Raw genomic sequence first — 144,179 nt, 5'->3', positions numbered from 1 at the left:
ACTCCATTACCTGCAGTCCAGGCTCCAGGGCATCTAAAATGGCGGATCCACATGTCAGCACATGGGGCAAGGAACGCTGGGAAGGCAAGGCGGGAAGGGAAGTAGGCGGGATGATCCTGAATCACAATGCAGGATGCAGCCTATCAGCAGCCAGTCACCCCTGTGATGTCACAGCCCTATATATTCGGCAGCCATTTTGCGGCTCGTCATATCATTCATTACAGTACACTGCATAGATATAGGACGGACATCACTGTGTGTGTGTTACACAGAAAAGCTCATTCCAGCAGCATTTCACATCCTAGTCACATCATAGTAACATAGTTCAAAAGGTTGAAAAAAGACCAGAGTCCATCAAGTTCAACCTATATCCCTAATGAGCCCATACTGAGTTAATCCAGAGGAAGGCAAAAAACCCTCATACTAGAGGTAAAAAATTCCTTCCCGACTCCAAATATGGCAGTCAGAATAAATCCCTGGATCAACGTTATGTCCCTATAAATCTAGAATCCATAACCTGTAATGTTATTACTCTCCAAAAATGCATCCAGACCCCTTTTAAATTCTTTAACAGAGTTCACCATGACCACCTCCTCCAGGAGAGAATTCCACAGTCTCACTGCTCTTACAGTAAAGAACCCCTGTCTGTGCTGGTGTAGAAACCTTCTTTGTTCTAAATGTAGAGGATGCCCCCTTGTTATAGACATCAGTGTTCTGGTGGAAAGAGAGCAGTGTTTTTTCCACTGAAAAGGATTTTTACTGCAGCCATTAAACTCCCAGTTACTTTCTTCAGCATAGTATTAAAGAGAGGGGCAGATAGGCAGGCAGGCAGGAAGAATTTTTCAGTGCAATTCTGTGTCCTTGTTCCACAACAACTCATCTGCTGGTTATTCTAGTCTGTAGATCGTATAATACCCAGCAGTCCATTCCTAATGGTCTTTGACACAGTGACATTTTGTGTTTAGCACACAGCTTTTTTGTGCTGCAGCACTGTTGTGTTCTGCTGGTGTTGTGCAAACATAAGTTTTTTTTAAGCGTTTTGTACCGCATACACATACGTACATCTAAGTAGTGTACTATTTTGTACCTGTTAATCTGTCAAGGGCCTACATACTGTGAAAGGACAACCAAAAGAAATCACCGGCTGGTGTTTTACTCCAATACATTTATTAAGCGTACAGTAGCATATTTTTCTGCCCTCATAAGTGCATACCACATATGTACATCTAAGTAGTGTACTATTTTGTACCTGTTAATCTGTCAAGGGCCTAGATACTGTGAAAGTCCAGGCCAAAGTAATCACCAGCTGGTGTCTTACTAAATACGTTTTTTTAAGCGTTCTGCACCACGTTTTTCTGCCCTCATAAGTGCATACTACATACCTACATGTAAGTGGTGTACTATAGTGGGACACCATATAGTGGCTGAATGACACAGCGTCGACATGTTGGCAGCAAGAGGAGACCATTTAGTGGCTGAATGGCACAGCGTGGAGTTGGCTGAAGAACTAGTACACTACACACCAGGGCTTCACAATCCCCCCCAAAAAAACAACACAATATATGAAATTGTTGACAAAGATTTCTCATAGGTAGCACCCACTATCCAAAAATGAGAAATTTCCAGACCCAGACCCCACCTCTGCGGCATCAGGAACCCATATATTGCCTGAAGGACACAGCCTGGAGTTGGCTGATGCACTAGTACACACCCGGGCTTCACAACCCGGGCTTTAATAACCCCCTACATTTGCACGATCAATTGCGAGATCGAGCAATACCAGGTGTGTTAAGCCCTCAGATTTCCAGGGCCGCAGCCGCACTCCACTGAACAGATTAGCGTGTCTCTATCTTTCAAGGACAGGTGCGTGTTGCACGCTGAAACCAGTTCGTGATAGGGATCTGGGATTGCAATTATTTAACCTTAAAACGAGGAATTACCAGTAAGTGAGGGTCATAAACTGGCATTGATTAAGTCCCTGCCCTTTTTACACACCGCCCGTCGCTATAAGTGATTGGATTAGTTAGTGAGTTGGTTAGTGAGGTCCTCGGATCGGCCCGGCGGGGTAGAAGAAGGCCCTGGCAGAGCGCCGAGAATTTAACGATCATTGTTGAAATTTGCATTAAGTATGTATTTAGCTACTGCTAAACATCCAAAAATTTAAGGCCCAAGGCCAGAGGCACCAGGGAGTCAAGTAGTTCCTGAAAGACACAGAATGAGTCTGGATCATGCATTTGCAGTACCCAAGAGGTTTTCATAACCACTTACATTTAAAGATCAATGTTTACATTTGCATTAAGCATGTATTTAGCTACTGCTAAACTTCAAAAAAATTATAGGCCCAAGGCCTGAGGCACCAGGGAGACAATTAGTTTGTGAAAGACACAGAATGAGTCTGGAGCAGTCATTTGCAGAACCCAAGAGGGTTTCATAACCCCTTACATTTAAAGATCAATGTTGACATTTGCATTAAGCATGTATTTAGCTACTGCTAAACTTCAAAAAAGTATAGGCCCAAGGCCAGAAGCATCAGTTTTCCCCATATTAGGAGCATAGTTGTCCCCCAGATTAGGCAGCATAGTTGTCCCCCAGATTAGGCAGCATAGATGTCACCCAGATTAGGCAGCATAGATGTCCCCCAGATTAGGAGCATAGTTGTCCCCCAGATTAGGCAGCATAGATGTCACCCAGATTAGGCAGCATAGATGTCCCCCAGATTAGGAGCATACTTGTCCCCCAGAGTAGGCAGCATAGATGTCCCCCAGATTAGGAGCATACTTGTCCCGCAGATTAGGCAGCATAGATGTCCACCAGATTAGGAGCTTAGTTGTCCCCCAGATTAGGAGCATGGTTGTCCCCCAGATAAGAAGCATAGTTGTCCCCCAGATTAGGCAGCATAGATATCACCCAGATTAGGCAGCATAGATGTCCCCCAGATTAGGCAGCATAGATGTCCCCCAGATTAGGAGCATAGTTGTCCCCCAGATTAGGCAGCATAGTTGTCCCCCAATCAGCGCGGGCCAGTCAGAGCCAATCAAAGGGCCGTATGTGGCAAGCGGGCCTTACAATGCCCAGGTCTGCCCCAGAGGCAATAGAGAAAATTTTGTTGTAGGAGCATGGTCAATCTACTCAGACCCACCCAGATTAGGCAGCATAGATGTCCCCCAGATTAGGAGCATACTTGTCCCCCAAAGTAGGCAGCATAGATGTCCCCCAGATTAGGAGCATACTTGTCCCGCAGATTAGGCAGCATAGATGTCCACCAGATTAGGAGCTTAGTTGTCCCCCAGATTAGGAGCATGGTTGTCCCCCAGATAAGAAGCATAGTTGTCCCCCAGATTAGGCAGCATAGATATCACCCAGATTAGGCAGCATAGATGTCCCCCAGATTAGGCAGCATAGATGTCCCCCAGATTAGGAGCATAGTTGTCCCCCAGATTAGGCAGCATAGTTGTCCCCCAATCAGCGCGGGCCGGTAAGAGCCAATCAAAGGGCCGTATGTGGCAAGCGGGCCTTACAATGCCCAGGTCTGCCCCAGAGGCAATAGAGAAAATTTTGTTGTAGGAGCATGGTCAATCTACTCAGACCCATCTGTCATTGGTGGCTGGAAATCCTAGCTGATCCATCCCTGATTCATCTTGACAAACGTCAGTCTCTCCACATTTTTGGTGGACAGACGAGTTCGCCTTGGGGTGACTATGGCCCCGGCCGCACTACTGGACGGGCAGGACAGCTTTTCCAGGGCAAACTCCGCTAGTTGCGGCCATAAATCGAGTTTGGCTGCCTAGAAGTCCAGCGGATCTTCAACGGTGGTTGGCAGGGTCATGTCGATGTAAGCCACCACCTGCTGGTTCAGGTTCTGCTCCATGTCCACCTGCTGCTGATGAGTAGCTTCACTATGCGGCTGAAGGAAGCTACTCATCAGCGACTGTAGACTCAGGCTGCTGCTGATTGAGCCGGTACTGCTCCTGCCACCCCTCCCCTCCCCAGCAGCCGTGGCAGTGGAAGGTGAGTGCAGCGGAACCCCAAGTAAGACCTGCAAGGGGATGGACCATGTGGCCGACTACGTAGAAGCTCCCTGAAGTAGGTCAGTTTGTCCTCCCTCTCAGTGGGTGTAAAAAAGGCCCCCATTCTGGGCAGGTAGTGAGGGTCTAATAAGGTGAAGATCCAGAATTCATCACGCTGACGAATTTTGACAATTCGGGGGTCACTACACAAGCAACTCAGAGTGCATCGTGCCATTTGTGACAGTGACTCGCTGGGACTACCTGCCTCCATCTCCACTGCATACTGCCACGGTGTGTCTGGGTCCTCTGTCTCTCCTCCCTCGTAATAACCCTCCATCTCCTCTTGCTGCTCCTGCTCCTCCTCTCCTGTCCATTGACCAGAAACACCGGCCATCTCATCCACCGTAAACTGTGCTCCGCTCTGACCCTCATCATCCTCCTCCAGTTCATCCCACACAGGACTCATGTAGCCTTCTGATGTAGGCGCAACATCTCCATTGCCGTGACCAGCCATGTTTTCAATAATTTTTGGGAGTAAATGTAGGAGTGGAATTACGTCGTTCACGGCGTAATTCGAGCGACTAACAAAAAATGTGGCTTCCTCAAAGGGCCTCAGCAAACGGCAGGTGTCACGTATGAGCTGCCACTCGTTCACATTGAAGTTACACAGGGGAGTACTCCTATCTGCTTGTATCATCAAAAAATCCGTGATGGCTTTTCTTTGTTCGTATAGTCTTTCCAACATATGGAGGGTGGAATTCCAACGTGTGGCAATGTCACAAATGAGACTATGTTGTGGGATACCGTTCTGACGCTGCAGCTCAAGCAAAGTGTGCTTGGCGGTGTACAAGTGGCTGAAGTGCATGCAGAGTTTCATTGCCATTGTCAGGATGTCTTGCAAATGGGGTGAAGACTTGATGAACTTCTTGACAACCAGATTCAACACGTGTGCCATGCAGGGCAAATGGTTCACACTTCCTTGTCGCAGCGTGGCCACAATGTTCTTCCCATTGTCGGCCACCATGGTTCCCATTTCCAGATTTTGTGGAGTAAGCCATACTCGGATTTCTTCCCTAATGAACTTCTGCAGTTCCTCCCCTGTGTGACTCCGTTTGCCAAGGCAAACCATGTGAAGGACGGCTCGACACCACTGTGCCCTACACACGTGGTACGATGAAGGGCCACCGAGATTTGGACATGCAGTGGAGGCCGAGGACACGGGGTAGGAGGAGGCGCACACTGTAAAAGGACCAACTGCCTTGGAGCGAGAGCGTGGAGGAGGAAGCGGTGTGACCTGTCAAAGTTGCTGTTGTGGCTGTGCAGGAACAACATTTACCCAGTGGGCCATAAAAGACATGTATTGTCCCTGCCCGTAGTTACAGCTCCACGCGTCGGCGCTGCCGTGCACTTTTGAACACACTGACAGGCTCAAGGACTGGCCCACCTTCTCTTGTACAAACCTATGCAGGGCTGGTACTGCCTTCTTCGCAAAGAAATGACGGCTTGGCACTCTCCACCTCGGCTCGGCACAAGCCATCAATTCCCTGAAAGCTGCAGAGTCCACCAGTTAGAAAGGGAGGGACTGCAACACCAGCAACTTGGACCGGAGCACATTCAACTTCTGCGCCGTTGGATGAGTGGACGCATACTGTTGTCTCTTGGACATGGCTTCGCCGATCGATTGTTGGTGGAATGGCTGACTACGAGCGGAAGAAGCAGGAGCGCAAGAAGGAGGGTTTGACACAATGCTTCCTTCGGCTGAGGTGGTGGAGCCTTGGCTGGATGACGGAGGGAGCGGATGGCCACTGGGTGATGCGGCAGGCTGGACCACTACATCGGAGCCATGGTTATCCCAGGCCGCTTTATGGTGGCGAATCATGTGTTGATGCAGGGCCGTAGTGCCGAGATTGGGACCCTGGCCACGCTTCACTTTCTGCCGACAGATATTGCATGTGACTACGCTAATGTCCTCCGGATTCTTTATGAAGAACAACCACACCACAGAGTAGCTGATTTTCCCACCCGCAGTCCGCACTGTTTCACTGCTATTGGCGCCGTCTCCAGGAACCCCTGTTCCACTACCTCCCTGAATGGTAGCTTGCCGTGAAGCCTGTGGTCTCCCCCTGGCACGTTTGGCTCCTGAATTTCCACTACTGCCACCACCACGCTGATTGCCAACCGTGCTACCACCTTGCTGCCTCATAGACAAAGAGCAAATCTCTTCTCCTGATGATGATGAAGCCCCGGCTTCTGCACCTGGCTCCCAATTGCGATCGGCTTCATCATCATCAAAAGATGTGTGCATGTCACTGATGTCCTCCTCGTGTTCCACAACAGTGTCTGCCTCAGGACCCTGAACAATTGAAACACCGCCTCCCACATCACTTTCTGCATCACTACTTGCCCACCTTGCGGAGCAAGCGACGCATGTCTCCTCACATTCTTGGCTGCCCATTAGCTGCTGACTGTCCTCTATTGGATCGTCCTCAGTAAATAGTGGAGCTGAACCCAAAGCATGAGATACTTCTTTGGGAGAGGGAACAGCATAGGACAAAGGCAATGGGATTACGGGGAGTGCTCCTGGGCCATGCCAACTGAAGGTTGTGTCTGAGGAACCCACCGACTCTTGACTGGGGTTGTCACATGTCGTTTGTGATGATGGGGATGAGTGTGCAAACCAATTGACGGGGAGAGATGGGTCGACGACACGACCGCTGGGTGTTAACGGGAGCTCAGGCCTATTGCTGCGACTCCTGCTGCCACTCGCCTCAAGTCTGCTGCCAACTCTGCCTGACGTATGTAGGCCTCTGCCCTTTCTCTGTGCATGTCCTGGCACTTCCCTGCCTGACATACTTAGTGCGTTTATGAGGGTATAGAACAGCAGGAGGCGATTACTTACGGCTGTCCTTTCAAAGTATATAGGCCCTAGACAGAATAACAGTTACTAAATAGTACACTCCTGTTTTTGTATGTATGCCCTTTGCAATTTCTAGGCAGAAAAAACACTTTTTTTTTTTTTTAAATACACCAGCAGGTGTATACTAATATGTGGAATAGCACTGAATTTAGCACAGAGACAGAATAACAGGTAGTAAATAGTACACTACTTGGTTCTATGTATGCCCTTTGCAATGATGAGCGCACTGTTAAGCGTATTTATACGCAGAAAAAAACTCTTTTTTTTTTGTTGTATACACCAGCCGGTGTATACTAATGTGTGGAATAGCACTGAATTTAGCACCGAGACAGAAATACAGGTACTTAATAGTACACTACTTGGTTGTATGTATGCCCTTTGCAATAATGAGCGAAATGTTAAGCGTATTTGTACGCAGGAAAACCTTTTATTTTTCTTTAATACACCGGCAGGTGTATAACGTGTTGTATAACACTGAATTTAGCACAGAAACAGAGAAAAAGGTAGTATATGGTATGCTATTTGCTTGTATGTAGGCACTTTGCAATCATAAGGCCCCTGTTAAGCGTATTTGTACGCAGGAAAACCTTTCTTTTTCTTTAATACACCGGCAGGTGTATAACGTGTGGTATAACACTGAATTTAGCACAGAGACAGAAAAAAAGGTGGTATATGGTACGCTATTTGCTTGTATGTAGGCCCTTTGCAATGATAAGGCCACTGTTAAGCGTATTTGTACGCAGGAAAACCTTTTTTTTTCTTTAATACACCTGCAGGTGTATAATGTGTGGTATATCACTGAATTTAGCACAGATACAGAGTAACAGGTAAAAAATGGTAAAAAGGCACTAAAGTCCACACTAATATGACTTAATTCTGAACAGCAGCAGGACCCAACAGTGCAGCACCACAAAAAAAATCCAGGGATTAAACCCTAAATTGCACTCTGTCACACAATTCTAAACAGCAGCAGAAGATTTGTGGAGCAAATAAAATTAAACTCAATTGGGCTGAAAAATGAGGAGATAAGATGCTTCAGAAAGTTCAGGCAGCTTGGAGATCTGTATGAGGCAGCTGATAGCTATCTGCCCCTCTCTGCTGCAATGATCAATAACGTGAATAGGAGATTTAGCTATCAATGATCCTTCTCAGTGTAACAGCAAAGCACTCTGCACTCCTGCCTTTCCCTAATGCTGATGTGACTAGCATTATTCACACACACGCAGTCCCGTCCTCTCCATCTGAGTGCATAGATGAAATAAAGAGAGGCAAGATGGCCGCCGATTATATAGGGGCTGTGACATCACAGGGGTCAGTGAACACTGATAGGCTGCATCTCACATGTGATTCAGGGTCAGCCCGCCTACCTTCATTACCGCCGCTGTTTCCCGCCCTCCCATAATCCCCTGCCCCATGTACTCACATGTGGATCCACCATCTTAGGTCTCCAATAGCCTGGAACGCTGTAAAATGGAGTTTAATGAAGCGATTCACGCGATAGAATGGCGGCGATATTCGTATTCGTTGCGAATCGAATTTTTCATGAAATCCGCAATGAATTCGGGTTCGTCAACTTCGATTCGCTCATCTCTAGTCTTCATCATCATCATCAGGAGAAGAGAGTTGCAGGTTGCCCGTGAGGCAGCAGCTGAGCCAGCAAGGTGGTAGCATGGTTGGCAGTCAGCATGGTGGCAGAACAGAAAATTCTGGAGCCAAACGTGCCGGAGGAGAGCACCTGCTTTGCCGCAGCCTACCTTCCTGGAAGGTAGTGGAAGAGGGGTTTCTGAAGACGGTGACAGTATCAGTCAATTAGTGCGGACTGTTGGTGGGAAAACCAGCTACTCGGCGGTGTGGCAGTTTTTCATCAAGCATGCGGAGGAGGTTCACATAGCCACATGCAAGATATGTCAGAAGGTGAAGCGTTGCCAGGGTCCCAATGTTGGCCCCACGGCCCTACACCACCACCAAAAAGCGGCCTGGGAGAACCGTGGCTCCCATGTAGTGGTCCAGCATGCTGCATTACCCAGTGGCACGCCTCTCCCTCTTTCAGCCAGCCAAGACTCCACCACCTCAACCGAAGGGAGCTGTGTGTCATACCCTCCTTCTGTCGCTCCAGATGCTCCTGCTACTCCTACTTTTAGTCAGCCATTCCGCCAACAATCCATCAGCTAAGCAATCTCCAAGAGACAACAGTATGCACCCTCCCATCCAACGGCGCAGAAGCTGAATGTGCTGATGTCTAAGTTGCTGGTGCTGCAGTCCCTCCCTTTTCAAGTGGTGGACTCTGCACCTTTCAGAGAACTGATGGCTTGTGCCAAGCCAAGGTGGAGAGTGCCAAGCCATCATCTCTTTGCAAAGAAGGCAGTACCAGCCCAGCACAATTTTGTGGAAAAGAAGGTGGGCCAGTCCTTGAGCCTGTCGGTGTGTACCAAAGTGCACGGCAGCGCCAACGTGTGGAGCTGTAATACATGTCCTTTATGACTCACTGGGTGAATGTGGTTCCTGCACAGCCACAACACCAACTTGCAATAAAATGGAGGAAAAAAGCGGAGGTAGCGCCCGGTGCGGTGTAGGTCTTTAGCCGGTATAGGTGAGTACCCAGGTGGGGGTAGCGTGTTCCTTGCCGGTTATGGTAGCTTGGTATGCAGGCCAGCAGCGTGAGGATGGAGCCCAGAGGAGAGTCCGTAGAGTAATGCAGAAGTATTGGAGGAAAAAAGCTGCGTTGGCGCTCCCAAGGAAGTAACCCAAGTCGTGGGTATTGATGCAAAATAATTTATTCTTACAGCATAAGAAATCAAAGAAATAATAAATAAATATAAAGCAAGACGTGTTTCGGGAGTCACAGCTCCCTTTTTCAATTGCAGGTGGTTGCTGTATGACATACAGCAACCACCTGCAATTGAAAAAGGGAGCTGTGACTCCCAAAACGCATCTTGCTTTATATTTATTTATTATTTTCTTTGATTTCTTATGCTGTAAGAATAAATTATTTTGCATCAATACCCACGACTTGGGTTACTTCCTTGGGAGCGCCAACGCAGCTTTATTCCTCCAATACTTCTTGGACAGGTCACGCCGCTTCCTCCTCCATGCTCTCAGCCCGTTGGTCCTGTGACAGTGTGTGACTCCGCCTCCTCATCCTCCACCATGTCCTCAGCCTTCACTGACCAGACAAGTCTCAGTGGCCCTTCAGCATACCATGTGTGCAGGGCACGGCGGTGTCACACTGTTCTTCACATGGTTTGCCTTGACGAAAAGAGTCACACAGAGGATGAACTGCCAAAAATCATTCATAAAGAAACTGGAGCATGGCTTACTCTACGAAAACTGGAAATGGGAACCATGGTGACTAACAAGGGGAAGAACATCTTGTATGCGCTGCGACTGGGAAGGCTGAGCCATGCGCCCTGCATGGCACACCTGTTCAATCTGGTTGTGAAGCAGTTCCTGAAGTGTTCCCGCCCATTTGCAAGGCATCCTAACAATGGGAAGGAAACTTTGTATGCACTTCAGCCACTCGTACACGGCATAGCACACCCTCCTTGAGCTGCAGCATCAGAACGGTATCCCCCAACATAGTCTAATTTGTGACGTTGCCACACGTTGGAATTCCACCCTCCATATGTTGGACCGACTGCATGAACAGGGAAAAGTCATCACCGATATCTTGATGATCCAAGCGGATAGAGGTACTGCACTGTGTAACTTCAATGTGAACCAGTGGCAGCTCATACGTGACACCTGCCGTTTGCTCAGGCCCTTTGAGGAAGCCACATTATTAGTACGTCGCCAGGATTAAGGGATGAATGACGTCCACGGCTTCATTTCTTACAACACATGTTGGAAACAATGGCTGTTCAGGGCACTGGAAACATGGCGCCTACATCTCACGGCCACATGAGCCCTGTGGGGGCTGAACTGGAGGAGGAGGGGGAGGGGCACAGTGGAGCACAGTTTAGGTTTCGCCAAATGGGTGGTTCTTCTAGTAATCTGACAGGAGTGGAGGAGCAGGAGCAGCCAGACGAGCTAGAGGGTTATGAGGAAGAGATGGAGGCAGGGAGTCCCTCTGAGTCACTTGCACACATGGCATGATGCATGCTCCTTTGCTTGCATAGTGACAGTTGAATTGATACCATTCGGCAGCGGGATGACTTCTGGATCTCCACCTTATTGGACCCTCGCTACCGCCACAAAATAGGGGCCTTTTTTACACCCACTGAGAGGGAGGACAAAGTGACCTACTACAGAGGCATCCTATGTAGTCAGTTGGCCGATGCCTTTCAGCGCCATCGACCATCCTCTTACAGGTCTGAATTGGGGGACCCCTGCGTTTACCTTCCTCTGCCATGGCTGCTGGGGAGGGGTGGGGTGGCAGGAGCAGTACCAGCTCCATCAGCAGCAGCCTGAGTCTACAGTCGCTGATCAGCAGCTTTCTACAACTGCATAGTGAAGCAACTCATAGGCAGCAGGTAGACCTGGAGCAGGACCTGAACCAGCAGGTGGTTGCATACCTTGACATGCCCATGCCAACACACCTTAAAGATCCACTGGACTTCTGGGCAGCCAAACTTGATTTGTGGCCACAACTAGCAGAGTTTGCCCTGGAAAACTGTCCTGCCCGGCCAGTAGTGTGCCATCAGAGCGTGTGTTTAATGTGGCAGGGGCCATAGTCACCCCAAGGAGAACTTGTCTGTCCACAAAAAATGTGGAGAGACTGACCTTTGTGAACATGAATCAGGCATGGATCAGCCAGGATTTCAAACCACCAGTGCCTGATGCAGAAGAGTAGATTGCCAATGGTGCCACACCAACACTTCACAAATATTGATAGTGCAAAACAGATTTAAGGCACTGCTCCACAATTACTAACATTCCTCCACATTAGACCTTTTTTCACTCACCTTCGTCACCAGGTACTGGTATTGCTACCCACCACACCACTCTGTCACTGAGTGACTTTCAGGACTCCTGATGCTGCTGCTACCACCTCCAGGCTGTCTCATTCAGCCACTATATGGTCTCTTCTCATGCTTCAGCCTCCTCCAGGCTGTGCCATTCAGCCACTATGTGGTCTCCTCATGTGTCAGCCAACTCTAGGCGGTGCCATTCAGCCACTATATGGTCTCTTTATGCTGCCACAAACTCCAGGTTGTGCCATTCAGCCCCTCTATGGTCTCCTCATGCTTCAGCCACCTCCAGGCTGTGCCATTCAGCCACTATATGGTCTCCTTATGCTTCAGCCACCTCCAGGCTGTGCGATTCAGCCACTATATGGTCTCTTCATGCTTCAGCCAAATCCAGGCAGTGCCATTTAGACACTATATGGTCTCCCCGTACTGCCACAAACTCCAGGCAGTCATTCAGCCACTACATGCTCTCCTCCTACTGATGCCACCTCCAGGCTCTGTCATTGTACTTCCATGTGACTCCTTGTTAGATTTGGTCCTTTGTATCCACAAGCCGGGGCCCGGGACACTAAAACTTTGTAGTGAAAAGTTCAATTTCAACATCCTCAATGTCAATTTCAAACTCTTAAATTTCTATTTAAAATTCTTAAATTTCAATGGTCTTTTAATCTTAGGGATTGTGAAGCCCTAGTGTCTACTCATGCTTCTGCCAACTCCAGGCTGTGCCATTCAGACACTATATGGTCTCCTCATGCTTCAGCCAACTCCAGGCTGTGCCATTCAGGTATTATATGGTTTACTGATGCTGCTGGGTCTTGTTCTGGGCCTATAAATTTGGTTATGTTAGCACTAGCTACCCAAAATCTTCAGTTTAAATTTCAGAATTCATCTTTTAATCTTAGGGATTGTGAAGCCCTAGTGTCTAATCATGCTGCTGCAAACTCCAGGCTGTGCCATTCAGACACTGTATGGTCTCCTCATGCTTCAGTTAACTCCAGGCTGTGTCATTCAGCCATTATATGGTTTACTGATGCTGCTGGGCCTGGATCTGGGCCTAAAAATTTGGGTATGGTAGCACTAGCTACCCAAAATCTTCAATTAAAATTTCAGAATTCATCTTTTAATCTTAGGGATTGTGAAGCCCTAGTGTCTACTCATGCTGCTGCCAACTCCAGGCTGTGCCATTCAGACACTATATGGTATTCTCATGCTTCAGCCAACTCCAGGCTGTGTCATTCGGGCAGCATATGGTTTACTGATGCTGCTGGGCCTGGGTCTGGGAATAAAAATGTTGTTATAGTAGCACTAGCTACCCAAAATCTTTAGTTTAAATTTCAGAATTCATCTTTTAATCTTAGGGATTGTGAAGCCCTAGTGTCTAATCATGCTGCTGCAAACTCCAGGCTGTGCCATTCAGACACGGTATGGTCTCCTCATGCTTCAGCCAACTCCAGGCTGTGTCATTCAGCCACTATATGGTCTCCTCATGCTTCAGCCACATCCAAGCTGAGTCATTCAGCCACTATATGGTCTCCTCATGCTGCCAACACCTCCACGCTGTGTTATTTAACCACTGTATGGTCTCCTCGTGCTGCCAAAACCTCCACTCTGTGTCATTCAGCCACTATATGGTCTCCTCATACTGATGCCACCTCCAGGCTCTGTCATTGTGCCGCTCTGCGACAGTGATTTTAAAAGCGATGCCTGTAATCTGCATGTCATTCTGAATAACAGTATTATTTCACTACTCCAGTACACTCCATATGCGTGTTAGAACAAAGCAAAGTGTTCTCCACCTCTATTGAAGCTCTCTGTAGTCCAGATATAGCCGTTTTTAATATAGATTTGCTGCAAATAAATTCGAGTCAAAACACATTTTTTAAAAAAATTTGGCGAATTGGCCGAATCAAATTTTTCAAAAATTTGCTCCTCTGTAAATCGATATTATTATGGCACTCATGTGACTCCATTATTGCAAATACATGTGCGATACGCTGCCTATTGCCCATAGATACACTGTCTGCCCTTATGCACGATGGCCGCCGAGACTTTGGGCATGCGCGGCCCCCGTGCAGATGCCGGGCTTAATGCGTATAAGGTATATGACTAACGCGGAGACGCTGATCACGTGAGCACGGAGGTCACATGATTTGGGCATTCACCACGAATACATATCACTATGGCATGCTTATAGTATATACTACATACTAGTGAGTCATGGCAGTCTACCCTCCCAGTAATGTTTTTAATTATATACACTTTGTACACCTGCACTGTATTTAAATTTCATGCACTAATATTGACTTTATATACATATGGATAAAATAAACTTTTTAGAGTATGCAAGCGGATGATACACTTTATAAGATTATGAGAAAATGTTGATATATTTATGTGTTTTTGTAAATTTTTTGTTAATTGATAATGATTATGCACTTTATTGTTCACCTGATATATTGGAGCACTGAATCCCATTGTACTATGCTTGAGAAAGGCAGTGAGATACTGCTGAAACGTTGTATATGAACATGGGGAATTAAAGGGGTTCTCCCGTGGAAAACTTTTTTTTTTTTAAATCAACTGGTGCCAGAAAGTTAAACAGATTTGTAAATTAGAAAAGTGCAGAAGCCAGTGGTATGATAAACTTCATCTTTTATTGTATTCCAAGATAAAACTTTGACATGGACATCTCAAATCACAAACGATAAAACCTCCTGGATAAGCAACATCATTTTTGTAAATTACTTCTATTAAAAAATCTTAATCTTTCCAGTAGTTTTTAGGGTCTGTATACTACAGAGTAAATAATTTTCTTCTTGGATCACAGAGCTCTCTGCTGACATCATGACCACTGTGCTCTCTGCTGACATCTCTGTCCATTTTAGGAACTATCCAGAGCAGTATATGTTTGCTATGGGGATTTTCTCCTACTCTGGACAGTACTTAAAATGGACAGATATGTCAGCAGAGAGCACTTTGGTCTTGATGTCAGCAGAGAGCTCAGTGTTCCAAAAAGAAAACCATTTCCTCTGTAGTATTCAGCAGCTAATAAGTACTGGAAGGATTAAGATTTTTTTTTTTTAATTTACAAATCTGTTTAACTTTCTTGCACCAGTTGGTTTAAAAAAAAATGTTTTCCAAGGGAGTACCCCTTTAAAACCACCTTTGTTTGTAACTCTCTGGTGTGCTGCTAAACCTTTTTGTTTGGATATCTCTGCACAGTCTGCGTCTGGGACAGTTCATCATCAGCTTGCACCCGCTTCCTATATTTTACTCTGGCTGTGCTGCCTCAACACCTCTTGGCTGTATCTATCTATTTCATATGTATCTATTTCATATCTATCTATCTATCTAAAGCAGAAGGAGAGTAGCACATCCCCAATGTAAAGTGCACGGGTGCCGTCAGCATAGAGCCCAGGTTCAGGGGTCTATAGAATAGCAGCAAATAGGCAGCAGCAACTCCATAAGGTGCAAAAAGTGGATTTTATTCACACAACGTGAGGCGGCGTTTCGGTTTGCTCACCTCTTGAAAATGGTTTGGTGAGCAAACCGAAACGTCGCCTCACGTTGTGTGAATAAAATCGACTTTTTGCACCTTATGGAGTTGCTGCTGCCTATTTGCTCCTATCTATCTATCTATCTATCTATCCGTATCTATCTATTTACCTATCTATATATTTCTTATCTATCTATCTAGGTCATATTTATCTATCCATATCTATCTATCTAGGCTTGATAATGGCCATGAGAGGCGGCGAAACGTCGCTCTGGAATTTTTGTGCAGAATAAAGCCACATTTTTGCTTATGGAAGTGCTGTTGTAACAATTTTTTGGATGTCTATCTATCTATCGATTTCACATCTATATATCTATCTACTTCATATCTATCTATCTATCTATCTATCTAGTAACAGGAGAATACAGCAGCACACTGCTAGCACAAAGATATAGATGAAACATGAGTGTATAGATAAAACATGAGTATATAGATAGAACATGAAAAGCTATACAGCTGTAATGCAATAAATGAAGATATGAGACTATGAAAATATGAGGTACTTAGCTTGCAAATTTGGCGCCAAATAGCGTGGACCGTCCCACCACGGTAAGGTGACCTCATTCTGGGATGGACCCTACACTGGGAATATGCCTCTGTGTGAACAGTACAGAAGGCATGCAAAGTCTGAAACATCCAAGGCACCTTATATACACCTAATAGAGGTGGGTGGGGTGCAGGAGCCAACATGGAGGTAGCCACTCCCCCGTATGTGTAATACAACCAAAGGATAAATTGGCCAGCACTATTGATCCAAACTATTGTAAAAACCTGGCTTGCAGGTGCAGCTTGCCTGCTGTACTGTTCACACAGAGGCATATTCACAGTGTAGGGTCCGTCCCAGAATGAGGTCACCTTACCGTGATGGGATGGTCCACGCTATTTGGCGCCAAATTTGCAAGCTAAGTACCTCATATTTTCATAGTTTCATATCTTCATTTATTGCATTACAGCTGTATAGCTTTTCATGTTCTATCTATATACTCATGTTTTATCTATATACTCATATTTCATCTATATCTTTGTGCTAGCAGTGTGCTGCTGTATTCTCCTGTTGCTGTATATTTAGCCCAGCAGCCTGCACCTGCAAGCCAGATTTTTACAATAGTTTGGATCAATAGTGCTGGCCAATGTATCCTTTGGTTATCTATCTATCTATCTATCTATCTATCTATCTATCTATCTATCTATCTATCTATCTATCTACTTCATATCTATCTATCTATCCATCTCTCTTTCCCAGAAGGTCAATCATTCTATGTCACATTGAAGTGCTTTTAAATGATAAGGAAAATGAAATGATCCGTGCATCATGAACATCATGCCACTAAGTTATAGTGCCCAGCAGCTCCCTAAAGTCAAGGCTAGTAGTAAGTATTGCCATCATTGTTTTGCGATTGCTCAATGAATCAGGTAATTGGAAAATGGTATATGAAGTTTTATGTTAAATGCATGTTATAGCTAAACTGTTTATTGCTTCTTGTTTAATTGACTGGGACATTTGGTCAAAGTCAGAGGTCAAGTACAAAGCATAATATAATATTGTCAATTATAATTGTAATGGTTATCTAGCATTAAAATAACCCCTCGTAAATGAGAGTAATCTCTAAAGGCTCTCTTCACACCCGGTGGTCCTCGTGTGTTTAATGGATGTAAAAATGCAGTGCAGAGCTGTTTGCTTTCTAGGGCATGCAGCATGTCCTTGGTATTTTTTAACCCCTTAAGGAGTCATATTTGGCTTTTTGAGACCAAATTTTGCTTGGGGGGCATGTCGCATTTAGGAAGCCCCTATGGTGCCAGGACAGCAAAAAAAACATGGCATACCATTTTGGAAACTAGACCCCTCGGTGAACGTAAAAAGGGGTTAAGTGAACCTTTATACCCCACAGGTGTTTCACGACTTTTGCATATGTAAAAAAAAATATTTGTTTTTTACCTAAAATGCTTGTTTTCCCAAAAATTTAACATTTTGAAAAAGGGTAAAAGCAGAAAATACCCCCCAAAATTTGTAACACAATTTCTCCCGAGTACGGCGATACCCCATATGTGACCCTAAACTGTTGCCTTGAAATACGACAGGGCTCCAAAGTGAGAGCACCATGTGCATTTGAGGCCTAAATTAGGGATTGCATAGGGGTGGACATAGGGGTATTCTACGCCAGTGATTCCCAAACAGGGTGCCTCCAGCTGTTGTAAAACTTCCAGCATGTTTGGACAGTCAATGGCTGTCTGGCAATACTGGGAGTAGTTGTTTTGCAACAGCTGGAGGCTCCGTTTTGGAAACAGTGGCGTACCAGATGCTTTTCATTCTTATTGGGGAGGGGAGGGGAGGGGGGCTGTGTAGGGGTTTGTGTATATGTAGTGTTTTTTACTTTTTATTTTATTTTGTGTTAGTGTAGTGTAGTGTTTTTAGGGTATAGTCGCACGGGCGGGGGTTTACAGTAGTTTCTCGCTGGCAGTTTGAGCTGCGGCAGAAAATTTGCCGCAGCTCAAACTTTCAGCCGGATACTTACTGTAAACCTCCGCCCATGTGAGTGTGACTATACCATTCACATTTGGGGGGGGGGACATCCAACTGTTGCAAAACTACAACTCCCAGCATGCGCTGACAGACTGTACATGCTGAAAGTTTTAGTTTTGCAACAGCTGTAGGCACACTGGTTATGTTTCACTTACTCAGTGTTTCACAACCAGTGTGTCTCCAGCTGTTGCAAAACTACAACTCCCAGCATATACGGTGCATGATGGGAGTTGTGGTTTGCAACAGCTGGAGGCACACCGGTCGTGAAACACTGAGTTAGGTCAAAAAAACTCTGAGTTTCACAACCAGTGTGCCTTCAGCTGTTGCAAAATTACAACTCTCAGCAGTCACCGACAGCCAATGGGCATGCTGGGAGTTGTAGTTATGCAACCAGCAGATGCACCACTACAACTCCCAGCATGCACTTTAGCTGATTGTGCAAGCTGGGAGTTGTAGTTATACAAAAGCTGAAGGTACACTTTTCCATAGAAAAAATGTGTCGCAAAACTATAAGTCCCAGCATGCCCATAAGGGAATGCTGGGAGTTGTGGTGGTCTGCCTCCTGCTGTTGCATGACTACAGCTCCCAGCATGCCCTTTTTGCATGCTGGGAGCTGTTGCTAAGCAACAGCAGGAGGCTGTCACTCACCTCCTGCTGCTGCTCCGCTGCAGGTCAGTCCCTCGCTGCGGCCGTCACTCCTGGGGTCCCGATCCCAACAGGGACGCTGGGGATCGGGGTCCTCAGCACCCGGGATCTTCTTCCCGCTCACGTCCTCCGGAAGAGGGGCGGAGCGGGTTGCGGGAGTGACACCCGCAGCAGGCGCCCTGATTGGTCGGCCGGTAAACCGGCCGACGAATCAGGGCGATCGTGAGGTGGCACCAGTGCCACCTCACCCCTGCTGGCTCTGGCTGTTCGGGGCCGTCAGAGACGGCCCCGATCAGCCAGTAAGTAATTTTGGGTCACCGGAGACCCGATTGACCCGGAATCGCCGCAGATCGCTGGACTGAATTGTCCAGCGATCTGCGGCCATCGTCGACATGGGGGGCATAATGACCCCCCCTGGGCGATATGCCGGGATGCCTGCTGAACAATTTCAGCAGGCATCCGGCTCCGGTCCCCAACCGTCTAGCGGTGGGGACCGGAATTCCCACGGGCATATGGATACGCCCTGCGTCCTTAAGGACTCGGAATGCAGGGCGTATCCATACGCCCTGCGTCCTGAAGAGGTTAAGTATATTCTGCCCTACTCAGTTTTAGTAATATATGTTAGAATGAATGTCATGTTTAGCGCTCCGGCAGCACACACTGGCCTTGAGCGCATTGCCCCGCCTCCTTCTGCCGCCCTTTGCTCTGTAACCTGACCTTGCTCCTTTGCCGCCTACTGACCAATTGCTACATTCCTGACTACGCTACTGTGCCACCAGCCCTGACCTTCTGCTATCCTTACCACGAGTTGCCGTATCCTACCTGTGCCTCGAATTCCTCAGCCGCCTGTGTTGTAGAGCCGTGCCAGGAGTAGCGACCTGGGTGCCGCCTGCTGCAGCAAGTCCGTCCCGCTTTGCAGCGGGCTCTGGTGAAGACCAACGGCACCTTAGACTCCGCTCCCTGGTATGGTCCGTGTCATCTGCCACATAGGTCCAGCAGATCCGCATCCACCAGTGTTCCTGTCTGCTCAAACTTGAGTGCTGCAGTAAGATCTGGCCATGGATCTTCCCTCCGTTGTGGTACGTCAGTCTCAGCAGTTGGTTCCACATGCACAGCAACTTACCCAACTATCTGCTATTTTTGATTGAAAGAGCTTTATTTTCCGTTCAGTCATTACAAGTCGTACAATAAATTACAGTCACACAAAGCATGATAGTACAATACACAGCAAAGGTTCCCTAAGCTATACATCGCACACCATGCTACTCTAACATTCAGCTCAATCCTGCAATAGAACGGCACAAGAGATCAAACAAAAACCAAATAATACAATCTGTGATCGGGGTAGGGGTGTGGGCGACTATGTGGGGGTAGGGAGGGGGCGGATCACAGGGCCAAACTGTTGGGCTGTATCTTCAGGGAGACATTGGAGAAGGAGAGGGGGCTTCACTCCTCTTCTTCCTCATCAACGGCCGAGCTGTCCAAGATGGAATAGTCTCTAAGCAGGTTCTTGATGAACCTGCGGCAGTCCCGGACGGACATGTTTTCCCTGTTGATCACGAGGCGGTTCCTGGCAAGCCACACTGCGTCCTTAAAACAGTTCATAAGGCGCCAGGCCTCCTGGATGGCCTCCACGTCGTGGGTCCCAGGGAACAGGCCGTAAAGCACCGAATGGTACGATAGGCAGCTCCTGGGCACTGAGTCTCTGAGTTCATGTTCTAGGGCGTCCAACAGACCCTGTGCAAAGGGGCACTTCCAAAACACGTGGAAAGATGTTTCCTCCACGTAGGGGCAACGGGGGCAGTACCGGGTCTTGCACAGGTTGCGGGCATGCATGAATGACCTGAGAGAGAGACCTCCCATGACGGCCATCCACGACAAGTCCTTGTGTCCATTGGTAAGCCGCTTTGAGGCCACATTGTTCCAAACTGTCTCTGCAGTGGCTGCGGGGAGTCCCGGAACCAGCTCGGTCAAGTCCTTAGCTCGGATGAGCTTGTGGATTGTCTTCGGCTTCCATAGGTCGGGTTTCAGTCCTTCCAGCTGGTGCTCCCTCACAAACCGGACAACATCCCCATAGAACCAGGGAGTGTTCCAGTTGTAAGGGATGGAGCTGTCCCACTTGTCCCAGCCCAGCTGTCTCCAGAGGGGCATGAGAAGCAAGCGAGACATGGACCTGCCCGCTGAGCCAGTCTTTTCAACAAGAGTCCGCTGCACCGTGACACATGCAAAGGAGGCCCTCAGCAGAGCGGGGATGTCGGGTATTCCCTTCCCACCCTTGCGGGGTTCCTTGTACATCACGGTCCTCTTGTCTCTGTCCATTTTGCCCCAGACGAAGCCAAACACTGTCCGGGTGATGGCCTTGCAAACTGTGGTATGGGGAGGCCAGGCCTGTGCGGTATATTGGAGCACAGGCAAAACTTCACTCCGCAGGACAAGTGCCTTGCCTTCCATCGTGAGCTTTCTGGAGCTCCACAGTCCGATCTTTGAGTTTATCCTTCCTAGTCGGTCTTGCCAAGACTTAAGGGCCGCTCCTTCCTTCCCGAACCAGACTCCAAGAATTTGAATGAAGTCCGGCTTAACCGTAAAGGGGAAGGGGGCGGAAGAAGCCAGGTGCCACTCCCCGAAGAGCATGGCCTCCGACTTCCCGCAGTTGACTTTTGCCCCCGAAGCTCTGCCGAAGTCCTCGCAGGTCTGGACGAGTGCAGTCACCGAACGCTGGTCAGCGCAGAAGACGGTCACGTCGTCCATGTAGAGCGAGCACTTGACCTCATGGCGATCTGGTCCTGGTGCGGTGATCCCTCTGATCTCTCCATTCTGCCGGATAGTCTCAGCGAAGAGCTCTATAACACAAACAAAAAGGAGAGGTGAAAGAGGGCAGCCTTGTCTAACCCCTGAAAGAATAGAAAAGGGGTCAGTCTTCCAGCCGTTCACCAACACCGTGCTGTAAATGGCAAAATACATAACGTTAACAAAAGAGCAAAACATCTTCCCCAGACCCAGCCTGCGCAAAACCCTGTCCATGAATGCATGGGAGACACGGTTGAACGCCTTCTCCTGATCTTAGCTGACCAGGGCGGCGCGGCCCCCGCGGTCCTGGATGTAATGGACCGTGTCTCTCACAAGGGCAAGGCTGTCAGCAATCCTGCGGCCAGGAATGCTGCAGGTCTGGTCCGGATGGACGATCTGCCCCATGACAGGTTTCAGCCTGTTGGCCAGCACCTTGGCGAGGATCTTGTAGTCCACGTTCAGGAGAGAGATGGGACGCCAGTTTTTCAGGTCACATCTCTCCCCCTTCCGCTTATACAAGATCGTGATCATCCCTTCCCTCAACGACGGAGGCATTCTGCCCCCCACCACCATCTCCTTGTACACCTCCAACAGGTCCGGACAGATCAGGTCACCCAGCGCTACGTAGAGCTCGGCCGGGAGACCGTCACTGCCCGGGGTCCTGCCGGGCTTAAAGGATTTAGCGGCAGAGAGCAGCTCCCCCACCGTCAAGGGATCGTCCATAGCCGCCGCACCTGCGGGATCAACAACGTTAGTGACACCTGACAGGAACCTCTCGGCGGCTTCGTGGTCGGATGACTTGGGGGCGTAGAGGTTGCTGTAGAAGTCGTGGACGACCCCCATCACTTCCTCCTTGCCACTTCTCATGTGTCCGGTCTCATCTCGTAGCTCAGTCAGGGGCGTGTGGCCGGCATGGAGCTTCCTGAAAAAGAAAGAGTTACATTTCTCACCCTTCTCCAAGTTCTCCACCTTGGAACGAAAGACGATTCGCTTGGATTCCTCCTCAAAGTGCCCTTTCAAGCTCTTTTTGGTCTCCTCCAGATCCTCCCTGACGTCCCAGCCACACTGGAGCAGGTCCTGCAGGGACCGCAGCTCGCGCTGCAGTTTCCTCAAGTCCCACTTCTTCGCACACGCCTGTTGTCTGCCTTTTGCCTGAAAGAAACAACGGAATTCGACTTTAACATATTCCCACCAATCGCTGATGCACTTGAACAGACATTTGTCATTTCGCCATACAAGGTAAGCATCCCTAAGTTCCTCCATGACCTTCCTCTGCTCCAACAGGGCACAATTCAACTTCCAGGAGCCTGGGCCAGGTGGGAATCCATGGCCCAGAGTCCCCCGGAATCGAATGGCCCTGTGGTCAGAGAAGAAGCAGGGGACCATAGAGTACGACACCTTTCTGACTGCTCTCGAAGTGAAGATGAAGTCTATCCGAGAACGGAGCGAGCCATCGGGGCGGCTCCACGTATAGTTTACGGAGCCGTTCCCGATGGACCCAACAACGTCCTGCAAGGATGCCTCCGTCACCATCTCAATCAGCAGTTTAGACGTCACGTCCAGGTTGGCGGATGTGCCAGAACTGCGCCCGTCCACCTCAATGGGGCAGTTGAAGTCACCACCCAACACTACTGCCCTAGTGGTGGCGAGTTCAGCCCGCAGGGCCTGGAGAACCTCCAGTCGGACATCCCTCTCAGGGGAGGCATACACGTTGATGAGCCGCACGGGCTCACCCGCCCAGGAACCGTCTGCGACAAGAAGTCTGCCACAGACGAGCTCCCGGACGGAATCAAGTGCAAAGTTACCTCCCCTGATCAGGATGGCCACCCCCACAGACCTATTGTCGCCCCCACCAGACCAGTAGGAAGGGCCGTGAGGCCACTGCCTGGCCAGATGATTGTAAGACCTAGAAGCAGACAAAGCACATTCCTGCAACATGTAAACATCACACCTCTGGAAATCTAAGAACGTAAGAACAGTCTGAAATCTAAACCAAGCTCTAATACTCCTCACATTAATGCAGAAGATGTTGAGATCAGCCATGGGAATAAAAAGAGAGGTTAGTTCTGATACTAGTTACCAGTCTGGTCGGACGGGTCCTCTTCTCTGGCGCCTGTCGGCTCGTGTGGCTTCTCGTAGCGCCCTTCCAAGAACTCGTCGTAGACCGTGTTGGACGGAGTGTCCAGGATTTTCTTGACCTCTGGGTCCTGCAGCAGCTCCTCCATAGATTGAGCTTGGACTGGCTCTGCTTGGACCTGCTCCACTTGGGCCTGCTCCATCACCTCCTCTCCTTCTGAAGCTTCAAGGCTCTCGCAGACCTGCTCCATCTCCTCCTCCTCATCTGAAGCTTGAGGGGTCTCGCAGGTCTCGATTATCTTTCTTTTGTGGGACTCTTCTGATGCGTTGTCCCTTCCTTTCCTCTTCCTCTGTATGGTACCTGGGGGAGGAATCACAGGAAAGTCCTCCGAAGGGCGGGCACCAGCAGCTGGAGGGGGGTTAGGTGCTGCTGGGCCAGGAGAGAAAGGAGGCTGGGTGGGGCTGGGGGCAGGAGAGAGTGCCCGGGCATGGGAGGACGGGGCAGGGGTGTGCTGGGCAGGGGAGGACGGGGCAGGGGTGGGCCGGGGTGGGGTACAGGGGGCAGGGGTGGGGCGGGATGGGGCAGGAGGGGCAGGGGTGGGACGGGATGGGGCAGGGGTGGGACGGGGTGGGGCAGGGGTGGGACGGGATGGGGCAGGGGTGGGGCGGGATGGGGCAGGAGATGGGGCGGGATGGGGCAGGAGATGGGGCGGGAGGGGCAGGAGATGGGGCGGGAGGGGCAGGAGATGGGGCGGGAGGGGCAGGAGATGGGGCGGGGGGGGCAGGGGATGGGGCGGGAGGGGCAGGGGAGGGGCGGGACGGGGCAGGGGTGGTGGCTTTCGCCTTCTTACCCTCCTTGGTCGGCTTGGCCATCCGTGGTGTTGGCTCCGGAGCTGGGGCTGGCTTCGGTGCTCTCGCTGCCACAGATGCCCATGTTCTCTCCCTCTGGGGGCAGTCCTTGTAGCTGTGGGATGCCAGTCCGCAGAGGTTGCAGGTCTTGCTCTTGGGGCAGTCCTTGGTCGTGTGACCTGTCACACGGCAATACCTGCAGGCATCCTCCGTACAGTCCTTGCCCTCGTGGCCCATCTTGCCACATCTCCTGCAGGTCTGCGGCATGTCCAGGTAGAAGATAAGTCCTGTGTAGTTGCCCAAGGAAAATGTCGTTGGCAGGTGCTGTAGTCCGTCTGGAGAAGCAGGGTTCTTGTTGAGTCTGACGACCACAGACCACTTGCAGGTCCAGTATCCGAGTGAGTTCAGGATGCGGGTGGGCTCCCTCACCACGGTGCAGAAGCGCTTCAGGAAGGTCGAGATGTCCGTGCCTGGGGTGTGTGGGTTCCGCATTGAGACCGTCACCCGCCTCTCCTCTCTTTGAATAAGGCAGTTGCCCACAAAGCGAGAGAAAGGGGATTCGGGACTCGCCGCTTTCACCACCTCCCAGTATCTTCTACAGGTCCCAATGGTGGCAAAGGTGATGTAGAAGATTCCCGAAAAGAAGGTTGCTATTCCCAGGGTGTCAGCCGTGGGGAAGCCTTGATCCGCCAGCATCTTCTTGCAGAACACGTCGTGGGACATGTCCGGCACCCTTCCGTCCACGGGCTTGAGCTTCAAGGCAACAGTCTGCCTCATCCAGGGCTCCAGGGTTGGAGCTTCCAGGTTAGGAATTCTGCCACCCTTCTGCCTTGCTGTGGTGGAGGTTGAAGCTTGCTGTGGTTGGGGCTGGACCTCCAGGCCTTGCCCTGCAGCCTCCTGGGTGGACTTGCTGGTTGAGGCGTTGGCTTCTTCCAGCAGGCTCTTTTCCGCTTCCTTGCTTGCTTGTGGAGAGAGGCTTCGCAAAGTCTTCTTTCCCGGGTGGGAGGAGCTATGCAGATCCGGTCCCAGTGGGAGGAGCTATACAAATCCTTCTCCAGAGGCAGCGAGTTTCTTCGAAAAGATTCTGCGCCGCCTTCCTCTTCGCCGCTGTTCCGGAATTCACCGCCGATTCCCTTCTTCCGGAGCTGCAGTCTTCAAGATCTTCTCCTTCTTCAGATGTTCCGAGGCAGGCAGGAGACGATCTTCAGGTGGTATACTCTAGAGAAATGCGGTTCTAATAAGAACGAAAAGTACTGCAATCGTACTACGCAAAATCTCTACCACAATGCTTGGAGTTCTTCAGACCGTAGCGATCATGGTATCTCCCCTGCCAGGTAAGTATCCCAACTATCTGCTATGATGCAACAGCTTTTGTCCATGCAGCACCAACAGCAGCAGCAACCGCAACCTGTCCCACTCCCTCCACCAATTTTTGCAGTGTCTTCTGGCTCCCAGCTACGTCTGCCTTTACCTTCTAAGTATGATGGGGATTCCAAGTTATGCAGAGGCTTCATTTCACAGTGCTCTATGCACTTGGAGCTCATGTCTGAACAGTTTCCAACGGAACGTGCGTAGGTGGCCTTTGTCAGTAGCCTAAAGTCCGGAAAAGCCCTGGCCTGGGCTACACCCCTTTGGGACTGCGGTGAACCAGTATCCTCCAACTTGTTGGCTTTCTTGGCAGAATTTCACAGTGTCTTTGAGGAACCCGCACGTGCCTCCTCAGCTGATCTTTACTGAGCCTCTGTCAGGGGATGGCTGAACCTCTGTCAGGGGAATTCTTCCGTTGGTGACTAGTGTTAAGCGGCATAGGCCATATGTGAATTTGCGATATTTCGTGAATATATATATTCACTAAATTTGCATATTCGTAATATTTGCGTGTAATTTTTGCATATGTGCAAATTAGCATATGCAAAATTAGCATACCAGAAAATTTGCATATGCAGAAATTAGCATATGCAAATTTTAGCATATAAAAAATTAGCATATTCAAATTTTTGCATATACGAAAATTTGCACGCCAGTCTCACACAGTAGTATTAGAGCCTTCTTTACACCACACAAGCTGGAAGCAGAGAGGGATGATCATTGTGATGTGTGATGTGTACTGTGAAAAAAATATATATATATTCGTAATTGCGAATATATAGTGCTATATTCGCAGATTCGCGAATATGCGATATTCACGAATAAAATTTGCATTGCGAATATTCGCGAGGAACACTATTGGTGACTACGTGGTTCAATTTCACAGAACTAGCATGGAATGATGAGTCCTTGTGTGCCACATTAAAAAAAGGACTGTCAAGCAGGATTAAAGATGCCCTCGCAGCACGTGATCCTCCATCTTTGACTGAACTTATTCACTTGGCGCCACACGTATTGATGTGCATTTTGCTGAGAGGCAGGAAGAACTGCGCTTAGAGAGGGAACCTATCCGAACACGGAGATATCCTTGTCTGGCACCTGTGTTTCATCGTCCAACTCAACAGTTTCCTACGCCTCTTGCGAAAGTGCATCGTTCTTGTCTTACACAACAAGAGAGGTCACGACGACGCAGTGAGAATTTGTGCTTGTATTGTGCTAGCCCGGAGCACTTCCTAAGGAATATACTGTTCGTCCACAGCGTCCGGGAAATGCTCACACCTAGGGTACGTGGGAGAGGCGTCCCTGGGTGTGAATACTACCTCTCCTTACTTAACTATTTCTGTACAAGTCTTCGCTTCAGCCAAGTCTTCCTTCAGCGCTACAGCATTTTTGGATTCTGGATCCGCAGGTGACTTTATTGATGCTTCTTTGGTCCACAAGTATCATCTTTTTGTCACTCGGCTCGCCAAGCCCTTGTTCATCTCCTCAGTTAATAGACAAAATCTTGACTGTATGGTTCACTTCCGTATCAAATCTCTCGTCATGCAAGTGGAAGTATTTCATAAAGAAAAGATTGAATTCTATGTACTGCCACACTGTACTTCTGAGATTCTTCTTGGCCTTCCTTGGCTGCAACACCATTCTCCGCAACTGGATTGAAGAACTGGGTACAATCCTGTCAAAATCTTTGCCTCCAACCAGTTCAGCTTAAAATTGTTACTCGTCTTCCTCCTTTACTTGGCCTGCCGCCACCTTACCAAGATTTTGCTGACATCTTTTGCAAGAAGCAGAGTCTCTGCCGCCACATCGTCCTTACGACTGCCCAATAAATCTTCTGCCTCGTGGAAGGATTTATCTTTTTTCGGTTCCTGAAACCAAAGCCATGGCATAGTATATCCAAGAGAATCTCCAAAAGGGATTCATCCGTAAGTCCTCCTCTCCTGGCGGAGCAGGTTTATTCTTTGTGGTGAAGAAGGATGGCTCACTCCTTCACTGCATTGACTACCAGGGACTTAACAAAATCACTGTCAAGAATCTTTACCCATTACCTCTTATCTCTTAACTTTTTGATTGTCTCTGTGGTGCCAAGGTCTTCTCCAAGTTGGACTTACGTGGAGCATATAAACTCATTCATATCTGCAAGGGAGATGAATGGAAAACAGCCTTCAATACTCGTGATGGACATTTTGAGTATCTCGTAATGCCTTTTGGTCTCTGCAATGCTCCAACCATTTTTCAAGAGCTTGTCAATTATATTTTCCATGATCTTATCTACACCTGTGTTAACGTTTACCTAGATGACATCCTGATCTTCTCTACCAACTTAGAGGAACACCGAACTCATGTTCGTCTGGTTCTACAGCATCTACGGAAGAATCATCTCTACGCCAAACTGGAGAAATGCCTATTCCAGAAATCTAGTCTTCCGTTTCTTGGCTACATTGTCTCTCATCAAGGCCTGCAGATTGATCCAGATAAATTGTCTGCGGTATTGGATTGGCCTCGTCCTTCTAGCCTACATGCTATTCAACGCTTTTTGGGATTCGCTAACTATTATCGTCAATTTATCCCATACTTTTCCTTGGTTGTTCCAATTGCAGTTCTCACTAAAAAGGCTTCTAATCCTAAATCTTGGCCACATGAGGCCGAAGTGGCCTCCTGTTTAAAGTCAGCCTTTGCATCTGCTCCCGTGCTTACAAGACCTGATCCGGAGAGGCCCTTTGCTTTGGAGGTTGATGCTTCATCTGTTGGAGCTGGTGTCGTTCTTACTCAGAAAAATGTCAAAGGCAAAACTGTAACTTGTGAGTTCTTCTCCAAGACCTTCTCTCCTGCTAGGAGGAATTACTCCATTGGAGATCGTGAACTCCTTACTATCAAGCTAACTTTGGAGGAATGGCAACATTTATTGTAGGGTTCTTCTCATCCGGTCAGCATCTACTCTGATCATAAGAATCTTCTATACCTCCAGTCTGTTCAGTGTTTGAACCCCCGCCAGGCAAGGTGGTCTCTGTTCTTTTCTAGGTTCAACTTCTTCATTCATTTCCATCCAGCAGACAAGAACATCAGGGCAGATGCTCTCTCCAGATCTTCTGACGTAATTGGTTTGGACTCCACGCCTAGGGAAATTATTCCTCCTGAACGTTTGATTTCTTCCGCAACTGCCGAAATTCAGCAAGTTCTTTGTGCCTGCCAGATTGAGACACAAGGTACTGAAATGGGGTCATTCTTGCCTAACAGCAGGTCCTCCTGGAATACGTAAGACTCCACTACTATTCTCATGGCAATACTGGTGGCCCCATCTTGAACGTGATGTTTCTGATTTTGTCCGTTCCTGTGATACTTGTGCCCATGACAAAACTTCTCGACGGAGACCTGCAGGACTTTTACAGCCTTTTCCAATTCTGGAGACTCCCTGGTCCCATATCGCCATGGACTTCATCACTGATTTGCCACCATCTCGTAATAACACTGTCATCTGGTTCGTGGTAGACCTGGTTCCCCGACCTGGTCATCCTTCTGCCCCCCAGCTGATGAAGTACTTCTTGCTGCATATCTTTAGCTTACATGGTCTTCCTCAGCAAATCGTTTCTTATCGCGGAGTGCAGTTTGTCTCTAAGTTCTGGCGAGCCCTAAGTACCTGTTTGGACATCAATCTGGACTTCACCTCTGCCTACCACCCTCAGTCCAATGGTCAGGTGAGGAGGGTTAATCAAATTCTCAAGACTTACCTTCAGCATTTTGTTTCAGCTCGACAAGACGATTGGGTTGACCTCCTCCCCTGGGCAGAAATCTCATAAAATCATAAGGATTCCGAGTCCAAAAGGTTGTCTCCCTTCTTTGTTTTCTATGGACTCCATCCCGGTTCACCTCTTCCACTTCCAGTTTCCTCCGGCGTGCCTGCTATTGATTAGCTGGTCCGTGACTTCTCCTCCATCTGGCAATAAACTCGTCAGTCGTTATAAGAGATGAGCGAATCGAAGCAGACAAACCCGAATTTGCTACGAATTTCAGGATTTATTCGATTCGCAATGAATGCGAATATCGCTGCGATTCTATCACGCAAATCGCTTCATTACACTCCATTTAACAGCATTCCAGGCTCCAGGACACCTAAAATGGCATTACCACATGTCAGTACATGGGGCAGGGGATGCAGGGAAGGCGGGAAGGCAAGAGGGGAAGGGAGGTAGGCGGGATGACCCTGAATCACATGCAGGATGCAGCCTATCAGCATTCATTCACCCCTGTGATGTCACAGCCCTATATAATCGGCAGACATTTTGCAGCTGCTCATTTCATGCCATACACTGCAGAGGGATAGGACGGACTGCGTGTCTCTGTGTGTTACACAGGCACGCTGAATTGATCATAATGCAGCGTTCCACTGCCAACTGCTAGTCACATCAGCGTTGTGGACAGAGAGCAGAGCTTGTTCTCACTGAGAAGGATTTTTATGCCAGTCATTAACCTCCCAGTCACTTTATTCAGAATTTTAGCAGAGAGGGGCAGATAGCTTTTCGTTGCCTCATACATATCAACAAGCTGCCTTAACTTCATGAACCGTATCACAGGAGGCAGGAATGATTTTTCAGCGCAATTCTGTGTATTTTTTCCACAAGAAATCATCTGCTGCATATACTAGTCTTAGACAGAATAATAACCAGCAGTTCACAACATTCTTCATACTTCATAGCGTGCTTGATAAAGATCCGGATTGTGGATCGAAACGTTGCATCTCACTGATGGGTGAATAAATTTATTTCTTTGGATTGTAATCCCTGGAGTGCCGCTTCTTCCTTGTATTCTCTTCAGTCTTATGAGATCTTGAGTCGGACCCTTGGAGCCTGTGCACCCACTTAGGACTACAAGTCTTTCACTGTGCCTTAGCTGATCTCTCTCTGTTCTTAAGTAGTGTACCATTTTGTACCTATTAATCTGTCAAGGGCCTACATACAAAAGTAATCACCGGCTGGTGTTTTAGGAAAAAAGTTTTCCAAGTGTACTGTTGCGCATTTTTTGCCCTCATACGTGCCTACCACATACCTACATCTAAGTAGTGCACTTTTTTGTACCTGTTAATCTGTAACAAGCCTACGTGAAGTGAAAGGCCAGGGAAAAGTAGTCACTGGATGTTGTTTATGAAAATACGCTTTCCAAGTGTACTGTAGCGCATTTTTTCCCCCTCATACATGCCTACCACATACCTACATCTAAGTAGTGCACTTTTTTGTACCTGTTAATCTGTAACAAGCCTACGTACAGTGAAAGGCCAGGGAAAAGTAGTCACTGGATGTTGTTTTATGAAAATATGCTTTCCAAGTGTACTGTAGCTCATTTTTTTTCCCTCATACGTGCCTACCACATACCTACATCTAAGTAGTGCACTTTTTTGTGCCTGTTAATCTGTAACAAACCTACGTACAGTGAAAGGCCAGGGAAAAGTAGTCACTGGATGTTGTTTTATGAAAATACGCTTTCCAAGTGTACTGTAGCACATTTTTTTGCTCTTATACGTGCCTACCACATACCTACATCTAAGTAGTGTGCATCACATACCTAAGTAGTGTGCCTACCACATACCTATATCTAAGTAGTGTAATCTGTCAAGGACCTACATACTGTGAAAGTCCAGGCAAAAGTACTCATCAAAAAAACTGGAATTAGGGGGGCTCGCACTATATAAAATGGATAAATAGGTTATATATATCGAGGTGCTGTGTTGCACGTACCCTTCATGCCAAAACAAATACAATAAAGACAATGTAGGAATACAGACCTCTAGATATAAATATAATGTTAAATAATTAGATTAAATATCTAGTTGTACTAAAAACAAGTTTATTAACGTAATGGTATATCAATAGATAAGTCCAAGCAGGGCCCTTGCTATGGACTGCATATAATTAAAACACTCTGTACGTGAATACGTAAAATAAATAAATGAATGGATAGATATCAGCAGTTGTTTTGTAACAAATTTTGTAACAAGGTTTGGTGCTCTGCACCACTCACCGCACCGCTGTGTGAAGATCTCCGGGAAGTGAAAGTGTCAGGGCAGGCTTCGCTTCTGTGGACTGGCACGGCTAGGCAGCCTGCCTGGGATGGTATAGATGTCCGTATGAAGGTCTTACTGTGTCCGGAGTGGCACAAATCTGCATCCGGCCATTAACCACGGTGGAAGGCTTGCAGCGGTCTGGCGGTGAGTGGGAGTGACGTCCTTGTGTATCAAGCACTGGCTGGCGCACGTCTGTGCGGTGGGCCTCAAACTGGGGGGTTCCAGCAGTTGAGAATGGTGAATGTAGGTTCCAGGATGTAGTTCTTCTGGTGGGTTGTCTGTTTTGCTGGGTCATATATCAATGCTAGACGCGTTTCGGGGTGTCCCCTTCCTCAGTAGCAGTACAATGATATAGTGGTTACCCCATGTGGGTATTGGTCTTATATAGTCCATAAAATGGTGATGTTCATTAGTGTTAATTGGTGTCTCAAATGATTAGTGTTTCAAATAAATTGTGGACTGGATTTTTCGCCTGGAGAGACTCAAAATGCGGACCAGATTGACATTAATGACTTGAATACAACTAGCTAGTTGATTTAACATATTATAATAGATAAATAAATATATATTGTTTAGTAGTATGGATATATATAAATAGGATATAATAAGTTAATAATAATGATTATTTGAGGTAGTGTACGGGTGTATGGAGTATAAATAACGGAATCAATGAATGTGAAATGCATTATAATAAAATGGCATAAATGAATATACACAAAATAAAATGTGCATAATTCATTTATATAAATTAGAATATCAGATGATTACTATGACATATAAAATGTATAAAATGAATGATCTATACACCGTATATACTTGAGTATAAGCCATCCCGAATATGGCCGAGGCCCCTAATTTCACCCCAAAAACCCAGGAAAAGTTATTGACTCGACTATAAGCCTAGGGTGGGAAATACATCATCGACCCCCCCATGTCATCATCTGTCGTCATCCAAACCCCCGTCATCATCACTCCGTCATCATCACCCTGTCATCATCACCCTGTCATTTTCACCCTCATCATCATCACTCCATCATCATCCCCCCCTGTCATCATCCAGACCCCCGTCATCATCTCCCCATCATCATCCCCCCCTTCATCATCATCGCCTGTCAATCCCTTCAATCAGTGGTCTTCAACCTGCAGACCTCCAGATATTGCAAAACTACAACTCCCAGCATGCCTGGACAGCCATCGGCTGTCCGGGCATGCTGGGAGTTGTAGTTTTGAAACATCTGGAGGTCCACAGGCCGGTGGGTTTCACAGGCCGGTGGGTTCCACACACTCAACCCTCCGTTGGCATGGCCCTCATGCTGCTGCCGCCACCTCCAGGCTCTCTCATTGTGCTGCTCTGCGGTCTCCTCATGTTATTGCTACCACCTCCAGGCTCTGTCATTGTGCCGCAATATGGTCTCCTCATGCTGATGCTACCACCTTCAGGCACTGTCATTGTGCCGCCATATGGTCTCCTCATGCTGATGCTGCCACCTCCAGGCTCTCAAATTGTGCTGCTCTATAGTCTCCTAATGGTGATGCTGCCACCTCCAGGCTCTCTCATTGTGCTGCCATGGATACTGCAAAACATAATTAAGGTGCTGGTCCCCAGTTTCAGAAATTCCTTGCATTAGGGTCACTTTCAGGACTCCTGATGCCACCTCCAGGCTGTGCCATTCAGCCATTATATGGTATCCTCATGCTTCATCTCCCTCCAGGCTGTGCCATTCAGACACTATATGGGCTCCTCATGCTTTCCCCACCTCCAGGCTGTGTCATTCAGCCAATCTATTGTTTTCTGATGCTGCTGGGACTGTCTTGGATATTACCTACAATGTTTTATGGTAGCACTAGCAAACATACATGCTAAATAAAGATTTCAACATTGATATTTTAATGTTAGGGGTTGTGAAGCCCTCTTATGTACACATCCTGCTGCCTGATCCAGGCTGTGTGTTTCAGGAACTACTTGGCTTATTGATGCTATTGGGCCTGTGCCTAAATTTTTTGGATGTTAGCACTAGCTAACATACATGTTCCATACAGATTTTAATATTAGTGTTGCTCGCGAATATTCGCAATTCAAATTTTATTCGCGAGTATCGCATATTCGCGAATATTGCGAATATAGCACTATATATTCGTCATTACGAATATATGCGCATATTCGCGAATATTGAGTCCTCCCTTATTTAATGGTATAGGGAACTGTGACTAGTGCATCAACTATGTGATTTTTTGCCCAGTGAAACCAATAGGCCCATTGTGGTCTATGGGGATCTCACGGCATGTTAAACAGTAACATAAGCAGGACTATCTTAGCAGCATAGTGGATGGGAGACCACCATGGGTTCAAGTCCCACGGTGGGTCAGAGTTTTACAGTGTTGTGGTTTAACTTTACTTTCCTGGAAAAGCTGCTGAGTTGCCCATAGCAACCAGATTGCTTCCTCCATTTTTCAGAGGCCTTTTCAAAAATGAAGGAAGCAATCTGATTGGTTGCTATGGGCAACTGCACAACTCTTCCTCTACACTGGTTTTGATGAATCTCCCCCATAGAGGGAGATTTATCAAAACCTGTCCAGAGGAAACGTTTCTGAGTTGCCCATAGCAACCAATCAGATCACTTCTTTCATTTTGCAGAGGACTTGTGAAAAATTAAAGAAGCCATCTGATTGGTTGCTATGGGCAACTTTTCCAGGAAAGTAAAGTTAAACCACAACACTGTAAAACTCTGTCCCACCCTGGGACTCAAACCCATGGTGGTCTCCCATCCAGTGCGCTGCTGAGACGGTCCTGTTTAACATGCCATGAGATCCCCATGGCCTATTGGTTTCAAAGGGGAAAAAAACACAGAGTTAATGCACTAGTCATAGTTCTCTATACCATTAAAGAAGGGAGGGCTCAATATTTGCGAATATGCGCATATGCGGAAAATCAGTGTAGAGGAAGAGTTGTGCAGTTGCCCATAGCAACCAATCAGATTGTTTACTTCATTTTTGAAAAGACCTATAACAATGAAAGAAGCAATCTGATTGGTTGCTATGGGCAACTCAGAAACTTTTCCTCTGGACAGGTTTTGATAAATCTTCCTCTATGGGGGAGATTCATCAAAACCAGTGTAGAGGAAGAGTTGTGCAGTTGCCCATAGCAACCAATCAGATTGCTTACTTCATTTTTGAAAAGACCTCTAACAATGAAAGAAGCGATCTGATTGGTTGCTATGGGCAACTCAGAAACTTTTCCTCTGGACAGGTTTTGATAAATCTTCCTCTATGGGGGAGATTCATCAAAACCAGTGTAGAGGAAGAATTGTGCAGTTGCCCATAGCAACCAACCAGCTTGCTTCCTTCATTTTTGAAAAGGCCTCTGAAAAATGAAGGAAGCAACCAATCAGATCACTTCTTTCATTTTGTAGAGGCCTTGTGAAAAATGAAAGAAGCAATCTGATTGGTTGCTATGGGCAACTCAGCAGCGTTTCCAGGAAAGTAAAGTTAAACCACAACACTGTAAAATGCTGTCCCACCCCGGGACTCGAACCCGTGGTGGTCTCCCATCCACCGTGCTGCTTACTGTTTTAAATGCCATGAGATCCCCATAGACCACAATTGGCCTATTGGTTTCAATGGGCAAAAAATCACAGAGTTAATTCACTAGTCACAGTTCCCTATACCATTAAAAAAGGGAGGGCTCAATATTAGAGAATATGCGAATATATTTTCGCATATGCGAAAAAAACTAATATAACGAATATGCGAATTTCGCGAATATATGACGAATATTCGTCCATATATTCGCGAAATATCGCAAATTCGAATATGGCCTATGCCGCTCATAACTATTCAATATTCACCTTCTAATGTTAGGGGTTATTAAGCCCTCTTGTGTACTTCTGCTGCTTCCTGATGCAGGCTGTGTGTTTTAGCAACTATATGGTTTAGTGATGCTGCTGGGCCTGTGCCTAAATTTTTTTGATGTTAGCACTAGCTAACATACATCTTCTATACAGATTTCAACATTAACATAATGTTAGGTGTTGTGAAGCCCTCTTGTAAACTCATGCTGATGCCATAAATCTTCAATGGAAATGTCAAAATTCATCTTTTATTCTGAGAGATTATGAGGCCCTATTGTCTCCTCATCAGCTGCCAACTTCAGGCTGTGCCATTCAGACACTATATGGTCTCATGTTTCAGCCACCTCCAGGCTGTCATTAAGCCACTATATGGTCTCCATATATTGACTGTGTATTGTAGGAAACATGTGGCTATCCTTGAGTTACTCTCCCAGCATTATTGCCATGTTGATACCATACCAGTAATAAAAAGAATATTGCCAAGGACTAGCAGAAACAGGGAACTGTGGATACTGACCACCGGCTGTTTGAATTGACTGACTATCCCAGGTGGTAGATTTACCATTTTGAAGTTCCTCAGTTCCAGTCGGCTTTAAGTCGTTCATTCTTTGTTGTGGTTCTTCAGTTGCAGAATTAAGTTGTATCATGTTTTCCTGTTCCTCCGATGAGCTAATGTCACTGGAACACACAATACTCATATTGTCATCTAATGAAGGATCCTTTTCTTCAGAGAACGTATCTATCATTTTATTATTTTCAATGTCAGATGGTATTCTGACAATTTCTGATTATAAAGGAATTTTGTAATCTGGGACACAGGTAAAAATAAGTATTATTAAGTGTACTGTAGCACATTTTTCTGCCCTCATTAGTGCAAACCACATACCTACATCTAAATAGTGTACTATTTTGTACCTGTTAATCTGTTAAGGGTCTATATACTGTGAAAGGACAGCCAATAGTAGTGTTGAGCAGCATAGGCCATATTCGAATTTGCGAAATATTTGCGAATATATGGATGAATATTCGTCATATATTCGCTAAATTCGCATATTCGTAATATTCGAGTTTTATTTTCGCATATGCGAAAATTCGCGTATGCGAAAATTAACATATGCAAAAGTTTGCATATACAAAAATTAGCATAAGCGAAAATTCGCATATGAGAAAATTAGCATATGCAAAGTTTCGCATATATGAAAATTCGCACACCAGTCTCACACAGTAGTATTAGAGCCTTCTTTACACCACACAAGCTGGAAGCAGAGAGGGGAGATCACTGTGATGTGTACTGTGAAAAGAAATTAAATGAATATTCGTAATTACGAATATATAGTGCCATATTTGCGAATATTCGCGAATATGCGATATTCGCGAATAAAATTCGCATTGCGAATATTCGCGAGCAACACTAGCCAATAATACACACCTGCTGCTGTTCTAGACAAAAACTGTTTTAAGCGAACTGAAGCGTATTGTACTCCACTCATATACACAATAAGTATGTCAGGCAGAGTAGTGAAATTTCAATCACTAAATCCATGATATCAATTTCAAAATCTTAAATTTAAATTTAAAAATCATAGATTTCAATTGTCTTGTCATGCTGCTGCCAACTCCAGGCTGTGCCATTCAGACACTATTTGGTCTCCTCATGCTTCAGCCAACTTCCGGCTGTGTCATTCAGCCAATATATGGTTTACTGATGCTGCTGGGCCTGGGAATAAAAAATAAAAAACTTTTGTTATAGTAGCCCTAGCTACCCAAAATCTTCAGTTTAAATTTCAAACTTTGTTTCAAACTTAGGGATTGTGAAGCCCCGGGGTCTCCTCATGGTTCAGCAAACTCCAGGCTGTGCCATTCAGACACTATATGGTCTCCTCCTACTGATGCCACCTCCAGGCTCTGTCACTGTGCTGACATGTGACATGGAACTCCTTGTTAGATTAGGTCCTTTGTAATCACACGCCGGGGCCCGGGACACTAAAACTTGGGAGTTAAAAGTTCCATTTCAAAATCCTCAATTTCAATTTCAAAATCTTAGATTTCTATGTAAAATCCTTGTATTTCAATGGTCTCCTCATACTTCAGCCACCTTCAGGCTGTACCATTCAGACACTACATGGGCTCCTTATGCTTTCCCCACCTGCAGACTGTGTCCTCCAGCCAATATATAGTTTTCTGATGCTACTGGGACTGGGATATTAACTCCAAATATGTTCTGGTAGCAGTAGCTAACATAAATGCTTAATTGAGATTTCAAGATTGATCTTTCAATGAAAGGGGTTATGAAACCATCTTGGGTACTGCTGATTCCTGCTCCTGACTGCTCTTGTGTCTTTCAGGAATTACTTGGCTTACTGATGCTTCTGGGCTTGGGCCTTACATTTTTGGATGTTTAGCACTAGCTAAATACATGCTTAATATAAATTTCAACATTGATCTTTCAATGTGAGGGGTTATGAAACCCTCTGGTGTACTGCTGATGCCTGCTCCTGACTGTGTGTTTCGGGAACTACTTGGCTTACTGATGCTGCTGGGCTTGGGTCTTACATTTTTGGATGGTAGCACTAGCTAACATGCCTCTTCAATAGAGATTTCAACATTCACCTTTTAATGTTAGGGGTTGTGAATCCCTCTTGTATACTCATGCTGCTGCCTGCTCCTGTTTGGGTCATATAGCAACTACATGGTTTAGTGATGCTGCTTAGCCTAGGACATTACCTATATATGTTTATGGCAGCACTAGGTACCATACATCTTCTTCAATTGAAATTTCAAAATTAATCTTTAATTATTAGAGATTGTGAGGCCCTATTGTCTGCTCACCTGCCGCCAACTACTGGATGTGCCGTTCCGACACTATATCATCTCCTCATGCTTCAGCCAACTCCAGGCTGTGCCATTCAGGCAATATATGGTTTTCTCATGCGGCTGGGCCTGGGTACAAAAATTTTGTTATGGTAGCACTAACTACCCAAAATCTTCGGTTTTAAATTCAGAATTCATTTTATAATCTTGGGATTTGTGAAGGCCTAGTGTATACTCATGCTGCTGCAAACTCCTGGCTGTGCCATTCAGACACTACATGGTCTCCTCATGCTGCAAACACCTCCACACTGTGTCATTCAGCCACTATATGGTCTCCTTATGCTGCCAAAACCTCCATGCTGTGTCATTCAGCCACTATATGGTCTCCTCATGCTGCCAACACCTCCACGCTGTGTCATTCAGCCACTATATGGTCTCCTCATGGTGCCAACACTTCCACACTGTGTCAGTCAGCCACTATATGGTCTCCTCATGCTGCCAATACCTCCATGCTGTGTCATTTAGCCACTATATGGTCTCCTCATGCTGCCAAAACCTCCATACTATGTCATTCAGCCACTACAATGTCTCCTCATGCTTCAGCCTCATCCAAGCTGTGTCATTCAGCCACTATATGGTCTCCTCATGCTGCTAACACCTCTGCGCTATGTCATTCAGCCACTATATGGTCTCCTCATGCTTCAGCCTCATCCAAGCTGTGTCATTCAGCCACTATATGGTCTCCTCATGCTGCCAACACCTCCACACTGTGTCATTCAGCCATTATATGGTCTCCTCATGCTGCCAACAACTCCATGCTGTGTCAATCAGCCCCTATATGATCTCCTCATGCTTCAGCCTCATCCAAGCTGTGTCATTCAGCCACTGTATGGTCTCCTCATGCTGCCAACACCTCCACGCTGTGTCATTCAGCCACAATATGGTCTCCTCATGCTGCCAGAACCTCCGCGCTGTGTCATTCAGCCACTATATGGTCTCCTCATACTGATGCCACTTCCAGGCTCTGTCATTGTGTCGCTCTGCGGCAGTGATTCTAAAAGCGATGCCGGTAATCTTCTTGTTATTCTGAATAACAGTATTATTTCACTACCCCAGCACACTTCATATGCGTGTTAGAACACAGCAAAGTGTTCTACACCCTATTGAGGCTCTCTGTAGGCCAGAAATAGATGTTTTTAATTTATTTTTGCCGCAAATAGATTCGGATTGAACCAAATTTTTTCTAAAAATTTGGCGAATCGGCTGAATAAAATTTTTAAAAAGTTTTCTCATCTCTAGTCGTTATCTCAGGCTTCTTCACGCATGGAGGTAAAAGCTGATAGGTGTAGAAGACCTCCTCTGTCCTTCTCTCCTGGTGACATGGTGTGGCTTTCTTCCAAGTACATGTGCTGCAAGATTCCCTGCTATGAGCTTAGTCCTAGCTACCTTGGTCCCTTTCAGGTTCTACAAAAAGTGAATCCTGTCTCCTACAAACTCCGTCTGCCTGCTACATTACTTATTCCCAATTCCTTCCTCGTCTCACTCCTCAAGCCTCCTGTCATAAACTGTTTTTTTCAAAAGAATATTGTCCCCACGCTTGTCTCCTGCTCTTCTGACATCTACAAGGTTAAATAGATTCTTGCCACAAAGACCATAAGAGGTAAACTATTTTTTTTAGTTGACTGGGAGGGTACTAAGGAGAGATCTTGGGAGCCAGAAGAGAATATTCGGGACCATTACTTTCTCAGGAGTTTTCTGAACAGTAAACTGTCATGTTTAGCACATACTGGCCGTGAGTGCAGGGTCCCGTCTCCTGCTGCCTTCGGCGGGGATGGAATTTGCATGGCGGGATGCGCCCGCATGCAAATCTCAGCCCGTCACTCACCACCTCCTGCTTTTTCCTCAGCTTCAGTGCTCTGAAATTTAAAGAGCCAGCACGCCCATTAATTAAGTAACACCTGTGCTCACTTAATAAATTCCTCCAACACTTCCCTGCCGGATCTTTTTTTGCCCTAGTGGCTGAGAGAAAGCGTTCCTGTGTAGTACCTTGCCGTGTATCATACCCTTTGCTCCTTCACCTGACCTTGCTCCTTTGCTGCCTGCCTACTGACCACTTGCTTAGTTGCTGACTATGCAACTGTGCCGCCAGCCCTGACCTTCTGTTTTCCTGACCACGAGTTGCCGTATCCTACCTGTGCCTCAAATTCCTCAGCTGCCTGTGTGGTTGAGCCGTGCCAGCGATAGCGACCTGGGTGCTGCCTGCCGCAGCAAGTCAATCCCACTTTGTGGCGGGCTCTGATGAAAACCAGCGGCACATTAGACTCCGCTCCCTGGTACGGTCCGTGTCATCTGCCACAGAGCTCCAGTGGATCCACATCCTCTGATGTTCCTGTCTGCTGAAACGTGAGTGTTACAGCAAATAAATGAGCGAAAAATATCTCTACTGATTAAAGCAGATAAATGGCCTAACCTCAGGTTGCTTGAAAAGGGTTGTCCCTCACAAGAGGCCCTATGTAAAATGACAAACCAGAGAGAAAGAGCTGCTGATAATGGCTCACTGCTCTGGTGTATATAGGCGCAGTAGCCCAAAGGGAGCTCAGATGTTTATTAGAGAATACCTATGCGATGGCTGGGACCTCTAGTTCCATAAAGGTCATGGTTGATGTAGCTCTGGTAACAATGGCCTAAGACTTTCCACCGAGTTGGCCTAATTATCCTGGATTAGCACAGGGAATATTTGTTGGTGGCAATAATTCCCCTGAGGCACCCTCTATTAAATGTTCAGCCTGATGGTGTTTGAGGTGATAGTAAAGTGCAGAAGCCAGGCACTGATATAACATTTTTACTATAAGTTTTACTACAAGTTTTTCCCCTTAAGTACGTAAAGTGTTTTTTAACAATTCAACAGCAGGGCCTTTTTTGGGCCTTTTGGTGTACACATCTCTGCTGATTTTGAGTTGCTATCCACTGATATTGGCAATACAAGTGATATGGAAGGGTTTTATGAACTGTGCCATTTTGTGAAAAGGCTCAACAAAGGTGCAAAGCCACTGAAAAGTCTCTAAAACTGCACCAGCCCAGACTTTTTCTGAAATTTCTCACTTGACATACACCAAAAAGCTAAGCTAAGTCTGGGCTGGTGTAGTTTTATAGACTTTTAAGTGACTTTGCACCTTTTTTGTGCCTTTTCACAGTCTAAAGACAATGATAAATGTCGGCCGTGGTGTATGTGAAGAAAGAAATTTCAGAAAATGTTTACCTGTACAAAATTTATCAAATGCTCTGTGACCATTTAATAAATCTGATGCTCCTACACATTCCCAGCACACAAAAAAGAAGGAGAAAATACTTAACTTACACCCACAATGATAAATGCCGGCCATAGTCTGGCATTTATTATTGTAGGTGTAAATTAAGCATTTTTCTATACTTTTTTTTTTTTTGTGTGTTTGTGTGTGCTTGTAATGTGTAGGAGCAACAAATTTATTAAATGGTCACAGAGCATTTGATAAATTTTGTGCAGGTAAACATTTTCTGAAATTTCTCTCTTGACATACACGAAAAATCTAAGCTAAGTCTGGGATGGTATAGTTCTAAAGACTTTTCAGTGGCTTTGCGACTTTTTTGCACCTTTTCACAGAAGGTGCAGTTCATAAAACCCTTCCATATCATGTTTATTGCCAAAATCAGTGGATCGCAACTCAAAATCAGTGGATTGCAACTCAAAATCAGCAGAAATGTGTAAACAAAAAGGCGCAAAAAAGGTGCAAATAAACCCTGCTTGCGCCTTTTTGTGCCTCTTGTAGACCCAAAAACAGTCTAAAGACAATGATAAATGTCGGCCACCAAGTATACAACTGCACAAAAAATGAGGAAAAAGGGGACAATAAAACCAATTAAAAAATGATGGGCTAGAGATATAAGCCCAAGCGCTAACCTAGGGAGGGGCCACGAACCCCCTCACCTAGAACAGGCACCCGTCCTACTTGCCTAAATGTACAGTCACTCCATACAAATAAAGATATTATAAATCATAGGCATACAGGCCATGCAATAGTATAATCAATAATATAAACAGCAACTGACATGACCTATAATACTTGCAAATAATGTATGACTGAGACAAGCGTTCCAAAGATGGAGGACTGGACCAGATGGAAATTGGGTCACAAGAGGACGGGGCCACAGATTACCCCACGCATTCTGTCGCTCCCAAAGGCGACTTCCACAGGGGTTAAGTGCTTCCCAAACCTCCTCCACATTATATTCACATAAGAATTAAAGGGGTACTCTGGTGAAAACCTTTTTTTTTTTTTTTAAATCAACTGGTGCCAGAAAGTTAAACAGATTTGTAAATTACTTCCATTAAAAATCTTAATCCTTCCTGTACTTGTTAGCTGCTGAATACTTCAGTGGAAATTATTTTCCGTTTTAAACACAGAGCTGTCTGCTGACATCATGAGCACAGTGCTCTCTGCTGACATCTCTGTCCATTTTAGGAACTGTCCAGAGTAAAAGGAAATCCCCATAGCAAACATATGCTGTTCTCGACAGTTCCTAAAATGGACAGAAATGTCAGCAGAGAGCACTGTGCTCATGATGTCAGCAGACAGCTCTATGTTTCAAAAAGAAAATAATTTCCGCTGTAGTATTCAGCAGCTAATAAGTACAGGAAGGATTAAGATTTTTTAATAGAAGTAATTTACAAATCTGTTTAACTTTCTGGCACCAGTTGATTTAAAAAAAAAAGTTTTTCACCAGAGTACCCCTTTAACTAAATTTTTGTGCAGTTGTATACTTGGTGTCTATGTAATTAATAAAGAATTGTTATATTTACTATTTATGTATTGGTGGGCTGACAGTTATTCAGTGATCCCCCTTCTTTCTTCGCTGTATGTTGTATGGTTTACTCATCAGCACCCACAATAGATATTTATACTTGATTGAGCCCCCATTCTTTTGTGTATATCAATGATAAATGTCAGACATAATCTCTGTTTAACCCCATATTTGTCCATATTGTGTCACTGGGATTTATAAAATCTGCTCTAGTCCATATTAGATAACCTGAGGTAACTGGTTGGCTGCCAGATTGTCTCCATTCTTACACTGTCTCTGCAATTCCCAACAGCAGGGTACAGGTCTCTGAAATATTGTATATTGGCATCCACTTGCTTCTAGGCCCTGCCTGAAGCCCAGTACAGTCCTAGGGCAGTAACATAGTAACATAGTTCATAAGGTGAAAAAAAGACCAGGGTCCATAAGGTTCAACCTATAACCCTAATGAGTCCCTACCAAGTTGAGTTGATCTAGAGGAAGGCAAAAAAAAACTCATACTAGAGGTAAAAATTCCTTCCCGACTTCAAATATGGCAGTCAGAATAAATCCCTGGATCAACGTTCTGTCCCTATAAATCTAGTATACATAACCAGCAATGTTATTATTCTCCAAAAATGCATCCAGACCCTTTTTGAACTCTTTTACAGAGTTAACCATGGCCACCTCCTCAGGCAGAGAATTCCACAGTCTCACTGCTCTTATAGTAAAGAACCCCCGTCTTTGCTGGCGTAGAAACCTTCTTTCCTCTAGACGCAGAGGATGCCCCCTTGTTATGTATACAGTCCTGGGTATAAATAGATCATGGGAGAGATCTCTGTACTGCCCCCAGATATATTTATACATAGTTATTAGGTCTCCCCTAAGCCTTCTTTATTCTAAACTAAATAACCCTAATTCTGATAATCTTTCTGGGTACTGTAGTCCTCCCATTCCCCGTATTACCCTGGTTGCCTGTCTTTGAACCCTCTCCAGCTCCACTATATCTTTCTTGTACACTGGTCCCCAGTACTGTACACAGTATTTTATGTATGGTCTGACTAGGGATTTGTACTGTGGTAGAATAATTTCCTTGTCGTGGGCATCTATGCCCCTATTGATGCATCCCATGATTTTATTTGCCTAGGCAGCAGCTGCCCCACACTGTCACTACAGCTAAATTTACTATTAACTAAGACTCCCAAGTCCTTTTCCACGTCAGTCGTCCAGCCCAGATTTTTCTTCCCCCTGCGGCATGACTCTTATATTTATCAGTGTTGAACCTCATCTGCCACTTCTCAGCCCAAACCCCCAACCTCTCCAGATCCATTTGTAACAGTGCACTGTCCTCTATTGTGTTTACCGCTTTACAGAGTTTAGTATCATCTGCAAAGATTGCTACTTTACTATTCAACCCCTCTACAAGGTCATTAATGACAGACCCGTGTGGTACCCCACTAGTAACAGTCACCCAATCAGAATAAGGACCATTAATAACCACCCTCTGTTTCCTATCACTGAGCCAGTTACCCACTTACACACATTCTCCCCCTGCGCAATCCTTCTCATTTTATGCACCAACCGTTTACGAAGCACCATATGAAATGTTTTGGAAAAATCCAGATATAAGACATCCAGCAATTGCCCTTGGTCCAGTCTGGAACGTACCTCCTCATATAAGCTGATCAGGTTAGTTTGACAGGACCGATCCCTTATGAACCCATGCTGATATGGAGTCATACATTTATTTTTATCAAGATACCCCAAAATAGCATCTCATAGAAAACCCTCAAACAATTTACATACAACGGAGGTTGAACTAAAAGATCTATAATTCCCGGGGTCACCTTTTGGCCCCTTTTTATATATTGGCACCACATTTGCCATGCAACAGTCTTGGGGAACCTTCCCTGTCACTATAGAGTCCCTGAATATTAAAAATAGGGTTCTGTTTATTACATTACTTAACCCCTTAAGGACGCAGGGTTTTTCAGTTTTTGCATTTTCGTTTTTTCCTCCTTACCTTTTAAAAATCATAACACTTTCCATTTTCCACCAAAAAATCCATATTATGGCTTATTTTTTGCGTCACCAATTCTACTTTGCAGTAACCTTAGTCATTTTACCCAAAAATCCACAACGAAATGGAAAAAAAAATCAATGTGCGACAAAATCAAAGAAAAAATGCCATTTTGTAATTTTTGGGGGCTTCCGTTTCTACGCAGTGCATATTTCGGTAAAAATTACACCTTATCATTATTTTGTAGGTCCATATGGTTAAAATGGTACCCTACTTATATAGGTTTCATTTTGTCTTACTTCTGGAAAAAATCATAACTACATGCAGGAAAATTAATACGTTTAAAAATGTCCTCTTCTGACCCCTATAACTTTTTTATTTTTCCACCTGAAGGGCGGTATGAGGACTCATATTTTGCATCGTGATCTGAAGTTTTTATCGGTACCATTTTTTTTTGATCGGACTTTTTGATCACTTTTTATCCATTTTTTAATGGTATAAAAAGTGACCAAAAATAAGCTTTTTTGGACTTTGGAATTTTTTTAACTTGTACGCCATTGACCGTGCGGTTTAATTAATGATATATTTTTCTAGTTCGGACATTTATGCACGCAGCAATACCACATATGTTTATTTTTATTTACACTGTTTTATTTATTTTTTTATGGGAAAAGGGGGGTGATTCAAACTTTTATTAGGGAAGGGGTTAAATGATCTTTATTAACACTTTTTTTTACTTTTTTTTTTGCAATGTTATAGCTCCCATAGGGACCTATAACACTGCACACACTGATCTTTTACACAAATCACTGGCATTTATTAACACACCTGTGATCAGTGTTATCGGCGCTTGATGCTCCTTCCTGGATCTCAGGCTTGGAGCAGTCATTCGCCGATCGGACACCGAGGAGGCAGGTAAGGTCCCTCCCAGTGTCCTGTAAGCTGTTCGGGACGCCGCAATTTCACCGCAGCGGTCCCTAACAGCCCGACTGAGCAGCCGGGATACTTTCACTTTCGCTTCAGACGCGGCGGTCAGCTTTGATTGCCGCATCTGAAGGGTTAATACAGGGCATCACCATGATCAGTGATGTCCTGTATTAGCCACGGGTCCCGGCCATTGATGGTCGCCGGGACTGACCTGATATGACGCGGGGTCACTGCGTGACTCCGCGGCATATCGCGGGAGCCGGCAGAGGACGGAAATATTCGTCCTTCGTCGTTAAGGGGTTAAAGGGGTACTCCCGTGGAAAACATTTTATTTTTTTAGATCCAGAAAGTTAAACAGATTTGTAAATTACTTATCTGCTGACATCATGACCACAGTGCTCTCTGCTGACATTTCTGTCCATTTTAAGAACTGTCCAGAGTAGAAGAAAATCCCCATAGCAAACATACGCTGCTCTGGACAGTTCCTAAAATGGACAGAGATATCAGCAGAGAGCACTGTGGTCATGATGTCAGCAGAGAGCTCTGTGTTCCTAAAAGAAAACCATTTCCTCTGTAGTATACAGACCATAAAACTTACTGGAAAGATTAAGATTTTTTAATAGAAGTAATTTACAAATCTGTTTAACTTTCTGGCACCAGTTGATTTAAAAAAAAAAAAAAAAAAAATTCCACGGGAGTACCCCTTTAATTCTTTTAGAACACGGGGGTGAATGCCATCTGGACTTGGCGATTTGTCTATTTATATTTTCTGTAGGCGGCACTGTACTTCTTCCTGGGTTAGACAGGTGACCTGTACTGGGGAGTTTACCTTATCTTGCTGTATTTCACCTGGCATTTCATTTTCCTCGGTGAATACAGTGGAGAAGAATTTGTTTAATATATTTGCTTTTTCCTGATCCCCGTTTATAATTTCTTCCTCATCATTTTTTAAAGGGCCTTCACTTTAATTTTTGATCTTTTTGCTATTTATATAGTTATAGAACATTTTGGAGTTAGTTTTACTCTCTTCGGCAATGAGTCTTTCTGTCTCTATTTTTGTGGCTTTTATCAGTTTTTTTTTAACAGATTTTACATTTTTCTCTGTAGCTTTTTAATGCTCCTTCACTGCCGTCCTGTTTCAGTAGTTTAAATGCTTTCTTTTTTACATTTATTGCCCCCTTAATCTTCTCATTCATCCATATTGGTTTTCTTTTATTTCTGACTCTATTATTCTCATAAGGTATTTACATCTTACAGTGAGAATTTAAGATAATTTTAAAAGTCTCCCATTTAGTGTCAGTATTCTTGTTTTTGAGGACATTATCCCATTTTATATTGTTAAGGGCTTCTCTGAGTTGATCAAACTTTGCCTTCCTGAAGTTCAATGTTTTTGTAGCCCCTCGAGAGATTCCCTTATTAAAGAACAAGTTATAATGTATTATATTATGAACACTATTTTCTAGGTATCCTTCTACTTGTACATTAGTTACTCTGTCAGGTCTGTTGGTTAATATTAACCACTTAAGGACGCAGGGTTTTTGCACTTTCGTTTTTTCCTCCTTACATTTTAAAAATCATAACCCTTTCATTTTTCCACCGAAAAATCCATATAATGGCTTATTTTTTCCGTCACCAATTCTACTTTGCAGGGACATTAGTCATTTTACCCAAACATTCACGGCAAATGGAAAAAAAATCATTGTGCGACAAAATCGAAGAAAAAACGCCATTTTGTAACTTTTGGGGGCTTCAATTTCTACGCAGTGCATATTTCGGTAAAAATGACCCCTTATCTTTATTCTGTAGGTCCATACGGTTAAAATTATATCCTACTTATATAGGTTTCATTTTGTCTTACTTGGGAAAGTTAATACGTTTAAAAATTAATACGTTTAAAAATGTCCTCTTCTGACCCCTATAACTTTTTTATTTTTCCACCTGAAGGGCAGTATGAGGACTCATATTTTGCATTGTGATCTGAAGTTTTTATCGGTACCATTTTTTAAAATCTGACTTTTTGATCACTTTTTATTCATTTTTTAATGGTATAAAAAGTGACCAAAAATACGCTTTTTTGGACTTTGGATTTTTTTTTACATGTACGCCATTGACCGTGCGGTTTAATTAATTGTATATTTTTATAGTTCGGACATTTACGCACGTGGTGATACCACATATGTTTATTTTGATTTACACTGTTTTATTTTTTTTATGGAAAAAGGGGGGTGATTCAAACTTTTATTAGGGAAGGGCTTAAATGACCTTTATTAACACTTTTTTTTACTTTTTTTTTGCAGTGTTATAGCTCCCATATGATCTCTCATGCTGATCACTGGCATATATTAACACGCCTGTGATCAGTGTTATCGGTGCTTGACTGCTCCTGCCTGGATCTCAGGCACATAGCAGTCATTCCTTGATCGGATGCCGAGGAGGCAGGTAAGGGCCCTCCCAGTGTCCTTTTAGCTGTTCAGGACGCCGCGATTTCACCGCGGTGGTCCCGAACAGCTCTACTGAGCAGCCGGGTTACTTTCACTTTCACTTCAGATGCGGCGGTCAGCTTTGATCGCCACGTCTGAAGGGTTAATACAGGGCATCACAGCGATCGGTGATGTCCTGTATTAGCCGCGGGTCCCGGCCGTTGATAGCCGCCGGGATCGACCCGATATGCCGCGGGGACACCGCGTGACCCCGCGGCATTTCGCGGGAGCCGGCAGAGGACGCACATATACGTCCTTCATCGTTAAGGGGTTAAGTCCAATAGGGCGCCCCCTCTGGTCGGGCCCTGCATCATTTGGGAAAAATAATTGTCTTTAGCTATAGTCAGAAACCTGTTTCCTTTATGAGATTCACAGGACTCAGTCTCCCAGTTTATATCAGGATAGTTAAAGTCCTCCATTATTATCACATCATTCTGATTTGCTGCCTTGTTTATTTGCCTTAGTAATTGATCTTTTGCCTCTTCCATTATGTTTGGTGGCTTATAGCAAACCCCTATCAGAATTTTTTTATTCTTATCTCCATATATTTCTACCCAAAATGACTCCACATTATCGTTTCCCTCCCAAATATCCTCCCGCAGTGAAGCCTTCAGACTGGACATTACATAAGGATAAACTCCTCCCCTTTCGATTTTTTGTCCGATCCTTCCTGAATAGACTATAACCCTGTATGTTGACCGCCCAGTCACAGCTATCGTCCAACCAAGTCTCTGTTATACCCACTATGTCATAAACCTCCTCAGAAATGTTCAACTTCAGTTCATCGGTTTTATTGATCAGTCAACATGCAATTCAGTGGTGTATGACACCTATCCCTATTAATTATTCTCACCCCTCCCACCGCTCCACCTCAGCTACATTATTAAGTCCCCCCTCTCTATCTACACTATCTTCCCCCTCTATGTTGAAGGTTCCCTCCCCCCAGTCCCTAGCTTAAACACTCCTCCACCCTTCTAGCCATCTTCTCCCCAAGCACAGCTGCACCCTCCCCATTGAGGTGCAGCCCGTCTCTAGGGAAGAGCCGGTATCCGACAGTGAAGTCTGCCCAGATCTCCATGAACCCAAACCCCTCCTTCCTATACCAGGTTCTGAGCCACTTGTTTACCTCCCTAATCTCCCGCTGCCTCTCTGGTGTGGCTCGTGGTACAGGTAATATTTCAGAAAATATTACCTTGGAGGTCCTTGCCTTAAGCTTGCGGCCTAAGTCCCTGAAATAATTTTAAAGGACACTCCACCTACCTCTTACTTTGTCATTGGTGCCAATATGTACCATGACTGCTGGGTCCTCTCCAGCCCCACCCAGCAACCTGTCAACCCGAGCGCCAGGAAGACGACACACTGTTCGGCGATCCCGGTCTTTGTGACAGATCGCCCTGTCTGTCCCCCTAATAATTGAGTCCCCCACTAGCAGTACCTGTCTGGCCTGCCCTGCTCTCCTCCCTCCCTCCTTACTGGAGCAGACCCCCCCCCCACTGGTGGTCAGAGGCAGGGTCCTGCTGCAGTACTGCTAACTCTGAAATGGCATCCCCCTCATCTGCCAACCGAGAAAACTTGTTGGGGTGTGCCAGTTCAGGACTAGCCTCCCTGACACTTTTCCCTCTACCCCGTTTTCTAACTGTAAACCAGCTAACTGCCTGACTGTCCTGCACCTCCGTCCCACTAACCTCCCCCACCTCTACTCCAGAGAGTACTTGCTCAGTGAGCAGGAGACTCCTCTCCAAGTTGTCAATGTGTCTCAGTGTTGCCAGTTGCTCCTCTGGATCCAGGATCTGGGCTTCCGAATGAACAACTCACACCCATCTCGCACAGCAGAATGCTGCTGTTAAAGGATTGCATACATTGTGCAAAATGTACACCGGACTGTATTTTACAACATGGAGGCCAATGGCTGTCTGGGCATGCTGGGAGTTGAAGTTTTGCAACATCTGGAGGGCCACATTATGAGACCACTGTCCTAGGGTAAAACTATTTTTATACTTTTACATTTTCTCCCCACAGACTGTATAACATACTTTTAGACTTTCATCCCCACAGAATGTGTAACTCCCTTCCTCCTTTCATTAATCTCTCTTGTTCACTTGCTTTCAGGAGGGGCTAGGATTAGATCACCAGGTTAGGGTTTTGCAGAAGCTAGGATACCCCCAAAAATCCTGGGTGTAAGGATAACTCTTCAAGAGGGACTTGACACCTAATTTTTCCTTGGCACTCTCTACTAGACTACTCAATTACATAATGTTCCTCTCTTCGGAGAGACTGAGTTTAGAGCAGGCTCCTCCCCACTCTATAAGGTTTTCTAGCTCATGTGTGTTTAAGAGCATACATGTGCAAATGTTAACCTGGCAAAAAGCGAGTTCTGTAACAAATACAATTCCTTACCTGCCTCCTCAGTGTCCGATCGGCGAATGACTGCTCCATGCCTGAGATCCAAGCAGGAGCAGTCAAGCGCCGATAACACTGATCAATGGCATGTTAATACATGCCAGTGATCAGTGTAAAAGATCAGTGTGTGCAGTGTTATAGCCTCGTATGGGGGCTATAACACTGCAAAAAAAGTGAAAAAAAAGTGTTAATAAATGTGATTTAACCCCTTGCCGAATAAAAGTTTGAATCACCCCCCTTTTCCCATAAAAAAAGTGTAAATAAAAATAAACATATGTGATATTGTCGCGTGCGTAAATGGCCGAACTATAAAAGTATATAATTAATTAAACAGCACGTTCAATGGCGTACACGTAAAAAAATTCCAAAGTCCAAAATAGTGTATTTTTGGTCACTTATTATAAAATTAAAAAATTAAAAAAAGCGATCAAAAAGTCTGATCAAAACAAAAAATGGTACCGATGAAAACTTCAGAGCACAAAAAATGAGCCATCAAAATCACCCGTACGCTGAAAAATTTAAAAGTTATAGGGGTCAGAAGAGGACATTTTTAACCTGTTAGGGACCTATTTTCACCTTAGGGGTTTTTCCGTTTTTGCATTTTCATTTTTTCCTCATCACCTTCTAAAAATCATAACGCTTTCAATTTTGCACATAAGATTCCATATGATGGCTTATTTTTTGCACCACCAATTCTACTTTGCAGTGACATTAGTCATTTTACCCAAAAATCAACTGCAAAATGGAAAAAAAAATTCATTGTGCGACAAAATTGAAGAAAAAATTTAATTTTGTAATTTTGGGGGCTTCCGTTTCTACCCAGTGCCTTTTCCGTAAACATAACACCTTATCTTTATTCTGTAAGTCCATACGGTTAAAATGATACCCTACTTATATAGGTTGGATATTGTCATAACTACATGCAGGAAAATTTCCATGTTAAAAATTCTCATGTTCTAACCCCTATAACTTTTTTATTTTTCTGCGTACGGGCCGGAATGAGGGCTCATTTTTTGCACCGTGCTCTGACATTTTTATCGGTACCATTTTTGTATTGATCGGAATTTTTGATCGTTTTTTATAAATTTTTTCATGATATATAAAAAGTGACCAAAAATACGCTATTTTGGAATTTGGAATTTTTTTGCGTGTACGCCATTGACCGTGTGATTTAATTAACAATATATTTTTAGAGTTTGGACATTTCCGCACGCGGCCATACCACATATGTTTATTTTTTATTTATTTATTTATTTTTTATGGGAAAAGGAGGTGATTCAAACTTTTATTAGGGAAGGGGTTAAATGACCTTTGTTAACTTTTTTTTTTTTTCACTTTTTTTTTGCAGTGCTATAGCTCTAAAAAGGGACCTATAACACTGCACACACTGATCTCTTATGCTGATCCCTGCAAAGCCATAGCTTTGCACGGATCAGTGAGATAGGGGCTCGATCAAGCTGTAGCTCAGGCTTGGAGCAATCAAACCCCGATCGGTCGCTGCGGAGACGGTAAGGAGACCTCCGCCTGCGTCCCAGCTGATCGGAACATCGCGATGTCCCGATCAGCCCGACTGAGTTGCCTGGAAGTGTTTACTTTCACTTTCAGATGCGGCGGTCAACTTTGACGGCCGCGTCTGAAGGGTTAATAGCGCACGACACAATGATCGGTGCCGCGCGCTGTTAGCCCAGGGTCCCCGTTTTAAACACCGGGACCGGGCTCAGGGCATACAGGTACGCCCTGAGTCCTTAAGGATCGGGGATGCAGGGTGTATGCATATGCCCTGCGTCACCAAGAGGTTAAATGTATACATTTTCCTGCATGTAGTTATGATTTTTCCAGAGGTTTGACAAAATCAAACCTACCGTATTTATCGGCGTATAACACGCACTTTTAAAACTTAAATTTAAGGCAAAAAGCCTGCCCGCGTGTTATATGCCGATAAATCTTCTGGTCACTGATTTAAAGCGGCTGCTTGTTAAGTAGTAACAGCACGGCCGCGGCCACTTTAAATCAGTGACCAGCGGCGTCTCCTCCCTGCTCTGGAAAACTGTCACTTGTTTTCTCCCGCACTATCCACAGGTACTGGTGGATAGTGTGGGAGACGCTGATTAAAATGAGTCCTACCTTGTCTGGATCTGCCCTACCTTTTAATTAGCGTCTCCCGCATTATCCACCAGTACCTGTGGATAGTTCGGGAGAAAACAAGAGCGTTTTACTTTTTATTTTCCCTACCTCCCTCATCATTCCCCCTTTTCCTGCTTTTCATATTTTTTTTCATTTTCCTTACCTGGCTGCACTTCGGCAGGTCAGGCAGCGGGTCTTGCGGGGTCAGTGAAGTAGCCGCAGCCCGCAAGACCCGCCGCCTGACTTGACCTGCCGCAGTGCAGCCAGGTAAGGAAAGGGGAAGAGTGGTCTTCAACCTGCGGACCTCCAGATGTTGCAAAACTACAACTCCCAGCATGCCCGGACAGCAGTTGGCGATCCGATGATGAGATGGGGAAATTATGAGGGGGGGGGGGGGGAATGATGGTGGGATGAGACATTGGGAAATGATGAGGGGGGAATGAGGGGGGAAGGATGAGACAGGGTGGGGGGGATGATGGGGGGGGGGATGATGGGGACATGATGAGACAGGGTGGGGGGATGATGAGGGGGAATGATGGGGAACATGATGAGTCAGGGTGGGGGGATGATGAGGGGGAATGATGGGGGACATGATGAGACAGGGTGGGGGATGAGGAGGGGGAATGATGGGGACATGAGACGGGGAAATGATGAGGGGGAAATGATGGGGCAAGTTGAGACAGGGCGGGGGATGATGAGACATGGGGAAATGATGAGGGGGGGAATGATCGGGGGCATGATGAGACAGGGTGGGGGGATGATGAGGGGGGAACGATGGGGGACATGATGAGACAGGGTGGGGTTGATGAGAGCGGGGTAAATGATGCGGGGGGAACGATGGAGGACATGATGAGACAGGGTGGGGGGATGATGAGGGGGGAATGAAAGGGGACATGATTAGACAGGGTGGGGGATGATGAGACAGGGGGAAATTATGAGGGGGGGGAATGATCGGGGCATGATGAGACAGGGTGGGGGGATGATGAGGGGGGAATGATGGGGGACATGATGAGACAGGGTGGGGGATGATGAGACAGGGGGAAATGATGAGGGGGGAATGATGTGGAAATGATGAGACAGGGTGGGGGGATGATGAGTGGGGAATGATGGGGGACATGATGAGACAGAGGGAAATTATGAGGGGGGAATATTGGGGGCATGATGAGACAGGGTGGGGGATAATGAGACAGGGGGAAATGATGAGGGGGGAATGATAGGGGGCATGATGAGACAGGGTGGGGGATGATGAGACAGGGGGGAATGATGGGGGGCATGATGAGACAGGGTGGGGGATGATGAGACAGGGGAAATGATGAGGGGGCATGATGAGATAGGGTGGGGGATGATGAGACAAGGGGAAATGATGGTGGGGGGGATGATTGGGGGCATGATGAGACAGGGTGGGGGATGATGAGACAGGGGGAAATGATGGTGGGGGAAGGCACTAAATGCTTAATGTCTGTATGGCTAGTGGTGGTCTATGACAGGGGGAAATGATGAGACATGGGGGGGATGATGAGACAAGGGGGGTGGCAATGAGAGGGGTAAATGTGGCACAGGGACTGATAAAAGGGAAGGAATGATGTGGCACTGGAGGGGACGGGACCAAACTGAGGTGCAGAAGAAAACAAAATTGGGGGGATGATGTGGCATTTAGTCCAAGTAATTTATTTTACATTTTATTTTTTTTTTACTTAAATTTCCCTGTTAAAATGGGGGTGCGTGTTGTACGCCAGTGCATGTTATACGATGATAAAAACGGTATATAAGTAGGGTGTCATTTTAACCATATGGACCTACAGAATAAAGATAAGGTGTAATTTTTATCGAAAAATGCACTGCGTAGAAGCAGAAGCCCTCAAAATTTACAAAATAGCATTTTTTCTTCAATTTTGTCGCACAATGATTTTTTTTCCTTTTGCCATGGATATTTGGGTAAAATGACTAATGTCACTGCAAAGTAAAATTGGTGGGGCAAAAATAAGCCATAATATGGATTTTTAGGTGGAAAAATTAAGGAAGGTAAGTAAGGAGGAAAAAACAAAAATGCAAAAACTGAAAAACACTGAGTCCTTAAATGGGCACTGTCACCAACTAAATTTTTTGATATGTTGTAGTACTTATGTACTACAACATATCTCTAATATACTTTTATTATAATTTTTTTTCATTAAAAAGGTTTAATTTACATTTAAAAACCGGCCACTGAAAAAGGACTGATTTTGGAGTGGCAATCAGTCCTTTTTCAGTTAGGCTGCACTCGCTCCCTGCCTGTCAATCAGACAGGCGGGAGCGAGCGCATTGGCTCCCCGGCCACTGGCTGGGAGGCCACTCCTCCCGCACATCGCCGCCGCCTCAATGCCGCCGCTGTCCCTGCACGCCCGCTGCCGGACTCTGCAGTAACTGCAAGTGTAATGAGGAAACGGGGTATGGGGGGGGGGGGGAGGGAACGGGCTAGTGCTGTAGTGGGGGGGGGGGGGGAACGGGCTAGCAAAAAAAAAAAAATTGGATGGTGGGAGCTACCCTTTAAGGGGTTAAGGGTCTAGATACTGCGAAAAGCCAGGCAAAAGTACACACCTGCTGGTGTTGTAGACAAATACTGTTTTAAGCATACTGGAACGCATTGTGCTCCCCTATTAAGTGCATACCACATACTTACATCTAAGTGGTGTACTATTTTGTTCCTGTTAAAGTCTTAAGGGCCTAGATACTGGGAAAGGCCAGCTAAAAGTACACACCGGCTGGTGTACACAAATACTGTTTTAAGCGTACTGGAGTGCATTGTCCTCCCCTCATAAGTGCATACCACATACTTACATCTAAGTGGTGTACCATTTTGTTCCTGTTAAAGTCTTAAGCGCCTAGATAATGTGAAAGGCCAGCCAAAAGTACACACCTGCTGGTGTTGTTGACAAATACTGTTTGCTGAAGTAGAGAGTCCCAAGCCGTCATTTCTTTGCAAAGATGGCAGTACCAGCCCTGCACAATTTTGTGGAGCATAAGGTGAACCAGTCCTTGAGCCTGTCAGTGTATACTAAAGTGCACAGCAGCGCCAATGTGTGGAACTGTAACTACGGTCAGGGACAATGCATGTCCTTTACGGCCCACTGGGTGAATGTGGTTCCTGCAAAGCCACAACAGCAACTTAGACAGGTCACGCCGCTTCCGCCTCCGCGCTCTCAGGCTGTTGGTCCTCTGACAATGTGCGATTCTGCCTCTTCATCCTCCACCGTGTCCTCAGACTCCACTGCACGGACAAGTCTCAGTGCCCCTCCAGCATATCATGTGTGCAGGGCACAGTCACACAGAGGAGGAACTGCTAAAAGTAATTAATCAAGAAATCGAATCATGGCTCTCAAGCGGTTACTGAAGTGTTCCCCCGATCTGCAAGACATCCTAACAATGGGAAGGAAATTTTGCATGCAGTTCAGCTACAGGTTCACCGCAAAGCACACCATCCTTGAGCGTCAGCGTCAGAACGGTATCCCCCAACAAAGTCTGATTTGGAACGTTTCTACATCCATATGTTGGACTTACTATACGAACAGAGAAAAGCCATCACCGATTTCTTGATGATCCAAGTGGATAGGGATACTCCCCTGTGTAACTTCACTGTCAACCAGTGGCAGCTCATACATGACACCTGACATTTTTTCAGGCCCTTTGAGGACCTTATTAGTCAGTCACCAGGATTACGGGATGAACAACGTAATTCCACTGCTAAATTTACTACAACACGTGTTGGAAACAATGGCTGGTCAGGGCACTGGAGACATGGCGCCTATATCTCATGGCCACATGAGCCCTGTGGGGGCTGAACTGGAGGAGAAGGGGCATAGTGGAGCACATATTATGTTTCACGAGATGGACAGTTTTTTTAGTCATCTGACAGGAGAGGAGGATCAGGAGCTGCCAGAGGAGCTAGAGGGTTATGAGAAAGGTGAGACAGAGGACCCAGACATACCATGGCTTAATGCAGGGGTGATGGAGGCAGGGAGTCCCTCCGAGTCACTTGCACAAATGGCACGATGCACCATTCGGCAGCGGGATGACTTCTGGCTCTCCACCTTATGGGACCCTTTTTTACTTCCACTGAGAGGGAGGACAAACTGACCTACTACAGAGACATCCTACATAGTCAGTTGTTCGATGCCTATCTGCGTCATCATCCATCCTCTCGCAGGTCTGACTCGGGGGGGCCCTCTTCACTCACCTTTCACTGCCATGGCTGCTGGGGAGGGGTGGCGTGGCAGGAGCAGTACCAGCTCCATTAGCAGCAGCCTGAGTCTACAGTTGTTGATAAGTATCTCTCTTCACCCGCATAGTGAAGCAACTCATCAGCAGCCAGTAGACCTGGAGCAGGACATGAACCAGCAAGTGGTGGCATACCTTGACATGACCATGACAACACACCTTGAGGATCCGCTGGACTTTTGGGCAGCCAAACTTGATTTGTGGCCACAACTAGCAGACTTTGCCCTGGAAAAGCTATCCTGCCAGGCCAGTAGTGTGCCATCAGTGAGTGTGTTTAGTGCAGTGAGGGCCATAGTAACCCTAAGGAGAACTCGTCTGTCCACCAAAAATGTGGAGAGACTGACCTGTGTGAAGATGGATCAGCCAGGATTTCCACCCCCAATGCCTGATGCATCAGAGTAGATTGACAATGGTGCCACACCAACACTTCACAAATATGGATAGTGCTAAAAACACATTTAGGGTGCTGCTCCCCAGTTACAGACATTCCTCCGCATCAGACCGCAAGTAAGTATTGAGGATATGCATTACGTAAAACTTAACTTTTAATAATATGCTTAGGATAAAGTATATGTACCCAAATATATATTTTTTTAAATCAAACAAAAGGAAAGGTGTGCAAAAAACACCATGTGCCACCTACACTACCAAGTATTGATGTGATGCAAAGACCTCTAAAAGCTGGAAGGGAACAACGTATGGTCCATTGTAACTGGTGGGGGTAAAAACTTCCCCTGTAAGGCCCTACTCTCGCATTATTAATTCCATTCTTGGTAAGTGTTAATTGTCCTAAAAAGGGCAGCCCCACACAGGAACTTCTCTCTACTTCCCCCTACAAAGACTGTCATTTCACAGGGTTTTTAGGTGGAAATAGAGAGAGTTTCCTGTGTGGGGCTGCCCTTTTTAGGGTGAATAACAATTGCCAATGAGGGAATTAATAGGGTGACAGTTGGTCCTTACAGGGGAAGTTTTTACACCCAACCTTCTACAATGGACAATTTGTTGTTCCCTTCCACCTTTTCGAGGAAAGTGTTACTCGTCTTAAAAAGGGTGACCCCACAAAGGAACTAATCCCTATTTCCACCTTAAAACCCTGGGAAATGGCAGTGTTCATAGGTGGAAATAGGGAGAGGCTCCTGTGCAGGGCCACCCTTTTAAGGGCCACTAACATTTGCCAAGAAGGGAATTAATAATGCAAGAGTTGGGTCTTACAGGGGAAGTTTTTACCCCCACCAGTTACAATGAACCATACGTTGTCCCTTCCTCCTTTTAGGGGACTTTGCATCACATCAATACTTGGTGGTGCAAGTGTAACATGGTGTTTTTTGCACACCTTTCCTTATGTTTGATTTAATCCCTTAAGGACGCCGGGCATACGCCCCCATTTTAAAGTCCTTAAGGACTGAGGGCATATGGATACGCCCGTGGGATATCTACCAGCAGGCACCCCGTGCAATCCACTGGGGGGGGGGGTCCGAGATCCCCACATGTCGGGGATCGCCGCAAATCGTCGGTCAATTCAGACCAACTATTTGCGGCTTTTCTGGGTCAATCGGGTCTCTGGTGACCCAGAAAAAAAGGGTGAATGGGGCTGTCCGAGACAGCCGCATTCACCCTTACCCAGCAGGAGTGAGGTGGCACGGGTGCCGCCTCACGATCTCGTGATTGATCGGTCGGAACCACCGATCAATCACGACCCTGCTGGGTGGCGATCGGGACAGCAAAGATGGTGGAGATCAGCGCCGGCAGGGGTCCCCTACCTTGCCTTGGTCCGGCAGGGGTCCCCTCGGGCTTGGTGGCGGCAACAGGAGCATCAGGATCGGCGGCGGTCCGGGCGGCAGGATACAGCAGAGGCCTCTTCACCTTCGGCTGTTGCTTAGCAATAACTCGTAGCACGCCACAGCACAAACTCACAGCGATAAACTCATTGTAAACCTCCGCCCGTGTGAATGTACCCTAAAAACACTACACTAACACATAATAAAGGGTAAACCACTACATATACACATACCCCTACACATTCCCACCCAAATTGAAAAAAAAAAACGTATTGTACTGCAGTGTTTCCAAAACGGAGCATCCAGCTATTGAAAAACAACAACTCATGGTATTCCCGGACAGCCACTGACTGTCAAGGCATTCCGGGAGTTTTGCAACAGCTGGAGACACCCTGTTTGGGAAACACTGCCGTAGGGTATTTTTGTGGAGGATTCAAATCCCCAATTTAGTCCTCAAATGCGCATGGTGCTCTCTCACTTCGGAGCCCTGTCATATTTCAAGGAAACTGTTTGGGGCCACATATGGGGTATGTCCGTACTCGGGAGAAATTGCGTTACAAATTTTGGGGGGCTTTTTCTCCTTTTACCCCCTATGAAAAGGTAAAGTTGGGGTCTACACCAGCATGTTAGTGTAAAAAAAACATTATTTTTACACTAACATGCTGGTGTTGCCCCATACTTAAAATTTTCACAAGCGGTAAAAGGAAAAAAAAGACCCCCAAAATTTGAAACGCAATTTCTCCTTTGTACAGAACTACCCCATATGTGGGCGTAAAATGCTCTGCGGATGCACAACAAGGCTCAGGAGTGAGAGCGTGCCATGTACAATTGAGGTCTAAATTGGTGATTTGCACAGGGTTGGCTGATTTTACAGCAGTTCTGACATAACACAAAACAATAAATACCCACATGTGACCCCATTTTGGAAACTACACCCCTCACGGAACGTAACAAGGGGTATAGTGAGCCTTAACACCCCACAGGTGTTTGACAAATTTCCATTAAAGTTGGATGTGAAAATGAAAAAAATATATATTTTCACTAAAATGCTGGTGTTACCCTACATTTTTCATTTTCACAGGGAGAATAGGGAAAAAGCTCCCCAAAATGTTTAGCCTCATTTCCTCTGAGTAAAAACATACCCCATATGTGGATGTAAAGTGCTCTGCGGGTGCACTACAATGCTAAGAAGAGAAGGAGCGACATTGGGCTTCTGGAGAGAGAATGTGTCCAAAATTGAAGGCCATGTGTGTTTACAAAGCCCCCATAGTGCCAGAACAATGGAACCCCCCACATGTGACCCCATTTTGGAAACTACACCCCTCACGTATTGTTATAAGGGGTACAGTGAGCATTTACACCCCACAGGTGTCTGACAGATTTTTAGAACAGTGGTCCGTGAAAGTGAAAAAAATGTATTTTTCATTTGCACAGCCCACTGTTCCAAAGGTCTGTCAAATGTCAGCGGGGTGTAAATGTTCACTGCACCCCTTATTAAATTCTGTGAGGGGTGTAGTTTCCAAAATAGGGTCACATGTGCGGGGGTCCACTGTTCTGGCACCACGGGGGGCTTTGTAAACGCACATGGCCTCCCACTTCTATTCCAACCAAATTCTCTCACCGAAAGCTCGATGGCACTCCTTCTCTTCTGAGCATTGTAGATCGCCCGCAGAACACTTTACATCCATATATGGGGTATTTCCATACTCCAATTACCCCTTGTGAAAATGAAAATTTTTGGGGTAAAACCAGCATTTTAGGGAAAAAAAGTAAAAATTTTAATTTTCACGTCCAACTTTAGTGGAAATTTGTAAAGCACCAGTGGGGTCGTAAGGCTCACTGTACCCCTTGTTACGTTCCTTGAGGGGTGTAGTTTCCAAAATAATATGCCATCTGTTTTTTTTTGCTGTTCTGGTACCAAAGGGGCTTCCTAAATGCGACATGCCCCCCAAAAACCATTTCATCAAAATTTGCTTTCCAAATGCCAAATGTGACTTCTTCTCTTCTGAGCATTGTAGTGCGCCCGCAGTGCACTTTATTTACACACATCGGGTATTTCCATACTCAGAAGAGATGGGGTTACACATTTTGGGGGGCATTTTCTCCTATAACCCCTTGTAAAAATGTAAAAGTTGGGGGAAAACCAGCATTTTTGTGAAAAAAATAATTAATTTACACATCCAGCTTTAACGAAAAGCCGTCAAACACCGGTGGGGTGTTAAGGCTCAGCGGACCCCTTGTTATGTTCCTTGAGGGGTGTAGTTTCCAAAATGGTATGCCATGTTGTTTTTTGCTGTTCTGGCACCATAGGGGCTCCCTAAATGGGACATGCCCCCAAAAAGCCATTTCAGAAAAACTCACTCTCCAAAATCCCGTTGTCGCTCCAACCCTTCAGAGGCCTCTAGTGCACCCACAGAGTACTTGACATACACATATGAGGTATTTCCATACTCGAGAGAAATTGGGTTACAAATTTTGGGAGGCTTTTTCTCCTTTTACGCCTTGTAAAATTTCAAAAACTGGGTCTACAAGAACATACGAGTGTAAAAAATGAAGATTTTTAATTTTCTTCTTTACCTTGCTGCTATTTCTGTGAAACACCTAAAGGGTTAACACACTATCTGAATGTCATTTTGAATACTTGGGGGGGGGGGGAGCAGTTTTTATAATGGGGTAATTTATGGGGTATTTCTAATACGAAGACCCCTCAAATCCCCTTCAAAACTGAACTGGTCACTGAAAAATTCTGATTTTGAAAATGTTGTGAAAAATTGGAAAATTGCTGCTGAACTTTGAACCCCTCTGATGTTTTCCAAAAGTTGTCAAGTTTATAATGCAAATATAAAGTAGACATATTGTATATGGGAATCAATATATCATTTTTTTTTTTTGGAATATCCATTTTCGTTAGAAGCAGAGAGTTTCAAAGTTAGAAAAATGCTACATTTTCAAAATTTTCATGAAATTTGGGGATTTTTCACCAAGAAAGGATGCAAGCAATGACGAAAATTTACCACTGTGTTAAATTAGAATATGTCACGAAAAATCTTTCTCGGAATCAGAATAATTGGTAAAAGCTTCCCAGAGTTATTAATGCATAAAGTGATAGTGGTCAGAATTGCAAAAAAGGGCTCAGTCCTCAAGGTGAAAAAGGGCTTTAAGGGGTTAAAAAAAAATTTTGGGGCCATATATTTTATCCTAAGCATATTATTATAAGTTAAGTTTTATGTAATACATATCCTCAATACTTACTTGTGCACACTAACACTTTTACAAAATAGACCGTTTTCTTCTGCCTACCTGTCTCAGCTACTATTCTGATCCTGCCACCCCCCTGATGCCACACATCTGATGCCAAGTTCTTCTTTTTTCACCCACCTTCGTCACCGGGTACTGGTATTGTCACCCACGGCACCACTCTGTCACCGGGTAACTTTCAGTACTCCTGATGCTGCTGCTGCCACCTCCAGGCTTTCTCATTCTGCCACCATATGTTCTCCTTGTGCTGATGCCAGCTCCGGGATTTCTTATTCTGCCACCATATGTTTTCCTTATGCTGATGCCAGCTCCAAGCTGTCTCATACTGCCATCATATGTTCTCCTCATGCTGCTGCCACCTCTAGGCTGTGTCATTCAGCCACTATATGGTCTCCTCATGCTGCAGTCAACTCCAGGCTGTGTCATTCAGCCACTATATGGTCTTCTCATGCTGCCACCACCTCCATGCTGTTTCATTTAGGCACTATATGGTCTCCTCTAGCTTCTGCTACCCCCAATCTGTGTCATTCAGCCACTATATGTTCTCCTCATGCTGCCGCCAACTCCAGGCTATGTCGTTAAGCCACTATGTTTTCTCCTCATGCTGCTGCCAACTCCAGTCTGTATCATTCAGCCACTATATGTTCTCCACATGCTGCTGCCACCTCCACGCTGTGTCTTTCAGCCACTATATGGTCTCCTCATGCTGCTGCCACCTCCACTCTGTGTCATTCAGGCACTATGTGGTCTCCTCATGCTGCCGCCATCTCCACGCTGTGTCATTCAGCCACTACATGGTCTCCTCATGCAGCCGCCACCTCAATGCTGTGTCATTCAGCCACTATATGGTCTCCTCATGCTGCCGCCACCTCCACACTGTGTCATTCCTCCACTATATGGTCTCCTCATGCTGCCGCCACCTCCGTGCTGTGTTATTCAGCCACTATATGGTCTCCTCATACTGCCGCCACCTCCACACTGTGTCATTCCTCCACTATATGGTCTCCTCATGCTGCCGCCACCTCCACGCTGGGTCATTAAGCAAGTATATGGTCTCCTTATGCTGCCGCCAACTCAAAGCCGTGTCATTCAGCCACTATATGGGCTCCTCATGCTGCCGCCACCTCAACACTGTTTCATTTGGCCACTATATGGTCTCCTCATGTTGCTGCTACCTCCATGCTGTGTCATTCAGCCACTATAAGGTCTCCTCATGCTGCTGCCACCTCCATGCTGTGTCATTCAGCCACTATATGGTCTCCTCATACTGATGCCACCTCCAGGCTCAGTCATTGTGCCATTCTGCGACAGTGATTCTAATAGCTACGTCTCTGATCTGCATGTCATACTAAATAACAGTATTATTTCACTAACCCAGCACACACCGTATGCGTGTTACAGCAAGGCAAAGTGTTCTACACTCCTTTTGAGGCTGTCTGTCGGACATTTTTTATAGCCATTTTATATGGTTATTTGCTGCGAATACATTCGGACTGAAACAAATTTTGGGGAAAAATTGGACGAATGGAATTTTTCAAAAATTCAATCATCTCTACATAACTGAGATATAATGTGAAGATGGTTTAAAACTTCCATCTATCTTGGTAAATAATAAAGGCCATAATTGGTACAGACCAGTGATGGATTTTGACAGGATGCTTGTTGTCTGCAGTAAGGGTTTGCAAATCTGTGAAAATCCTCCTCATAATGAAAGATAGGAAGTTTAGATTTGCTCCTTGTTAAGAGGTAGCAGCAGTGTCTGCTTCGGCAGATAGGAAATAAAACTCTAAATGGAACCAAACAGCCGCTCTATCTATACTGAGATCATCAGTTAAATGTTTGAAAACTTCAGCGAATATAAGTTTCCGTTGTTTTTTAAAGGATTTGCTATTTCAGCCAGCCGGCTAGACCCTTTGCTGATCTGTGCTGCTTAGGTATGTTTTTAATAAACATTTACATCAGTAAGATGCAAGAGACCCTTGGGTTTAAGGAAATTTGCATTCTAGGTTATCGAAGCCAGATAGTAATGATGAGGAGGCTGAATGAGGGCTCTCATTTAAACAGTGCCACTATTTATGTCATGTCCACTGTCGCTGTACCTAGCCTCCATGATAAATTGTCCTCATTATGTTTCATTGCTTTTATGGTTCTAGTAGTAATCAAAATGAGTTTCACTTTTTGCTTACAACAACATAATTGGAAACAAATTTGATCTTTTTAACAGAACACGCGGGGCCGTTGTGAACTTTCCAACTTTTGGAGTAAAGCACTTAAGACGTATTTATACATTAACCACCCATTACGGCAACTAAGGCCTTTATTGCAAGGTGTGTTTTGCTTAGCTAAAACATTTCAGCACCACAAACTGCTCCTCTAAGGTTAATGGATATTGAATGCACGCCAAATGTTCTGTTCAAGTAACATCTCCCACAGGATGTCAACAATTGTTTTTTAGTAGCACAAAGAAAAGATAACACAGCACTCACCCTCCAACGGTTGTCAGTGAAGAATCTTTATTCAAACATCAAAAGGTGCAGATGACATCAGGAAATGAAGAATAAAACATTGCAGCTCACTCAGAGCCCAGGGAAGCAGTGACGGCTCCTTTTTACGGTCAAACCCTCTTGGTCACACCTATGACGTGACCAAACGGGTTTGACCAGCTCACTAAGAGCACTGGGTGAGCAGCAGCGACTCCATTTCAAGGTTTGATCACGAAACGGAGCCACCACAGTTACCCCCGGGTTCTGAGTTGCTGCAGTGTTTTATACTTTAGCTGCAGTGTTTTATACTTTATACTTCATACACTTAAAAAGGTGCAGGTGACATCAGGAAATGAAGAATAAAACACCACAGCTCACTCAGAGCCTGGGGGAAGCAGCGGCGTCACTGTTGCGCAGGCAAACCTGCTCCTATTGTATGACCAAGCGGGTTTGACAAGCTCATTCAGAGTGAAGGCTCCCCCCCGGGCTCTGAGTGAGCTGCGATGTTTTGGATGGTGAGTGCTACGTTGCTTTTTCTATGTCTTACTGTATACCACTACATTTTGAACGTTGACACCCCTGAGCCCCACACTGACATTAATGACTCCTACCACCCACAGCAGTACATACTATAATCCCTGGTGCCAAGTCCTTTGTGTTTCTCTCAAGTATACAAACAATGTTTTTTTAGCTTCACTATTTTATGCTTCTTTATTTTGGCCACTTTTATTGCAAAACCAAGATGGCATCGGTGCAGGTGGAATTTAAAGCAAATCGAAAAGTTCTCTCTATCCTAGTTGCTACACAGAGGAGAGATGTCCATATAAAAGGAATACTAGAGGAGATAATCTGCTGGGAAACAGCACAGCATTTTGGATATGCTGCTATACAAGGAAGCAGCAGGGGCTGGAGGGCTGCTAGACAGTCAAGGGAAGTGAGCGTCAGAACACATGGGAAAGAATATGCTTTAGTACTCAGCTAATGATTAACCACAGTATGGCTCCTATTCTGCACTGGATATATCCAAATGTATACAGTGTATGTAATATTGCTTCAGGAAGCAGCATGCCTAGGAAAAATAATGTGAGCAATTAACAAAATAATTAGTCATATGTTTGATTCTATTTTGGAGTTGACATTCCTTTTACATGTACAGTTAGTTGACTCAGAGAAAGTTATTTTTCCTCTTGCTGTATGTTTTTTTCCCTCTAGATTATATTTAGAAATGAGCAAAATTACAGTGATTTGATTCGTCACAAACTTCTTGGCTCGGCAGTTGCTGACTTTAGTCTGCATAAATTAGTTCAGCTTTCAGGTGCTCCGGTGGGATGGAAAAAGTGGATACAGTCCTAGGAGAGAGTCTCCAGCCCACCGGAGCACCTGAAAGCTGAACTAATTTATGCAGGCTAAAGTCAGCAACTGCCGAGTCGAGAAATTCATGACGTATTGAATACTGCAACTTCGCTCATCTCTAATTACATTTGTAGTCTGATGATTTAGACCCTGACTCCACTATTATTTGTCCAATGACAATTCATGCTTAGTACAGCTATAGCCTCTACTTATACTTAACCAAATAGTTGGAGAATAGAACCCATTGTTACATAAAGTAAGCTTCACACTGGGAACATGCAGTTCTACATCCCACAGTGAAACTACCTACGCCTATGAAACATGACATAATTTTATTCTGGAAGACGTCCACATTTTACAATTGGGAAAAACCTGTTGTTTTCAAAACAGGCTAGAAATGGTAAATTCAGTTGGCCATATTTATCCAAAAGTTACAAATCACAGCTTAGCTTTCTTTTCTGAAATGTTTTTGGGAAAAGGAAAGCTGAGCTCAGATTAGTTGCTATAGGTAAATAGTTTTTTTTGGTTTTTTTGGCTCAGATAGTTTTGAGGAATATGCCCTATATTTGCAATGTCCCAATACCTTCTTCTAGCTGCTAAAGAGTAAAAATGGCATGTTTTTAATGTAGAAAACTGCTATTACATTATGTCTTTACAAAGACTGAAGTGTCATGTATGCGAAAGGGTTAACATTTGCACTCTTTGGTGGCTCACATTTGTACAGGATGAGTGGATCATTGGTCCCATGGCTCTCCCCAGTCAGTTTATATGTTGGGAACTTCTCCCTCATCGTTTCTAAAAGTTTCAAGTTCCACCATCTTTGCACATAGAGCTGAACCCAAAACCAGTTGAGTATAGCTCTAGCCAGAGAAGTGTGAGGAAGTCTCCAAGCTCTGTTCCTGTTAGATACAGTTCTAGTTGCTAGAACCTTCTAGCCTAAGGATGATCTGGGTCCAGATCCATGCTGGGCTTTGGAGATTTTTCCCAAGACTGTCTCCTGTTCACATTGCAACGCCATTCATCTACAAGTATCATGTTTCCTGCTCTGAGAGGGAGAATTAACAAGTCAGATGTGGAGAACAAGCTCAGCAATGACCCCTATGTTTCTATGTTTACACTAATCCATTTTTTCACTTCCAGTCAGATACTTCTGTATGCCCTGCAAAATGGTATTGTGCTGCGAAGCCAGAGTAAAGTCTTTAAGTATTTGCACCATGATGAAACAACCTGTACAGGTCCTCCACGGCAGAGTTTAAATGAATTGGACTGCACAGTGTGTTAGAATTGACCAAAGCTACAGCCTGTTTTCTCAACTGCCTGGATTCTTAACTGTTGGAGCATAACCCCAATCCCCCCCCCCCCCCAACTTCATTTTTGCAGGACTGTTGCGGACATTATCACCTCATGCTCTCCCATGTTCTGATTGATTCACCATGGAAAGGTAAAACAGTGTGAGTTTTCTCATCTTAAGGATCTAGACTTTGTTCTACCAATTTTCTCATTACCGACACTCAATACCGGCACTAACGTAAGTCTTATGTACTTAGCAGCTCCTGAGTTTGTAATGCGGTGTTTTTGTTTTGTTTTATTGTTGTTTTTGTTAAAAATTATGAAAATAAAACTGATTGGAAATAAAAATGTATTGAACTTTATCTTTACATCACCACAAGCAACCAAAGTGTAAGAAGAATATTAGAGACTCATAGTCAACATAACTGCTTCTAAAACCTTTTCAAAGGAACTCTGACCACTGTGTCCAAAAAAATACACCATAATTATGGAGCAAAGTTCTGGGACAGTTCAAAAAAACTAAATGTTTGTCTAAAATTGGACTAAACAATCTAAGAATATGAATCTTAGTTTTTGACAGAAGATCAGTATTTGAATCAGAATATAAGAAAACATTGAAAATGACTGAACAGCTTGTACTGGTATGGGGGGGGGATACAAGGAAAACAGTAACAAATGCAATGTGTGAACACAGCCTTAGGAGAGTTGTCTATATCCTGAGAGTTGTGTATATCACTGAGATAGCAGCAGCATATAGATAAAGCTGGAAGGGGTCTTGGAGCTAGCAAGTGTGATTTAATAGGTGATGATGTCATCTTGTAATTCTCAGGAAGTCAGCTGACCCAAAACTGACCACCTACTTTGACACATTAAGCCATGCAACTTGCTATGGGTCATATTGGTGATCACATGACCAAATTATATCTGACCTCATATCCTCATACTCAGATCCTGTCCTCATATCCTGACCTCATATCCTGTCCTCATACTTATATTCCATCCTCATATACTGTGCTCAGTTGAGGCTGAGCTGTGTTGAATAGATTGTAAGCTGAACATAGAAATCCCTGTGCTCTTCACAGATGAAAGCAGGCTCACACTGAGCACATGTGACATACGTGACGGAGTCTGGAGACGCCGGGGAGAATGTTCTGCTGCCCGCAACATCCTCCAGCATGACCGGTTTGGCGGTGGGTCAGTAATGGTGTGGGGTGGCATTTCTTTGGGGGCCACACAGCCCTCCATGTGCTTGCCAGAGGTAGCCTGACTGCCATTAAGTACTGATATGAGATCCTTAGACTCCTTGAGAGAAAATATACTGGTGTGGTTGGCCCTGGGTTCCTCCAAATGCAAGACCTCATGTCTCTAGAGTGTGTCAGCAGTTCCTGCAAGAAGAAAGCATTGATGCTATGGATTGGCCCACCCATTCCCCAGACCTTAAAGGGTACCTCTCATCAAATAAACTTTTGATATATTTTAGATTAATGAATGTTGAATAACTTTCCAATTGCATGTTAATGAAAAATCTGCTTCTTTCTATTGTATATTTCCCGATCAGTCCTGTCAGCAAGCATTTCTGACTCATGCTGGAGTCCTAAACACTCAGAGCTGCCAGCCTGCTTTGTTCACAGCCAAACAGGCTGTGAACAAAGCAGGCTGGCAGCTCTGAGTGTTCTCCTTTGTGAACAAAGCAGACTGGCAGCTCGTAGTGTTTAGGACTCCAGCATGAGTCTGAAATGCTTGCTGCCAGGACTGGAAGGGAGACCCCTAGTGGTCATTTCTTCAAAGTGGAAAATTAAATAGAAAGAAGCATATGTTTTAATAACATGCAATTGTGAAGTTATTCTGCATACATTAATCTGTAATATATCAAAAGTTTTTTTGATGAGAGGTACCCTTTAATCCGATTGAGCACATCTGGGACATCATGTCTCGCTCCATCCACCAATGTCACGTAGCACCACAGACTGTCCAGGAGTTGGCGGATGCTTTAGTCCAGGTCTGGGAGGATATCCCTCAGGAGACCATCCGTTACCTCATCAGGAGCATGCCCAGGCATTGTAGGGAGGTCATACAGGCATGTGGAGACCACATACACTACTGAGCTTCATTTTGACTTGTTGTAAGGACATTACAACAAGCCTGTAGTGTGGTTTTCCACTTTAATTTTGAGTGTGACTCCATATCCAGACCTCCATGGGTTGACAAATTTGATTTCCTTTGATATTTTTTGTGTGATTTTGTTGTCAGCACATTCAACTATGTAAAGACGAAAGTATTTCATGCGATTAGTTTATTCATTCAGATCTTGGATGTGTTATCTTAGAGTTCCCTTTATTTTTTTGAGGAGTGTATGTACACACAATGGGGGAATTTATCAAGCATTTTACACATCTTTTGCTGTGTAAACAGGGCACAAATATAAAATATTAATGATTTTACAATATTTTGTAACATTTTTTGTTGTGAAGAAATGTATGCTAAACTTGTTTACTTGATCGATTTTGTCTGCAGTGATTATGAATTTATTGTGTGCGGCTTTTCTCCAGATGTGGCAAATTTTATCAGAGAGAGAGCTCCAAATATCACAAACCAATCCCTGCAATCTTTTTACTTATGAAACGTGCTTACAACAATTTCACAGAAGAAAAAATCCCACACATGTGCACATGCGCCAAATCGATCACAACATGTGCATATACACATTAATAGAGCCTGGTAAGTTAGTTTTAAAACATGTTTAGCTGAACAAACAGCAATAAATCTTCCCCATTGAGTATTATATATATAAAGATAATCTAAAATAAATATATACTCCACAGATTCACATCTCAATTGCATGTGAATATAAGTGCAGATGGCAGAGAGTTCATCATTCTCAGGGGAACCTAATTTAATATAGTAGAGAAAATAACATGCACATATCTTCAGGACTTATAGAAATATCTGATTTATTAGAATTGATCTCTAGAAACCAATTTACTTTCAAGTACACCATCAATGATCCTTGTAGGAGGTCCCACGAATACACTGCATCAGCTTTGATGAAGACAGCGAGTTCCATTACAGTTCAGTACCAAAACCTTTGGCCTCTACTTTGTTTTCATACCTAATTGAATCTCTGTCTTTTAACACAGTTGGTATCAGCAAATGTAGTAGACTTTGCATTCTTGAGTACATTATATCCACATAAACTATGCTGGGAAAATAACAGTACAAGACTCATTATTTATTTATAACAATCCACATATCCTAACAGAAGTAGAAATTAGTCTAAACTAGAGTGAATTCTCAGCGGTGTCATTTAGAATGCGGCAAAATGCAGGTTTTGTCTAAGTCTAATACAGGTATGCAGCAGGATATGAGCTCCAAAGGGCAGATATTCAGTGAATTACGCCTTTAAAAAAGACACAGTTTAGCTGTGCAACAGTCACATAAACTGAAGGATGGCACAGCAAGCTGAGGAAAATATGGAATATAATTTGGAATATTAAAATCTTGAGAAAATAACTATGGTTAGAGAGATTTAAAATGGATTTTACAAATATCTTAAAATGTATCATTTGTATGTGCCATGTAGTATCTGTTAATAGATCAAAGATCTTTTAGTACCTACTACATTGGATGCTAGGCATGCATTACTTTTAAATTATTTAAAAGCTATGTAGATCCAAAAAGATTAACCACCTCTTTGACAAAACCCCCCTCTTAAAGGGAACCTACAGTATCCCATTGAAAATGCAGTCCCATGTGCAGCATTATGCTAAAGAGCAGCAGGAGCTGAGATGATTGATATATAGTGTTGTGGGAAAAGTTCTAAGATAACTTTTCATTTATTCTTGTAAACCTCATGTGCACAGGATGTACAGTTAGATCACAACCAGAAGGCCCAGAATGTATAGATGAATTCTTTATGCCACCATTTTTTGGCAAAAAAATTCAAACATAACAATCAGGTTAAAAGTGTTTCAATATACTGTGTATGTACATCAGTTTTAAATGATTGGTCAAAGCACATATGTAAAGTATCACAATAATGGCATAGGGCCTCCCATCACATTTCACTGGTTAAGAGCTCCATCACACCTTCGTGTAATTTACATATGTCACATATAAGTATATAATGTTATCCAAAGTGAATCTACATGAATATACACTTTACATGGTAAAACATATTATCATCTCTTTCCTATATACCTCAAATAAACTTACTGTTAGATTCTAATACCTGTGTTTGTAAACAAATCAAACACGCCTGTGCCCATTCTCTGGCATCACCAACACCCCCTAATACCGTTCAGCCAATCTGAACTCTGCTCTCACCCTTACATCATTAAAAACCTCTCCTGCACATGCGTGAATGAGTTGCGCACATTGCATCCTATATCCAACAGAAGAGAAAAGAGGACTCCAAATCACCCCACGGGGGGAGGGAGAAGGAAGACAGCCGCTTACCAAAGTAGGTTGTGCAACACACACAATGAAATAAAGCGTATGTTCAGAAAGGTCTCATCCGCAGCCTTCCTGTGAGTAAATATGGAGATAAGCAAGGACTTTGAAAGTACATAGGATCACCCGGCGCTGAATGGAACAAAGGAGTCAGGATAATGGAACCTTCAGAGGAGTAAATTTAATCAACCAGCATGCAAAGCCAGAAAGTTAAACCGATTTGTAAATTACTTCTATTTAAAAATATTAATCCTCTGAGTACATATCAGCTCCTGTATGCTCCACAGGAAGTTGTATTTCTTTCAGGAGTTCTTTTCTGCCTGACCACAGTGCTCTCTGCTGACACCTCTGTCCGTATCAAGGACTGTCCAGACAAGGAGAGGTTTGCTTGCTATGGGGATTTGCTTGTACTCTGGACAGTTCCTGATACAGACAGAGGTGTCAGCAGAGAGCACTGTGGAAAGACAGAAAATAACTCCAGAAAGAAACACAACTTCCTGTGGTGCATACAGCAGCTGATAAGTACTGGAAGGATTAAGTAATTTACAAATATATATTTCTATAAACATGAAATTAACAATATGGTAAATCAATAGATTTGCAGAGTCTTCATCCTTTTACAATTAATTAAAGTTGCAGCGCTTGTATGTGATTTTGAAAGTGACAATACTTATATTAAATAAACATTAAAAAACATATATAACCAATCATGAACATATGTAAGTAGTCTTGTGAATGTAAATAGTCATATGGACAGTCCTACTCAGTGATTGACAGCTATCTATGTATAAGTGTGTGTATAGAGTTAGCTGCCAGTAAGTCAGTAGGTCTACCCACATTATTACATCATCCTGTAACATTTCCCACAAAACTGTTTGTGTTTCACCAAAAATGTCATGTTAATCCACTGAACTAAAGATTTTTATGAACATTTCCCTTTCAAAGATGTAAATAATTTTTAGTTTTTTCATTTAATAGCCACCTTTTATTTTATGTCTATAGGCCCTCATGAACATGCCATGCACAAGCTGTGTATATAGAGATATATGCAGTTAGACCATAGAGTAAAGAGTCCATAGATTAAAGAGTGAAGATTTACAGAGGAAGTCACCAGAGACTCATCGCACACTGTAAACGCAACTGAGAGACAAGCAATGGTGAAGATAAATGAACAAGCTGCTCATTTATTTCCGGATCAAAACTTCTGACATGGCACTGTGATATGTTCCCTTTAAATGTATCTAAATACATAAACACATTTTAATACAGTATCTTGGTACTCCAGCTCAAGGGTATTGTAATTTAACCCTTTATTGACAAGTCTAATTTTCATTAAGCATAGCCATTAGATGGCTATGTTTTTGTGAGACAAGTTGTATGTTTAACTTGTCCAGGACGAAGGGTGTCCTGGTACTTAAGGACAAGGTTGTACCTGTACGCCCTGGTACCGTTAACAGGCTTTAAACCATTCTCACGAGTGGATAACGCTTTAAACCCAGTGGGTTCCGGTTGCTACGGGCAGCCAGGACCCACGGTTAATGCTGGGCCCTGCCAATTGGGCCGGTGTCCCAGCATTAACCCATTAGACGCTGCAATCAAAGTAGATTGTGACCTCTAAAATACAGGTTAACCGGTGTCGGTTAGCTCAGTGGAGCTGATCGGGACATCCGGGGCGATATCAGTGGACGGAGGGAGGGCCCTTACCTGCCTCCTTGCTGTCCGATCGGTGCTCTGAGGCTATAGCCAGCCATGCAGGCTGGAGCAGCAGAGCATTGATAACACTGATCAATGCTATGCTATTGCATAGCATTGAACAGTATATGCAATCAATATATTGCATGGGATAGCCCCCTATGGGGACTAAAAAAAAGTGTATAATAATAATAACAAAAGTGAATTAAACCCTTTTCTCATTTTTTAAATAAAATAATGTAATAAAAATAATAATTTGTAGCATAAATGCCCGAACTATTAAAATATATGGTTAGTTAGTTAGGTGGATGGCGTACATGTCAAAAAATTCCAAAGTCCAAAATCGTGCATTTTTGGTCACTTCATTGAAGATAAAATAAAAATTAAAAGTGATCAAAAAGTCCCATCAAAACAAAAATGGTACCGATAAAACTACAGACCACTGCGCAAAAAATTTGCCCTCTTACAACCCAAAATCCGGAAAAATAAAGTTATAGGGATCAGAAGATGACAATTTTAAATATACTAATTTAGATGCATGTAGTTGTACTTTTTTTAAAATAGTAAAAAAAAATTTACCTACATAAATTGGCAATCCTTGTGACAGTATGGACCTACAGAATAAATAAAGGTGTCATTTTACCAAAAAGTGCACTGTGTAGAAACGGAATCCCCCAAAGCTTACAAAATGGCTTTTTTTTCAATTTCACCCCACAGATATATATTTTTGGGTTTTAAGGTAGATTTTGTTATTAAATAATTGATGTAATTACAAAGTACAATTGGTGATGCAAAAAACAAGCCCTTATATGGGTCTGTAGGTACAAAATTGATAGCGTTAAGATTTTTTTAAAGTGCAAAAATAAAAATTGGCCTGGTTCTTAAAGGATTACTTCGGTGGAAAACTTTTTATTTAAATCAACTGGTGCCAGAAATTTAAACAGATTTGTAAATTACTTCTATTTAAAAATCTTAATCCTTTCAGTACTTATTAACGGCTGTATGCTACAGAGGAAATTCTATTCTTTTTTAATTTATTTTTTGTCTTGTCCACAGAGCTCTCTGCTGACACCTCTGTCAGTGTCGGGAACTGTCCAGAGCAGCATACCTTTACTATGGGGCCACTGTGGACAATACAAAAAAGAAATTCAAAACAAAAGAATTTCCTCTGTAGCATACAGCTGCTAATAAGAACTGTAAGGGTAAAGATTTTTTAATAGAAGTAAATTACAAATCTGTTTAACTTTCAGGCACCAGTTGATTTAAAAAAATGTTTTGCCACCGGAGTACCCCTTTAACCTGTTGGGGATGAAGGGCGTATGCATACGCCCTTGCGTCCTGGTACTTAAGGACGAAGGGCGTATGCATACGCCCGTGGGAATTTCGGTCCCCGCCGCGTTCCGGGCGGGGACCAGACTGGGGTGACTGCTGATATCGATTAGCAGGCACCCCGCCCAAATGCCCAGGGGGTCATCAGACCCCCCATGTCGGTGATCGTCGCAAATCGCAAGTTAATTCACACTTGCAATTTGCGCCGATTCCGGGTCATTATGGGTCTATGGTGACCCAGTGACCCGGAATATAAGGGTATCGCAGTTGGCCAAAACACCTACGATCCCCCTGAAGGGATAGGAGTGAGGTGGCAGGGGTGCCACCCCTCCAATCCCTGCTATTGGTCGTCAGAAGCGACGACTAATAGCAGATCGGGGGCAGGGGGGTTAACTTTCGTTTTCCCCGTCCTGCCCAACCACAATAGGTGAGGCAGAACGGGGAAACGACAGAGGACCGGGGACGAAGATCCACTTACCCATCCGGAGGCAGCGGGCGATGGTGATCGACGGGCGGCGATGTCAAGCAGAAGAAGAGGACGGCTCCCTGGATCCTACGGAAGCCGGTAAGTTGCCTGGCAACATCTGGAGGGCTACAGTCTGAGACCACTAGCCCTCCAGTTGTTGCAAAACTACAACTCCCAGCATGCCCAGACAGCTGTTTGGGTATGCTGGAATATGTAGTTTTGCAACAGCTGGAGGGCTACAGTTTGAGACCACTATACAGTGGTCTCTTAACTGTATCCCTCCAGATCTTGCAAAACTACAACTCCTAGCATGCCCAAACAGCTGTTTCCTTTCTGGGCATGCTGGGATTTGTAGTTTTGCAACATCTGGAGGGTCACAGTTTGGAGATCACTGTGCAGTGGTCTATAAACTGTAGCCCTCCAGATGTTGTAAAACTGCAAATCCCAGCATGCCCAAACAGCAATCAGCTGTATCGGCGTGCTGGGAGTTGTAGTTGCGTACCTTCAGCTGTTGCATAACTACATCTCACAGCTTGCCCTTCGGCGATCAGTACATGCTGGGAGTTGTAGTTTTGCAACAGCTGGAGACACACTGGTGGGAAAATACTGAGTTAGGTAACATAACCTAACTGAAGGTTTTCCAACCAGTGTGCCTCCAGCTGTTGCAAAATTACAACTCCCAGCATGCACGGTCTGTCAGTACATGCTGGGAGTTGTAGTTTTGAAACAGCTGGAGGTTTGCCCCCCATGTGAATGTGCAGGGTACATTCACACAGGCAGGTTTACAGTAAGTTTCCTGCTTCAAGTTTGGGCTGCGGTAAAATTTTCGCAGCAGCACAAACTCCTAACGGGAAACTCACCGTAACACGCCAGTGCGAATGTACCCTAAAAACACTACACTACACTAACACAAAATAAAGATTAAAACACTACATATACACCCCCTTACATTGTCCCCCCCAATCAAAATGAAAAACATATTGTACGGCAGTGTTTCCCTAACAGAGCCTCCAGCTGTTGCAAAACAACTCCCAGCATTTCTGGACAGCCACTGACTGTCCAGGCATGCTGGGAGTTTAGCAACAGCTGGAGGCACGCTGTTTGGGAATCACTGGCGTAGAATACCCCTATGTCCACCCCTATGCAATCCCTAATTTAGTCCTCAAATGTGCATGGCATTCTCTCATTTCGGAGCCCTGTTGTATTTCAAGGAAACAGTTTAGGGCCACATATGGGGTATTTCCATACTCGGGAGAAATTGCACTACAAATTTTGGGGGGCTTTTTCTCCTTTTACCACTTATGAAAAGGAAAAGTTGGGGGGCTACACCAGCCTGTTAGTGTAAAAAAATAAACATGTAAAGTGCTTTGCGGGCGAACTACAATGCTCTGAAGAGAAGGAGCACCATTGGGATTTTGAAGAGAAAATGTGTCCGGAATTGAAGGCCACGTGTGTTTACAAAGCCCCCATAGTGTCAGAACAATGGACCCCCCTACATGTGACCCCATTTTGGAAACTAAACCCCTCATGTAATGTAATAAAGGGTACAGTGAGTATTTACGCTCCACAGGTGTCTGACAGATTTTTGGAACAGTGGTCCGTGAAAATGAAACATTTAATTTTTCATTTGCACAGCCCACTATTCCAAAGATCTGTCAAACGCCAGTGGGGTGTAAATACTCACTGCACTCCTTATTAAATTCTGTGAGGGGTGTAGTTTCCAAAATGGGGTCACAGTTGGGGGTTACACTGTTCTGGCACCACTGGGGGCTTTGTAAATGCACATGGCCCCTGACTACCATTCCAAACAAATTCTCTTTCCAAAAGCTCAATGGCACTCCTTCTCTTCTGAGCATTGTAGTTCGCCCGCAGAGCATTTTACGTCCTAACATGGGGTATTTCCATACTCAGAAGAGATGGGGTTACAAATTTTGGGGGACATTTCTCCCATCACCCTTTGTAAAAATTGTAAATTTGGGGGAAAAACTGCACCTATGTGAAAAAAAATTTTAATGAAAAGTCGTCAAACACCTGTGGGGTGTTAAGGCTAACTGGACCCCTTGTTATGTGCCTTGAGGGTGTAGTTTCCAAAATGGTATGCAATGTGGGGATTTCTGCTGTTCTGGCAACATAGGGGCTTCCTAAAGGTGACATGCCCCCCAAAAACCATTTCAGCAAAATTCACACTCACACCAAAATCCCATTGTTGCTCCTTCCCTTCTGAGCCCTCTACTGCGCCCTCCGAACACTTGACATACACATATGAGGTATCTCCTTACTCAAGAGAAATTGAGTTACAAATTATTATTTTTCTCCTATTAACACTTGTAAAAATTCAAAACTGCGTCTACAAGAACATGTGAGTGTAAAAAATGAAGATTTTCTCCTTTACTTTGCTGCTATTCCTGGGAAACAGGGTTAACACACTTACTGAATGTCATTTTGGATACTTTGAGGGGTGCAGTATTTATAATGGGGTCATTTGTGGCGTATTTCTAATATGAATTCCCTTCAAATCCACTTCAAAACTGAATTTGTCCCTGAAAAATTCAGATTTTGAAAATTTTGTGAAAAATTGGAAAATTTCTGCTGAACTTTGAAGCCCTCTGATGTCTTCCAAAAGTAAAAACATGTCAACTTTATGATGCTAATAAAGTAGACATATTGTATATGTGAATCAATATATAATGTATGTCACGATTCGGCTTCCAGGTAGTGGATCCTCTGTGCCAGAGAGGGATTGGCGTGGACCGTGCTAGTGGACCGGTTCTAAGCCACTACTGGTTTTCACCAGAGCCCGCCGCAAAGCGGGATGGTCTTGCTGCGGCGGTAGTGACCAGGTCGTATCCACTAGCAACGGCTCACCTCTCTGGCTGCTGAAGATAGGCGCGGTACAAGGGAGTAGGCAGAAGCAAGGTCAGACGTAGCAGAAGGTCGGGGGCAGGCGGCAAGGTTCGTAGTCAGGATGGGTAGCAGAAATTCAGGTAAACAGGCTTTGGACACACTAAACGCTTTCACTGGCACAAGGCAACAAGATCCGGCAAGGGAGTGCAAGGGAGGAGACTAGATATAGCCAGGGAGCAGGTGGGAGCCAATTAAGCTAATTGGGCCAGGCACCAATCATTGGTGCACTGGCCCTTTAAGTCTCAGAGAGCTGGCGCGCGCGCGCCCTAGAGAGCGGAGCCGCGCGCGCCAGCACATGACAGCAGGGGACCGGGACGGGTAAGTGACCTGGGATGCGACTCGCAAGCGGGCGCGTCCCGCTGTGCGAATCGCATCCCCAACGGCCAAAACAGTGCAGCGCTCCCGGTCAGCGGGACTGACCGGGGCGCTGCAGGGAGAAAGACGCCGTGAGCGCTCCGGGGAGGAGCGGGGACCCGGAGCGCTAGGCGTAACAGTACCCCCCCCCCTTAGGTCTCCCCTTCTCTTTGTCCGGTAACTGCCTCCCCTGGGATGAGGACACCGGGAAAGAATGGAGGGTTTCCTCAACGGCAGGCAGTACAGCAGGAGTGGGAATGGGGAGGGAGGGCAGAGGGCGAGGCCTGGCACGGGGCAGTGTGACACCAGGACGGGGGCCATGGGGAGGCACAGAGGCTTGCCTGATGGGACTGGGAGGGGGGGAGAGACACTTCCTGTGGCAGGCAGAGTCCCAGTTCCTGATCTCCCCGGTGGTCCAATCAATGGTGGGGGAATGAAGCCGGAGCCAAGGCAGACCGAGGAGGACCTCAGAGGTACAGTTGGGGAGAATGAAGAACTCAATCCTTTCGTGGTGGGGTCCGATAGACATCAGGAGGGGTTCTGTGCGGTAACGCACGGTGCAGTCCAATCTGGCTCCGTTGACCGCGGAAATGTAGAGCGGTTTGACGAGACGGGTCACCGGGATGCTGAATCTATTAACAAAGGACTCCAACATAAAATTCCCGGAGGCACCAGAGTCCAAGCAGGCCACGGCTGAGATGGAGGAGTTGGCTGTAGAGGAAATCCGCACGGGCACCGTGAGACGTGGAGAAGAAGACTTAGAAGCAAAAGATGCCACACCCACGTGAGCTGGGTGCGTGCGTGCGTTTCCCAGGCGTGGAGGACGGATAGGGCAATCCACCAAGAAATGCTCAGTACTGGCACAGTACAGACAGAGATTTTCTTCTCTACGGCGATTCCTCTCTTCCTGGGTCAGGCGAGACCGATCCACTTGCATGGCCTCCTCGGCGGGAGGCCCAGGCGAAGACTGCAAAGGATGCTGTGGGAGAGGTGCCCAGAGATCTAAGTCTTTTTCCTGGCGGAGCTCTTGGTGTCGCTCAGAAAAACGCATGTCAATGCGGGTAGCCAAATGGATGAGTTCTTGGAGGTTGGCAGGAATCTCTCGTGCGGCCAGCACATCCTTGATGCGACTGGATAGGCCTTTTTTAAAGGTCGCGCAGAGAGCCTCATTATTCCAGGATAGTTCAGAAGCAAAAGTACGGAATTGTATGGCGTACTCGCCAACGGAAGAATTACCCTGGACCAGGTTCAGCAAGGCAGTCTCAGCAGAAGAGGCTCGGGCAGGTTCCTCAAAGACACTTCGGACTTCAGCAAAGAAGGACTGGACTGTGGCTGTGGCAGGATCATTGCGGTCCCAGAGCGGTGTGGCCCAAGACAAGGCCTTTCCTGAAAGAAGACTTACTACGAATGCCACCTTAGACCGTTCAGTAGGAAACAAGTCTGACAACATCTCCATATGCAGGGAACACTGAGACAAAAATCCACGGCAGAGTCTGGAGTCCCCATCAAATTTGTCCGGCAGGGACAAGCGGAGGTTAGGAGCGGCCACTCGCTGCGGAGGAGGTGCAGGAGCTGGCGGAGGAGATGGTTGCTGCTGTAGCAGAGGCAGAATTTGCTGTAACATGGCGGTCAACTGCGACAGCTGCTGTCCCTGTTGGGCAATCTGCTGCGATTGCTGAGCGACCACCGTGGGAAGATCAGCGAGACTTGGCAGCGGCACCTCAGCGGGATCCATGGCCGGATCTACTGTCACGATTCGGCTTCCAGGTAGTGGATCCTCTGTGCCAGAGAGGGATTGGCGTGGACCGTGCTAGTGGACCGGTTCTAAGCCACTACTGGTTTTCACCAGAGCCCGCCGCAAAGCGGGATGGTCTTGCTGCGGCGGTAGTGACCAGGTCGTATCCACTAGCAACGGCTCACCTCTCTGGCTGCTGAAGATAGGCGCGGTACAAGGGAGTAGGCAGAAGCAAGGTCAGACGTAGCAGAAGGTCGGGGGCAGGCGGCAAGGTTCGTAGTCAGGATGGGTAGCAGAAATTCAGGTAAACAGGCTTTGGACACACTAAACGCTTTCACTGGCACAAGGCAACAAGATCCGGCAAGGGAGTGCAAGGGAGGAGACTAGATATAGCCAGGGAGCAGGTGGGAGCCAATTAAGCTAATTGGGCCAGGCACCAATCATTGGTGCACTGGCCCTTTAAGTCTCAGAGAGCTGGCGCGCGCGCGCCCTAGAGAGCGGAGCCGCGCGCGCCAGCACATGACAGCAGGGGACCGGGACGGGTAAGTGACCTGGGATGCGACTCGCAAGCGGGCGCGTCCCGCTGTGCGAATCGCATCCCCAACGGCCAAAACAGTGCAGCGCTCCCGGTCAGCGGGACTGACCGGGGCGCTGCAGGGAGAAAGACGCCGTGAGCGCTCCGGGGAGGAGCGGGGACCCGGAGCGCTAGGCGTAACAATGTATTTGGAATATCCATTTTCCTTATAAGCAGAGAGCTTCAAAGTAAAAAAAAATGCAACATTTTTAATTTTTTCATCACATTTTGGAATTTTTCACCAAGAAATGATGACAGTATTGACAAAATTTCACGACTAACATAAATTAGAATATGTCACGAAAAAACAATCTCGGAATCAGAATGAAAAGTAAAAGCATCCCAGAGTTAATGTTTAAAGTGACAGTGGTCAGATGTTCAAAAAAATGGCCGGGTCCTTAAGGTATAAATGGGCTAGGTCCTTAAGGGGTTAAACAGGTTGTCAGAGTAAGGAGGGCTCTTTACCTATCTTTGCACTTGTTCAGTAAAGAGATGTTTATTTGCATCTACACTGTATGTGGACTTGAATTGCTCTGACCAAAAGACACCTTGGGGCCTGTCCCCTAGCCTGAGCCACTGCAGTAGGGGTGATGCACACCGGTTACATTAGTATCGTCCCAACTATCCTGTGCTCAGATATGATAGCATAGGAAACTTAAAGGGGTATTCCGCCCCTAGACATCTTATCCCCTATCCAAAGGATAGGGGATAAGATGTCAGATCGCCGCAGTCCCGCTGCTGGGGACCCCCGGGATCCCCTCTGCGGCACCGCGCTATCATTACAGCACAGAGCGAGTTCGCTCTGTGCGTAATGACGGGCGATACGGGGGACGGAGCAGCGTGACGTCATGGTGCCGCCCCCTAAATGCAAGTCTATGGCAGGGGGCATGACAACCACCACGCCCCCTCCCATAGACTTGTATTGAAAGGGGCGGGTCATGACATCACGAGGGGCGGAGCCGTGACGTAACGATGCTCTGGCTCCTGCAGAGCGAACTCACTCTGTGCTGTAATGATAGCGCGGTGCCGCAGCGGGGATCCCAGGGGTCCCCAGCAGCGGGACCGCGGCGATCTGACATCTTATCCCCTATCCTTTGGATAAGGGATAACATGTCTAGGGGCGGAATACCCCTTTAACAAATCTGACTTAGTCTAAGTTAAATCTTTAAACAATTCTTCATTTTAGTATGCAAATGAAATTGAACTTTCAATTCTGTTCATCCACTACACAGCATATACACAATGCACCTGAAAGCCTCTTGGTACAGGTTTATTTTCTTCCAGCTGACTGAAAACTAAGCTTTAAGCTTTATTTAGGCTGTGCAAGCAGGAGCTCTCACCAGTACAGATTGGAAAATCTAAGCAAACAAGCTCTGTCCAAACATGTGTTCCTCAGGTGGTGATGTGCGATCACAAACAAGAACGCCATGCTAATTAATCACCAATGATGCCGCCCAGAAAACAGCTGTGAATGCCAAGCTAATAATCTGACCACTGCGATTCACTCTACTGTAAATTCCCAGGAACACCTTTATCCATGTAAGACAAAGACCCATCATTATCCAGCATATATGTCATTTATGATCAGATTAATGCAAGGCAGGAGGTGGATTATCCAGTATTGTTACTTCAGACAAACAATGATTATAATGATTATGAAGGAGATTTATCAAGCTCTGTAATAGATTTTTTTTGCGTAAAAAAGTCACACGTACTTGCGCACGTGCGACTTTTCTATACATGCTGCGACTTTTTGATTTTTCCTTATTCCAAAGCACATTTCTGAAATCTGCTCATGTAGTAATTATTATTATTTATTTTTTTTTACTTTGCAGTGGTCACGTATTTATCAAATGCGATAGTCGCTATTTATGAAGAAAAAAAAAGTCACATCTCCATTTAAAAGTGGCATATGCATTCCAGGTCCAACCTGGCTTACAGAAAGTGAATACGTCTGCAAAAAAGGACATTAACACCCACTTTAACAACTGTTCTTGTTCTGCATCATAAAACAAAGCTACTATATTAATGTTAATTAATTATATAACTAATAACTCTATTAATTTTAAGGTTGAAAATACACACTGCACACCTTGTTAATTTTAGGACACGTACATGCTGGCGTACCCACTACATTTTTAATTTAATGTTGTGTTAAAATAGAATAAGGCACAAAATAATTGTGTAAGAATTTTTACAGACTATGTCAATAACCCATGTGTGGCACTAAAATTTGTCCTTAAAAAAAAATAAACACCCATAGTAAGGCTAAGTTTCCACTTTTTGGATAACTGCCACTGCAGTTTTTGAGCCAAAGTCAGAAGTGGATCCATAAGGCTAGGTTTCCACTTGTTTTTTTTTCTGGCAATTTTTGAAAAACTGCCACTGCAGTTTTTGAGCCAAATTCAGAAGTGGATCCATATGGGAGGAGAAGTATAAGTCCTTCCTTTATATGTCCTTCCTTTTGAATACATTTCTGGCTTTGGGTCAAAAACTGCAGTGGCAGTTTTCCAAAAACTGCCAGAAAAAAAACCAAGTGGAAACCTAGCCTTAGGGAGGAGAAATCTTTCCTTTTATATGCCCTATTCCTTTTAAATACACTTCTGGCTTAAGCTCAAAAATTGCAAAATTCCAAAAAAAAGGTATTCCAAAAACTGTCAAAAAAACAAAACAAGTGAAACCGCCAGAAAAAAAACAAAAGAAACTTAGCCTTATACAGCTTCATGCACATTTTGGGGTGGGTAACGTATCGAGCCGTTTTTTTTTTTTTTTTTTGTGGCTTCACTATTGTTTATGTGCCTGTTGGTGCTAAGCTGTCTTCCTTCCTGATGTAAACTCCGGCCTCAGCGCAGCGACGCAAGACTTTGCCCACCAATGTCACAAAATGCGGGCTCAAAATTAAGCAAAAAAGCTTCCAGAGTATGGATATTCATGGTGCGGCATAGTGTGTTTTTTATATTTTTTATTTCTGAGGAGGTTGAATGGGTTGTTGCGGGATAGTTGGAGTGCGGCTATTTAGTGCCAGGCAGGCCAGTCAGGGTGTCACCCGGTGCAGTACGCCCCCCCCCCCTCTCCGTCACTCTCTAGCAATGCTACTGGTAATAAAGGGTAAGTAAAGAACTTCGGCTGTTAACATAAGGGAAAACTTTCCTGCTTTAAAAAATACATTTGTAAGCGGGTTTCCCGGGTTTTGCTAACGTGTGATTTATTTATCAAAGTCTTGCGACTATTTGATAAATAGGTCGCATGTAAGCAAAAGTGAGTTAAAAAAATTGTCATATAAAAGCCAAACGTTTGAAAAGAATGATAAATCTCCTTTGATATGTCTTGTTATAAAGCTTCTGTTAACACTAACATTGATAACATAGCTGCATTATTTCCATATGGGGAGGTCACTGCTCTGCTTTTTAACTTTTCTTCCGGCGTTTAAGATGGGAAAACTACAAAGAACAAATACAATTTTTTTAAAAAATGAAAACAGAGAGAAAGCACTAAGACCGTTCATTGGTATTCAGAATGGATTCGCTAGGATTCAGGTTTAATAGAGGAAATGCTCAGAAGTTTTATTGGAAGAAGCTCAGAGTTCATTTGAGCACAGCCATGAATGGTCAAAATAGATAGAAGGTCCAACGTAATATTCCCTGTTGAAATCCTATTGGCTTGGTTCATAAATCACTGAAAATGAATAACTTAATATATAAAGTGCCAGAAAAAGGATATACATCTTAGTGCTATAAGACAGGAGAGGTCATTTTATAACGGTAGATCTGTCACCACAATCTATTAAGAAACTGCTTCAGCTCAATTGAATGTGCACAGTGTTTGAAAATGTTTCCACACCTTATTTTATTATATTTTGTGCCTTCAGCAAAACTCAACCTTTTAATGTTTTGTCACAATTGTTCCATTGAGTATATCAGAAATCATTAGCGCATACTATGCACCATAGAGCTCTTGGATTTGGCAAAAGGACCGTCTCCGTTATATCACAGTTACTAAATCAGGATGTCATTTAGAGATTAAGCAATTTGCAAAAGATGTAGAGCAAGTAAAAAATGCTGGCATAGACTGTCTGCTTTAATCCCCTATCAAATAGTGTAAACATACAGCAGCAGGGCAAACATCAGCAAGAAAATGAGATGTACTTAATGAGGCAAATACTGGTGGGGTATCGAAAAGTTTGAAGTCATCTGAACTAGTTTGCTGGAAATGACAACATAGTTATTCCTGTTCTTACTTGATTAATTGATTAAAAAGCAAAATGTGGAACTTCTAATTCAGGAAAACTGCTCTTTTAACCCCTTGGCTGCTGCTACTGAACTGATTGCATCCTATAAAATCTTTTATTTTATATATATAGTTTTTTTTTTTTGCTTTTGTAGTGCAGTACAGGCTGATGTTCACACAGGCAAATGTTCGCACAGAAAAATTCCTAGCAAGCATTCCCCCGACAGTGGAGTGCCGGCAGAACATGCCGGCGCTAGGAGCCCTCAGATATGCGCAGTCTCATAGAAGGCAATGCATTTCTGTGTGGACTCCGCAGAAAGAATCGGGATTTCCGCAGCAAAAACATCTGGTGCGGAATTTCTGACGTGTGCACAGTGCAGCAGACATTAAAATCAATGGGACTCTGTTGCAGTGGAATGTCGGTGTGGAATTCTTTTGCAGAATTCCACACCAAAATTCAATTGTGTGAACATGGCCTGATGATGCCTATATTTCCCATGAATCCTCAGGCTGCTAGTATTGATGATCACCCAGGTGAGCTCACTAGACTCATAAGTGGATTTGTGTTAGTTCACACTGTGCAGATGCATTTTCTTACTTTAAGGCTATGTTCCCATGGTGGAATGTTCGCATGGAAAATTTCCATGTGGACATTCCGCCAGCAGCAGAGCACTGGCAGAACATGCCAGCGCTAGGAACACTCGGATCATAGACGGCAATGCAATGTTTATGCTATATTGCAGTCCACAGGAAGTTAGAGTCTGACATCCTTTTGTAACCATTAGGTAGAGGAAGATTTGGAGAGCCAGACTTGTGATCACATGACTAAATTAGAGTAATGAAACACATGGATACACCTACACTAAAATAAAACAAATAGCACTGTAGGACTAGTGATGGTGAGGGTATATGATATGGAAAAAAAAAAACTTTGAATGATTCTTTAAACCTCCACGGCTTTAGGCAAAATATGGATATAAAGTAGAAATGAAATACATATTTTTAGTCTAATAATGTGCATAATAAAAGTCTATGAAAAAGTGGCATAATTGGGCACATTATTTGATTTTACATTCATATTTTGCTATTGCTTTTACAATATGTGAACATAGCCTCAGTCACCAGTTTTGCGCATACATTTGCAGTTTATTTTTTATTAATTTTTTTTTTATTTTTTTCCTCTTTTCTCTATAAAAAAATATGCCCAAGTGTACAAAAAAACAGGTAACTATTTATCAATAGAATTTTTTTTAGCACTATTATTATTAGAGACTTAGTTTTTCAATAATGTCCAGATTTTTAAAGGGGTATTCCAGCTTAAGACATCTTACCCCCTATCCAAAGGATAGGGGATAAGATGTCTGATCGTGGGGGGTCCGCCGCTGGGAGCCCCACAATCTCCCTGCAGCACCTGCATTATGTGTGGAGCTGTGTCTCCAGGCTCGGAAACCGGAAGTTTCCGGGACTGGAGAGGGGACGTAGCGCCAAGCCCCTACCTGACGTCACATCACGCCCCCTCCATGCATGTCTATGGGAGGGGGGTAACGCCCCCACCCATAGACATGAAAGGAGGGGTCATGACATGATGTCACGATGGGGGCGTGGTGTTACGGCACATCGCTGAGGGGGGTCCTGAGACCCCTCCATGTTGGCGATGGCAGAAAATTGCATGTCAATTCAGACATGCGATTTTCTGCTATTCAGGGCTGATTGGGTCTCTGGTGACAGTGACAGCCCCGATCATCCTGAGGGCTAGGAGCGAGGTTGCAGTGCTCTCCTCCCATCCCCTGCCATTGGTCAGAACTTATTCTGACCAATGGCAGCGCAGGACAGTGGCAACCCCCCGTTCTGCCCACCCCTGGATGTCGTGAGGAATGTGGGGAGAAGATGGAGGCCGGTACCTGGAGGAGAAGATGCGTGGAGACCGCCGATCTTCGCTGGAGGCAGGCGGAGGTAGGGAAACGACGGTGGGGGGGGGGAGGAAGGGGGCAGTCAGCGATATTTACTGCTGCCCTTCCTAGTGGGTGCCAAACTGCAACTCCCAGCATGCCCAGACAGCCAAAGGCTGGGAGTTGTAGTTTTGCAACATCTGGAGGGTCACAGTTTGGAGACCACTGTTACAGTAGTGCCTAAACGGTAGCCCTCCAGATGTTGCCAAACTACAACTCTCAGCATGCCTAGACTGCCCAGGCATGCTGGGAGTTGTAGTTCTGTAACATCTGTCCCTTCAGATTTTGCAATTTTCATGACATTTTTGAAAACTGCTGCTCTACTTTGAAGTCCTCTAATTTTTTCAAAAAGCAAAAATATGTCCATTTTATGATGCCAACATAAAGTGGACATATTGTATTTGTGAATAAAAATAAAATGTATTGGGAATATCCATTTTCCTTACAAGTAGAGAGCTTCAAAGTTAGAAAAATGCAAAATTTTCATGAAATTTTGGGATTTTTCATCAAAAAAGGATGCAACTAACGCTGAAAATTTACCACCAAAATAAAGCAGAATATGTCACGAAAAAACTATCTCAGAATCAGAATATTCGGTAAAAGCGTTTTCGAGTTATTAACTCGTAAAGGGTCGGTGGTCAGAATTGCGAAAAAGGGCTCAGTCCTTAAGGTGAAAAAGGGCTGCGTCCTTAAGGGGTTAATGGTACGGGAGGGGTTACAAGGCTCCATCTGGCACTGTGATGTCAGCGCAGCTTGTCTGCAGCACCGCCCGGCTTATGAATATTCATCCCCTCCCTCCGCCTCTCCCTCTCCTTACCGCTCTGTACAGGACTCCACTGCGCTGAGGCTGCTTCCGAGTGTACACAGCAAGTGGCACATGCACAGTGGAGTGTTGTACAGAGCAGGGAGGAGAGGGAGAGGCGGAGGGAGGGCATGAATATTCATAAGCCAGGCGATGCTGTGGACGAGCAGCACTGACGTTACAGTGCCAGATGGAGCCATGTAACCCCGCCCATACCAGTTAGAAGATCATTTACATATCAAGAATAATGAAGATAACGGGCAAAAATCGGGACGGATCCAGGCATGGTAGGCAGCATATTGATCAGCGTCCCCCCGCACTACCAGCCAGTACCTCTGGTTAGTGGGGGGGAGTTTAGTTACAGTTTTTCTTTAAACTCTATTCATATACACATTTTTTGATACATTTCACTGAACTCTTGACTTTGGATTTTGACTACTCCTCTGCCTTATCCTCTGGTGACTTTTGGCACTTTGCCTTAATTCTGTTACACCTTCGCCTGTCAGGCATTTTATTAGTCTCACTTTCGATTACCATATGTGTCAATCTGCTGAAGGCACAACAACAATGGTTCTTCTTGCAACCACTTGATAAAGTAAGAGAACTGCCAAATGGTGTTCAAAGCTATAAGCTATTTCCCTGGGCCACCAGAATACTAGAGGCATCGGAATTCCTGAGTGTGGTACTGAAAAAGGACACCACTGCTGCACCAGGTCAGTGCAAACATAATACCGAAGCATACAAGACCTCAAACTGGCAAACTCAAACAGAAAGTAGGTAAAACTCACCTGGGACATAGGGCAGATGCCACAAGATTGCTCCAGAACTACCAAGTGAAAAGAGGAAGGTGCATGGGTGAGTACCCTACTAAGTAGTCCACTGTAGTATAAATATAGTAGAGAGCAAATATACTTGTCACTAGGCATCTAGGCTCATAACCCACCTTTGCTGTAAAATGAAAGGAACAAGAGAGGGAGACAAACTGGCAGATGTCAATTACAATCATTGTTGCTCAGGGGCCAAATATAAGCTCCAGCAGTTACATTCCAAAACAATAAACCTAAACATGTAAATACTTAATGAATAGCAATAAAGAGTCTTCATCCAGTAATGATTTTCTTATAACAGCAATCTCAGGACTCATATACTATGTTTCCAGAAGACATAAAGGTAGGCAGACAATGTAATAGAGCAGCAGGAAACACTAGCAGAATGCTTGGATATACAGAGAGAGGTAATAGAAGTAGAAAGAGAGAAGTGCTCATGACATACAGAACTCTGGTGAGACCTCACTTATTGTGCGCAGTACTGGAGACCATATCTCCAGAAGAATAAAGATATTTTGGAGAGAGTTCAGAGAAGAGCTACTAAACTAGCACATGGACTGCATTTTAATTTTTTCCTCATCACCTTCTACAAATCATAACGCTTTCAATTTTGCACATAAAATTCCATACGATGGCTTATTTTTTGCGCCACCAATTCTACATTGCAGTGACATTAGTCATTTTATCCAAAAATCCACGGCGAAACGGAAAAAAAAATGTGCGACAAAATTTAAGAAAAAATTTCATTTTGTAAATTTTAGGGGGCTTCCATTTCTACGCAGTGCATTTTTTGGTAAAAATAACACCTTATCTTTATTCTTTACGTCCATACGGTTAAAATGATACCCTACTTATATAGGTTGGATGTTGTGGTACTTCAGAAAAAAATCATAACTACATGCAGGAAAATTTATAAGTTAAAAATTCTCAACTTCTAACCCCTATAACTTTTTTATTTTTCCGCATACGGAGGACTCATTTTTTGCACCGTGTTCTGAAGTTTTTATTGGTAACATTTTTATATTGATCGGACTTTTTGATCGCCTTTTATTTATTTTTTCATGATATAAAAAGTGACCAAAAATACGCTATTTTGGACTTTGGAATTTTTTTGCGTGTACGCCATTGACCATGCAATTTAATTAATGATATATTTTTATAGTTCGGACATTTCTGCACAAGGGCGATACCACATATCTTTATTTTTATTAACACTTTTTTTTTTATGGGAAAAGGGGGGTGATTCAAACTTTTATTAGGGAAGTGGTTAAATGACCTTTGATAACTATTTTTTTTTTCACTTTTTTTTTTCCAGTACTATAGCTCCCATAGGGGGCTATAACACTGCACACACTGATCTCTTATTCTGATCCCTGCAAAGTCATAGCTTTGCATGGATCAGCAAGATAGGGGCTCAAATGCTCAAGCCTGTAGCTCAGGCTTGGAGCAATCAAACCCAGATCCGATGCGGCGGAGACAGGTAAGGGGACCTCCGCTCGTGTCCTAGCTGATCGGGACATTGTGATAAAATCGCGATGTCCCGATCAGTCCGACTGAGCTGCCGGGAAGCGTTTACTTTCACTTTCAGATGCGGCAGTCAACTTTGATCGCCGCGTCTGAAGGGTTAAAGGGGTTCTCCAGTGCTTAGACATCATATCCCCTATCCAAAGGATAGGGTATAAGATCCCTGATCGCAGGAATCCCGCTGCTGGGGACCCCCGTGATCTTGCATGCGGCACCCCGTTTATAATCAGTCCCCGGAGCGTGTTCGCTCCAGGTCTGATTACCGGCGACCACAGGGCCGACGGCGTGTGACGTCACGCCTCCGCCCCCATGTGAGGTCACTCTCCGCCCCTCAATGCAAGCCTATGGGAGGGGGCATGATAGGGGACTGATTATAAACGGAGTGCCGCGTGCAAGATCACGGGGGTCCCCAGCGGCGGGACTTCCGCGATCAGGCATCTTATCCCCTATCCTTTGGATAGGGGATAAGATGTCTAAGCACTGGAGAACCCCTTTAATAGTATGGCACCATGGCACAACAATTTTGCACGTACGCCATTGACTGTGCGGTTTAATTAATTATATATTTTTATAGTTCGGACATTTATGCACACGGAGATACCACATTTTTTTTTCTTTTTTTATGGGAAAAGGGGGTGATTCTGATTTTTATTAGGAAAGTGGTTAAATCACATTTATTAACTCTTTTTTTACACTTTTTTTTGCAATGTTATAATGCCCCCATTGCAGGCACTGATTGCAGGCACTGTTCAATGCATTGCCATAGCATTGCATTGATCAATGTTACCTGCACTTGTTTGCTCAAGCCTGGATCTCAGGCTTGGAGCAATCAAATGCTGATGGACAGCATGGAGCCAGGTAAGGAGCCTCCCGCTGTCCTCTCAGTTGTTTGAGACGCCGCAATTTCACCACGGCGGTCCCGAATAGCTCCGCTGAGCAAACCGGCAGCATATTCTCCCGTTTTAGGTGTCACAATCAACGTTGATTGCGGTGTCTAAAGGGTAAATACTGGACATCAGTCCGATCGACGTTGTCCGGTATTAGCCGCTGATCCCAGTTGCTGATAGCAACCGGGACCCTTCAGATACAAGCTGAGTGCGCTTCACAGATCAAGAGCTGGCCACGGACGTAAATATACGTCCATGGTCATTAAGGGGTTAATTAGGGGCAAGGGTTTAAAAGTAATACCAGGAAGTATTACTTTACTGAGAAAGTAGTGGATGCATGGAATAACCTTCCAGCAGATGTGATAGCTGTAAATACATTGAAGGAGTTAAAGGGGTATTCCAGGCAAAAACGTTTTTACATATATCAACTGGCTCCAGAAAGTTAAACAGATTTGTAAATTACTTCTATTAAAAAAATCTTAATCCTTCCAATAGTTATTAGCTTCTGAAGTTTTCTGTCTAACTGCTCTATGATGATGTCACATCCCGGGAGCTGTGCATGATGGGAAAATTTCCCCATAGCAACTGCACAGCTCCCGGGACGTGAGTCATCATTGAGCAGTTAGACAGAAAACAACAACTCACCTTCAGAAGCTAATAACTATTGGAAGGAGTAAGATTGTTTAATAGAAGTAATTTACAAATCTGTTTAACTTACCGGAGCCAGTTGATATATATAAAAAAAGTTTTTGCCTGGACTACCACTTTAAAGCATGCATAGGATAGGCATAAGGCTATCCTTCATACATTGCTCAAAAAAATTAAGGGAACACTTAAACAACACAATGTAACTGCAAGTCAATCACACTTCTGTGAAATCACACTGTCCACTCAGGAAGCAACACTGATTGACAATCAATTTCACATGCTGTTGTGCAAATGGAACAGACAACAGGTGGAAATTATAGGCAATTAGCAAGACACCCCCAATAAAGGAGTGGTTCATCAGGTGGTTACCACAGACCACTTCTCAGTTCTTATGCTTCCAAGCTGATGTTTTGGTCACTTTTGAATGCTGGCGGTGCTTTTACTCTAGTGGTAGCATGAGATGGAGTCTACAACCCACACAAGTGGCTCAGGTAGTGCAGCTTATCCAGGATGGCACATCAATGCGAGCTGTGGCAAGAAGGTTTGCTGTGTCTGTCAGCGTAGTGTCCAGATCATGGAGACGCTACCAGGAGACAGGCCAGTACATCAGGATACGTGGAGGAGGCCATAGGAGGGCAACAACCCAGCAGCCGGACCGCTACCTCCACCTTTGTGCAAGGAGGAGATGGAGGAGCACTGCCAGAGCCCTGCAAAATGACCTTCAGCAGGCCCCAAATGTGCATGTTTCCATTAAAATGGTCAGAAACAAACTCCATGAGGGTGGTTTGAGGGCCCGACGTCCATAGGATGGGGTTGTGCTAACAGCCCAACACCGTGCAGGACGTTTGGCATTTGCCAGAGAACACCAAGATTGGCAAATTTGCCACTGGCACCCTGTGCTCTTCATAGATGAAAGCAGGTTCACACCTGTTACTAGTGGGTACCACAGGGGTAAGTCTTGGGTCCTGCCCTATTTAATATATGCATTTATGATCTTGAAGAGGGGTTGTGTAGTAAAGTAGCAATCTTTGCAGATGATACTAAACTATGTGAAGCGGTAAATAAAATAGAGGACAGTGAACTGTTACAAATGGATCTGGATAGGTTTGAGGTTTGGGCTGGGAAGTGGCACATGAGGTTCAACACTGATAAATGTAAGGAAATTCACATCGGGAGGAAAAACCGGGCTGGCATTACGTATTAAATGGGCGCACACTTGGGACGACTGACGTGGAAAAGGACTTGGGAGTCTTAGTTAACAGTAAATTTAATTGTAGTGACCAGTGTCAGGCAGCTGCTGCCAAGGCAAATAAAATCATGGGGTGCATCAATAGATGCCCATGACAAGGAAATTATTCTACCGCTGTACAAATCACTAGTCAGATCACACATAGAATAATGTGTACAGTACTGGGCACCAGTGTACAAGAAAGATATAGTGGAGCTGGAAAGGGTTCAAAGATGGGCAACCAGGGTAATACGGGGAATGGGAGGACTACAGTACCCAGAAAGATTATCAGAATTAGGGTTATTTAGTTTAGAAAAAAGAAGGCTTAGGGGAGACCTAATAACTATGTATAAATACATCAGGGGGGCAGTACAGAGATCTCTCCCATGATCTATTTATACCCAGGACTGTATCTATAACAAGGGGGCATCCTCTACATTTATAGTAAAGAAGGTTTCTAAACCAGCACAGACGGGGGTTCTTTACTGTAAGAGCAGTGAGACTGTGGAATTCTCTGCCTGAGGAGGTGGTCATGGGGAACTCTGTAAAAGAGTTCAAAAGGGGTCTGGATGCATTTTTGGAGAATAATATCATCGCTGGTTATGAATGCTAGATTTATAGGGACAGAACATTGATCCAAGGATTTATTCTGACTGCCATATTTGGAGTCGGGAAGGAATTTTTACCTTGAGTATGAGGGTTTTTTGCCTTCCTCTGGATCAACTCAGTAGGGACTCATTAGGGTTATAGGTTGAACTTGATGGACTCTGTTTTTTTTTCGACCTCATGAACTATGTTACTGAGCACATTCTGGAGAACGTTCTGCTGCCTGCAACATCCTCCAGCATGAGGGTAGCAGTGGGTCAGTAATGGTGTGGGGGGTGGCATTTCTTTGGGGGGACCGCACAGCCCTCCATGTGCTTGCCAGAGGAAGCCTAACTACCATTAGGTACTGAGATCCGATCCTCAGACCCATTGTTAGACCATATGCTGGTGCTGTTGGCCCTGGGTTCCTCCTAATGCAAGACAATGCTAGACCTCATGTGGCTGGAGTGTGTAAGCAGTTCCTGCAAGAGGAAGGCATTGATGCTATGGACTGGCCCACCCGTTTCCCAGATATGAATGCGATTGAGCACATCTGGGACATCATGTCTCCCTCCATCCACCATGCACCACAGACTATCCAGGAGTTGGCAGATGCTTTAGTCCAGGTCTGGGAGGACATCTGCCACCTCATCAGGAGCATACCCGAGGTGTTGTAGGGAGGTCATACAGGCACATGGAGGCCACATACACTACTGAGCCTCATTTTGACTTGTTTAAAGGACATTATATCAAAGTTGGATCAGCCTGTAGTTTGGTTTTCCACTTTGATTTTGAATGTGACTCCATATCCAGACCTCCATGGGTTGATAAATTTGATTTCCATTGATCATTTTTGTGTGATTTTGTTTCAGCACATTCAACTATGTACAGACGAAAGTATGTTATGCGATTAGTTCATTCATTCAGATCAAGGATGTGTTATCTTAGTGTTCCCTTTTTTTTTTGAGCAGTGTATAAGATAGAGATTGGTGTAAGGCTATCCTTCATACAAGGTAGGGACAAGTACGATTCATAAGTATACAGAATATTGGGAAGAGTAGATGGGCCAAATGGCTCTCATCATGTTAACAATTACAGCCTGAAAAGACACCAAAGAGTGAACAATTTCATAAATCCTTCAGATTGGGAAAAAATTTAAAACCACTCCCACCTTTAGGAAAAAGTAGTGAACATTGTGAAAATTTAAATTACAAGGAGAACCAAAAGAAGAGAAAGAAGAATGAGTAAAAAGAGAAGAAAATAAAGACTTACGTATAGAGCACCAACAAAGTCTGCATTATACAATGATGAGAAGCCAATTAAATAAATAAAAAATAAAAAAAATATAGGTTTTGACATTAGTAAATCTCCCCCATTGTGTATGTAAATTTGCTGTAAACTCTAGATCTCTAGAAGATCTGGCTGCAGCCTTTTTGGAAAAACAGCTATTATGAATGCCAACAAAATGCACTGAAAAACCTGCAAAATGTTTAATGTAAATCCATCTTTAAGTGTCAGTCACTACCCTCACTATAAATAGCTACCGGATTATACAACATAAAAATATAAACAATTAATTTAAGCTTAGCTGTGGCATATGAATAATTGTGAGTAATATTCTCCTCACAAGATCTGGCATATGTCTGCACATCTTGAGTTCTTGTTTTCTCACAGATCACATATGTCCATTCTTTGAGTCTGAAACAAAATGTTATGCACTTTTCTTGCATTTGCTTTACTTGGCTTTTGACACTTGTGCAGTACTAGTGTTGAACAAACTGAACCCAAAGAATCCAAGTTTGGTCATACTTTAAGTAATGTTCGTCTCGGCCCAAGTAGTGATTAAATATCGTAAGCTGTGGATGTTTTATGCATCTTACTGTAATAGCTACCTTATGCCAGACACAGTTGGGGAGATTCTCAAAAACTTCTGTTATTTCTGTTCCAGGGATATTATTCATACCTTTTTTTTTTTCTCCTCCCATTTTCAAAGGTCTTTTGTGCTGTTTTAAAAATATGAAAATGTCTGAAAATTCATTTTTACGCGCCACTTTTGTTTTCATTTAGCGCCAAAAATTATTTTTGTTGCAACCATTTTGAAAATTGCTGAGTTTGCTGATTTCGCAGATTTTTGGGCCAAATTCTACATCCCAGAAGATGGTGTGAAATTTTTTATGTAAACTGGACTCTCACCCCTTTGAAAATATCATGTAAAGCAGACAATATACGTGGACACGCCCACTTTTACAAAACTGACATGAACAGTGGAAACCGCGGCACAAAGCTCTTTGAAAATGTGGTCGATACTTTTGCAACAAAAATTTGGCGCAAATTTTTTTTTTTTTGGCCCATAATTTTTTGAGAATCTCCCCCACTGTGCCTGAACCTGGAAATCTTGCCCATGCACTACACAGCATGTCAGTGCTGCTGTATCACAGACTTGTCTTGCTTTCACATGTAAGGGGTTTCCCAGAAAAAATTTCTGGCTGTGTGCCATGGTGTCCCCCATATTTTTCATAACCTGGCCCTATACAAAATCAAGCAGTAGCATTGTGGAATTACCAGAGTGGAAAGGATGATTTACTCTGCCCATTGCTAGCCTAAAAATTCCAGCCTTCGTCTGCCCAGTCCCACAAAACATTTTATAATATTCTGGACCTGACAGTACCTGATTCTCCTTAGTACAATTGGTGCTGGTGAGTATCGGGGTAATAATGGGGGGCTACATCATGGTGGTGGAGCGTAGCAATGCCTACAAAGCCAGAATAGCCAAGTTCAGCTATTTTGGATTGACTGGTTCTGCTACTTTACCATGTCATACCATGCCATGTTTATTCTTGCTCTGTTGCAAAATTACTACTTCTATGATGCCTGTGGCTCCCCAGGCATATAGGGGGAGATTTATCAAGGGATTTAGAGCTCTTTTTTTGCTTACAAAAGTCGCACAAAAAGTCGCATCTGCGCCTAAGCAAATTTTTGTGCGACTTTTGGCTGTAAGCAAAAATCTATAAAAGAGCTTACCTAAGCAAATGTCAGTTTTCACTTTGCAGTTGTCAGCGAATTATCAAGTGCGACAGTCGCACAAAAGTCGCAACCGCCTCCAATGCAGCATAAATGTAAGCCAGCCCGGACCTGACTTACAAAACTTGCTTTGGAGAGTGGAATTTCATATTTCCCGCCGGGAACAGAGACCATATGAAATCACATCCCCCGCTCTCCTCCTGTGTGTGCCTATCTTTGCCTCGCCGCCGCTCACAGCAGCCCCCACTCCACATCTCCATGCCATTATAGCCATTATAGGACTACAACTCCCAGCATGCCCTAACAGTGGGAGTTGTTGATGCAATGGCTGGTAGTTGAGGGTGGATAGCCGGGGAGCAGAACCCCCCTGCTTATTGCCAACACCCCCCCTGTCAATTGCCAACACCTCCCCTCCCCCTCGACAATTGCCAACACCCCCAACTCGGCCACTCTCCTCCCGTGTGTGTAACATCCCCTTTACAGCTGCCTTTTTTTTGCCTTGCCACTCGCAGCAGCCCCTGCTCCAGATCTCCCACCTGCTAGCTAGCAGTTACAGGAGTACAACTCCCAACATGCCCTTTCAGTGAGGACATGTTGGGAGTTCTCGCTGTAACAGCTGGTAGTAGCAGGCGGGTGGCTGGGGAGCGGAGCTGGCCGGCTGAAAGGAATATGAAACCACACTGTAACTCCATATTTCCCTTCCTGAGATGTAATTGGCCGAGGCCGACCAGCCAATTACAGCTCAGGCCAGGAAATATGAAGTTACAGTGTAGTTTCATATTCCTAGCAAGCTGGCCAGCTCCGCCCCCCGGCCAACCACCTGCAACTACAACTCCCAGCATGTCCTCATTGACAGGTCATGCTGGGAGCTGTACTCCTGTAACGGCTAGCTGGCCAGTGGGGGATCTGGAGCAGGGCTGCTTCACGCAAACTCTGCTAGGAAAAAATATGCGGAGCTGAGGGGGACGTTACACACATGAGAGGAGAGCGGCTGGGGTGTGGGTGTTGGCAATTGGCAGGGGGGGGTCTGGCAAGTGGCAGTGGGGGTGTTGGCAATTGGCAGGGGGGGTGTTGGCAATAAGCATGGGGGGAGGGTTGGTAATATGCAGGGGGGGGGGGGGGGTCAACTCCCCGGCCACCCGTCCGCAACTACCAGCCATTGCAACTACAACTCCCAGCATGTCCTCACTATTAGGGCATGCTGGGAGTTATAGTCTTGCAACAGCTAGCGGGCAAATGGCAGCTTCCATGACGAGAGTTGTAGTTTAGAAATGGGTTGCCTCCAGTTGTTGCTAAACTACAACTCCCATGACGGGAGTTATAGAAAGTGTCGGCAGATAAGAACCATTTGGCCCATCTAGTCTGCCCAATAATCTGAATCCTATCAATAGTCCCTGGCCCTATCTTATATGAAGGATAGCCTTATGCTTATCCCATGCATGTTTAAACTCCGTCACTGTATTTGCAGCTACCACTTCTGCAGGAAGGCTATTCCATGCATCCACTACTCTCTCAGTAAAATAATACTTCCCGATATTAATTTTAAACCTTTGCCCCTCTAATTTAAAACTATGTCCTCTTTTGTTAGTTTTTCTTCTTTTAAATATACTCTCCTCCTTTACAGTGTTGATTCCCTTTATGTATTTAAAAGTCTCTATCATATCCTCTCTGTCTCATCTTTCTTCCAAGCCATGTTAAGGTCCTTTAACCTTTCCTGGAAAGTTTTATCCTGCAATCAATGTACCATGTATGAGTTGTAGTTTAGAAACAGATACTCCAGCTGTTGTTAAGTTACAACTTATATCTTTCCTAGACAACCAAAGGCTGTCTGGAAATGATGGGGTTGTAGTTTAGTAATAGCTGGAGGCTCCCTGATAGGAAACACTGGTTTATGGGCATTTTTTTTAAGGGAGGGCAAGTAACAATGGTCCTTGCCTACCCTGGTAATGTCAGGCTGTTGCTGTTTAGTTGGTATCTGGCTGAGAATGAAAATAGAGGAACCCCATACGTTTTTTTTTTTCTTTAATTGTTTAATTATTTATGCAAAAAACATGTGGAGTTTATTTGTATTTTTATTCTCAGCCAGATACCAACCAAACAGCAACAGCCTGACGTGATGTTTATGGCCCTCCCCAGCCTAAATAAAGCCAGCCTTTTACTGCCTAGGGCCAGGAGCAGCATTTTTTACCTTCCGGGCCTGTTGGTACCAGCTCTTCCTGGCACCTCTGTGGCGGTGGGTACCGGGGTAATAATTGGGGGTTAGTGTTAGCTGTTTTTGTGGCCAGCGCTATAAGTCGGCTTTGACTACTAAGCCTGTAAAGTAAATTTAAACAAAAAAAAAAACACTTTTTATTTTATTCCAAAAAACACTCCCCCCACAAGTTGTTCACCATTTTATAAATATTAAACAAGAAAAAAAAAGCGCTGGGCATCGACGTGGTCCACCGAATCCGAAGAACTCCTCTGCATAAATGGATCTGAAATAATAAGAAAAAAAAAACAGAAAATGGGTTACTACATTTATAGTGCCCTCCCTTAGGGAAAAAGCCCATAAACCAGCTTTTCCTAATTCCCTGTTACTAAGCTACAACCCCATAATTTCCAGACAGCCTTTGTCTGTCTGGGAAAGATATAAGTTGTAATTTAGCTGTTTCTAAACTGCAACTCCCGTGATGAAAAAAATGAGCCCTCACACATCCCCGTATACGGAAAAATAAAAAAGTTAGAGGGGTCAGAAAAGGACAATTGTAAACATGCTAATTTTCATATAAATAGTTATATTTTTTTTGAAAATCAAAACAAAATCAAACCTATATAAGGTCCCTTTAACACTGCCACAAACGTCCGTCAGGCACTTTTTTTTTGTGCCTTAACGGACGTTATTTTTGACCAGGCTCAACAAGAAACATTGGGTCTCGTCAGATGCCATCCACTATTATGGGGTCTGTCGGGCAATGTTGTTTTTTGATGGGAGAAGCGGGAGGAAAAAACGTTGCATGATGTATTTTTCCTCCCGCTATTCTCTCCAGGTTCCCCGACGGTCGTCACACTGCTGTGTCACAATGGCAGTGTGAAAGAAGCTTATTTGAATATCATTTCAATTGTATAGACCAGTGATGGCGAACCTATGGCACATGTGCCACAGGTGGCACGCCGAGCCCCCTCTGTGGGCACGCGGCCATAGTTCGCCATGGATGCCTTTCAGGGCACACCAGTTGGCCGGGCCGTCTGTCTTGTCGGAATGTCAAAAAAAGTATATATTTTGTTTTAATTTGCGGTTACGGCTGCTCTATCCCCCCTGTCCTCCGGCCACTCTATCCCCTCTGTCCTCCGGCCGCTCTATCCCCCCGCCCTCTGGCCGCTCTATCACCCCTTCCTCCGGGCCGCTCTATCCCCCTTCCCCAGCCGCGCACACTGCTGCACTAACGGCAGGCACAGGGGCTGCCCCGCAGCTGCGCACGTCTCCTTCCACCTCCTGGAATTATCCTGGCGGCAACTCCTGGCACCGAGTGTCCATTCGTCGGCACGAGGAAGAAGTGGGCTATGGTACAAAGTTTGCAGCAGATGGGAGTGCACGCGCCCGTCCTCTGACCCCAACATGGCTGTCACAGGTGAGACAAGTGCACAGACTGGGGGTAAGGCGATCGAGGACGGGAGGGGGGTGGAATGTATGTATGATGTGTGTAATATGTATGCATGGTGTGTATTATGTATGTATGGTGTGTGTATTATGTATGTATTATGGATGTATGATGTATTTATGTATGATGTGTGCATGTGTATATTATGTATGTATGTATTATATATGTATGTATTTATGCATTATGTATGTATATATATGTATATATATATATATATATATATATATATAATGCATAAATACAAACATCATACATATATAATACATACATACATGATATATACATATGCTTATCATACATAATACATACACAAATCCATAATATATACATATACACATCATACATAAATACATCATACATACACACAACCTACATACATAATATACAGTATATATATCTATATGTATGTTATGTATGTAGGATGTGTGTATGTATGATGTATTTATGTATGATGTGTATATGTATATATTATGGATTTGATTATGTATGATGTGCATATGTATGTATGATTTATGTATTATATATGTATGATGTATGCATGTACTATATATGTATGATGTATGTATTATCTATATACGATGTATGCATGTATTATACATGTATGATGTTTGTATGTATGCATATAGTATGCATTTATGCATTATGTATGTATGATGTGTGTGTATATATATATATATATATATATATATATATATAAAATGTATGTTATGTGTGTATGTATGACGTATGTATATATGTATTATAAATCAGAACAAAATATAAAAGAAAGTTGCCTCCAGCTCTTCCAAGGATAACGGTGCATATAGTATTAAAACATCAAACCTTTAATCTGTATGCATTAAAAATAGAAAAATGTGGACATCATAAAAGAAAAGTCAAACTCCAGTGCGTTTTGAGCTACATGTAGCCATGATTAAGAGCTACATTTTGCTCAAAACGTGTTGGAGTTTTGCTTCTCTTTTATGATTGATGTCCACCTTTTTCTATTTTTAATGCATACAGATGAAAGGTTTGATGTTTTAAAACTACAAGCACCCTGAAAGAGGCAACTTTCTTTTTTCCTTTGTTCTGATACACGGGACACAGCCTGTTCTCTGCAGTCCTTGCTCTTCTACCAGCAAATATAAAACATAAAACTACTACAGCACCACCCTAGCATCCAACCCAGTAGCTGAAATAACATTTTTTTAAATTTTTTAAATGTATTATGCATGTATTTTGTATTACGTATGTATTATGTACCCCATCCCCTACACAGCACCCATAGCACCCCTCAAATACACACAGCACCACTCAAACACACAGCACCACACACACACACACACACACACACACCAACCCCACACACACAGCACCCCTAAAACACACACACAGCACCCCCACACACAGCACCACTCAAACACACAGCACCACACACACAGCACCCCCACACACAGCACCTTTAGACACACAGTACCCCTCAAACACACACATCACCCCCACACACAGCACCTCAGACACACAGCACCGCTCAAACACACACAGCACCCCACATACACACACAGCACCCCTCAAACACAGCACCTCACACACATCACCCCCACACACAGCACCTCACACACACAGCACCCCAAAGAAACACACAGCACCCCTCAAACACAGCCCCTCACACACACAGCACCCCTGAAACACAGCACCTCACACACACAGCACCCCTCAAACACACAGCACCCCAAAGACATACACAGCACCCCTCAAACACAGCACCTCACACACATCACCCCCACACACAGCACCTCACACACACAGCACCCCAAAGACACACACAGCACCCCTCAAACACAGCACCTCACACACACAGCACCCCTGAAACACAGCACCACACACACACAGCACCCCTCAAACACACAGCACCCCAAAGACATACACAGCACCCCTCAAACACACAGTACCCCTCAAACACAGCACCTCACACACACAGCACCCCTCAAACACACACACATCACCCCCACACTCAGCACCTCAGACACATAGTACCCCTCAGACAAATAAACAGCACCCCTCAAACACACCACCTCTCACACACAGCACCCCTCAAAAACACACATCACCCCACAGACAAACACAGCACCCCTCAAACATACATCACCCTACACACATCAGTATTCTGATTTAATTGCTGTGCTGGCACTTTGAGGGGAAAAAAAAGTTGGAGTGCATTGCGGTTTGGGCACTCGGGCCCATCACCCCCACACACAGCACCTCAGACACACAGCACCCCTCAAACACACACAGCACCCCACATACACACACAGCACCCCTCAAACACAGCACCTCACACACATCACCCCCACACACAGCACCTCACACACACACCACCCCAAAGAAACACACAGCACCCCTCAAACACAGCCCCTCACACACACAGCACCCCTGAAACACAGCACCTCACACACACAGCACCCCTCAAACACACAGCACCCCAAAGACATACACAGCACCCCTCAAACACAGCACCTCACACACATCACCCCCACACACAGCACCTCACACACACAGCACCCCAAAGACACACACAGCACCCCTCAAACACAGCACCTCACACACACAGCACCCCTGAAACACAGCACCACACACACACAGCACCCCTCAAACACACAGCACCCCAAAGACATACACAGCACCCCTCAAACACACAGTACCCCTCAAACACAGCACCTCACACACACAGCACCCCTCAAACACACACACATCACCCCCACACTCAGCACCTCAGACACATAGTACCCCTCAGACAAATAAACAGCACCCCTCAAACACACATCACCTCTCACACACAGCACCCCTCAAAAACACACAGCACCCCACAGACAAACACAGCACCCCTCAAACATACATCACCCTACACACATCAGTATTCTGATTTAATTGCTGTGCTGGCACTTTGAGGGGAAAAAAAAGTTGGCGTGCATTGCGGTTTGGGCACTCGGGTTCAAAAAGGTTCGCCATCACTGGTATAGACCTACAGAAAACATAGCATGTGTAATTTTTACAGAAAAGAGAAGGTCCTAAAAGTTACAAAATTGAGTTTTGTTTTCCAATTTTTTCACACAATTTTTTTTTGTTTCGCTGAAGATCTTGTGGTGAAATTATTGATGTCATTACAAGAATAGAAGATTTTTTTTAATGAAATAAAAAGGTTAATCAGGGGATGGGGGAGTTGTTATTTTAATTACATTTTTTGTTTGTTCTAAATCATTGTGTGTGTTTTCTGCATACCTTTTTGACTATCACGTTTGCCTACAAACTTATCAGAAAGCTTTAGCTACAAAGTAAAATATAACTATGAAACAAAACACACACAGTTTAAAAAAAAACTTTATTACAATAAAAACTCCACAAGTCCTCTCATTAGCACTCTCATTAATAAAAAAGAGGTTGAAAAAAACAATATTTTCCTATCAACCTGTCACACCACTCCCCTCACAGCTCCTGATGCTCTGGTCCCCCACTAATCTCTCCTCTTAATCACTAGTGTTGAGCGAGAATATTCAAATTACAAATTTTTACCGCGAATATCGGCACTTCGCGATTTTGCGAACATTAAGAATATAGCTATATATATTTTTTATGACGAATATTAGTTTTTTTCTTTTTCACAGTACACATCACAATACTGTGTAAATAAAAAGAGATCATCCCTCCCTGCTTCCAGCTTGTGGTCCAAAAGAAGGCTCCAATATTATTTACTGTGTGAGTCAGTGTGGAGCGCGAATATTTTGTATATGCGAATATGCGAAAATTTACGAATATCGGCACTGATCCTTCCCTTCTTTTAGCTCGTGGGCCAATGAGAAGGATGCAAATACAGTTGTCAGAGGTTAGCAACATCCCTAGTAACCAATAGGAAAGTTGAAAGATATAATCGTGCATGCGCACTTTGTGAATTTCATTACAAATTTCGCATGGAAAAAACTGTGAATGAATATGCAAAATTTGCAAACATAGGAAGAATCCATATATAAGAGTCCATATATTCGCAAAATATTCCAAATTCAAATATGACCTATGCCGCTCATCACTAACAATCACTTAAAGGTGAACTCCAGTGGAAAAACATTTTTTTCAGATCAACTGGTGCAAGAAAGTTAAACAGATTTGTAAATCCCTTCTATTTAAAAATCTTAACCCTTCTAGTACTTACCGGCTGCTGTATACCACAGATATTGTCACGATTCGGCTGGCTGGAGGTGGATCCTCTGTGCCAGAGAGGGATTGGCGTGGACCGTGTCGGTGGACCGGTTCTAAGTTGCTACTGGTATTCACCAGAGCCCGCCGCAAAGCGGGATGGTCTTGCAGCGGCGGTAGCAACCAGGTCGTATCCACCGCCAATGGCTCAACCTCTCTGACTGCTGAGATAAGCGCGGTACAAGGGAGTAGACAAGAGCAAGGTCGGACGTAGCAGAAGGTCAGGGCAGGCTGCAAGGATCGTAGTCAGGGGCAACGGCAGGAGGTCTGGAACACAGGCTAGGAACACACAAGGAAACGCTTTCACTGGCACAATGGCAACAAGATCCGGCGAGGGAGTGCAGGGGAAGTGAGGTATAAGTAGGGAAGTGCACAGGTGAAGGTACTGATTAAAACCTCATGCGCCAATCAGTGGCGCACCGGCCCTTTAAATCGCAAAGACCCGGCTCGCGCGCACCCTAAGGAGCGGGGCCGCGCGCGCCGGGACAGCACAGACGGGGAACGGGTCTGGTAAGGGAATCGGGATGCGCATCGCGAGTGGGCGCGTCCCGTATCGCGAATCACATCCCGGCTGGGAACATTATCGCAGCGCACCCGGTCGGCAGGTCTGACCGGGGCGCTGTGAATAAGAGAATGCTGTGAGCGCTTCGGGGAGGAGCGGGGACCCGGAGCGCTCGGCGTAACAGATATACTACAGTTCTTTTCTGTCTGACAATAGTGCTCTCTGCTGACACCTCTGTCCATGTCAGGAACTGTCCAGAGCAGGAGAGGTATTCTATGGGGATATGATTCTAATCTGGACAGTTCCTGACACGGACAGAGGTGCCAGCAGAGAGCACTGTTGTCAGACAGAAAAGAAATTCACAAATGTCTCTGTTTTATACAGCATCTAATAAGTACTGGAAGGATTAAGATTTTTTAATAGAAGTCATTTACAAATCTGTTTAACTTTCAGGCACCATTTGATTTGAAAACATTTGTTTTCTACTTGTTTCCACCGGAGTTCCCCTTTAACCCCTTAAGGACCACAGGTTTTTCCGTTTTTGCACTTTCGTTTTTCCTCCTCCCCTTTTAAAAATCATAACCCTTTCAATTTTGCACCTAAAAATCCATATGATGGCTATTTGTTGCGCCACCAATTCTAATTTGCAGTGACATCAGTCATTTTACCCAAAAATCTATGGCGAAATCGAAAAAAAATATAATTGTGTGGCAAAATTGAAGAAAAAACGCCATTTTGTAACTTTTGGGGGCTTCCCTTTCTACACAGTACCTTTTTCGGTAAAAATGACACCTTATCTTTATTCTGTAGGTCCATACGATTAAAATGATACTCTACTTATATAGGTTTGATTTTGTTGTACTTCTGTAAAAAAAATCATAAGTACATGCAGAAAAATGTATACGTTTAAAATTGTCATCTTCTGACCCCTATAACTTTTTTTTCCGCATATGGGGCAGTGTGAGGGCTCATTTTTTGCGCCGTGATCTGAAGTTTTTAGAGGTACCATTTTTGTATTGATCGGACTTTTGATCGCTTTGTATTCATTTTTTCATAATCTAAAAAGTGACCAAAAATACGTTATTTTGGACTTTGGATTTTTTTTGCGCGCACGCCATTGACCGTGCGGTTGAATTAATGATATATTTTTATAGTTAGGACATTTACACACGCGGCGATACTACATATGTTTATATTTATTTTTATTTATAGGTCCCATGGGGACCTATAACACTGCACGCACTGATTGGCAGCACTGTTCACTGCAAAGCCATAGCTTTGCAATGATCAGCATTATCGGCGGTCGATTGCTCAAGCCTGAATCTCAGGCTTGGAGCAATCAATTGCCGAGGGGACACGTCGGAGGCAGGTAAGAGGACCTCCCAGCTGATCGGGATATTGCATTTTCACTGCGGTGGTCCCGATCAGCCCTGCTGAGCAGCCGGGCAGCTTTCACTTTCGGTTTAGACGCGGCGTTCAACTTTGAACGCCGCATCTAAAGGGTTAATAGCCCATCAGATACATGCCGGGACCGACCCGATATGATGCGGGGTCACCGCGTGACCCCGCGTTATATTGCGGCAGCCGGCCAAGGACGTAAATAAACGTCCTTGGTGGTTAAGGGGTTAAAGACACACACAGAGTTAAAAGCTGTGCTCACTTGGGGATCCTGGACATGTGGCCAATTCCCCAGAAAGCTCTTTCTTCCCCTGTTAGCATTTATACCCCTTTATGACATGACACACATCCTGACTATTCAAAAAGTGCATATAGTCAACCACATAGTCAAATCTTTTTACCTTTGGAAATGAAAGGGGATGGGAGTAGCAACAAAACAAAAACAGGGTTGAAATGAGGGCACCCAAAGTATAAAAAATAAAATAAAAAATGATATATATATATATATATATATATATATATATATATATATATATATATAAAAATAGATTTTATACTTTGGTTAGGTTTTTATAGCATCTCTGGCGTCATTGATGCACAAGGGTAACTGTGTCTGTCATAAATAAAGAGCACCGTATGCAGGATGCTGAGCGACTGGTTTGGAAACACTAATGAGGTTGATCTTATGTATCGCTGGGGTTCTAGCGACTAAATCAGGTCTACCATTCAAAACTAAAACAAATGCCAATGTTTCAAGCTGAGGAAATTTTATTTTATAAACAATTTGAAATTCCCTACCTGTTCAAACACAACATCAGTCTCGGAAATCTGCTGCTTCTAGCTAGGCATGCTTTATTAAAGGAACCGTTTTCATGGAGAGCATCATTCTACCTAATTGTTTTTTTTACAATTGCTTACTAATGTGAGGCCAGCACACATCATTATGTTGATTTGGCAAAGCTACATTACTAATAGACTTAATCAGTGGGCTACCAGTGGTCGCAAGCTGTGCACTGGTGTTTTGAGACATTGCGTGATTGTACTAAGAACTCTGGCAGAATTTGTAATCATTTAAATATGTGCAATGTCACATTGCCACCATATTAAAGTATTCTAATTGTTTCTGCATTGTTAAAGGAAATATGCCATTCTCTCAAACATGAATATTTATACTCATCTAAACACTCTAAAAAGGAAGACTGGCATGACTTGGCAATGTCTAGAAACATATTTTGCTTGCTTTAGCTTATTTAGTACTTAATATCACTGTGTTTTTTTACAGAAAGGGTATATTTAGAAAACAATTTAGAAAGCGTACACCAATTCAAATATACAGCGGTCCCTCAACATACGATGGTAATCGGTTCCAAATGGACCATCGTTTGTTGAAGCCATCGTATGTTGAGGGATCCGTGCAATGTAAAGTATAGGACAGTGGTCTACAACCTGCGGACCTCCACATGTTGCAAAACTACAACACCCAGCATGCTGGGAGTTGTAGTTTTGAAACATCTGGAGGTCCGCAGGTTGAAGTCCGCTGGTATTGGAGGTTATACTCACGTGTCAATACAAGAATATGGGTGCACTACTGTGGTAGATGTAAACAATACATTGGCTATCCCTCAACACTGATGTTAAAATTGAGACATTCGCCAGTGTATCCTTATATGAAGGACACACCAGAGCCCGCACACCAACGCCAAGGTTTCTCAATTTGGTGCGAGACCTAACGCTAGTCCTACCTGTGCTTAATAAACAGAACAGGGGCCAGTGGGCAATTACGGCAGCATTCGGCTGGCTCACAACTTCCTTCCAGATACCCTCCAGTGTTACTACGCACACATGCAATGGGAGGAGGGAGGCAAGCTGCAAGCCCCACCTGAGTTGGCTATTATGGGTGCCTGGCCTCACAGGTGCTACCTTAATGCTGCCTGGTAGATATTCAAGGCGCATTAATATTGGAGTTTACACACCTCCAAATTTAAAATTTAAACAAACAACAAAAAACGTGGTCTCAAATGGCTGGAAGTGCTCAACCCCAAATGCGGTTGTGCATTTATACTGGGGGAGCAGATCCTGCCCTTGTAGTCCGTTGCTAGGGGCGATCCCCAGCATAAAAATGCATACAATGGAGGATGCCTGCAGCGGACTACAAGTGCCACAATAGAATCCTACACCAGATAAACGGTGTGGATATGTAACAATTAGAATACAATACAAGAATATGGGTGCACTACTGTGGTAGATGTAAACAATACATTGGCTATCCCTCAACACTGATGTTAAAATTGAGACATTCGCCAGTGTATCCTTATATGAAGGACACACCAGAGCCCGCACACCAACGCCAAGGTTTCTCAATTTGGTGCGAGACCTAACGCTAGTCCTACCTGTGCTTGATAAACAGAACAGGGGCCAGTGGGCAATTACGGCAGCATTCAGCTGTGTCCCCACCTCTCCGGACCATCACCGCTCGTCACCGCTGCCCTAGATGTCGCCTTCCATCGCTGTCGCTGCGTCCCCGGGGTGTCCCCAACGGTCCGGCAAGGCCTCTGCTTCCCCGGCATCCTCGCTCTCTTTCGCTGCCATCACGTTGCTACTCATGCCGCTCCTATTGGATGACGGGACGGCGTGCGCAGCGACGTGATGACGACGATGGAGAGCGCCGACAATGCAGGGGATGCCGAAGAGGATGCGCCGGAGCCCCGAGGACAGGTAAGTGATCATCAGCGGACCACATGGGGCACCATAAACGGCTATCCGGTGGGAACTGAAGCAGTCTGTGCTGCCGGATAGCCGTTTATGTGATGGCCCGACATACAAAAGCATTGTATGTTGATGCTGCCTTCAACATGCAATGGCCTCTGAGAGGCCATCACATGTTGAAATAATCGTATGTCGGGGCCATTGTAAGTCGGGGGATCACTGTATACATACAGACACACACACACACATACATTTAAACTAATACTGTTTTGTATACATTAACCCTCATACACATACACAATCAGGCAGGCTCAGACAGACACTTTCATAAACACACATATACACATAGAGTCACACAGGTAAATATTTTGATGTGAATTTGTTATTAAAAAGTTTTTCTCATTGGACCTTTGTGTACCATGATAGCTTACTGTTCAGAAAGTTTGACAAATACAATATGGATGAAATACAACATGGTGCCATTACAAAATAACTATGAATGTAAAAAGAGAAAATATAGCGGTTGCCACTGATGTAAAGATAATCTTTGCTGTGGCCATCCAAATGATGATCTATAGAGTCATAGTAGTCAATACTATCCACTCACTAGCTAACTTTTCAACATATGGCCTTTCAGGCTGCCAGACATGCTTACTTCTCATGATATTGGAATAAGTAGGAACATTTTTATAATAAACATGAGGTCTTTTTTTTTTCTTCAGCCTTTGAGCCATTAATGCCAAGTTATAATACTGTGTACTATTCTTTCATTACCTTCTAAAGTGCAAATACTTTAGACGTATTGTTATCTCTGACCTTACCCAGCAAACCATGCCAGAGACAAAGTGTCACAAGTCACATGGTCTCCAGGGGAGCATGGCTATGCTGCAGTGGGTGATTGGATAACATTACTTTAATAAATCCCTTCCACCCTGTTATCCACCCACCCACTGCAACATAGCCACACTTCTCTGGAGACAATATGACTTACTGTATGACATATTGGCCCAGATTTATCAAACTGTGTGAGAAAAAAATAGAGTGATTTTCCCACAAGGAACCAATGACAGCTCAGCTAACATAGGGGGCTATAACACTGCGCACACTGTTCTTTTACATTGATCTTTTTTTATCCCATAGGATAACATAGATCAATGATTCTGCCACTTGAATGCTCCTGCCTGGATCTCAGGCACTGAGCAGTCATTCGGTGATCGAACACCAGGAGGCAGGTAAGGGGACCCTAGTCGTGTCCTACAGGTGTTCGGGATGTCGCGATCCCGAACAGCCCTCTGAGTTAACCGGCAGCAGTTTAGTTTCACTTTAGATGCGGCGATCAACTTTGAACATGTGCTTTTAGCCACGGGTCCCGGCCGTTGCTAGGTGCCAGGCCCGACCCGCTATCATGCGGGCCAGGCCGTGGAATCTGCGTTATAGTAAGGGAGAGTGCTCAGGATGTACTGGTACGTCATTGATCCTTAAGCAATACAGGGAGGCAGTAGAAATCCTGGTATACTCCATTAAACTTACTTTAGTTATTTATTTATTCTTTAATCAGTAAATGAAAATAGAGCCAGAAATTGAAAATGTCTATTATCCAACCTACCTGGTTTGTTTTAGGATGGAGGTGTATCCAGTAAGGGAAGTTTAGGTATATACCAAGGTCTAGGGCTGGAAGCAGATATCATTCCAGGTTATATTAATAAAATTTAAGAAAGTACAGTGGATGAAGCAGGAACATAGTCAGAAAACAGATATCCTGCATTGAAACAAATCCATATGCAGAGATACACCACTAGGCAAGGTGGATCAGGCGTTGCTATGTGAAAAAAACTGGCATGCTGTAGAATGAAGATTATCTTGACAACAGGCATATTGCCTATGTTTCTTTAAAGAAAAGCAATCATCAGATTTTACCCTATATAACACTTGGCAATGTGTTACATAGAGTAAAATCTTTATCCTCTCCCTCCCCAGGGGACTCTCCTTCCCCCAGGGATGGTGAGGATATAAAGTTATAAACTAGTCACCACTGTGTCTGTAAGTAGTCCCCTGGACGTGGAGCTCCTCTCACCTAGTCCCGCTCTTCGGCCGGCGGCAACACCTCCTCCGCTTGATTGACGGGCCACGTCATTGCTCTGCTCACTAAACAGATGGAGCAAAGCGATGACGCGGCCCGTCAATCAAGTAGAGGGGGCATCGCTGCAGGCCGAAGAACAGGACTAGGTGAGAGGAGCTCCCCGCCCAGGGGACTACTTACGGAAGCTGCGGTGACTAGTTTATAAGTTCATATCCTCACCATCCCTGGGGGGCAGGAGCATCCCCCACGGATGGTAAGGATAAAGATTTTACCCTATGTAACACTTTGCCAAGTGTTATATAGGGTAAAATCTGATGATTGGTTCCCTTTAATGCTTGATTAACAGCATTCAGATATATGCTTTACAGCAGCCACATGGACCAGGAGAACTTGTAGCCTGGAGTTGTCTTACTGTATTTTATGGGATATTTTCTAGTTGTGTTCTGTGACCTGTACAGAGTTCATTGAGCAGGGAGGGGGTGGGGATGAGCTTTAACCATCACCTATTCTGAATAGTGGATCCTCTGTAAAACTGCATACGCTTCCGATTTCATGCTGTGGATTTTAGACTGCAGACTTTTAGCTGTGTTCAGCTGTTTATTTATATCGGTTTACATAGCATTTACACTGCAAAATCTTTAGCATAAAATTCACAATATAAAATCTTCAGCATAAACTCCATAGCTTGAAATCTAAAGCATAAAAAACTTTTACAGTATGTAGGAATTATAAGAGAACTTTTCATTCTTATTACAGATTACATATTATATTGAGCTTTTGTTACTCTATGGGCTATTCATAGAGCCGTATAAAATCCAAGTGAATCTTAAAAATGCAAAAATGCAGCATGTGCTACTGTCATTCATTTTGTGGATAGAATATGCCCTTAAAGGGGTACTCCCGTGGAAAACTTTTTTTTTTTTTTTAAATCAGCTGGTGCCAGTTAAACAGATTTGTAAATCACTTCTATTAAAAATTCTTAATCCTTCCAGTACTTTTTATGGGCTGTATACTAAAGAAAAATCCAAAAAAGAAATGCATTTCCTCTGATGTCATGACCACAGGCTCTCTGCTGACCTCTGCTGTCCATTTTCGGAACTGTCCAGAACAGGAGAAAATCCACATAGCAAAGGTATGCTGCTCTGGACAGTTCCTAAAATGGACAGCAGAGGTCAGCAGAAAGCACTGTGTTCATGACATCAGAGGAAATGCATTTCTTTTTTTTTATTTCTCTTTAGTATACAGCACCTAAAAAGTACTGAAAGGATTAAGATTTTTTAATAGAAGTGATTTACAAATCTGTTTAACTCTCTGGCACCAGTTGATTTAAAAAAAAAAAAAAGTTTTCCACGGGAGTACCCCTTTAAAGTCTATGGAGAGGGATTAAGATAGTGGTGCTCTGTATCTGATCCGTAGCGCATCCATATATCATTAGTATTTTCATTAATATTGCATCTGTTTTTCAAAGTGTCATTTACATTTACTGCCTAGAAAATAGCCCATTAGAGATAGTATTTCATCTGTAATATAAACATGTAGACTCATGTAAAGCAGGCATTGGTCAACTTCTTTTAGAAATTATGCTATACCTGGTCACAGGTTGTGTATGCTGTTCCAATCATTCATTCATGCTCTGCAGTCACTTTGGTAAAGCTGAGCTGCAATATTAGATAAATCCTGTGGACAAGTGGAGTACTGTTCCTAGAGGAAAGCAGCCATATTTTATAATCCTGAACAACTTTTTTTTTAAATTATATGTGTGTAATATATTGTGATAACTACTGTAATGTTATTAATATTCTTCTTTGAAGGAAAGTTTAAATATTAGAAAACCCATTTACTACGAAGTATGATTTTTTTCTCCTTGCGCAAAAAAAAGCATTTGTTTGCAATGTGTATGTGGTAGCAAGTGAAGCAGATGGTTTCATATAATGTTTATTTTTGCATAATAAATTGAAAAAGATAACACAAATACCGTTCTAGATATGATTCTTCACATGCCATCTAACTTTTTAATATGTGTAAGAGAAACAAGCTGGAATAAAGGAATCAGTTACATTGGGGGAGATTTATCAAAACCAGTGCAGAGAAAAAGATGCTGAGTTGCCCATAGCAACCAATCAGATCACTAATTTCATTTTTCACAGGCCTTCCTAAAAATGAAAGAAACAATCTGATTGGTTGCTATGGGCAACTGGGCAAGTTTTCCTCTGCACAGATTTTGATAAATCTCCCCCATTGCCCCTACAACAGAGCCCTCCATCCTAAAAGAAAATAAAATTATGTGAAATACAGATGTAGCCAGCACCAACATGATCACATCAACACGATATGCTGGCACTGGTTACACTACACAGCTCTACTCAAACTGCAATGTACAATACCATAGATTTCTCTTCCGGGTGAACAGCCTGACCCAGAGAATCATTCCTGACTGCTTACTGCAACTGGGTTTCACGGGCAGAAACACAAAGATTTCGGCACAGAGTGTCAAATTGTGGTGCACTGTATGGCGAAAACATTCTGCCTTTGCCTGGGAAACCCCTTGGCAGTAAACGGTAGGTATTGTTCTCTTTTTGTTTAAGAATTTTGTTTTAGTTTTAAGGAAAAAGACTGGACTTTGTTGGATGTCAAAAATTAGATTTTTTCCTGTAAAATGGTTAACACTAATTCCCACTCTTCTTACATTACAGAGATGTCCATAAACAACCTGTTCTGGTTATACATACAAGGCAAGCAATCTCTGAAGTCGCACCCCTACCATTATTCACGTTGCGGAGGCATGTTGTAGTGATATTTCTTAACATTATATGACAGAAATAGTCCTTTAAAGTGAACCTGCCATCCGTTTTACCACATATTACTTATAGCAACACGTTATATAGGCTAAAATCTAATTTCTTACTGTGTCCCGTTATCTTCCTTGGCATCCTCCCTTATCCTACTAAAATAAATGTTGGAAACTTAATCTCTCACCTCATCATATCATCTCTCTTTTCCTGAACAAGTTTTACAGTGTGGCAAGCATATTATGCATCTGAAAGAGGCCACAGTCATGATAGAATCATTTTCTATTGGGATGTACTTGGTCTTCAAGGTTTAGGTTTGTAAAATGTGTCAACGTTACAACCACATAAGTGCCAGCACTCAAGATTTTCCAACACAACACTCCAGAGTTTGCCATAATACATCAATGGCTACATGATCTTGTTCTAAGGCTCATGTAACCATTCTAGCTTATTTTAGTGGAGGAAAGGGTTAGGCAATCTGTACTAAAGGAGCTCTTCTATGGAATAGTACAAAAAGGGCTAGCCTTGTTTTCGAAGGAGCTTTAATGAGCCATGGGCTACTCTTGACTGATCCTGTTGCTGATGCACCGGTTGTCCCTTCTTAGACCACTTGTGGTAAATAGTAACTACTACATACCAGAATAAACTGCAGTTTTGGAGATGCTCTAATACAGTCACCAGGCCATCACAATGGGGCCCTTGTCATAATCAAGGATCGGGTCAGGGGAATATGGCGCTTGTGTGATAGTCAGATCCGCATCATAACTGGCATCTGCCAGCTGTTGTCAGCTTTCTCTGATGTCAATCATTTAAATGGTAAAATGTTGCAATCTATGCAAATCACATCATTTAAACATTAAATGCTGGTAATCTCTGGTGTCTAGTGGTCCCATTGCAGTCCTTGGCTCTATCGTATATGAAGGATAGCCTAATGACTATCCCATGTATCCCATACATGGATCAATGTAATGCACTAACATTACATTGATGTATGTAAGCCATCTACTGATAATAAAAAAAACATCCCCATTTTTTCCACTTTTCAAATAAAACAACACTGTAAAATAATGAAATAAATAAACCCAAAAAGTGTGACACAGCTTCATTAGTGGTAAAAAAAAAGTTATAGGGTCAGAGCATGGCAATGAACAAAGGTTTATTTTTTTTTTCAAAGTTATCAAATTTTTTATCCATAAAACGAGACAAGAATTATCCAAGTTTGGTATCATTGGATTTATGCAGACCCAGAGAATAAATTTTGCAAGTCATTTTGAATATATTGTTAACTCGTGCCATAAAAATTATTGCCCCATAAAATTGAGCAATTCCATATTTTTTTTTAATATTACCCTACATATCAACATTTTTTTCTTTCTTCGTAATACATCATATGATAAAATAATATGTGCCAATAAAAGTACAACTTCTCACACAAAAAATAAGCCTAATACAGTCAGTCGGAAAAAAAAAGTTATGGAATGTGAGGAGGAAAAAAATGTAAGCCACAAATAAAAAATTTGCCGGGTCATAAAGGGGTTAATAAGCATAAAAAATACAGTGATGCAGTAAGTTTTATTCAACCAGGTACTATCCTTTTGCATTAAAAACAGCTCAGAAGTACATTGATCCAGTCCTAGGTAACAACAGCTCAGAAGTACATTGATCCACTCCTAGGTAACCTAATAGTGTTATACAGCACTTTCAGGTTATACACACGTTTTTAGGATATTGGTTAAGAACAGGTTTGGGCAGTACTAGTTCAGTTACAACCAGAACTTTTTGCAAGAGTTCGTCAAACCGGCGGAACCAATCTTTTGAACAGTTCACTCATGTCTACTTTTGACCTGCAAAAGGGACAGTACACCACCAATATGAATGCTATATTACAGTGCATTCTTTATACATAAAACAGGCAAAGTAATATACTTCTACTAGGAAAACCTCCAAACAGAGGTATTGCTGGTAGCTTCTGGGCCCCGATGCAAAATCTGCAACAGGGCCCCATATGCAATTATATTTACATTGGGGCAGATGTGCTTTGGGGCCCCGATGCAACTGCTACCTCTGCTACCTCTTTAGCTATGCCCCTGCCTCTAAATGTGGAAAAGGACACAGAGAACACTTTCTACAGAACATCAGCATCCTTCTGTCATTCTTATCGACTTCCAGAGGGTGGTGGGTTGCCACAGCGCTGACCAGGGACAGGCGCATCAGGTAGGTAGAAAAGGATTTTGGTAAAACAATGCAATGAGTTTCACCGCGCTTGCAAGGCTTCATCAGGCAATAAGATGCCTGATGAAGCCACGCAAGTGCGGTGAAGAGCGTTGCATTGTTTTAATAAAATTCTTTTCTACCTACCTGACGTGCCTGTACCTGGTCAGCGCCGTGGTAACCCACCACCCTCTGGAAGTCGATATCTACTGCTACTTGCATAGTTGGGAGGCTGCAGACCGGGCCTTATCACTCACGCTGACCATTGTTGTGTGTGAGCTAACACAACCACCTGGGGTAAGAGGCTTTTACAAATTTATGCCATTTTCACCCGGGTCGTTTTATGCTGTGGAGCACTCACTTCTTTTCTGTCATTCTTTTCTGCCTGTTGCTGGAGGCTTAGTCAGTATGCAGTCAGTATCTAAAACTACAAAACAAATAGCAAATAAGCCTCTTAATTTTTCCTATTACAGATATCAGCGTAATCTCAGACTACCCTATATCGCTATTGGTGGGAAACAACAGAAGATGTCACAACAACCACATGAATGGAGGTAACAGCATAGTGACACTAGTATGATGCTAAAGAAAGAGAATGTCAGGGCTGAATATAACTATTCAATCCTCATATCATATTAAAAGTGACTGTCAAATCAGACATACGCTTTAGGTAAAGCACACTGAAAGAGATGCCAAATGTGTCTACAATGTAATTATTGCTCTCTTCCTCAATTTAGATCCTCTACATTATACTTCCCCAACATAGGCTGAATTCTATGTATTTCCATTTACAAAATCATTTCAAATGCTATCAAGAATTCTGCCAATGAAATGTAAATGCTCTTATTTTATTCAGATAAATTGTAATAAATTAGACATTAAATGATGGCTTGTGTGTGTGTATAGTTGGGAGCACTTGAAACCTACTTGATGATACTGCAAAGATGGTTTTTCCAAAAGTTAATTGTAATCAATGTGCCCAGGAAAAAGTAGGTCTTTTACTTTGAATAGCTTATTCAAGTAACGTCATGGGATCTAATTTATCAAGCTGGGCTTAAGCCAAAACCAAGGGATACAAAATCTGCACAGGCACGCATTCTCCTAATTAAATATTGTTCTTTTATAATATATAATATCATAAGGGCTTTCAGAGATTAGGTGCTAGCTCTCTATTTATTTTTAATAAGTATAATAGCTTATTTTTTTATTGCCATAAAAGAATAGGCAGTTCTGGTTTTACCTGGAAAGATAATAAAAGAGAATTCAAGCCATTTCCTGAAATTACAATACATCATTTTATTGTTGGATATGGAGACAATAGACCAAATATGTAATATTTTTTATGAACTTGTTATGCCGTTTGAGTATTCTATATGCATTGTCAACAGAAGCTCATTTATCCCTATGGAGAAGATTTTCTACAGTTGACAAGACATCATTCACACAGGATGCACTGTAATAGTCCTACTGTAAATATATCAAGTATATATCTTCAAGTGCCATGATGATGCTTAGATACAATTCACACTTATATTGCATTTTCTATTATTTACTCATTCTATGTAGTTCCATTCACGGCTTCCAAGCGCAATCAACACTACCAATGCGTTGATTGTTGGAATGACACAGCATATATTACCGACACAGTTTACACTGACATTGCGTTTCCAATTATATGGTCATAGATGTTTAGAGATGAGCAAATGGAATCTGATGAATCCGAATTAGTTACAAATTTCATGAAAAATTTGATTTGCAACAAATGCGAATATAGCCGCGATTCGATCATGCAAATAGCTTCATTAAACTCCATTTAGTGCGTTCCAGCTCCAGGGCATATTAAATGGTGAATCCACATGTGAGGACATGGGGAGAGGAACTCTGGGAAAGAGGGAACAAGGGTAGGCAGGATGACCCTGAATTACATGCAGGATGCAGCCTATCAGCAGGCAGTCAACCCTGTGATGTCACAGCCCTATATAATTGGCAGCCATATTCCAGCTAGTTACTTCATCCTTTCACTGCAGAGAGCTAGGACTGTCAGCGCTTTGTGTGTTACACAGAAAAGCTTTTTCCAGCAGTGTTTCCCCTCCTAGTCACATCAGCGTTCTGGTGTACAGAGAGCAGTGTGTTTTTCCCTGAAAATAATTTTTAATGCAGCCATTAACCTCCCAGTCATTTTCAAAAGCATTGTATTACAGAGAGGGGCAGAGAGTTGTGTGTTGCCTCATACATTTGAACAAGCTGGCTCAGCTTGAGAAACCTTAGAAGAGGATGGAGGAATAGTCTTTGTTCCATAACAAATGGTCTGCTGATTATGCTTGTCTGTAGACGGTATTATACACAGCAGTCCATTCCTAATAGTCTTTGAGAGACTGCAATTTTGGGTTAAGTACACAGCAACTGTGTGCTGCAGCACTGTTGTGTACTGCTGGTGTTGTGCAAAAATAGTGTAATGTAAAGTGTACTGTAGCGCATTTTTCTGCCCTCATAAGTGCATACCATATTCGTACATCTAAGTAGTGTACTATTTTGTACCTGTTAATTTTGTACCTGTTAATCTGTCAAGGGCCTATATACTGTAAAAGTCCAGGCAAAAGTAATCAACGGCTCGTGTTCTACTCCACTAATGCTTTGAGCGTACTTTAGCGCATTTTTCTGCCCTCATAATTGCATACCACATAACTACATCTAAGTAGTGTACTATTTTGTACCTGTTAATCTGTCAAGGGCCTAGATACTGTAAAAGTCCAGTCAAAAGAAATCACCGGCTGGTGTTTTACTCCACTACTTCATTAAGCATAATGTAGCACATTTTTCTGCCCTCATAAGTGCATACAACATACCTACATGTCAGTAGTGCACTATTTTGTACCTGTTAATCTGTCAATTGCCTAGATATTGTGAAAGTCCAGGCAAAAATACTCATGGGCTGGTGTTGTACTCAAATACTTTTTTAAACAAACAGCGGTCAATGACCAGAAAAATGGGACATCTTGCTGGGGCGCAGACTTCAAAGTAAAAGATTCTTTATTTGATAGGATGCAACGCTAGACAGTAAGGAGTGTTTCTAGCCCATACCGGGCTCTTCGTCAGGCATGACAGACAAATGAAAGGACAGGTATTTAAAACAAAGAGTAAAATTTCTACCGGGTCCAAATGGACCGGAAGAGAAAATGTATACAAATAAAAATAATAAAACATCAATTAAATTACGATAAAGTCCAATGAGGAGGTCCATTCGTAGTCATAGGAAAGCATACAAATAACAAATAAAATACAATGGAGGTTAAAACAACACAATGTTCCGTACCGAATATGAATGACGTCATAAGGAAGAGTCCGGTCTGGATGCGGGTGTATAATCAAACAAAACCAAAGAGCACAGGCGTATTGGGTGTACATGGAATTTCTGAGTATGCGCTTCTTGAGTGAGATCGTCACCGGCTGGTGTTGAACAGTCGTGGACAGGTAATGGAAAGGTTCGCGCAAGCATATTGAATGTGTAAGAGTTTGTGTTTGATAAGTGAAGTCCAGTGCAGCTATTATTACGTAGACGTGAAAAATCGTGGGCTCCAGATTAGAGGCCTGCAGCAGTTGCAAAAGTTATCGGACGGATGGGACAACTAATAAATACAAGGTATACAGAAAAAAGGGGGGAAGAAGTGAATGGAAAATTGCTACATGGAATAGATAGGTATCAGAGGAGGGCTGATAAATATAAGGGATATATGGAATAAAGTGATAATATAACCCACTACGGAAAATACGGAAAAACATATTAGCTTAATAGAGGAATGATTATGTTATGACTTATGATCTCGTTCAGACCATGAGGCGCTATCATTTGCATTTTGTATATCCAATACATCTCCAGTTTTTTGAGCTTTTCAAAACGATTGCTGATATTTGCAGGTACAAAGTTGATGGGTGTGATTTGAATGAATGGTTCTTTGTCTGGGTGGAGGAGAGTGATATGTTTGGATAATCCATGGAATAAAAATGTTTTTCTTATATTTAATCTGTGTTGATTTAACCTTAAGTGGAGAGTCTCGTTGTACGGCCAATATACTGTAGTGAGCAATGCATGCACTTGATCATGTATATGACATGGTCTGTGCAGCATGTCAGTCGATATTTTATATTAAAGGTTTCCCCTGTAGTGGATGAAGTGAAATGAATAGATTTATGACAGATTTGCGAACAGCAGAGACACCGTGATTTGTAATACTTGAAAGTACCTTTTTGCTGAGGTTTTCCAAAAGGATCAGTGGGAAAACTGTATCGCTGAAATTGATGTTTGACTTGGCTTGGTGCCAAAATGGTTTTGAGTGAAGCTGCTCGCCGGTATGTGCATTGTGGTTTAGGGGGAGGGTTGCGCCAAGGAAGGGATCCACCTGCAAAATGTGCCCATGTTGAGTAATAATACTCTTGATAGTACCGGCATCACTACTGTATGTAGTAATTACATTTGAAGAAAATGGATTGTCCTTTTGATCTTCTGATATTGCAGGTTTGAAGATTGGATATTTTTTGGTTTTGTTCAGGCACTCCTCTTGAGACAATACTTTAGTCCGATTGTATGCGAGATTGAGAATTTTTTCGGGATAGTGCTTTTCCCGAAACCTGTCATATAGGATTTTGGACTGTTTTTTGAAAGCCCTATTTTTTATCAAAAAACTAAAAATCATAAATCCACCACTTCCCCGCCAGGACATCCCATCATTGCCTGTATAAATTCAACATTAAGTAATCTTGCTCATTATTTGGATTTACATCTTCAAATTTACGCCACAAACCTTCAGAGTTATCTAAAAGATTCAACCCAGCTAATTCAACACCTCATCCCACTACAATGGCAACAGGAATATACATTCATTACATGCGATGTATCATCCTTATATTCAAATATCAAGCATGAACTCGGGATCAAATGTGTACGAGAAGCTCTTGAAAAAGATTGTAAAATCTCTCCTGAACACCGGAACTTCATTATCAATTCTCTTTCATACATCCTGTACAATAATTTTTTCACATATGATGGGACCATATTTCATCAAGAACTTGGTACAGCAATAGGCTCAAAAGTCACCCCTGTATATGCAAATATTTTCATGGGCACTTTTGAGACCCAGAACATTTGGAACAACCCAGACATTACACAAAACATTGTAGTTTATTACCGTTATATTGATGATTTATTTTTTACTTGGAAAGGTCCACCTGACACCATATCTTCATTTCTTCAATACCTCAATACCAACTCCTGGGGCCTCCAATTCACCTTGGACTCCAATAAAAATAAAAATTTTCTGGACATTCAGATTACTCACAATGACATTTCTGTTCTAACATCCACCTTTTTCAAAAAGGTGGATGCCAACATTTACTTAGATTTCCATAGCGGGCATTTAAAAAATGGCTAACTAATATTCCGTTCAGCCAGTATAAAAGAATTCGTAAAAACTGTACTAAACATCATATTTTCCAAAAACAGTCCAAAATCCTATGCGACAGGTTTCGGGAAAGGCACCATCCCGAAAAAAATTCTCAATCACGCATATAATCGGACTAAAGTATTGTCTCAAGAGGAGTGCCTGAACAAAACCAAAAAAGATCCAATCTTCAAACCTGCAATATCAGAAGATCACAAGGACAAACCATTTTCTTCAAATTTAATTACTACATACAGTAGAGATGCCGGTACTATCAAGAGGATTATTACTCAACATTGGCACATTTTGCAGGCTGATCCCTTCCTTGGCACAACCCTCCCTCTAAACCACAATGCACATACCGGCGAGCAGCTTCACTCAAAACCATTTTGGCACCCAGCCAAGTCAAACATCAATTTCAGCAATACAGTTTTCCCACTGATCCTTTTGGAAAACCTCAGCAAAAAGGTAGTTTCAAATGTTACAAATCACAGTGTCTCTGCTGTTCGCAAATCTGCCATAAATCTATTAATTTCACTTCATCCACTACCGGGGAAACCTTTGATATAAAATATCGACTGACATGCTGCACAGACCATGTCATATACATGATCAAGTGCATGCATTGCTCACTACAGTATATTGGCCGTACAACGAGACCTCTCCACTTAAGGTTAAATCAACACAGATTAAATATAAGAAAAACATTTTTATTCCATGGATTATCCAAACATATCACTCTCCTCCCCCCAGACAAAGAACCATTCATTCAAATCACACCCATCAACTTTGTACCTGCAAATATCAGCAATCGTTTTGAAAAGCTCAAAAAACTGGAGATGTATTGGATATACAAAATGCAAATGATAGCGCCTCATGGTCTGAACGAGATCAGAAGTCATAACATAATCATTCCTCTATTAAGCTAATATGTTTTTCCGTATTTTCCGTAGTGGGTTATATTATCACTTTATTCCATATATCCCTTATATTTATCAGCCCTCCTCTGATACCTATCTATTACATGTAGCAATTTTCCATTCACTTCTTCCCCCCTTTTTTCTGTATACCTTGTATTTATTAGTTGTCCCATCCGTCCGATAACTTTTGCAACTGCTGCAGGCCTCTAATCTGGAGCCCACGATTTTTCACGTCTACGTAATAATAGCTGCACTGGACTTCACTTATCAAACACAAACTCTTACACATTCAATATGCTTGCACGAACCTTTCCATTACCTGTCCACGACTGTTCAACACCAGCCGGTGACGATCTCACTCAAGAAGCGCATACTCAGAAATTCCATGTACACCCAATACGCCTGTGCTCTTTGGTTTTGTTTCAGTATATACACCCGCACCCAGACCGGACTCTTCCTTATGACGTCATTCATATTAGGTACGGAACATTGTGTTTTAACCACCATTGTATTTTATTTGTTATTTGTATGCTCTCCTATGAATACGAATGGACCTCCTCATTGGACTTTATCGTTATTTAATTGATGTTTTATTATTTTTATTTGTATACATTTTCTCTTCCAGTCCATTTACTCTTTGTTTTAAATACCTGTCCTTTACGGGCTAGAAACACTCCTTACTGTTTAGCGTTACATCCTATCAGATAAAGAATCTTTTACTTTGAAGTCTGCGCCCCGGCATGATGTCCCGTTTTTCTGGTCATTGACCGCTGTTTGTTTAGAAGCTTCACCGTTTTCCGCTGGGATCACGGAGGGACCAGGAGGCTGCACTTCTCAATTGATATGCTCGTCCAGATGTTATGCTCTGAGCATAACTCATAAAGGTAAGGGTCCATCTTGCGGACCCGTCTCCCCTTGTTTTTGTTATTTTACACCAATATTTTACCCGGGTTACCTGCACGAGGTGCGCACCTGTATTTTTCTTTTCTCCTGTTCTACAAATACTTTAAGCGTACTGTAGCACATTTTTCTGCTCTCAGATGTGCATACCACATACCTACATCTAAGTAGTGAACTATTTTGTACCTTTTAATTTGTCAAAGGCCTAGATACTGTGAAAGGACAGCCAAAAGTACACACCTGCTGCTGTTATGGACAAATACTGATTTAAGCACAGTGAAGCGCATTTTCCTCCCCTCATATACGCACTGAGTATGCCAGGAAGAGAAGTGCCAGTCCTTGCACGGAGGAATGGCAGAGGCCTAAATTCATCAGGCACAGGCAGAGGATGCAGCAGACTAGGGATGAGTGGCAGCAGGAGTCACAGTGAGAGGCTTGATCTTCCAGTATCAGCTTGCGGTCGTGTCTCAACCAGCAACCATCTGCCGTCATCGATTGGTTAACACGGTCATCCACTTCTTCGAAAGTGACATCATATACCCCCAGTCAACAGTCGGTGGGTTCTACAGACAAAACCCTAAGTTAGCATGGCCAGGGAGCAGTCCCTGTCCTCCCATTGCCTCTGTCCTATGCTGTTCCCTCCCCTAAAGAAGTATCTTATGCTGTGGGTTCAGCTCCACTATTCACTGAGGAAGATCTTATAGAGGACAGTCAGCAGCTACTGCCCAGCGAAGAAGTGGAGGAGTCATCCGCCACTTCCTCCTCTAGGCGGTTAAGTAGTGATGAGTAGAGTGACGTGGGAGGCGGTGATGCCAGGGTTCAGGGTCCTGAAGCAGACACTGTTGAGGAACCTGAGGAGGACATCAGTGACGTGCAGACAGTTGTTGATGATAATGTAGTTAATCGCAATTGGGAGCTGGGTGCAGAAGGGGCTTCATCATCATCAGGGGAAGAGGGTTGCAGGCTGCCTGTGAGGCAGCAGCTGAGCCAGCAAGCCAGTAGCATGGTTGGCATTCAGCAAGGTGGCAGAAGTGAAAATTCTGGAGCCAAGTGTGCCCCGGAGAGACCACCTGCTTCACGGCAGCCTACCTTCCCGGGAGGTAGTGGAACAGGGGTTCCTGGAGACGGCGGCAGTAGCAGTCAATTAGTGCGGACTGTTGGTGGGAAAATCAGCTACTCGGCGGTGTAGAAGTTTTTCATCAAGCATCCGGAGGAGGTTAACATAGCCACATGCAAGATGTGTCGGCAGAAGGTAAAGAATTGCCAGGGTCCCAATGTTGGCACAACGGCCCTGCGTCAATATATGCTGGGCCACCATAAGGAAATGTGGCTCCCATGTGGTGGTCCAGCCTGCTGCATCACCCACGTTGCTCCCTTTTTCAGCCAGCCAAGGCTCCACCACCTCAGCCGAAGGACGTTGTGTGTCATAACCTCTTTCTGCTACTCCAGATTCTCCTGCTCCTCCTACTTTAAATCAGTCATTCTGCCAACAATCCATAGGCGAAGCCATGTCCAAAAGACAACAGTATGCTACCACTCATCCAATGGTGCAGAAGCTGAATATGCTCCTGTCCAAGTTGCTGGTGATGCAGTCCCTCCCTTTTCAAATGGTGGATTTTGCACCTTTTAGAGAACTGATGGCTTGTGCCGAGCCGAGGTGGAGAGTGCCAAGCCATCATTTCTTTGTGAAGAAAGCAGTACCAGCTCTGCACAATTTTGTGGAAGAGAAAATGGGACTGTCCTTGAGCCTGTCGGTGTGCCAAAGTGCACGGCAGCGCCGATGTCTGGAGCTGTAACTATGGTAAGGGACAATACATGTCCTTTACGGCTCACTGGGTGAATGTGGTTCCTGCACAGTCACAACAACAACTTGGACAGGTCATGCTGCTTCCTCCTCCGTGCTCTTAGGCCATTGGTCCTGTGACAGTGTGCGCCTCTGTCTCCTCATCCTCCACCATGTCCTCAGCCTCCACTGCACAAACAAGTCTCAGTGCCCCTTCAGCATACCATGTGTGCTGGCACGGAGGTTGAATTGGCGAACGGAGTCACACAGGGGAGAAAACTGGAAATGGGAACCAGGGTGACTGATAACGGGAAGAACATCTTGTCTAAGTTGCGACAAGGAAGGCTGAGCCATGCACCCTGCATGGCATATATGTTCAATCTGGTTGTCAAGCGGTTCCTGAAGTGTCCCCCCCATTTGTAAGACATCCTAACAATAGAAAGGTAACTTCAGCCACTTGTACACCACAAAGCACACCCTCCTTGAGCTGCAGCATCAGAATGGTATCCCCCAACATAGTCTGATTTGGGACGTTGCCACACGTTGGAATTCCATCCTCCATATGTTGGACTGAACAGATGGACTGAACTATATGAACAGAGAAAAGCCATCGCCAATTTTTTGATGGTCCAAGTGGATAGGGGGACTCCCCTGCGTAACTTCATTGTCAAACAGTGGCAGCTCATACGTGACACCTGCCATTAGCTCAACCCCTTTGGGGAAGCCACATTATTAGTCAGTCACTATGATAACGGGATGAACGACATCATTCCACTGCTTCATTCCACATCATTCCACTGGTTTTTCTAGTCATCTGATAGGAGAGGAGGAGCAAGAGCAGACAGGGGAGCTAGAGGGTTATGAGGAAGGCGAGACAGAGGACCCAGACACACCGTGGCAGTATGCAGTGGAGATGGAGGCAGGGAGTCCCTCTGAGTCACTTTCACAAATGGCACGATGCATGCTCACTTACTTGCTTAGTGTCCGCCAAATTGTCACCATTCGGCAGCGGGATGACTTCTGCCTCTCCACCTAATTTAACCCTCGCTATTGCCATAAAATGGGGGCCTTTTTTACACCCACTGAGAGAGAGGACAAACTGACCTACTACAAACACATCCTACGTAGTCAGTTGGCCGATGCCTATCGGTGCCATACTCCATCCTCTTGCAGGTCTGACTCGGGTGGCCCCCTGCGCTTACATTCCACTGTCATTGCTGCTGGGGAGGGGTGGCAAGAGCAGTACCAGCTCCATCAGCAGCAGCCTGAGTCTACAGTCGCTGATGAGTAACTTTCTTCACCCACATAGTGAAGCAACTCATCAGCAGCAGGTAGACCTGGAGCAGTACCTGAACCAGCAGGAGGTAGCATACCGTGACATGCGCCAAACTTAATTTGTGGCCGCAACTAGCACTAGAGTTTGCCCTGGAAAAGCTGTCCTGCCCGGCCATTAGTGTGCCATCAGAGCAGGTGTTAAGTGCGGCAGGGACCATAGTAACCCCAAGGAGAACTCAACTCGTCTGTCCACCAAAAATGTGGAGCGACTGACCTTTGTGAAGATGAATCCAGCATGGATCAGCCAGGATTTCCAACCACCAATGCCTGATGCATCAGAGTAGATTGACCATGGTGCCACACCACCACTTCACAAATAAGGGTAGTGCAAAACATATTTAAGGTGCTGCTGCCCAGTTACAAAAATTCCTCCGTATGAGACCACAAGTAAGTCTTGAGGATATGCATTAGCTAAAACGTAGCTTTTCTTAGGATGAAAAATATGTATCCAGAAATTTTTTTATATCTAAAAAAAAAGGAAAAGTGTGCAAAAAACACCATGTGCCACCTACACAACCAAGTATTAATGTGATGCAAAGATCTCAAAAAGGTGGATGGGAACAACGTATGGTCCATTGTAACAGGTGGGGAGAATAACTTTCCTGTAAGTTCCTACTCTCGCACTATTAATTCCCTTCTTGGCAAGTGTTTCTTGCCCTAAAAAGGATGGCCCCACACAGGAACCTCTCCTTATTTCCACCTAAAAACATTGCCTTTCCCAGGGTTTTTAGGTGGAAATAGGCTAAAGTTCCTGTGTGGGGCCACCCTTTTAAGGGTGAGGAATACTTGCCAAGAAGGCAATTAACCCCTTCCCGACCTATGACATACCTGTACATCATGGGTGGCAAGGTGTTCCCGACCCATGACATACAGGTACGTCATGGATATTACTGCCGCTACTCGCGGCATCCCGCAGCGCCCGGAAAGGTGGTGGCTATCACTGATAGCCAGCCATCTTACCGTGCGACCACGGGGGGTTTCGTCCCCCACCGCCCCCCCAGCGATCGCTGCTATCAGCTGGTCAAATCTGACTAGCTGATAGCAGCGTTTCGCTATCAGAATACTTAGCAGCGCGGTGTGTGAGTTTCGATCACGGGGATCGGGACACACACCGCTCTGCTAAGTGTCCCTGTCCCGTCCCCCGGCGTCACTTACCCGTCGGAGCGGTGTCCCGAGCGGTCCCGGCGTCCTCCGTGCGGTCCCGACGTCCTCCGTGCGGTCCCGGCTGCGCTGCGTCCCGGAGGTGAGTTTCCGGCAGCAGTGCGGCATCTTCATTGGCAGCAGTGAGATCGCCGTAAAGCGATCTCACTGCTGCCTCTGAGAGTTTCAAAACTGCAACTCCCAGCATGCCCAGACAGCCTTTGGCTTTCTGGGCATGCTGGGAGTTGTAGTTTTGCAACATCTGGAGGTCCACAGTTTGGAGACCACTGTATAATGGTCTCCAATCTGTGCTCTTCCAGATGTTGCAAAACTACAAATCTCAGCATGCTCAGTCTGTCCAGGCATGCTGGGAGTTGTAGTTCTCTAACATCTGGAAGAGCACAGATTGGAGACCATTATACAGTGGTCTCCAAACTGTGGACCTCCAGATGTTGCAAAACTACAACTCCCAGCATGCCCAGACTGCCCAGGCATGCTGGAAGTTGTAGTTCAGCAACATCTGATCCTTCAGATATTGCCGAACTACAACTTCCAGCATGCCTTGGCAGTCTGGGCATGCTGGGAGTTGTAGTTTTGCAACATCTGGAGGCACACTAGTTGGGAAACATTGTCTGTTTCCTACCTCAGTGCCTCCAGCTGTTACAATTGTTGCAAAACTATAACTCCCAGCATGCACTGACAGACCATGCATGCTGGGAGTTGTAGTTTTGCAACAGCTGGAGGCACACTGGTTTGGAAACACTAAGTTTGGTTGCAAAACACTTGAAAGTTTATTACTTAACTTAGTGTTTCCAAACCAGTGTTCCTCCAGCTGTTGCAAAACTACAACTCCCAGCATGCACGGACAGCCAAAGGGCATGCTCGGAGTTTGCAACAGCTGGATGTTTGCCCCCTCCCCCCAATGTGAATGTACAGGGTACACTCACATGGGCGGAGGTTTACAGTGAGTGCTGCAAGTTTGAGATGGCGCAAATTTTGCGCTGCAGCTCAAACTTCCAGCAGCAAACTTGCTGTGAACCTCTGCCCATGTGACTGTACCCTAAAAACACTACACTACACTGACACTAACCTAAAATAAAAAGTAAAAAACACTACATATACACATACCCCTACACAGCCCCCCTCCCCCCAAAAAATGAAAAACGTCTGGTACGCTACTGTTTCCAAAACGGAGCCTCCAGCTGTTGCAAAATAATAACTCCCAGTATTGCCGGACAGCCATTGACTGTCCAGGCATGCTGGGAGTTTTGCAACAGCTGGAGGCACCCTGTTTGGGAATCACTGGCGTAGAATACCCCTATGTCCACCCCTATGCAAATCCCTAATTCAGGCCTCAAATGCGCATGGCGCTCTCTCACTTTGGAGCCCTGTCGTATTTCAGGGCAACAGTTTTGGGACACATATGGGGTATCGCCGTACTCGGGAGAAATTGCCTTACAAATTTTGGGGGGCTTTTTCTTCTTTAACCCCTTATGAAAAGGTGAAGTTGGGGTCTACACCAGCATGTTAGTGTAAAAAAATAAATTTTTTACACTGACATGCTGGTGTTGCCCTATACTTTTCATTTTCACAAGAGGTAAAAGGGAAAAAAGACCCTCTAAATTTGTAACGCAATTTCTCCTGAGTACGAAGATACCCCATATGTGGGCGCAAAGTGCTCTGGGGGCGCACAACAAGGCCCAGAAGGGAGAGTGCACCATGTACATTTGAGGCGATTTGCACAGGGGTGGCTGATTGTTACAGCAGTTCTGACAAATGCAAAACAATAAATATCCATATGTGACCCCATTTTGGAAACTACACCCCTCACGGAATGTAATAAGGGGTGCAGTGAGCATTTACACCCCACTGGTGTCTGACAGATTTTTGGAACAGTGGTCTGTGAAAATGAAAAATAAAATTTTTGATTTGCACAGTCCACCGTTTCAAATATCTGTCAAACGCCAGTGGGGTGTAAATGCTCACTGCACCCCTTATTACATTCCATGAGGGGTATAGTTTCCAAAATGGGGTCACATGTGGGGGTGTCCACTGTTCTGGCACCATAGGGGCTTCCTAAATGGGACATGCCCCCCAAAAACCCTTTCAGAAAAACTCACTCTCCAAAATCCCATTGTCGCTCCTTCCCTTCTGAGCCCTCTACTGCGCCCACCGAACATTTTACATACGCATATGAGGTATTTCCTTACTCGAGAGAAATTGGGTTACAAATTTTAGGGTGATTTCTCTCCTTTTACCCCTTATAAAAATAAAAAAAATTGGGTCTACAAGAAAATGCGAGTGTAAAAAATGAAGATTTAGAATTTTCTCCTTCACTTTGCTGCTATTCCTGTGAAACACCTAAAGGGTTAAAACACTTACTGAATGTCATTTTGAATACTTTGGGGGGTGCAGTTTTTATAATGGGGTCATTTATGGGGTATTTCTAATATGAAGATCTTTAAAATCCACTTCCAACCTGAACTGGGCCCTGAAAAATTAAGATTTTGAAAATCTTGAGAAAAATTGGAAATTGCTGCGGAACTTTGAAGCCCTCTGATGTCTTCCAAAAGTAAAAACTTGTCAATTTTTTTATGCAAACACAAAGTAGACATATTGTATATGTGAATCAATATGTAATTTATTTGGAATATCCATTTTCCTTTCAAGCAGAGACTTTCAAAGTTAGAAAAATGCAAAATTTTCTAAATTTTCATGAAATTTTTAGATTTTTTACCAAGAAAGGATACAAATATCAGTGAAATTTTACCGATAAAATAAAGTAGAATATGTCACGAAAAAACAATCTCGGAATCAGAATGATAAGTAAAAGCATTCCAAAGTTATTAATGTTTAAAGTGACAGTGGTCAGATTTTCAAAAAATGCCCAGGTCATGAAGGTGAAAATGGGCTGGGTCATGAAGGGGTTAATAGGGCAAGAGTAGTGCCTTATAGGGGAAGTTTTTACCCCACCTGCTGCAATGGACAATACGTTGTTCCCTTCCACCTTTTGGAGGCAAGTGTTACTTGCCCTAAAAAGAAAAAGGGCGGCCCCATACAGGAACCTCTCACTATTTCCAACTAAAAACTGGGAAATGGCAGTGTTTTTAGATAGAAATAAGGAGGGGTTCCTGTGTGGGGCCACCCTTTTTAGAGAGTAACACTTGACAAGAAGGGAGTTAATAGTGCAAGAGTAGGGCCTTACAGGGGAAGTTTTTACCCCCACTGGTTACAATGGACCATATGTTGTTCCCTTCCACCTTTTAGCGGTCTTTGCATCACATCAATACTTGGTGGTGTAGGTGGCACATGGTGTTTTTTGCACACCTTTCCTTTTGTTAGACTTTAAAAAAAATAGTGTCCATATATTTTATCCTAAGAATTATATTAAAAGTAAAGTTTTCCGTAATGCATATCCTCAATAATTACTTGTGCACACCAACACTTTGACAAAATAGATTGTTTTCTTCTGCTTACCTGCCTCAGCTACTTTTCTGATCCTGCCACCCGCCTGATGCCACACATCTGATGTCAAGTTCTCCCTCTTTCACCTACCTTTATCACCTGGTTCTGGTATTGCCACCCACTGCCCCACTCTGTCACCGGGTCACTTTTAGGACTCCCGATGCTGCTGATACCACCTCTAGGCTGTGTTATTCTGCCACCATATGTTCTCATGCTGATGCCACCTTCAGGCTATCTCATTCCTCCACCATATGTTCTCCTCAAGCAAATGCCACCTCCAGGCTGTCTCATTCTGCCACCATATGTTCTTCTCATGCTGATGCCACCACATGGCTGTGTCATTCTGCCACCATATGTTCTCCTCAAGCTGCAGCCACCTCCAGGCTGTGTAATTCAGTAACTATATGGACTCCTCATGCTTCCGCCACCTCCAGGCTGTGTCATTCAGCCACTATATGGTCTCCTCATGTTGCCGCCACCTCCACGCTTTGTCATTCAGACACTTTATAGTCTCCTGATGCTTCCGCCACCTCCACGCTGTGTCATTCAGCGACTATATGGTCTCCTCATGCTGCCTCCACCTCCACGCTGTGTCATTCAGACACTATATGGTCTTCTCATGCTGCTGCCACCTCCACGCTGTGTCATTTAGCCACTATATAATTCCCTCAGGCTGACGGCACCTCCACGCTGTATCATTCAGCCAGTATATGGTCTGCTCATGCTGCTGCCACCTCCACGCTGTGTCATTCAGCCACTACATGGTCTCCTAAAAAATATGCTAAATTGCAGTTTTCTTTTCAATAGAGAAAAATTGTATTTTTTTACTACACCATGCATTTTATGATAAAATGAGTGATGTGATTACAAAGGACATCTAGTCCTGTAAAAAACAAGCCCTCATACTTGTCTGTGGATGAAAATATAAAAGAGTTTTTAGAAGGCGAGGAGGAAAAAAATAAAACTTAAAAATAAAATTTTATGAGTCCTTAAGGCCAAAATGGGCTGAGTCCTCAACCCCTTAAGAACCCATGACATACTGGTACGTCATGAGTCCACTCCCGTTCTATAACACAGACCCATGGCTAATAGCGCGTCACCGTGATCAAACTTTATTAACCCTTTAGTGAAAAGTCTAAAGTGGAAGTAAATCATTGCCGGTTAGCTCAGGGAGCTGTTCGGGATGTCCGCGGCAAAATTGCAGCATCCCGAACAGCTGTGAGACAGCAGGAGGGTCCCTTACCTTGCCTACTGGTGTCCGATTGCAGAATGACTGCCTTAGATCCAGGCATGAACAGTCAAGCAACAGAATCATTGATCAACGGTTTCCTATGAGAAACCATTGATCAATGTAAAAGATCAGTGTGTGCAGTGTTATAGCCCCCTATGGGAGCTATAACAATGCAAAAAAAAGTGAAACAAAGTGAATAAAGATCATTTAACCCCTTCCCTAGTAAAAGTTTAAATCACCCCCCTTTTTCCATTTAAAAAAAAAAACTGTGTAAATAAAAATAAACATATGTGGTAAGGCCGTGTGTGTAAATGTCTGAATTATAAAAATATATTGTTTATTAAGCGGCACAGTCAATGGTGTATAAGCAAAAAAATTCCAAAGTCCAAAATAGTATATTTTTGGTCACTTTTTACATTATGAAAAAATCAATAAGTCCTATAAATACAAATATGGTACCGCTAAAAACTTCAGATCAAAGCGCAAAAAAATTAGCCCTCATACGTAGAAAAATAAAAAAGTTATAGGGGTCAGAAGATGGCAATTTTAAACGTATACATTTTCCTGCATGTAGTTATGATTTTTTCCAAAAGTAGGACAAAATCAAACCTATATAAGTAGGGTATCATTTTAATTGTATGGACCTACAGAATAAAGAGAAGGTATAATTTTTACCAAAAAATGTACTGTGTAGAAACGGAAGCCCCCAAAAATGTAAGAATTGCGTTGTTATTTTTTAAAAATTTTGTCTCACAATGATTTTTGTTCTCCGTTTTTCCGTAGATTTTGGGGTAAAATGACTGATGTCATTACAAATAAGAATTGGTGGTGCAAAAAATAAGCCATCATATGGATTTTTAGGTGCAAAATTGAAAGAGTTATGATTTTTTAAAGGTAACGAGGAAAAAACAAAAATGCAAAAATGTATAAAACCCAGGTCCTTAAGGGGTTAAGGGGTAAAAGACGTATAATTGATGAAAAGTGACTATTTTATAGAATTTACATAAATAATTTTGATGCATAAAAGCCAGATAAGAAGTTCTGAATGGAAGGTAACTCTTGTCACTACATTCTCATGGCATGAAGGACATTTCCAAAACAATCTGCATGTTATACTGAATAACCGTATCATTTCACTAACACAGCGCACTCCCTATACGTGTTACAACAAGGTTACAATTTCTTCACCCCTATTGAGGCTCTCTGTAGCCCAGAAATAGACGTTTTTAATAGCGATTTTCCGCAAATAAATCCAGACCGAGCCACATTTTTGGGGAAAATTTGGCGAACCAGCCGAAACTAATTTTCAAAAAATTTGCTCATCTCTGCTTTTAGTAGTTGAACTGTGCTTGTGGTTTAGCTGTGCACATGTAATGGAGCTGTTTATGTAGTGGAGCTGTGCATGTAAAAATAATGGATGTGTGTATATTGAGGGACTATGTTTATATGAGTAGGGGAGCTGTTTGTGTGGCTGGGCTGTGTACGTGTAATTGAAAGATAAAGCAAACAAAAGTGCCCGGGCCCTCCATTGTGAAGTATTTTCTGAAATAAATTAGAACCCGTCACCACACCTATAAGCAATAAGCACAACTCTATGAAGGCCATTTAGTAATTGCATATGTGCAGTGTGCAGCTCGAGGACCCTTGTCTGTGTACCCGGAGATGCGGATGCGGGAATTTGGGAGGCCAGGAAAAAAGACATAAGGCGTTCTAGACCGAGTGCTGCTGTCAAGTTCGCACAAGAATTCCCAGGCCACCACAGTTACATGGGACTGATCAATTTATTTTGAAGGTTACAGAAATAGACAAAGCATTTTGTCAATTGCTTGTGCCTTTCTCTGATCCAATAACAAAACACTAAAACAAATAAATGATAAATAAATATATACATATATGTATAACCTGTCCAGGACCAAGGACGTACCTGTACACCCTGGTCCCGTTTACCGGGTTTAAACCATTCTCACAAGCGTAGAATGGGTTAAACCCGGTGGGTCCCGGTTGCTACGGGTAGCCAGGACCCATGGCTAATGCCGAGCAGTGCTGATCAGGCCGATGCCTGGCATTAACCCTTTAGACGCCACGGTCTGAGTTGATCCCGGCGTCTAAAAGGAAAGTGAAACTATCCCGGCAGTTCAGGGGAGCTGATCAGGACTATCGAGACAAAATCATCATTTCCCTTACTGGACGACAAGAGGGTCCTCACCTGCCTCTTTGTTGTCCATTCGGCGATCTGCTGCTCCAAGCCTGCTCAGCAGGCTAGAGCAGCAGAGCGCTGAGAGCACTGATCAATGCTATGCTATGGCATAGTATTGATCAGTGTAAGCAATCAAAAAATTGTATGTTATAGCCCCCTGTGGGGGCTAAAAAAAATTAAGTGCAAAAATAAAAGTAAATAAGAGTGAATTATTAAAAGTTGAAATCACCCCCTTTTCTCATTTTTTAAATAAAATGTTTTTATAAAAAAAAATTGAATTATCATATTTGGTACCGCCACATGTGTAAATGTCCCAACCATTACAATATAAGGTTAGTTAAACCACATGGTCGATTTCGTACACGTAAAAAAAAAAAATACCAAAGTCCAAAATTATGACTTTTTGGTCACTTCATATACCATAACAAACTAATAAAAAGCGATCAAAAAGTCCAATCAAAACAAAAATTGTATCAATAAAAACTACAGACCACGGCACAAAAAATTAGCCCTCATATAGCTTTGTATATGGAAAAAAAAGTTATAGAGGTCAGAAGATGACAATTTTAAACATACAAATTTTGGTGCATACAGATTTTTTAAAAGTATTAAAAATAAAAATTGGATATGCTTGTAATCATATGGACCTACATACGCCCACGCTGTTTGGTTGGTATCTGGCTGAGAATAATAATACGGGGAACCCTATGCGTTTTTTTTTATTATTTTATTATTTATGAAAAAAATGCATATGGTTCCCCATATTTTCATTCTCAGCCAAATACTAACCAAGCAGCGACAGCCTGATGTTACCAGGGTGGGCGAGGACCATTGTTACTGGCTCTGCCCAACCTAAATAATGCCAGCCTGTTACCGCCTATGCACAGGAGCCCCATATTTGACGCTCCAAGCCTGTTGGTAGCAGCTCTTCCCGGCACCACTGTGGTGGTGGGTACCGGGGTAATAATCTGGGGTTAGCGCTACCTGTTTTTGGTGCTAACGCTAAGCCCTGGTTTAGTAATGGATTCTGTCTATAAGACAGCATCCACTACTAGGCCTGGAAAGTAAATAAAAAAAAAAAATTTTAAACTTTTATTCCAAAAAACACTCCTTCACAAGCCCTTATTAACCATTTTATTAATATAAAAAAAACAAAAAAAAAACTGGTCATCATCACAGTCCACAGAATACACAACTCCCAGCATGCCCTTACAGTAAGGACATAATGGGAGTTGTAGTCATGCAGCTGGGCTGGGGGGGGAGATGTGCAAGTGGGTGACAAGCTTGTCACCTGCCCCCACTTTCGCAATGATAAATCCTGGACCACTGCAAAGCAAAAACTGAAAATTGCTTAGGCAGGGCAGATTGGTATTTTTTGCTTACCCACAAAAGTCGCACAAAAAATAGCTTGGACGTACGTGCGACTTTTGTAAGAAAAAAAAGCTGCTTCAATCCCTTATAAATCTCCCTCATACTGTGTGTGTAGTTGAGCTCTGTGTTGGTGAGCTGTGTATGTGTAAGTAGCAGAGCTGTGTGTAGCTGAGCTGTAAATCTGTGAGTAGTTATCCCACAGAAATAAGAGAAATATATACTTTTTTAAGATCCTGGAAGTAATTTTTGATAGCCCGGGGGAGTAGGGTATATGGGGTGTAGCTGTGCGGTTACTAAGGGTGCTTGCTTAACCCTTTCTATACGTAATGCTAGAATGAGGGCTCCTCTGTAATGCTTATCCTACCGCCACCCTTCCCAAGAGCGATAGGGAGGTATGCAATAATTGAATGTCCACAACCAGAGAGTTTGCTGAAAACAGTTGGAACTTTTACTGAAGATTTTATGCAAGCTTCACAACAGGAACAGTCTCTATACAGGCAAAGTCTCTCAGAGATTGACAAAGGTTGAGACCTTAAGCTTTTAGAGTCCGAAGACTAATATGCGCTGTTCCACTGGATTTAGGGGATTTAGTTGCGGTCCAGTAGTCACGCTAGCGGGGATTAGTTTAGAACTCATGGTTTAGTTTAGGCTGAGGCCGGTAGGTTTTCAGGCCTAGCTTGTCTTTGAAAGTTGCTCAGATCCATCCTGCTAGTCCGGCATCCATGAGAGCAGCAACCCAAGAGAGCGATCATTGGCTACAGCTCCCTTATATGGGCAGGGGCTGGACTAGAGCTTATTGGTCCAATACTTCTGTCAATCACCTTCACATAGCATTATGGGTAGCATGTGACCCAAGGACCTCCAAAGGTCCTCTAACATACTGTAGAGGAATTAACATAGTCACATGACCGAAGGTCCTGCGATGCTAACAAGGTAAGCATACTATACATTATATTAAATATACACATTATTATTAAATATGTACATATAGACATCACAGAATTAGAATAGAGGAGAGGCGACTAGGTGCTGTCCCACCTGGGGGACCCTTCCTGAGCGTAGTTACTCTGACTTTGGGGACCACCATACAAGTTACGGTATGCAATACGGTACTGGGACACCACAAATTCTATATAGTCCTCCTCTCTGTGTAACTGCTGCTATGGTAAACAGAGAAGAGGAAGGATAGTGCAGCCAGTTGGGCACAGTCTGAACACACTCCAAAGGTTCTGCTGCTGTCAGTCAGGAAGCTAAAGGACAGGAAGTTCACAGGCAGTGAGGGCAAATGTCATTACTATTCAGGAATGTCCATAAAGTTAAGGAGAACAGCAGATTCCTGCGTAGGACATGATATTTTCACTCAATATACATTTGAGTCTAAGCTGTTATTAGCAAGAGCATTTATCATTTTTAAGTACATGTCTATTGCTTTAAAACATTCATTTGATGCATCTAAAAAAATGCATAAGATGTTTATTTTTCATTTAGTTGTATCTGATGTAGATATATATATAAAAATAAAAAAAATAAAAAAATCCTGTTCTTATTTTTCAATGACTTGTACAAAATCCTAGCCAGCCTGGCACAGCTGCCAACAGCATGTCTACCAGGTAATTTAAAATTGCCCTCTCCCTGTTTACTCGAGCCGTGTGCCATATGAAAGAGATGCTGGATGACAAGGTTTTATTCAATCCATGAAGCTGCATAATTCTCTGAAGTAGAGTTCTCTGCCATCCTGACCTCTTCAATATTCTGTATTGAACTTAGTAGGAGATGTCTCTGCTGTTCTTTATTCACAGGCTCACTTACATGTGGGAAAGGGTAGATCAGTCTAAAGCATTCAAGTACTGAATGATCAAAGGAGAACAGCACACAACTGTATTTCATTGAAGTTACCGGACATAAATTCTGATAACTCATTCTTGTGACAAGCAGTGAAGCCAGAAACCAAAATGGCACAACATGAATTCATCATTTTGACAGAATTTCAATGAGGATGAAGACAAGGAACACCAAGCACACATTCATGCATATCTAAGCTATTTGTCTCTGTGTAATTTGATATTTATTTTCCCTTTACAAAATCCCACATACTTAGTCATTCTTTAATTGCTTTTATAAACTTGATAATAACCAACATCCTACACAGTTATGAAGTTAGGTGGAGGAAGTTGCTTATTTTAGGCTCTTAGGATGCCCAGTCTTTCAGAATAATGCTGCCTACAGCTTGTTAATGTATGGCTCAATCATTACAAGTAATGTACCTATGCAAGAGATTTAGTGACAAAATATTTACCGGAGAATTCTGATGGGATTAAAATGAGTTATAATTGGCTAAGTGGTGTTTGAAGCTTCAGCATTCAGTGTTGCAGCTAGGAATATTTGTTTTTCAAGTAAACTTCACTTGTCACTGAAATTCCTCTATAATAGGGTTGTCTGATTATGACAACCTATGTCTATATGGCATTTTAATTTAATATAGGGATATATCGGCAGTTCAGTGGAATCTGCGGTGGTGCACGAGGTAGGGTAAAGGCACTGAGAGAAGAAAGATGATACCTCACCACTGATGCACAGTGAAGATTTATTATGCCATAGTGTAGTACAAGGATGTGTTTCAGTATGGGAGCCTTCTTCAGCTGTCTGCCTAGGCAGATCAGTCCTGCACAGGCAGGAACAAAAACCGGTGAGGTCGGGACTAGCATTCCTCTGTGCTCAATAATGTCCTGTCTATCAAATCCTGTCTGAAAACATAGAGGAGGGTGTTACAGAGCAGCCTCAGGGAGAAAGTGAATGCATGGTGACTGAGGGCGGGCACAGTGCTTGTCTTAGACATGCCCCTTCCTGAGCAGTGGATGTCAGAATGAGTGAGCAGCAGAACAGAGGAATTTGTCAGCCAAATACAGAAGCTAGACACATAAAAAAATATGTATATAATCTGCATGACCTAGAGAGTAACATATAGAAGCATTATTAGTGAGTTCCATATACAAGCAGTATACAATGCCCTTGACTAAACAAAATTCTAATGAGTACTTTGTTGCTCCTCCTCAGCCTGGTATGCTTGCATTCTTTGAGACATGAACTTTACAAATGGTAAACAATATTCAATATTCTACATTGGGATGGTTCAAAACTTTCCAAAGAGGGGTCATCAGCTTCAGGATGTAGCATTGCCATAGACTATCATAAATTTTAAATCATACTGAGATCAAAGCTGTTTTACGGCTGTGTTATTGAGTTGATATGCCTTTTCATAAGACGTGTTCTAAGGGGAAATTCCCCTTGCCTATATCATGCACACCCACCGTCACTAGTCATTTAGCACCATTTGTTTTATTCCAGCACAACTGCATCCATTTGTTTTATTACTATAACTTGGTCAACAGGATAGGGGATTAGTGTCTGATCATGGGGGTTATTACTGCTGAAAACCTCCCCCCCCCAATCTCCAGAACCAACCTTCCGAGACAGAGTGGTGACCTCTCTGCCAGTCACCAGCTTTGCTACCAAGGTCTTTGTAGTGATTTGTTCAACATCATGGAAAAAATATTGATGCTTTAACACAATTGTGCAAATACAGTAAAAAAAAGTGTGAATTTTATCACAATTCTGGAAATTTCAGCAAAAATAGCTAAAAATAAAGTAAAATAGGTAAAAAAAATTCTGTAAGAACTCTACATGTGAACGCAGAATCAAGGATTTAAATCTTCATAAAACACCTCAATTTTGACAACTGGTCAAATTACTTTTGTCTCATGGCAACATTTCTCTAAATAATGAACTTTGAACAAGAAAGTACATCAAAAATGCATGCAATGGAAATTGACACCAACCCACCTCTGAGTCTGAGTTCAACCATCTGACCACACCTGGCCAAGGGAAACTTAAAGAGTTCCTGCCACCAAATAAAACTTTTAATATATTGTTCCTTGTGCAGTTAGCAGACACTTTCCCATTCACTTTTAAAATTATCAACATAAATATGTAAAAAATGTATCCCTGCCACAATTAACACAGTGAGTTTGGTCTCCACCCGGCCTGGCAGGAGACCAAACTCAGGAAGTGCTTCTCCCTGTACTGAGCTTGATTGACAGCTGCTCTTCAACGATGTGAGGGCGGAAGTGGTCCCCCAGCTGGCTTCAGTTATGTCATGCCTGCTGGGGGATTGCACTATTTGAGGAAGAAGAATTGTAAGATATAGAGCTTTTTAAAGCTCAGAATTTAAGGGTTAGTTTAGAAAAGTTTATTTGGGGACAGGTCCTCTTTAATGTATGGCTAGGTCTCCTAGAGTCCTATAGGTGGATCAAAGGATAGAGCATAAGATGTTTGGTTGCAGGGGTCCTGCCGCTGGGGACCGCCGCATCCTGTCTTTGCGCACCCACCTTTGTGAGCTCTCCGCAGCGCTGACCACGGGGCCGGAGTATCATGACATCATGACTCCACCCCTGTGTTGTCATGCCCTGCCCCCTCAATGCAAGTCTATGGGAGGGGGCATGATGGCCGTATAGCTAGTGGCCCAATGGCCATTTAGCTTACAGTTATATCCTCTGACACCTTCTGCTCAATTTGATTGAATTAAATCCAATACTGTATGTTGCAAAGCAAGGACCATTTTCCTAACCCACCTCAAACCAATATTGTGCTACATTCTTTTTCTGCAAGCAAAAAAAAAAAAAAAAAAAACATTTATCTTGTCTTTTATTTTTCCCATTAAAATGGCTGTCTTCCCTTTTAATAATTCAACAATATTAGATTATCAAGGGTCCTACTCCTGATGTACTCTACTGATCAGCTGTTTAAATGGCTAAGGATAGACTACTTAGTTAGTACATACTTGTAAACACTATACCATTTAAGTCAATAGGATAATGATGCAATGCCTTATGCCATTTCTACAAACAGTATGGAAGTTGTGTCTGTGGCAATCACTATTTACTGAAAAAAATCACAAATAAGAGGCCATACTTATTGGTTACTGGTACAAAGGCAGGTTAGACAAATATTTCCACCATGATGATTCAGTGTAGCCGCAATGTTATATAAGGGGAGGTCACACAGGTACAAAATACTGATGAACAACCACTCACACACCTACTATTCATGAGGGGGGTAGTTGCTTAAAAGGGTACTCTGGTGGAACACTTTTTTTTTTTTACTTCTATTAGCTATCAGCTTCCAGTACTTATTAGCTGCTATATACTACAGAGAAAGTTCTTTTCTTTTTGGATTTTTTTTCTGTCCACAGTGCTTTCTGCTGACACCTCTGTCCGTATCAGGAACTGTCCAGAACAGGAGCAAATCCCCATAGCAAACCTATGCTGCTCTGGACAGTTCCTGATACGGACAGAAGTGTCAGCAGAGAACACTGTGGTCAGAAGAAAAAAAAAAGAAATCCAAAAACAAAAGAACTTTCTCTGTAATATACAGCAACTAATAAGTACTGGAAGGATAAAGATATTTTAATAGAAGTTATTTAAAAATCTGTTTAACTTTTTGGCATCAGTTTATAAAAAAAAAAATATATATATATATATATTTTTTTTTTTCCCACCGGATTACCCTTTTAATATTATAGTTGCACACAGATAAGGCATACACAGGGTGCCAGTTACATCATAGCGTGTAGTGCACCATGCTGACATACAACCTATTAGTGTTGCCCATACTATTTAGGCTATCAGGTTGGCGGCCAGCATCTTACAGTATATGTGCACCCCACAAAGTACTGGCACCCCAGGCTTCCCCAGCATCATAAGACAAGACCACATCATAACAAATTTATACCTGAAATGTTAAACATGAAGTATACGTTGATTTTTGGCCAAAATAGGCAATCTCGCAACCCATGTAAAGGGTCCTCAGTCTCTTGCAAGCCCCTACACTAATATACCGTAACTAAAAAAAAAAAAAAAAAACACAGAAAAGAGGCCATACTTTTTGGCTACTGGTACAAGGGCAGGTTAGATATTCCCACCATGATGCATATTAGCCACAATGCTATATGGGGGAGGTGGCACTGGTGCAAAATACTGATGAACAATCACTCACACGCCTATTATCAATATTTACTAACATTGGCCCTATATGATACGGCACCTTGGGAATTTATCCTCAGATGTCCAGTGATAGGACCAGGACATCAATACAGTCATGAAAGCAAAACCATATTGCACAAAGTGATGGTGAAAACTTGAAGTACATTCACTTTATAAACTGCGACATGTAAATTCACAAACATTGATGGCAGTTATAAAGGAGGGATTCTATTGCAATGTTTTATAATAAAAAAATAAAATAAAAGGAAAACAATTATGGAAGTTTGAAATGTTAAATATCTGTTTCCATTTGTGTTGTTAAATTTCCTCTGTGCTCCATGTAATATCTACTTTGGTGAGTTTAGGGCTTCTGTTCAACAGAAAGCATTGACTACGTGTCTTGTAGCCGGCCCTCACAATTCACATATGCTCTTCAGAAATGTCATTTCACTTTGGAGCTCTGTACATCATTGCTGTCCTTTTGCTTTGCTGCTATTTATCATACTTCATACTCTGCTAAATCTGCCAATTTTTATTTTTCTCACTGACAACAGCTGTCAGCACTAAATTTATGTCTTCAGAACTCTTGGTGGCAGTATAATCACGACTCACTGGATGTTAACATTCTTCTTTTCGTGCCACAACCCTCCGTTTGTGGCTTAAAATTGGCAAAGACGTGACTACTAATTGCTCTTTCAAAGACACAGCATTAAACGGCAACACATCAGACATAGCCAAAGTAATGACTGCCTGGAAACTAAGTTTCTGTGCTTTAGCGAGTGGAAAAGTAATCTTGTTTAATCAAGAATGTTGGATTTATTGGACATGTACAATTTTGTAATGATCTATTTTTCTTTAATTAATTAAACTGTCCTAATTACGGAAAAAGTTCCAGTTTTTTCTGATATCAAAGTAGATTTGCACATTAGGTGAAAAATATTCTGTTTTCTGACCTCATATAGACTTGTTGAAAAGGAACTGTGGCCTTCGCAGACATTCTTTTAATGTCCGATTAAAGCTCAGGGTGCCCTATTTTACACTACCCCCCAATATATTACCCACAGAATCCTCTTATATATTCCTAGTATACAAGCTCTAGCACAACACAGGGGTAGGAGGATTTTCAGCTCACACGCAGACAGTGAAGAGAAGACGCTGCTGCCGATAATACACCGATTGGTCTGTGCTGCACATAATCTATATTACATATAGTACATCTCTATATATGCAAAATAAAGGAGTCAATTAAGTATACAATGACATCCATAGCATAATATATAAATAAATACAGTGACCCAGGAGCCTAAAAAGAAATGTCTATCCCTAATAAAACCTGCAAGATATAATGTATGCAAGGTATTTATTCCTGTGGGGAAGAAGAAAGCTGTCCCTAGGGTCACTTATGCACACAGAGATATGATGCAGTCGGCATAAACCAGGTCCACCTATAAAAGAAAAAAAGACCATTTTGAGGGAACGGACCTGAAAAGAAAGCCCCACACTATACGCTGATAGTGTATAATTACTCACGGTTAGCCGAACTGTAAACTGTATGTAGGCGCAGTCCCACTATCAGCGGGAGCCGGAGTTGTGTGGGGAGCGAAGGCGTCTGACGTCACATCCGTCGGCTATTCTGCTTATATGCAGCGCGGCGCGCACCGCCCCTATGACGCCAAAAGGGGCGTGCGATCGCATGTAAAAAAAGACACGCCGCGCTGTCATTGTCAAGTAGCAGATGCCGATGTCTGTAGGCATATTAGTTAAATAATAGAAGAAAAGGTAAGGAATGGAGGAATTCAATTATTCTGGATACAAACTATAGATGGCGAGAAACCGAGGCATAGCTGACTGTCGCTCATGTATAACTGTCATTGTCGCAATTGACAGAGGGGGTCAGTATGCAGATGAACCTGGTGTAGGGACAATGCTATCAAAAATATATTGTTCCAATCCAAGATTGGTGTATCTATGGACATCCCACAATCGGGGTATTAGGAACATATGTAATTGTAAAGAGATATCAAAACCCCTTACTGGGGCTATGATTATTAAATATACAGAGGATGAGATGGAGGCAAGA

Source organism: Hyla sarda, chromosome 3, assembly GCF_029499605.1.
Source record: "Hyla sarda isolate aHylSar1 chromosome 3, aHylSar1.hap1, whole genome shotgun sequence".
Classification (NCBI taxonomy): domain Eukaryota; kingdom Metazoa; phylum Chordata; class Amphibia; order Anura; family Hylidae; genus Hyla; species Hyla sarda.
This window is presented reverse-complemented; position numbering follows the sequence as displayed.